Genomic DNA, 143293 nt, shown 5'->3' on the forward strand with positions numbered 1-143293 from the left:
AACCCGAAGAAACAAGAGTTCAAGGAAATTAGAGTTAAAATGTTCCATGGCAGGGTAATTGTGAATCTGATCAAAACTGTGAAGCAGTATAAAAGAAGAAGAGAAGCAGTGAAACAAAAGCAATGTGTTGAGGCTATAGTTGCTAAGGCATTTGCCCTAAAGAGGAAGCTTTTTATTTTTATTTTCACAACAATAAGAACACTGGATAAAACAGTGTTGTGTATGAAGAGATGCAGCGATAGAAAAAGACCTATTACTGAAACTAATTTCTGTAACATTTTGTAAGCATACCTCCAGTACAGAACCTTTTTGTAAAGAAGAAGGCTACTTCCAAGAGAACACATTAGTGTATGCAGTTGATTCAACTGGTCGATGTTATGAGGTGAAGGAAGGTAGTCCCATTGAAAAGAAGAGATTGTTCCTAGGAATGTTGAAGAAGTGATAGCTGAAGAGGAAACAGCTAAGGTGTAGACAGTCACCTGTATACAAGTGAAATTGTCTCAGTATTAGTATTCAGCATCAATCTATTGATTTATTAAAAACGTTTGCTTGTGACTTTTCATGCAGAAGTCTAAAACAAAAAAAAACAATTTTGCAAGGATTAGATCCATGTAAAGTAAGAAAGTAGAGTAGTTTACAAGGACATTCACTAGCATGTCTCTCAAAGAAAGTGTGCCAAAGGACCTTTCATCACTTTAGAATGTTGGCAGTTCACTGCTCTAAAATGTGTAATTTAGTTAGGAGGCTTTACTATGTGAAGACTCCAGCCTTATATTTAGGAGAAATTAATAGAGTATGTTTTCCTGGTACAGCAGCAGAGGTAGAAAAAGTTTGTGAAGATCTACAATTTTGTTTCTTCTGTCCTGAAGAGGATTCTAAGGAAAATGAGGAATTCATAGCTGCAGGTGTTGAGGAATAGAGCACAGATATTAGTGCTGAGAACATTACACAAGAGATTATATATTTGAACACAATGTGTTCTGAAAAACCAAAGTGTGTTTATATTTGTTGTTGAAACACTCACTACAAAAGTCAAAGTTGCAATGTGGATGTATTCTCTAAAACTGAAGAGGAAAACAGAGATAAGTGGCAAGAATTTGCTGCTTATTTATTTGTTGAGGAGCGCTTTGACTTGCCCATGCAGTGTTTTATGTCAGTAATGCTATGATAAGTTATAGGATAATAAAATGCCAGCAACAGCAGTATAAAACAAGTTAGAACTAGTTACTCTTCCAGAACAACTACAAGATTTAAACAGAATTTTGAAATTGTAGGGGTAGACAAAGACATTGATGAGTCACTTTTCATTCTAGTAAATAGCGCGCCAACTAAGAATAAAGAAATTCGGGCAAATGTTAGATGCATTATACCTGGTACAAAATAATGATTATTATAAAAATGTTGATGTTGATCAAGATATAGCAAATGTGGATGATGAAACTTTGCCAGCAAGTGGATAAATAGAAAAAAGTGGATTGATCCCGATCAGAAGAAATTTATGAGCACTACAGCATTCATCCCTTACATACTAAAGAAGTCATGGGTGATGCTATTGAGCTCCTTCAAATAAAACAAGCAAAAGGTGCTCCCATGAGTGTGCGAGTAAGAAGTTTAGAGGCTTGCTGTTTTCCTCACTTGTTTCCCACTGCAGCAGGTGGCCGCTATGATGACCGGCCCATACAAATACCAGCAGCTGAATACCGATCAACACTATTGTATTCACAGGATCTAAGATTTTGCCAGTGTTTTCCATACATATTTCATCTTCTGTTTGAGAGTGGCTAGTCTGGGCTTTAATATGCTGTAAACCATATTCTAAAGACAGGAGTTCATCTTCAAAATATCTCTGCAAGAGAATTTGTTGGCAAAGTTCCTGGAAAGGATGAAAACTTATATATAAGAATATAACTAGATTAATTTATTGGCCTGCCAATGTGGTACCAAGGAGTATTGGTATCATCATCATGGAGAACTCAAATGCATTTTGAGAAACCTGGGCGCACCTACCTGGGGCAGATTTAAGAAAAGTGGTGCTGTACCTAGTGCACTGACACTTTCCTTGCGCCTCTTAGTGCCCCACTACCACCACCATGTGTGCGCTGTATTTAAAATACAGTGCACCATGGCACAGGGTAGTGGACAATAGCATCAGAATTTCTGGCGGAATTGATGTACTGTTCAGGGTTAGCACCAACATCTAGGTGCTAACCCTGAACAGTAGCTAGGGGCCCATTAAAAACAATGGCATGCCCCCTTTTAACTCTTGCTCTGAGCAGGTGTTAAAATGGCGAAACAAAATGACACAAAGAAATCTTTTAGATTTCTTTGTGCCATTTTTTGCCCCCCCCCAAACAGGGGAATACCTCTCCTGCATACATTATACATGGCGAAAACATAATGTGGCACAAGGTGTGACAAGTGGAGCAATGCATGCATTGCACCAGTTTGTAGATCTGGCACAGCGATTTTGGCCTCGTTGGGCCACATTAGCATAACAAATTACACTAATGTGGCACAAGCAGGCGCTAGGGAGCTCTTAAATTTGACTCCGGGTTTTTTATACCCAGTTGCTCTGAGTATGCGTGGGATGACCTGCTTGAATTGTTTAGAGAGTCAAACTCAAACCTAAAAGACATCAATGAAAAGTCAGCTGGAGAACTTTGCTCATTAGATCCAGCTAATGATTGTAGATATTTTACCCACAGGTTCCAAGCTATGCTGGCTTTTGTCTGTAACAAAAGCAATCCTCCTCTTGGAGAAGTGGTTGATTTCTGTTGGCGTAAAGAGTACCAAAAAGAGGTGCTCCTCATATTCACATGCTGTTATGGATAAAAGATACACCCACATTTGGAGCAGACAGTGATGAGTCTATACTGTGTTTTTTTATAGAAGAGTATCTGACTTGCACCATTCCAAAAGACACTGGTGAAAGAGATCTCAGACAACAAGTTTTGCGCTTCCAAACACAATTCTGCTGAAAAAAACACTTACCAAGAAATTATACTCCTTTAGTTTGAAAGTGCTTTCCTATAGGGAAACGGAATCCTATGAAGCCTGTGACGAGTTGAGTTTGGCAAGGTTGTTCTCAAAATCAAGGGACAGTAAGTCTAGGCCTATCTAGTACACATACTAGAGTGTTAAAGTCTTTCCCAGAAATTCAGTACCTAGTGGAGTTTGACCCTCAAAGTACAGACATTGTGAAGTCAAATATGTTGGATACATACTATTCAAGAAGGAGTCCACATCTAGATGACATGTGCATTTATGACATTCTTCAACACTAAAGATTTAGAAGCAATGTAAGAGAAAACACAGAAGAAGTGAAATATGCAGTACTGGGATGTGACATTTGTTTAAGGAAACACACAAAAGGAAATCTAATTAACCACTGAAGACTTAGCTGCCAAACTACTGACAAGAGAAAGGTTTTTTATTTGGTTCTTCAACAGATCAAGCCTTGGCATAGTGAATTGGAATTGCTTTGGAGACTATGGCCCTCATTATGACTTTGGTGGTCTTCCGTGAAGTTCGCCAAAGCCGCGGGCGCAGGAGACCGCTACCATATCATGGGTACTGCCGGATTTCCGCCACACTTTGGGTGGGAATCCAGCAGTAGCCATGCTGGTGGGCGGAGGTGCTCTGGTGGTTCCACCAACAGCCTGCTCTGCCAGCAGGACACCGCATGCCGTATTATGGGCCATAATATGGCCGGGCAGTGTCCTGCTGCCGTACGACCTTATCCCCGGAACAGGTAAGGTGATCGTCAAAATGGATGTTGTTGTGAATCATGTATGGATGCGTGTGAGCGGATGCATGTATGCAAGTGTCGGTGAATGGGTTTATGCGTGGTGCATGTGGGTGTCTGTGTGCATGTATGTGGGGAGGGGGAAATGTGGCTGAAGGAGGGTGGGGGTGATGTGGCTGAAGGGAGGGTGGGGGAGGGGGATCTTGTGCTTGCTGGGGGGTGGGGAGCCATCTACTAGTGACAGGGATGGAATTTCGGCCATGGTTTTCGATGATCATCTCCGGCCCGAAGGTTCTGACCGCCACAGTGGTATGAGTGGAGATGTGGTAGGTTGGCAGAGGCCAACCCGCCACACTCATAATGTGGCGGTCTGCACCTCCAGCCTGCTGGTGGTGGGCCTGCCACATTTACCGCCAGGGTCAAAATGACCACCTATGACTGCTATGAAGATTCTTTCAATGCTGTCAAAGATACTGTTCAGTGTTTCGTTTTAAAAATTATTTAGAAATGTAAATGATGAGATACAACAAGAGGAAATGATTGCTGCTGAGGTAGCTAAGGGATAGTTCTCAAATCAGCTAAAACTGAGGACCACTGAGTCAGGATTCTCTTGGGCAAATTATTATTGAAAATGAAGTTGCAACAGCTATGAATTAAGTGGAAACTGTAATGGAGCAAGTGAGACAGGAATCTGTAGATCTGGAACAGTTAGTTTCACAACCAAACAACAAACAGAAAGACATTTATATTGAAGTAAAAGACAAAATAGAATATGGATTTCTACATGAGAAAAAACAATGTACTTGCTCATCATTCATGCTAATGCTATTATATATCAGTGGTCAAGTTGGTACTGGGAAAAACTTTTTAATTAAAGTTCTCTCCAGTTTCTTACACACAACTACGGAATCAAACTTCTTGTGTGTAGTAACAGCACCTACTGGATTAGCTGCATACAATATCAAATAAATAACTTGACGTAGACTACTTATGCTACCGATTGAGCACAACACTAAACTGGAATACCAGAAATTATCTGGTGAAGCTTGTCGTGAGGTGGCAAAAGTTTTTGAAGAGATTGAAGTTTTTCATTATTGATGAGGTAAACATGGTTTCAAATGTAATGCTTGCATTTGTTCACTTGAGAATGCAACAGATTTTAAAAATGGAGTACGATGTCTTGTTTGGATGAAAGCATTTAATTGTTTTTGCTGACCTATGACATCTTACCACTATGAAAGACAACCTGTTTTCAAGGCCCTTTTTACATGCACTAACTCAGAACTCACATGGGAAGTATTGGCAATGTAAACATTTGGCAATATTTCAAATGCAAGGAACTCATAAACAATATGCATCAGATCTCTGACATTAATACGGAAACATTCTAAAGGACATTAGAATAGGAGTTCTGACAGAGGAGGGTAAACATACACTGGAAAGTCGACATATTGAGAAACTGTTTTTCTCTAACAACACAGCAGCAGAGCTAATGTTTAATTTCTGTAAAGATGGAAAATCCATGGTTGTGCTGTACCTGAAGAGAGGAGGTATTGTGCTTGCTGGGGAGGGTGGGGGAGTCATCTACCAGTGACAGGGAAGAAATTCCCTTTCATCAGTAGCCTTTGTGCCAGAGTTTGCGTGGTGGTGCTACCGCCGAGGAAACCCTGGGGAAAAGGCGACTCCTAATACCACTGGCAGTTTTCTGTGGACCGCCAGGTCGAGAGATGCTCATCTCCAGCCTGGCAGGTCCAACCGCCTTGGCGGCATGAGTAAAGATGTGGCGAGTTGGCAGAGGCCAACCGCCATTATCATAGTGTGGCGGAAGCACACTGCAAAGTTGGGCTTAAAAGTAAGCCCTGTGGGTCCCCTTGGAAGATGGAGGTTGCAAGGGGTTAGGAACCCCTACAGCACAGCTGGCTGGGTGATACAATGGTCAGGGAGGCAAGGTGCAGTGCAGACAGGTCAGCCAGGAGCTGTGCGTCTTGGGGTCCTTGGAGTCAGGAGCAGGTGACTCTCTAAATGGACAGACACACTAGCCCCCTCAGAAAACACACTGCTACCGGCAACATTAGGTGCGCTCCCTGGTTCACCCACGAACTCCAAGACTCCAAGCGCAAATGCCGCCAAGCGGAGAAAATCTGGCAACAAGAACCCTCTGCAACCAACTTCCATCCGCACCTACCACCAACTCATACGTATCACCAAAAGAGCTCACTACAAGACACGCCTAGACAACAACTCTCAAAACAGCAAAGAACTCTTCACCATCATTAAAGAGCTATCCAAACCCAAAGCCAGCAACATAGACACCACACACACACCCCCTATGTGACTCCCTCTCCAACCACTTCCACCACAAAATCCTGGACATTCACAACAGCTTCATCCAACCCACACACACCCCTCACTCGCCCAACTCCATCCCCACTCCCAACCCCCCCACCACTCTTACCACCTGGGCCCCCACCACACACGAAGAAACCGAAAAAGCCATGAATTCCATCCACTCTGGATCCCCCTCCGACCCATGCCCACATCGCATCTACAACAAAGCAAGCCCAACCATCGCCCCCATACTCTGTGACATATTCAACTCCTCCTATGAATCCGCCACCTACCCAGACCCCTGGAAGCTCACAGAAATCACCGCTCTCCTAAAAAAAGCCAAAGCCGACCCGGAAGTCCTCTCCAACTACCGCCCCATCTCCCTCCTCCCTTTCCCCACCAAAGTCGCAGAGAAACTAGTCAACGCCCGCCTATCGCACTTTCTCAAAAAAAACAACACTCTCGACCCCTTACAATCCGGATTCCGCAAGAACCACAGCACGGAAACCGCCCTCATCACATGCACTGACGACATCAGGACCAGAGTCGACAAAGGCGAGACCGTCGCACTCATCCTCCTAGACCTCTCCGCAGCCTTTGACACTGTCTGTCACCACACACTCTGCACACATCTCCACAACATAGGAATTTGCCACAAAGCCTTAGACTGGCTCACCTCCTTCCTAACCGACCGGACCCAAAAAGTCCGCCTCCCACACTTCCACTCCACCGCCACCAAAATCATCTGCGGAGTCCCCCAAGGGTCTTCCCTCAGCCCCACACTCTTCAACATTTACATGATCCCCCTCGCCAACACTCTCCGACCACACGGAATCACCATCCTCTCCTATGCAGACGACACCCAACTCATCCTCACCCGCAACCCCACTACCGCCAAAACCAACCTACACGCCGCTCTCCTCAACACCGCCAAATGGATGACGACAAACCACCTCAAGCTCAACTCCGACAAAACCGAAATCATCATCTTCAGCCCCAACAAAACCATATGGGACGACTCCTGGTGGCCCACCACCCTAGGCCCCGCACCCACCCCCGCAAACCACGCACGCAACCTCAGCATCATCCTGGACCCCTCCCTCTCCATGACTCAGCAAGTCAATGCAGTCACCTCCTCCTGCTTCCACACACTCTGCATACTGAAAAAATCCTTCAAATGGATCCCCTCCGAGACCAGGAAGACAGTCACCCATGCACTCATCAGCAGCAGGGTAGACTACGGCAACGCCCTCTACGCCGGCACTACACTTAAACTCAGACACAAACTCCAGAGAATCCAAAACACGGCCGCACGCCTCGTCCTGGACCTCCCCCGCCACAAGCATATCTCTCCACTCATCAAAACCCTTCACTGGCTCCCCATAGACAAGCGAATCACTTTCAAGATCATCATTCACGCACACAAATCCCTCCACAACACCGGCCCGACCTACCTCAACGAAAGAGTGAACTTCCACACTCCCTCCCGCAACCTCCGCTCAGCCGACCTCGCACTAGCCACAGTTCCCCGCATCCAATGAATCACCACTGGAGGCAGGGCATTCTCCTACCTCGCTCCCAAAATCTGGAACTCCCTACCCACAAACCTCCGCAAAACAAAAGACCTCCTGCTCTTTAGAAAGAGCCTCAAGACCTGGCTGTTCGAACAGTAACCCTCCCACCCTTGCCCACCCCCCGTTCTCAAGCACCTTGAGACCCTCACGAGTGAGTAGCGCGCTCTATAAATTCTTTTGATTGATTGATTGATTGACTTTGAGAGTGGACTGGAGTTCGGAGTAGACTTTGCTTCTGCTCTTGTGCCTTGTGTCTTTGTTGTCCTGGTTCTCTTTGTGTCCATTAATTCTAATCTCTTGTTCTAGGGATGTCCTCTAAATGCAGCATTTAGGGGGCGTTAAGGGGAGTACCTGGTAGTGGCCAATGAGCCAAGTACCTTAGGGTGGCTACATCCACTAAGTGACCACTTCCTGTGAGGAGTGCTCACATCTCTACCCCTGACTGGCTATTTTCCTAACATCCAAGATGAAGGAAAAGGAAATGGTGTAGTCACCTCAGCTGCCACACCTGAGGGGTGGTGCAGGCTGAGGGGGGGGCACTCCTCCTACTCTGGATAAGTTTTCCCACTGGTTTTCCAGTTCAAAGTGAGGGAAAAACATTGGACGACCATCTGCTGCTAGCAGCAGAGGCGGGGGTCAGATGTCAAAAGCGGTAAAGCCTTTTAAGCTCACAGCTGGTGCCAGGTGCCTGCCTAGGAACTGCTTAGTGTTCTGACTCCTGAGCAGAGGCTCTCATCCCAGGATCCCAGACTTCTGCCTGGTGGTGGCAGGCTGGCTAAGACCAGTCAGCAACCATGCCATGGCTGATAGGTTTTGCAGTGGGCACCTCTGGGTTCATTTTATAATAAATCCAACACTAGCATCAGTGTGGGTTTATTATTTGAGATGTTTGATACCAAACAACCCAGGGTTCACAGAGGCCATCATGTAGCTGGGGAACTCGTAATGATCAGTGTCCAGCACATGTACTTGCTATGGCTTCCCTGTACACTTACTATGTCTTAAGGTTTTGCAAAGACACAGTATGGGCATATTTGGTCATGCACACATATACCTTCACATACATTACAGTGCACCCTGCCTTAGGGCTGGAAGGCCTGCCAGATGGGTTACTTACCTATTTTGCATGCAGTGTTTGTGAACATGGCACTCTTGGTGAGTGTCATGTTGAGTTTGTAACTTTTAAAGACACCTTGTCATACAATTGCAATAGCATTCTGCATAGGCTGGTGTGGGGCCTCTCAGAGTTGCAAAATTGGTGCTGCAGCATTGGTGAGCCCTCCTCAGTACCCATGCCCTAGGTCCCAGGAACACCATTTACTAGGCACTTACAAGGGTGGCTGAAGTGCCAAACATAGTACAGTTTTGTGGAAGGAGATCTGGCCCTGGGAACCTGTTTAGAAGGGGCCCAGGGCACTTACAGTTTGAAACCCCATCATTTTCCAGGCAAACCATGGGGCTAACCATGTCAAAATAGGCCCTTTCTCACACTACCCCACACCAAAGGAAAGGGGATTAAACTACCCTTCACTTGCGGAGTCTTCATCCTCTAAGTGGAAGAACCTGGAAAGGCCATCTGCCAAACAGTGAGAACCAAACAAGTATGGCTTCAGCTTCTTCAAGGCCCAGAACACAGCAAAGGCTTGCCTCTCAATGACACTCCATTTTTGTTCCCTGGGGAGAAGTCTTCAGTTTATAAAAGCAATAGGCTAGTGATGTCCCTCATCGTTTGTCTGGGCTAGGTCTGCTCCTATCCCAAGTTCAGAGGCATTTGTTTGGACAAGAAACTGACAAGAGTAATCAGGAGCTTTCAGGACTGAGGCAGAGCACATTGCATCCTTCAGAGTGTCAAAGGGCTTTTGACAACTCACTGTCCAGTTAAACTTTTTGGGCATTTTCTTGATGGTAAGTTCTGTGAGGGGGCCCTATGGTGCATTTAACCCTTCACAAAGCTCTATAATACCCAGTTAAGCCAAAGAAACCTCTGACTTGAGTTTGGGTGCTTGGAGTTTCCCAAACCAGAATTGTCTGGATCTTGGGTAGTGGTGGCTGAATTTGGCACCCACCAGGTGGCCCAAGTACACAACTTTTCCCTGTCCCATCTGGCACTTAGTGGCTTTGATAGTGTGGCCCGCCTTTTGAAGAGCTTCACGGACCCTTTCCAGGTGGATCGGGTGATCCTGCCAGGTGGAGCTGTAGACAGCAATATCGTCTAGATAAGCTGCACTAAAGGATTCCAACCCAGCTAAGACTTAGTTCACCAACCCCTGCCTAGATGGCAGGGTCATTCCTTGATACAAAGGACATTTCAGTAAACTGATAGTGCCCACTTGGGGTGGAGAATGCTGATCTTTCTTTTACTCCAGGAATCAAGCCTATCTGCTAGTACCAAGATGTAAGATCCAAGGTATTCAGATATTTGGGTGCCCCTAATCTGTCTATGAGCTCATCTGCACTAGGAATTGGGTGTGCAACAGTTTTTGTTACTGCATTGAGGCCCCTATATTTCATACAGAAACTCATTTCTTTTTCTCACCCTCTGAGTGAGGCTTGGGGACTCAAACTACTGGGCTAGCCCAGGGGCTTTCAGAGGGTTCAATGACACCCAAATGCAGCATCTTCCTTACTTCAACTTGGGTGCTTTCTCTGACATGGTCTGACTGCCTATAAATTTTATTTTTGACATCTACATCATGGGTACACCAGTTAGTTCTGCTAGTTTAGCAGATTGGTTGAGGACTTGCCTGCAATCAGCCTGGTGTTGTTCTGTGAGGGTGTCTAACAAGACCACTCCTTGACAGAACCATCTTTTGGATTGCTGGAGAGGAGATCAGGGAGAGGCTTACTCTCTTCTTCCTGTCCCTCATCTGTAACCAATGAGCATGGTCACATCAGCTCTGTCAAAATAGGGCTTCAGGCGGTTGACATGTATGAGCCTTTTGAGAGTCTTGCAACTGCCAAGGTCAACTAAGTAGGTGACCTCCCCTTTTCTTTCAGACCACCTATCTTGGAGATCCCTAGGAGCCACAGGCTACAACACCAAATCTTTCTGCACCAGATGAAATTACACCACAGCAGCTTTCTGATCATGTCATTTTTCTTGAGCTCGTGGTTGGCCTGAAGGGTTTTGCTTGCTTTTTCCATATATTCATCCATCCTGGAATGAAGACCAATTATATAATCCACAATGCTTTGTTTGAGCTCTTTGAGAGGCCTCACTCTGCCCTCCCTCACAAGACTCAATGGACCCCTCAGAGGATACCCAAACACATGTTCAAAGGGGGATAACCTTTCTCTTTTTTGTGGCTCTTTCCTGTAGGCAAAAAGCAGACATGGAAGTAGGATATCCCATTTCCTTCTAAGTTTTTCAAAGAGTCCTCCAATCATTCCTTTCAATGTTTGGTTAAATCTTCATTTGTCTATGGATGGTATGGGGGTAGTGAATGTATAAGTCACACCACATTCCTGCCACATATGTTGTAAGTATGAAGACATGAAGTTTGAATCCCTGTCTGATACTACCTCTTTAGGAAAAACAACCCTAGTAAAAAATACCCAGGAGACCCTTGGCCACAGCAGGAGTAGTAATGGTCCTAAGAGGGATAGCTTCAGAATATCCAATGGCATGATCCACTACCATTAGGATACATCCATTTCCTGAGGCTGTTTGAGGGTCAAGGGGACCAAGAATGTCAACCCCTATTATTTCAAAGGCTTGACAGGAGACGCAGGACTGGTAAAAATCCTTCACCTTTTGGGACACTCCAGGCCAATAAAAGTGATTTACTAACCTACCCCAGGTTTTGTTTTGGCCCAGGTGCCCAGCCAGGGGAATATCATGGCTAGAGTAAGAAGAAACTCTCTGTACCCCTAAGGTACTACCACCCTCCTCGTTGCACCAGGCGTGAGGTCTCTGGCCTCAGCAAACAGTAGTCTATCCTCCTGATACACCCTGTGGGTACCACATACATTACACTGTTCTTCCTGTGCAGCTTGCTGCCTCAGGCTTTCAAGAGGTGGACACATTTTTCGTCCCTGGCACAGATCCTCACTAGAGGGTCCCTGTGCTAGCAGCAGAGGCGGAGGTCAGAATTTGAAGGTGGCAACACCTTGGAACCTGACCACCGGTGCAAGGTGCCTACCTGGGGGAGGAGGTGTGACACCTGCGACCCAGGAAATGCTTTGTGTTCTGGTTCTCACCCCAGGAGTCCAGAATTGTGTCTGGTCGTGGCAGGCTGGTTGAGACCAGTCAGGAAACATGCCAGGGCTGTTACGTTTTGAAGAGGGCACCCCTTAGGTGCCCTCCGGTACATTTTATAATAAATCCTGCACTGGCGCCAGTGTGGGTTAATTATTCTGAGTTGTTCAATACCAAACAACCCTGGGTTTAGAGAGGCCATCATGTAGCTGGGGAACTCATAATGACCAATGTCCAGCACATGCATTTGCTATGTCTTCCTTGTACTCTAACTATGACTATGAGTTGGCAAAGACACAGTAGGGACATATTTGCTCATGCTCACATATGCCCTCACATGCATTATAGTGCACCCTGCCTTATGGCTGCAAGGCCTGTCAGAGGTGTGACTTACCTATATTGCATGCAATGTTAGTGGACATGGCACTCTTGATGAGTGCCATGTCAAGGCAAGGCCAAAGGCTATGTACTGCGGTAGTTGAATTAATGTATAGTAATTAAAAATTAGTTACATTGAAAAAACTCATAGGAAATCACTGAAAAAACAAAGGTTACAGGTAGTATATCATGAGGAATTAGAAATAAAAACCATTAAAATTCACTTAAAGAAACTAAAAGTTACAGAGTCGTTATACTTAGGCTCACATTTCAAATGCACAAAACCATAGAAATTCACCAGTTATAGTTAGAGCTATCTGAAGTAATTATAACTCATGCCCTAAGGTAACTATAACTCGTGTCCTCGCCATGCACTGCTAATTACCTCACAAATTACCTCACTCATGATATCTTTGATAACATCATTGATAATGTCAATGTAATGTTTACAGTGAAAGTTTTGAAAAAAAAAATTTGCATGGCAGGGGCACAAGTTAGAGTTACCTTAGGGCATGAGTTATAGTTACTTGAGATAACTGTAACAGGTGAAATTCAATGGTTTTGTAAGTTTAAAATGTGAGCCTAACTACAGTGTTCTTGTAACCTTTGTTTTTTTTTGGTGAATACATGCACCCCCACCCACAGGCACACACCCACCCACCCACATGCACAAACCCACCCACCCACCCACACACAGACACCCTGTCACACACACATATTGCCTTGTGGCGGTTGCCACTAGGTAGTTATAGTTAGGACCTAGTTTCTGTAAAAAAAATGTTTTTTGACTAACCTATATCTTTGCCACCAGTTGCTGAATCTTCATGAAATTTTAATTAAAAAAATAGACGTTCACTTCAGCTGCTGTCTGGAAAGTTTCTGGGTCATGCATTAAAAGGGGGAGAAAAAAAGAGGGGTGTCTAATGTTTTCCCCATTCATTTTTCCATAGGGATTTTGATCACAACTGTAGCCTGAATTGTTGGATGGAATTACACGACATTTGGCAGAAAGGTAGCTCTTGGTCTAGAAAGAAACTTTTTTTGTTTGCTGTAACTCCCTTCAGTAGTTTGAGGGCTATTAAAGAAAAAAACTAATTTGTTTATATAGGGACGTGAAGGCCCCCGAACACTCCGGATCTCGTGCTGAGATCTGATTGGCTGCCAACATTTTAACAAGGTAGTGTACTTGGATTCAGCCAAGTCCTAAAAAAAAATTAAAAAGAAAAGGGGGCAGAGTAGTGACACCCTAACCCCTTAGCTCAGATGTTGGGGTCCTCGATGGACTCATTGAGCCCCAGGGACCACCACCTCCCTGGGGCTCTGTTTTCAATAATGGAGGGGGGCCAAGCAGACCCCCTTCCCCCACCTGGGCTTCTAGGAAGCTCCAGGGACCACCACCTCCCTGAAGCATTGTTTATCATCACTCTCTCCATGACCAGGCAAGTCAACGCCGTCTCCGCGTCCTGCTTCAATACCCTCCGTATGCTCCGCAGGATCTTCAAATGGATCCCCCTCGACACGAGAAAAACCGTTACCCAGGCCCTCATCACCAACAGACTCGACTACGGAAACGCCCTCTACTCAGGAACTACAAACAAGCTCCTGAGATGACTCCAACGCATCCAGAACGCCTCGGCCCGACTCATCCTCGATGTCCCCCGCCACAGCCACATCACACTCCACCTGAGAGGCCTGCACTGGCTCCCCATCAACAAAAGGATCACCTTCAAGCTCCTGATCCACGCACAAAAAGCACTGCGCAACACCGGACCCACCTACCTCAACAACCGACTCAGCTTCCACACCCCCACCCGAAGCCTCCGCTCAGCTAACCTCGCCCTCGCCACAGTCCCCCGCATCCGAAAAACCACCGCCGGTGGCAGATCCTTCTCCTACCTCGCCGCCAAAACCTGGAACACTCTCCCCACCATCCTACGACAGACCCAGGACCTGCTGGCCTTCAGAAGACTCCTCAAGACCTGGCTCTTCGACCAGTAGCACCCCCCACCCCCTCAGAGCCTTGAGACCCTCGCGGGTATGTAGCGCGCTTTACAAATGCAGTGATTGATTGATTGATTGATCAGGGATGGGGTGGCATGGCCCCCCTCCTGGGCCATGTAAAGCCCCAGGGACTACCACCTCCCCAGGACTGGCCTGTGCTTAGAGAAGGAGGGGGTCATGCAACCCCCTCCTGGAGCCCTGTATGGCTCTGGGTACCACTACCCTCAGGGCCAGCTCCTGCTATGTCCGAGTATATATATATGTGAGAAATCATCCTTTTTGCCCTGCTCACCCCCATTTCTTTTGACTGATGCTGGTGGTTACTGATTCTGACTGTGCTAGCCAGGGCTCTGCTTAAAAGGTATATGATAATTAGGCATAATTATAATTGGCTCTGACAACCTACTTGTAAGTTCCTAGTATGTGGTAGGGCATGTAGGTTTAGGGACCAAAGTGGCGGTATGGCACCTGTGGGTGAACTGCTGTGGTGTCTGGTGTCATTTTGAAGGCAGGCCTGTCTTGCTGGCTGCTAAAAATAAGCCCAAATTTGACTTTGGAATTAAAAGTACTTCCAAAGTCTTAAACTACCTTCTCTTTACGTATGAGTCACATCTAAAGCCTGCCCTAGGTTCCTCAAGAGTAGGGTGCAGTGTACATATAAGCAGAGACATTATAAAAGATGGCTTGTAAGCACGAGGGAGGGAAAAACTGCCCATTTCATTTTTCCCCATTGTAGTGCTTTAACTCCATAAGGTAACCTTGGAAGACTTTATTTTAATTAATAACGTCTTATTTTTGTCGGACCACGTTAAATTTGTCATTTAAGATATCAAATTAATTGTTAGAATAAATCCAATAACCTGCCAATGTTAGATTTATGATAACTATTTCATGGAAAGAGTTTTAGAACGCTTCATAAAAGTTACCTAAAGTCAGCCCTGTAGTAGCCTTTCCTGATTGGTCAGCCTCTGGCAGGCGGAGCCAACTAACCTTAATGAGGTGTGAAGTGTCCTGATCTGAGACAATGGAAGCATCTGATGGGTGCTGGTCTACAACAGCTGATGGCAGAGCAGGAAGGGGCTGGGTGGCCAAGCTGGTCTTCAAAGGAGGGAAAGACACTTGGGACAGAAACCAGGCTTCTGCCATTTCAGGCCTCCAATCCAGATGGGAGCCTCAGTAATTAGATTAGGAGAGGGGCTTGAAGTGGACTGTTGGGGAGAGTTAGCCTCAGCAATAGGTGGACTTAGCCCGACCTGCACCTCCAGGAGAGATTTTCTCTATCTTAAATTTTTAAGGAACAGAGCTCTGTGGGGTTTAATATGCCACATTTTGCAGGAAGGGGTCATCATTGAAGGTGGCACCCTGCATCCCATTAGTCATGGGTGCCCTGCTGTTTGCCAGTCCAGAAGCCTGCTTAAATTTGGAGGATCTGCCGAGCAACTCCGATCCCAAATGAAAGAAATTCTGAAGAAGATGAGTTGCCTTGTTGAACCCCTGGTCTGCACCTGAAGGACTGCACACATAAGGACTGCACCAGTTGCACACCCTGAGCATCACCACAAATAGGTCTTTGCTTTGCTTTAAAAGGAACAGGAATGGACACCCTGTAAGCAACGGGTAAGGAGGAGCTACCAAGAGTTCCCTACATCAAGTCGTCCAAGAAGTGCCCAGTTCGTAGGAGAGAGGTGTTTAAAGCATTTAATATCAACAAAACAGTAAATACGTTAAAAAAAAACATACAGCACATATTCAACAATATTTTTATCTTTAAAATGACACCAAAATGACAAACATTCAACATAGGGAACTGGAGATATACATTTTTAAAGATTAACTGTAAAAATGTGCTTTATGGTGCCTAAAAGGAAAAAGCACCAACCGCGGATATCTAGTCACATTTGAGTGGTGCAAAAGCCACTCTGTAGTTATAATTAGGGACCACAGATAGGGATTTCTTGGACTTTTTGCAGACCTGCTACTCCTGCTACATTGTCAGAGTACTAAATGTTTTGTGCCACTTGGTCGATGGGGTCTAAACGGGGGGGCAAAACGGGCTTGAGTTCCGATGCATTTTTCATTTACTTTTACATTTTAAGTAGTGCAAAAACTACCAGTTGGATTTTTCTGACATTTCGCAGCATTAGCTATTAGGTTGTGCAGATAATTCTTCTGGATACTACAGGTAAGTAGATTAAGTATTTCTTGAGTTATAAGGTTTTTTAACTTAGTGATATCTTGTAGCACTGTACAACCCTCAGCTCTACTGTTCGACATGCCCGTACACTGTACTACACGCTCCTCTACTCTTCGATACACAGTACTCCATTTCATGATACGATGCACCACAATACTCCACTTCATAACACTTTACTCCACTGTATGCAACGTCACTCCACTCTATTCCACTCTACGACACTAGACTATACAAAATTCTCCTTCATTGTACTGTACTAAATTCTACTTTATGGCACGCCAATCAATTACATTTCACACTGCTAATTGAAACTCATTTTTATTTTAAAAAAATACAAGAAGATGAGAAAAGGAAGGTTGAGGATAATTTATATTTGGAAATACCTAATGTATTATTTCTATGCAAAAACCAACTTAAAATACACAATCATTAAAAATTGTAAAATTATAATCATAACTTACATTTATAATTTATGCACCACTTTCAAATTGCTATGTCCCACACCTCTGAATACAGTCTTGACACCTCACTCACCAAACTAAATACTGTAACTGATGCCTTTCCAATGCACTGTTTTTACCCTTGCATACTACAACACTTATAGCATCTGAACTCATAGCATTCATAACAACACATAACTTTTCAAATTACATCATTTGTCACAACACAGTGCATGGTAGAGTGGGGATTATAGTTAGCGCTGTCTGATTAGCGAACTGAGAAGAGTGTGTAATGAAGTCCGGTACTTATAATAGTTTGAAGGTGGTTAATAAATTGTAAATGAAAGTTATAACTGTAACTTTAGAACTTTCAAAGTTGGTGTACTTTAAACTTGGTTTGCATAGGGAAAATAAATTTTCCTAAATATAATTCTATAAAAATCATATTTGAGGGGGAACAACCAAATATGGAAAATGTTGCATAGTTACCTATGAAATATGGATTTCAGGATCATTATTCAGCTCCCTATGCACTCATCAGAGATTTAACATTGTTAGGGCAACCAATATTATGGGCCTCATTATGAGTTTGATGGGCAGCGGAGGCCGCCCGCCAAGCTCTTCCCGCCATCAGGCCGCCTATGCGGCCTGAACCCCGCCAGCCCTCTTAGTTCACTGCAGGGCCTTAACATTACAGCCGGCTCCTGGTGGAGACAGCTGCAATGTGGCGGTGCGGCTGGTGCCGTAATTCAGGCAGTGGAATGCAGAATGGAGCTGTGCATGGGGGCCCCCTCACTGCCCCTGAGTACTCCATTCCACCAGCCTTTCCATGGTGGTGTAAACCTCCATGGACAGGTTGGCGGATGGGGATTTGTAATCCCCATGAATTACAACTGCTGGGACCACCAGGCTGCAGGCTTAGGCAGCCGGGCTGTGTCAGCGGATGGACTGTGGCGGCTCCGCCACGGTTATAATGTTGCGGTCAGACCGCCACTTTGGCAGGAGTCCGACCAAGACTGTGACCCTGGAGGTCTGGTGACTGCCAGGGTCATATTGAGGCCCTGTGTGTCAAGGAGGACCAAATTATGTGACAATGTTTTGTAAACCATGAGGCAAAAATGCAAATCATGTGGTACATTCGCAGGCAGTATTATGTTCATCCGTTTGAGCTAGAAACATATTTTTTCTGAATTCTGCAAATGTGTGGCAAATAATGTTGCAAATGTGGTAAATATGTAATTATGCGGTAAACACTGCAGCCCCAGAATGTCATAAATCCACTAGCCCCCCCATTTGTGCATTGTTTTATCAACAATATATACATCAGGGGGAAATAAAACCTAATCATTCTAATTCCAGTTGTTGGCATTTTTTAGTAAACCTTTGTAGAAACCAGATTTTGTGGGCTAACCACCCTACAAAATACATGTAATATAAAAATACATAACCATTAATGTGTGATATATTCCTATTTATCTATCTCAGATTTCTAGTGACATGTACAAACCAGTCAGCCTTCAATTAGGCCTCATGATTTATAATGTTACCAGAACCTTTTGAGGACAATATTATATGGTCACCCAGTATGTAGCACTCTCTCTCCAAAAGATGTAATTCCATTCTTTATTACTGTGCTCAGCCAGCTTGCTGATAATGCACTGGGCTAGCCAAGCCCTATCATTAATTAGAAGATTACTAGAAGAAGCAGTCCATGGACATCATTTAGGGGTCGCCAGGGGTCGCAACTGCGACCCCTGGCTTGGCCTTTGCTTGGCACTGCCTTTGCGACCCCTGGCTTCAGAGGTGGCACATTCAATGTCAGGAGCACAGTGGCAGCTCGTTTGTATGAATATCATTCGGGGCTCCACTCTCTTTGTTTTTTGTCAATTTTATATTACACTAATAGGAAATAATGATATATTATTCATTATTAGTATAATAAAAATGAAGTACAGTTAGCTGGAATATGCCCTTCCATGGAGGTTTGGGTAAGTAAATAATGCTTTTAAATTTATGTTGTGTGCATGCTTGAGGGTGAGAGAGGGTGTGTGTGAATATGTGAATTTATGTGTATGTGTGTCTGAGTGAAATTTGAGGTGAAAGGGCATGTGATGTCACCTCCGCTACCCCTGGAATTTCGGTGAATTGACATCAGTGGAGAAGTCCAGGGATCAAATGCAATGCATTTATGTCTGCAAATGGGTGCCACATTCCTCACACCTCCCCGTGGCACATTTTATCCAGCCATCGTCTTTGTTACGGTTATTTGTTTCTCGACATGATATGAGATTGTATTATCCCTTTTTCTCATCTCTCACACTAATTTTGCTTGAGAGTTTTATGTTTGTATTGGCTGATAACCTTTATAGTATTATGTCTCCTTTTTTTAGGGTCGAGAGTGCAAGCGCTCAGGCCCCTGTTGTAATCTCTCTGTGGGCTTTTAGCCACACCCATCAGTTTGGTTCGTTCGTGGGCTTGCCTTTTAAAATTAGCTTGATTTAATTAGTGAAAGGCATGCATACGTCATGCCTTTTCCGGTGTTTAGCCCTCCTGAAGAGCACCGGTAAACTACTGAAAACATATGGCTTCTGGACTACTTTTTCATTTCATTTCCCACGCAATCTCGCTGGGCAGGAGTGGCGCACTTTGCATGACATCGGCCCTGTTACATAGATAATAGCACTTTTGCCAGTTACGTGGATAATTGCACTTTTGCTGATATTTTTGACAGCGAGCAAACTTCTGTTTTCTTTTGTGTGTTTCCTTGATGCTCATGGTGACGGTCGGCTCGCTTATGTTAAATTGTATTACTTTTGGCCTATTTTGGTATTCTCTGGGTCAACACGGTACAACTTCCTTCATTTCTGTAACAAAACGTTAAGGAAAAAAAACAGAAAACAGAGCTAAAGCACACCACCACACCGAACGATCAATGCCATCTTCGGTGGCCCTATCAAAGAATAAAGCTCTTTTAAAAAGCTACATTTCGTCCGTAAGAACCAATCAATCAATGAGAACATGCCTAGAACATCATAACTAGGACTTCAGTTTTCAGTTTTCTTTTCAGAAACAACACACAAACAAAAAACTACACATAAAAATAAAAACAAGCTTTAAAAAATTTGCAAATTGACGTTTATGAGAAAACAGCTCAGTGTTCGTACCATGGATGTTTGCGCTGACTGTTCTTTTATAATATTGCACTGTCTGACGTGCATACACTCATAATTTCTCCGAGTTAGTACTTGAGCTGCAGACAGTGCAGCACAGAAAAAGAAAAATGTAAACGCTTTTTTCTGAGCTGTGATCCTTGCATCTCCTTGCACTAAGGAGGATTTCAGTTTAGCATGTGTGCTTTAACCTGTTCTGTGCCTTGGACGAGGTCACCTCGTCCAAGGCTACAGTTGCCGTGTGCCTTGGATGAGGTCACCTCGTCCAAGTCACAGGAACTTGGGGGAGCGCTAGCGCGCCCCCCCCTGTGCACCCCACCCACCCCCCCAAGGCGGGGATGGAAGCGGAAGCCCTTCCCCTTCCACCCCGACCTCCCCTCCCCTGTGACGTGCTCAGACACGTGGGGGAGGCCCGGAGAGGCTTCAAGGGGAAGGAAATGTATTTCCTTCCCTTTGAAGTCTCTCCCAGGGTTTCAAACGCCAGATTGCTTGCATTCCGGCTTTTGAAACCCCACTAGACACCAGGGATTTTTTTTTTTGTTTGTTATGAACATAAGGAAGTGACCCCTTGGGCAAGGGTCGCTCCCAGGGGGGGCATTTTTTGGGGAAGGCCTTTTCTGCCCCCCCGGGGGCAGATACCTCTAGGGCACCAGGGATCTTTTTTTTTTTTTTTTTTTCTATTTGTTTTGTTTTTTGTTTTTTTAGGTGGGGAGCGACCCCTTAGGCAAGGGTCGCTCCCCTAGGGGGCAAATTATATTTAGGCCATTTCTGCCCCCCTTGGGGCAGATTGGCCTATTTTGATGAGGGGGGCAGAAACCACTAGACACCAGGGAGTTTTTTTGTTTTCGTAAATTTCACGCAAGGGGAGTGACCCCTTAGGCAAGGGTCGCTCCCCTGGGGGGGGGGGGATTATTTTAGGGCATTTCTGCCCCCCTGGGGGGTAGATCAGCCTATTTTAATTAGGCCGATCTGCCCCCAAGGAGGGCAGAAACCACTAGGCACCGGGGATTTTTTGTTTTTTTTTGTTTTACAGATGGGGAGCGACCCCTTGGACAAGGGTAGCTCCCCTGGAGGGGAACATTGTATTTAGGCCATTTCTGCCCCCTTTGGGGGCAGATCGGCCATTCTTTGCTACGCTAATCTGCCCCCAAAGGGGCAGAAACCACTAGGCGCCGGGGATTTTATTTTTGGCGCCAATGTCACGCAGGGGGAGCGACCCCGTAGGCAAGGGTCGCTCCCGGGTGGGAGGGAGGGTTGGGGGGGGCAAATTTATTTTAGGCCATCTGCCCCCAGGGGAGGCAGAAACCTCTAGGCGCTATGGCAAATTATTATTATTATTATTTTTTTTTTTTGTTTGTTTGTTTTTTTAGAGATGGGGAGCGACCCATTAGGCAAGGGTCACTCCCCTGGGGGGCAAATTGTATTAAGACCATTTCTGCCCCCCTTGGGGGCAGATTGGCCGATTTTAGGTCAATCTGCCCCCAAGGGGGCAGAAACCACTAGGCACCGGAGATTTGTTTTTTGGCGCCAATGTCACGCAGGGGGAGCGACCCCGTAGGCAAGGGTCGCTCCCGGGGGGGGGTTGGGGGGCAAATTTATTTTAGGCCATTTCTGCCTCCCGTGGGGCCGGCTGAGCTAGAGGCCAAAATCCACAGGTAGGCACTTTGCAAAAAACACCTCTGTTTTCTGGGAAAAAATGTGTTGTGTCCACGTTGTGTTTTGGGCCATTTCCTTTCGTGGGCGCTAGGCCTACCCACAGAAGTGAGGTACCATTTTTATCAAGAGACTTAGGGGAACGCTGGGTGGAAGGACATTTGTGGCTCCTCTCAGATTCCAGAACTTTCTGTCAACGAAATGAGAGGAAAAAGTGTTTTTTTGGCCAAATTTTGATGTTTGCGAAGGATTCTGGGTCACAGAACCTGGTCAGAGCCCCGCAAGTCACCCCATCTTGGATTCCCCTGGGTTTCTAGTTTTTAAAAATGCGCTGGTTTGCTAGGTTTCCCCAGGTGCCGGCTGAGCTACAGGCCAAAATCCACAGGTAGGTACTGTTTTCTATGAAAACATTTGATGTGTCCACGTTGTGTTTTGGGCCATTTCCTTTCGTGGGCGCTAGTCCTACCCACACAAGTGAGTTATCATTTTTATCAGTAGACTTGGGGGAATGCTGGGTGGAAGGAAATTTGTGGCTCCTCTCTGATTCCAGAACTTTCTGTCACCAAAATGTGAGGAAAATGTGTTTTTTTAGCCAAATTCTGAGGTTTGCAAAGGATTCTGGGTAACAAAACCTCGTCAGAGCCCCACAAGTCACCCAATCTTGGATTCCCTTAGGTCTCTAGTTTTAAAAAATGCATAGGTTTGGTAGGTTTCCCTAGGTGCCGGCTGAGCTAGAGGCCAAAATCTACACGTAGGCACTTTGCAAAAAACACCTCTGTTTTCTTTAAAAAAATGTGATGTGTCCACGTTGCGTTTTGGGGCATCTCCTGTCGCGGGCGCTAGGCCTTCCCACACAAGTGAGGTATCATTTTTATCGGGAGACTTGGGGGAACGCTGGATGGAAGGAAATTTGTGGCTCCTCTCTGATTCCAGAACTTTCTGTCACCAAAATGTGAGGAAAATGTGTTTTTTTTTAGCCAAATTTTGAGGTTTGCAAAGGATTCTGGGTAACAAAACCTGGTCAGAGCCCCACAAGCCACCCCATCGTGGATTCCCCTAGGTCTCTAGTTTTAAAAAATGCATAGGTTTGGTAGGTTTCCCTAGGTGCCGGCTGAGCTAGAGGCCAAAATCTACAGGTAGGCACTTTGCAAAAAACACCTCTGTTTTCTTTAAAAAAATGTGATATGTCCACGTTGCGTTTTGGGGCATTTCCTGTCGTGGGCGCTTGTGCTGCTTTACTCTTCAGAATATCAAAACTATGCACTTCAGGATATTTTAAGGCACAATGTAAAGCAATCACTCTCAAACACCTTCGTAAGTAGAATAATCAAGTTTATTTAAGGGGCAAGTTCTCAGCTAGCAAAACTAAACCACACTAATATATATATATATACATCAGGAGAATAACATGAGAATAATGATAAAGATATAAGCACTCTGTGAATAATTGCAAGAGTAAGTGCATATAATACAAGCACACACAATATACCTCAATGCTCAATAGCATGAAAATTACTGTAAAAATAAGTGCATATTACGCGCGCACACACAATATACTTCAATACTCAATAGCATGAAAATGACTGCAAGAATAAGTACATATTACGCGCGCACACACAATACACTTAATAAATTGAAAAGCTTCACCGAAAAGAGCGTCTGCATCCCTCCGCCGTACACAAAGCTGGGGAACCCAAATCAGCTGACACAGGGAGCCTCTGTTCGGGACAATCAGTCCTCCTGGCGTTGCGTCCAACCCAGAAGAGAGTTCCTAAACCAGCCCATCCAGGCCCCCAACTTTTATAGTATTTACTAACGCCCAGGAGTCTTTTCTAGAAAAAGACCCCCTCCTTTACAAATTGTGCAATCGGCGGTACCTTGTTCACCCTTCGAGACGTCTCCTCAGAACGGGCCAAGTTCCCAGGAGAGGACTCCAAGGTGAAGCCTGCATTCCTCCTTGTGTACAGGCGCATCCCCCTGTTGTTCTAACTGATAGCTCGTGGAATGTAAATAGCGCCCTTCGTACCAGGCAGATGGAGCGAAGTTGAGCAGAAAAACACCCCACCCTTCAGCTTGCCGAAGCTTGTGGAAAAACACAGAACAGTGCCTTACGCACCGAACCAGACTCGACAAAATGGAGTCGTGAACCAAAATGGAAGCGAAGGCCAATGAAAGCAGAGGCCAATGGTCCACACTCTGCACCACTGTTTACCTTGCACGTAGTGCTGCCGCATGCACGTAGTGTATGTAGCAATACATTTCCACCCTTGGACCATTTGGCCAACTTACAACTAAGTATATCCTATAAGCTGAAATGGCAATGCTCTTGGGCGAAACTGAGATAGAAGGTTAGGCACACACTGAATACAACAACATAATGAAATTAAAATAACTGTTATGATAATGATTACACCAAAGATATAACGCAGTTGGCCTAAATTAGGCAGCCATCCAAAAGCCCAATCCCACCACCCCTTGTCAACATCCTGCCGACTACGCCAATTTGTGCTGCTTTACTCTTCAGAATATCAAAACTATGCACTTCAGGATATTTTAAGGCACAATGTAAAGCAATCACTCTCAAACACCTTCGTAAGTAGAATAATCAAGTTTATTTAAGGGGCAAGTTCTCAGCTAGCAAAACTAAACCACACTAATATATATATATATACATCAGGAGAATAACATGAGAATAATGATAAAGATATAAGCACTCTGTGAATAATTGCAAGAGTAAGTGCATATAATACAAGCACACACAATATACCTCAATGCTCAATAGCATGAAAATTACTGTAAAAATAAGTGCATATTACGCGCGCACACACAATATACTTCAATGCTCAATAGCATGAAAATGACTGCAAGAATAAGTACATATTACGCGCGCACACACAATACACTTAATAAATTGAAAAGCTTTACCGAAAAGAGCGTCTGCATCCCTCCGCCGTACACAAAGCTGGGGAACCCAAATCAGCTGACACAGGGAGCCTCTGTTCGGGACAATCAGTCCTCCTGGCGTTGCGTCCAACCCAGAAGAGAGTTCCTAAACCAGCCCATCCAGGCCCCCAACTTTTATAGTATTTACTAACGCCCAGGAATCTTTTCTAGAAAAAGACCCCCTCCTTTACAAATTGTGCAATCGGCGGTACCTTGTTCACCCTTCGAGACGTCTCCTCAGAACGGGCCAAGTTCCCAGGAGAGGACTCCAAGGTGAAGCCTGCATTCCTCCTTGTGTACAGGCGCATCCCCCTGTTGTTCTAAGTGATAGCTCGTGGAATGTAAATAGCGCCCTTCGTACCAGGCAGATGGAGCGAAGTTGAGCAGAAAAACACCCCACCCTTCAGCTTGCCGAAGCTTGTGGAAAAACACAGAACAGTGCCTTACGCACCGAACCAGACTCGACAAAATGGAGTCGTGAACCAAAATGGAAGCGAAGGCCAATGAAAGCAGAGGCCAATGGTCCACACTCTGCACCACTGTTTACCTTGCACGTAGTGCTGCCGCATGCACGTAGTGTATGTAGCAATACAGCGCTAGGCCTACCCACACAAGTGAGGTATCATTTTTATCGGGAGACTTTGGGGAACGCTGGGTGGAAGGAAATTTGTGGCTCCTCTCTGATTCCAGAACTTTCTGTCACCAAAATGTGAGGAATATGTGTTTTTTTAGCCAAATTCTGAGGTTTGCAAAGGATTCTGGGTAACAAAACCTCGTCAGAGCCCCACAAGTCACCCAATCTTGGAATCCCCTAGGTCTCTAGTTTTCAAAAATGCACAGGTTTGGTAGGTTTCCCTAGGTGCCGGCTGAGCTAGAGGCCAAAATCTACAGGTAGGCACTTTGCAAAAAACACCTCTGTTTTCTTTAAAAAAAATTGATGTGTCCACGTTGCGTTTTGGGGCATCTCCTGTCGCGGGCGTTAGGCCTTCCCACACAAGTGAGGTATCATTTTTATCGGGAGACTTGGGGGAACGCTGGGTGGAAGGAAATTTGTGGCTCCTCTCTGATTCCAGAACTTTCTGTCACCAAAATGTGAGGAAAATGTGTTTTTTTTTAGCCACATTTGAGGTTTGCAAAGGATTCTGGATAACAGTAATGGTGAGAGCCCCACAAGTCACCCCATCTTGGATTCCCCTAGGTCTCTAGTTTTCAAAAATGCATAGGTTTGGTAGGTTTCCCTAGGTGCCGGCTGAGCTAGAGGCCAAAATCTACAGGTAGGCGCTTTGCAAAAAACACCTCTGTTTTCTTTCAAAACATGTGATGTGTCCACGTTGCGGTTTGGGGCATATCATGTCGCGGTAGCTAGGCCTACCCACACCAGTGAGGTATCATTGTTATCAAGAGACTTGGGGGAACGCGGGGTGGAAGGAAATTTGTGGCTCCTCTCTGATTCCAGAACTTTCTGTCACCAAAATGTGAGGAAAATGTGTTTTTTAGCCACATTTTGAGGTTTGCAAAGGATTCTGGGTAACAGAACCTGGTCAGAGCCCCACAAGTCACCCCATCTTGGATTCCCCTAGGTCTCTAGTTTTCAAAAATGCATAGGTTTGGTAGGTTTCCCTAGGTGCCGGCTGAGGTAGAGGCCAAAATCTACAGGTAGGCACTTTGCAAAAAATACCTCTGTTTTCTTTCAAAAAATGTGATGTGTGCACGTTGCGGTTTGGGACATTTCCTGTTGCGGGCGCTAGGCCTACCCTAGGCCTACCCACACAAGTGAGGTATCATTTTTATCGGGAGACTTGGGGGAACGCTGGGTGGAAGGAAATTTGTGGCTCCTCTCTGATTCCAGAACTTTCTGTCACCAAAATGTGAGGAATATGTGTTTTTTTAGCCAAATTCTGAGGTTTGCAAAGGATTCTGGGTAACAAAACCTCGTCAGAGCCCCACAAGTCACCGCATCTTGGATTCCCCTAGGTCTCTAGTTTTCAGAAATGCACAGGTTTGGTAGGTTTCCCTAGGTGCCGGCTGAGCTAGAGGCCAAAATCTACAGGTAGGCACTTTGCAAAAAACACCTCTGTTTTCTTTAAAAAAATGTGATGTGTCCACGTTGCGTTTTGGGGCATCTCCTGTCGTGGGCGCTAGGCCTTCCCACACAAGTGAGGTATCATTTTTATCGGGAGACTTGGGGGAACGCTGGGTGGAAGGAAATTTGTGGCTCCTCTCTGATTCCAGAACTTTCTGTCACCAAAATGTGAGGAAAATTTGTTTTTTAGCCACATTTTGAGGTTTGCAAAGGATTCTGGGTAACAGAACCTGGTCAGAGCCCCACAAGTCACCCCATTTTGGATTCCCCTAGGTCTCTAGTTTTCAAAAATGCATAGGTTTGGTAGGTTTCCCTAGTTGCTGGCTGAGCTAGAGGCCAAAATCTACAGGTAGGCACTTTGCAAAAAACACCTCTGTTTTCTTTCAAAAAATGTGATGTGTGCAGGCTGCGGTTTGGGGCATATCCTGTCGCGGGAGCTAGGCCTACCCACACAAGTGAGGTATCATTTTTATCAAGAGACTTGGGGGAACGCTGGGTGGAAGGAAATTTGTGGCTCCTCTCTGATTCCAGAACTTTCTGTCACCAAAATGTGAGGAAAATGTGTTTTTTAGCCACATTTTGAGGTTTGCAAAGGATTCTGGGTAACAGAACCTGGTCAGAGCCCCACAAGTCACCCCATCTTGGATTCCCCTAGGTCTCTAGTTTTCAAAAATGCATAGGTTTGGTAGGTTTCCCTAGGTGCCAGCTGAGGTAGAGGCCAAAATCTACAGGTAGGCACTTTGCAAAAAACACCTCTATTTTCTTTCAAAAAATGTGATGTGTGCACGTTGTGGTTTGGGACATTTCCTGTTGCGAGCGCTAGGCCTACCCACACAATTGAGGTATCATTTTTATCAAGAGACTTGGGGGAACGCTGGGTGGAAGGAAATTTGTGGCTCCTCTCTGATTCCAGAACTTTCTGTCACCAAAATGTGAGGAAAATGTGTTTTTTAGCCACATTTTGAGGTTTGCAAAGGATTCTGGGTAACAGAACCTGGTCAGAGCCCCACAAGTCACCCCATCTTGGATTCCCCAAGGTCTCTAGTTTTTAAAAATGCATAGGTTTGGTAGGTTTCCCTAGGTGCCGGCTGAGGTAGAGGCCAAAATCTACAGGTAGGCACTTTGCAAAAAACACCTCTGTTTTCTTTAAAAAAATGTGATGTGTCCACGTTGCGTTTTGGGTCATCTCCTGTCGCGGGCGCTAGGTCTTCCCACACAAGTGAGGTATCATTTTTATCAGGAGACTTGGGGGAACGCTGGGTGGAAGGAAATTTGTGGCTCCTCTCTGATTCCAGAACTTTCTGTCACCAAAATGTGAGGAAAATGTGTTTTTTAGCCACATTTTGAGGTTTGCAAAGGATTCTGGGTAACAGAACCTGGTCAGAGCCCCACAAGTCACCCCATCTTGGATTCCCCATGGTCTCTAGTTTTAAAAAATGCATAGGTTTGGTAGGTTTCCCTAGGTGCCGGCTGAGCTAGAGGCCAAAATCTACAGGTTGGCACTTTGCAAAAAACACCTCTGTTTTCTTTAAAAAAATGTGATGTGTGCAGGTTGTGGTTTGGGGCATATCTTGTCACGGGAGCTAGGCCTACCCACACAAGTGAGGTATCATTTTTATCGAGAGACTTGGGGGAACGCTGGGTGGAAGGAAATTTGTGGCTCCTCCATGATTCCAGAACTTTCTGTCACCAAAATGTGAGGAATATGTGTTTTTTTAGCCAAATTCTGAGGTTTGCAAAGGATTCTGGGTAACAAAACCTCGTCAGAGCCCCACAAGTCACCCCATCTTGGATTCCCCTAGGTCTCTAGTTTTCAAAAATGCACAGGTTTGGTAGGTTTCCCTAGGTGCCGGCTGAGCTAGAGGCCAAAATCTACAGGTAGGCACTTTGCAAAAAACACCTCTGTTTTCTTTCAAAAAATGTGATGTGTGCAGGCTGCGGTTTGGGGCATATCCTGTCGCGGGAGCTAGGCCTACCCACACAAGTGAGGTATCATTTTTATCAAGAGACTTGGGGGAACGCTGGGTGGAAGGAAATTTGTGGCTTCTCTCTGATTCCAGAACTTTCTGTCACCAAAATGTGAGGAAAATGTGTTTTTTAGCCACATCTTGAGGTTTGCAAAGGATTCTGGGTAACAGAACCTGGTCAGAGCCCCACAAGTCACCCCATCTTGGATTCCCCTAGGTCTCTAGTTTTCAAAAATGCATAGGTTTGGTAGGTTTCCCTAGGTGCCGGCTGAGGTAGAGGCCAAAATCTACAGGTAGGCACTTTGCAAAAAACACCTCTGTTTTCTTTCAAAAAATGTGATGTGTGCACGTTGTGGTTTGGGACATTTCCTGTTGCGAGCGCTAGGCCTACCCACACAATTGAGGTATCATTTTTATCAAGAGACTTGGGGGAACGCTGGGTGGAAGGAAATTTGTGGCTCCTCTCTGATTCCAGAACTTTCTGTCACCAAAATGTGAGGAAAATGTGTTTTTTAGCCACATTTTGAGGTTTGCAAAGGATTCTGGGTAACAGAACCTGGTCAGAGCCCCACAAGTCACCCCATCTTGGATTCCCCAAGGTCTCTAGTTTTTAAAAATGCATAGGTTTGGTAGGTTTCCCTAGGTGCCGGCTGAGGTAGAGGCCAAAATCTACAGGTAGGCACTTTGCAAAAAACACCTCTGTTTTCTTTAAAAAAATGTGATGTGTCCACGTTGCGTTTTGGGGCATCTCCTGTCGCGGGCGCTAGGTCTTCCCACACAAGTGAGGTATCATTTTTATCAGGAGACTTGGGGGAACGCTGGGTGGAAGGAAATTTGTGGCTCCTCTCTGATTCCAGAACTTTCTGTCACCAAAATGTGAGGAAAATGTGTTTTTTAGCCACATTTTGAGGTTTGCAAAGGATTCTGGGTAACAGAACCTGGTCAGAGCCCCACAAGTCACCCCATCTTGGATTCCCCATGGTCTCTAGTTTTAAAAAATGCATAGGTTTGGTAGGTTTCCCTAGGTGCCGGCTGAGCTAGAGGCCAAAATCTACAGGTTGGCACTTTGCAAAAAACACCTCTGTTTTCTTTAAAAAAATGTGATGTGTGCAGGTTGTGGTTTGGGGCATATCTTGTCACGGGAGCTAGGCCTACCCACACAAGTGAGGTATCATTTTTATCGAGAGACTTAGGGGAACGCTGGGTGGAAGGAAATTTGTGGCTCCTCCATGATTCCAGAACTTTCTGTCACCAAAATGTGAGGAATATGTATTTTTTTAGCCAAATTCTGAGGTTTGCAAAGGATTCTGGGTAACAAAACCTCGTCAGAGCCCCACAAGTCACCCCATCTTGGATTCCCCTAGGTCTCTAGTTTTCAAAAATGCACAGGTTTGGTAGGTTTCCCTAGGTGCCGGCTGAGCTAGAGGCCAAAATCTACAGGTAGGCACTTTGCAAAAAACACCTCTGTTTTCTTTCAAAAAATGTGATGTGTGCAGGCTGCAGTTTGGGGCATATCCTGTCGCGGGAGCTAGGCCTACCCACACAAGTGAGGTATCATTTTTATCGAGAGACTTGGGGGAACGCTGGGTGGAAGGAAATTTGTGGCTCCTCTCTGATTCCAGAACTTTCTGTCACCAAAATGTGAGGAATATGTGTTTTTTTAGCCAAATTCTGAGGTTTGCAAAGGATTCTGGGTAACAAAACCTCGTCAGTGCCCCACAAGTCACCCCATTTTGGATTCCCCTAGGTCTCTAGTTTTCAAAAATGCATAGGTTTGGTAGGTTTCCCTAGGTGCCGGCTGAGCTAGAGGCCAAAATCTACAGGTAGGCACTTTGCAAAAAACACCTCTGTTTTCTTTCAAAAAATGTGATGTGTGCAGGCTGAGGTTTGGGGCATATCCTGTCACGGGAGCTAGGCCTACCCACACAAGTGAGGTATCATTTTTATCAAGAGACTTGGGGGAACGCTGGGTGGAAGGAAATTTGTGGCTCCTCTCTGATTCCAGAACTTTCTGTCACCAAAATGTGAGGAAAATGTGTTTTTTAGCCACATTTTGAGGTTTGCAAAGGATTCTGGGTAACAGAACCTGGTCAGAGCCCCACAAGTCACCCCATCTTGGATTCCCCATGGTCTCTAGTTTTAAAAAATGCATAGGTTTGGTAGGTTTCCCTAGGTGCCGGCTGAGCTAGAGGCCAAAATCTACAGGTTGGCACTTTGCAAAAAACACCTCTGTTTTCTTTAAAAAAATGTGATGTGTGCAGGTTGTGGTTTGGGGCATATCTTGTCACGGGAGCTAGGCCTACCCACACAAGTGAGGTATCATTTTTATCGAGAGACTTAGGGGAACGCTGGGTGGAAGGAAATTTGTGGCTCCTCCATGATTCCAGAACTTTCTGTCACCAAAATGTGAGGAAAATGTGTTTTTTTAGCCAAATTCTGAGGTTTGCAAAGGATTCTGGGTAACAAAACCTCGTCAGAGCCCCACAAGTCACCCCATCTTGGATTCCCCTAGGTCTCTAGTTTTCAAAAATGCACAGGTTTGGTAGGTTTCCCTAGGTGCCGGCTGAGCTAGAGGCCAAAATCTACAGGTAGGCACTTTGCAAAAAACACCTCTGTTTTCTTTCAAAAAATGTGATGTGTGCAGGCTGCAGTTTGGGGCATATCCTGTCGCGGGAGCTAGGCCTACCCACACAAGTGAGGTATCATTTTTATCGAGAGACTTGGGGGAACGCTGGGTGGAAGGAAATTTGTGGCTCCTCTCTGATTCCAGAACTTTCTGTCACCAAAATGTGAGGAATATGTGTTTTTTTTAGCCAAATTCTGAGGTTTGCAAAGGATTCTGGGTAACAAAACCTCGTCAGTGCCCCACAAGTCACCCCATTTTGGATTCCCCTAGGTCTCTAGTTTTCAAAAATGCATAGGTTTGGTAGGTTTCCCTAGGTGCCGGCTGAGCTAGAGGCCAAAATCTACAGGTAGGCACTTTGCAAAAAACACCTCTGTTTTCTTTCAAAAAATGTGATGTGTGCAGGCTGAGGTTTGGGGCATATCCTGTCGCGGGAGCTAGGCCTACCCACACAAGTGAGGTATCATTTTTATCAAGAGACTTGGGGGAACGCTGGGTGGAAGGAAATTTGTGGCTCCTCTCTGATTCCAGAACTTTCTGTCACCAAAATGTGAGGAAAATGTTTTTTTTAGCCACATTTTGAGGTTTGCAAAGGATTCTGGGTAACAGAACCTGGTCAGAGCCCCACAAGTCACCCCATCTTGGATTCCCCAAGGTCTCTAGTTTTCAAAAATGCATAGGTTTGGTAGGTTTCCCTAGGTGCCGGCTGAGGTAGAGGCCAAAATCTACAGGTAGGCACTTTGCAAAAAACACCTCTGTTTTCTTTCAAAAAATGTGATGTGTGCACGTTGTGGTTTGGGACATTTCCTGTTGCGGGCGCTAGGCCTACCCACACAAGTGAGGTATCATTTTTATCAAGAGACTTGGGGGAACGCTGGGTGGAAGGAAATTTGTGGCTCCTCTCTGATTCCAGAACTTTCTGTCACCAAAATGTGAGGAAAATGTGTTTTTTAGCCACATTTTGAGGTTTGCAAAGGATTCTGGGTAACAGAACCTGGTCAGAGCCCCACAAGTCACCCCATCTTGGATTCCCCAAGGTCTCTAGTTTTCAAAAATGCATAGGTTTGGTAGGTTTCCCTAGGTGCCGGCTGAGGTAGAGGCCAAAATCTACAGGTTGGCACTTTGCAAAAAACACCTCTGTTTTCTTTCAAAAAATGTGATGTGTGCACGTTGCGTTTTGGGGCATCTCCTGTCGCGGGCGCTAGGCCTACCCACACAAGTGAGGTATCATTTTTATCGAGAGACTTGGGGGAACGCTGGGTGGAAGGAAATTTGTGGCTCCTCTCTGATTCCAGAACTTTCTGTCACCAAAATGTGAGGAAAATGTGTTTTTTAGCCACATTTTGAGGTTTGCAAAGGATTCTGGGTAACAGAACCTGGTCAGAGCCCCACAAGTCACCCCATCTTGGATTCCCCATTGTCTCTAGTTTTAAAAAATGCATAGGTTTGGTAGGTTTCCCTAGGTGCTGGCTGAGCTAGAGGCCAAAATCTACAGGTTGGCACTTTGCAAAAAACACCTCGGTTTTCATTCAAAAAATGTGATGTGTGCAGGTTGCGGTTTGGGGCATATCCTGTCGCGGGAGCTAGGCCTACCCACACAAGTGAGGTATCATTTTTATTGAGAGACTTGGGGGAACGCTGGGTGGAAGGACATTTGTGGCTCCTCTCTGATTCCAGAACTTTCTGTCACCAAAATGTGAGGAATATGTGTTTTTTTAGCCAAATTCTGAGGTTTGCAAAGGATTCTGGGTAACAAAACCTCGTCAGAGCCCCACAAGTCACCCCATCTTGGATTCCCCTAGGTCTCTAGTTTTCAAAAATGCATAGGTTTGGTAGGTTTCTCTAGGTGCCGGCTGAGCTAGAGGCCAAAATCTACAGGTAGGCACTTTGCAAAAAACACCTCTATTTTCTTTAAAAAAATGTGATGTGTGCAGGCTGCGGTTTGGGGCATATCCTGTCGCGGGAGCTAGACCTACCCACACAAGTGAGGTATCATTTTTATCGAGAGACTTGGGGGAACGCTGGGTGGAAGGAAATTTGTGGCTCCTCTCTGATTCCAGAACTTTCTGTCACCAAAATGTGAGGAAAATGTGTTTTTTAGCCACATTTTGAGGTTTGCAAAGGATTCTGGGTAACAGAACCTGGTCAGAGCCCCACAAGTCACCCCATCTTGGATTCCCCAAGGTCTCTAGTTTTCAAAAATGCATAGGTTTGGTAGGTTTCCCTAGGTGCCGGCTGAGGTAGAGGCCAAAATGTACAGGTTGGCACTTTGCAAAAAACACCTCTGTTTTCTTTAAAAAAATGTGATGTGTGCGCGTTGCGTTTTGGGGCATCTCCTGTCGCGGGCGCTAGGTCTACCCACACAAGTGAGGTATCATTTTTATCGAGAGACTTGGGGGAACGCTGGGTGGAAGGAAATTTGTGGCTCCTCTCTGATTCCAGAACTTTCTGTCACCAAAATGTGAGGAAAATGTGTTTTTTAGCCACATTTTGAGGTTTGCAAAGGATTCTGGGTAACAGAACCTGGTCAGAGCCCCACAAGTCACCCCATCTTGGATTCCCCATGGTCTCTAGTTTTAAAAAATGCATAGGTTTGGTAGGTTTCCCTAGGTGCCGGCTGAGCTAGAGGCCAAAATCTACAGGTTGGCACTTTGCAAAAAACACCTCTGTTTTCTTTAAAAAAATGTGATGTGTGCAGGTTGCGGTTTGGGGCATATCCTGTCGCGGGAGATAGGCCTACCCACACAAGTGAGGTATCATTTTTATCGAGAGACTTGGGGGAACGCTGGGTGGAAGGACATTTGTGGCTCCTCTCTGATTCCAGAACTTTCTGTCACCAAAATGTGAGGAATATGTGTTTTTTTAGCCAAATTCTGAGGTTTGCAAAGGATTCTGGGTAACAAAACCTCGTCAGAGCCCCACAAGTCACCCCATCTTGGATTCCCCTAGATCTCTAGTTTTCAAAAATGCATAGGTTTGGTAGGTTTCTCTAGGTGCCGGCTGAGCTAGAGGCCAAAATCTACAGGTAGGCACTTTGCAAAAAACACCTCTATTTTCTTTAAAAAAATGTGATGTGTGCAGGCTGCGGTTTGGGGCATATCCTGTCGCGGGAGCTAGTCCTACCCACACAAGTGAGGTATCATTTTTATCGAGAGACTTGGGGGAACGCTGGGTGGAAGGACATTTGTGGCTCCTCTCTGATTCCAGAACTTTCTGTCACCAAAATGTGAGGAATATGTGTTTTTTTAGCCAAATTCTGAGGTTTGCAAAGGATTCTGGGTAACAAAACCTCGTCAGAGCCCCACAAGTCACCCCATTTTGGATTCCCCTAGGTCTCTAGTTTTCAAAAATGCATAGGTTTGGTAGGTTTCCCTAAGTGCCGGCTTAGCTAGAGGCCAAAATCTACAGGTAGGCACTTTGCAAAAAACACCTCTGTTTTCTTTAAAAAAATGTGATGTGTGCAGGCTGCGGTTTGGGGCATATCCTGTCGCGGGAGCTAGGCCTACCCACACAAGTGAGGTATCATTTTGATCAAGAGACTTGGGGGAACGCTGGGTGGAAGGAAATTTGTGGCTCCTCTTTGATTCCAGAACTTTCTGTCACCAAAATGTGAGGAAAATTTGTTTTTTAGCCACATTTTGAGGTTTGCAAAGGATTCTGGGTAACAGAACCTGGTCAGAGCCCCACAAGTCACCCCATCTTGGATTCCCCTAGGTCTCTAGTTTTCAAAAATGCATAGGTTTGGTAGGTTGTGCCGGCTGAGGTAGAGGCCAAAATCTACAGGTAGGCACTTTGCAAAAAACACCTCTGTTTTCTTTCAAAAAATGTGATGTGTGCACGTTGCGGTTTGGGACATTTCCTGTTGCGGGCGCTAGGCCTACCCACACATGTGAGGTATCATTTTTATCAAGAGACTTGGGGGAACGCTGGGTGGAAGGAAATGTGTGGCTCCTCTCTGATTCCAGAACTTTCTGTCACCAAAATGTGAGGAAAATGTGTTTTTTAGCCACATTTTGAGGTTTGCAAAGGATTCTGGGTAACAGAACCTGGTCAGAGCCCCACAAGTCACCCCATCTTGGATTCCCCAAGGTCTCTAGTTTTCAAAAATGCATAGGTTTGGTAGGTTTCCCTAGGTGCCGGCTGAGGTAGAGGCCAAAATCTACAGGTAGGCACTTTTCAAAAAACACCTCTGTTTTCTTTCAAAAAATGTGATGTGTGCACGTTGCATTTTGGGGCATCTCCTGTCGCGGGCGCTAGGCCTTCCCACACAAGTGAGGTATCATTTTTATCGGGAGACTTGGGGGAACGCTGGGTGGAAGGAAATTTGTGGCTCCTCTCTGATTCCAGAACTTTCTGTCACCAAAATGTGAGGAAAATGTGTTTTTTAGCCACATTTTGAGGTTTGCAAAGGATTCTGGGTAACAGAACCTGGTCAAAGCCCCACAAGTCACCCCATCTTGGGTTCCCCATGGTCTCTAGTTTAAAAAAATGCATAGGTTTGGTAGGTTTCCCTAGGTGCCGGCTGAGCCAGAGGACAAAATCTACAGGTTGGCACTTTGCAAAAAACACCTCTGTTTTCTTTCAAAAAATGTGATGTGTGCAGGTTGCGGTTTGGGGCATATCCTGTCGCGGGAGATAGGCCTACCCACACAAGTGAGTTATCATTTTTATCGAGAGACTTGGGGGAACGCTGGGTGGAAGGAAATTTGTGACTCCTCTCTGATTCCAGAACTTTCTGTCACCAAAATGAGAGGAAAATTTGTTTTTTAGCCACATTTTGAGGTTTGCAAAGGATTCTGGGTAACAGAACCTGGTCAGAGCCCCACAAGTCACCCCATCTTGGATTGCCCTAGGTCTCTAGTTTTCAAAAATGCATAGGTTTGGTAGGTTTCCCTAGGTGCCGGCTGAGGTAGAGGCCAAAATCTACAGTTAGGCACTTTGCAAAAAACACCTCTGTTTTCTTTCAAAAAATGTGATGTGTGCACGTTGCGGTTTGGGACATTTCCTGTTGCGGGCACTAGGCCTACCCACACAAGTGAGGTATCATTTTTATCGGGAGACTTGGGGGAAGGCTGGGTGGAAGGAAATTTGTGGCTCCTCTCTGATTCCAGAACTTTCTGTCACCAAAATGTGAGGAAAATTTGTTTTTTTAGCCACATTTTGAGGTTTGCAAAGGATTCTGGGTAACAGAACCTGGTCAGAGCCCCACAAGTCACCCCATCTTGGATTGCCCTAGGTCACTAGTTTTCAAAAATGCATAGGTTTGGTAGGTTTCCCTAGGTGCCGGCTGAGGTAGAGGCCAAAATCTACAGTTAGGCACTTTGCAAAAAACACCTCTGTTTTCTTTCAAAAAATGTGATGTGTGCACGTTGCGGTTTGGGACATTTCCTGTTGCGGGCACTAGGCCTACCCACACAAGTGAGGTATCATTTTTATCGGGAGACTTGGGGGAAAGCTGGGTGGAAGGAAATTTGTGGCTCCTCTCTGATTCCAGAACTTTCTGTCACCAAAATGTGAGGAAAATGTGTTTTTTAGCCACATTTTGAGGTTTGCAAAGGATTCTGGGTAACAGAACCTGGTCAGAGCCCCACAAGTCACCCCATCTTGGATTCCCCATGGTCTCTAGTTTTAAAAAATGCATAGGTTTGGTAGGTTTCCCTAGGTGCTGGCTGAGCTAGAGGCCAAAATCTACAGGTTGGCACTTTGCAAAAAACACCTCGGTTTTCATTAAAAAAATGTGATGTGTGCAGGTTGCGGTTTGGGGCATATCCTGTCGCGGGAGCTAGGCCTACCCACACAAGTGAGGTATCATTTTTATTGAGAGACTTGGGGGAACGCTGGGTGGAAGGACATTTGTGGCTCCTCTCTGATTCCAGAACTTTCTGTCACCAAAATGTGAGGAATATGTGTTTTTTTAGCCAAATTCTGAGGTTTGCAAAGGATTCTGGGTAACAAAACCTCGTCAGAGCCCCACAAGTCACCCCATCTTGGATTCCCCTAGGTCTCTAGTTTTCAAAAATGCATAGGTTTGGTAGGTTTCTCTAGGTGCCGGCTGAGCTAGAGGCCAAAATCTACAGGTAGGCACTTTGCAAAAAACACCTCTATTTTGTTTAAAAAAATGTGATGTGTGCAGGCTGCGGTTTGGGGCATATCCTGTCGCGGGAGCTAGTCCTACCCACACAAGTGAGGTATCATTTTTATCGAGAGACTTGGGGGAACGCTGGGTGGAAGGAAATTTGTGGCTCCTCTCTGATTCCAGAACTTTCTGTCACCAAAATGTGAGGAAAATGTGTTTTTTAGCCACATTTTGAGGTTTGCAAAGGATTCTGGGTAACAGAACCTGGTCAGAGCCCCACAAGTCACCCCATCTTGGATTCCCCAAGGTCTCTAGTTTTCTAAAATGCATAGGTTTGGTAGGTTTCCCTAGGTGCCGGCTGAGGTAGAGGCCAAAATGTACAGGTTGGCACTTTGCAAAAAACACCTCTGTTTTCTTTAAAAAAATGTGATGTGTGCACGTTGCGTTTTGGGGCATCTCCTGTCGCGGGCGCTAGGTCTACCCACACAAGTGAGGTATCATTTTTATCGAGAGACTTGGGGGAACGCTGGGTGGAAGGAAATTTGTGGCTCCTCTCTGATTCCAGAACTTTCTGTCACCAAAATGTGAGGAAAATGTGTTTTTTAGCCACATTTTGAGGTTTGCAAAGGATTCTGGGTAACAGAACCTGGTCAGAGCCCCACAAGTCACCCCATCTTGGATTCCCCATGGTCTCTAGTTTTAAAAAATGCATAGGTTTGGTAGGTTTCCCTAGGTGCCGGCTGAGCTAGAGGCCAAAATCTACAGGTTGGCACTTTGCAAAAAACACCTCTGTTTTCTTTAAAAAAATGTGATGTGTGCAGGTTGCGGTTTGGGGCATATCCTGTCGCGGGAGCTAGGCCTACCCACACAAGTGAGGTATCATTTTTATCGAGAGACTTGGGGGAACGCTGGGTGGAAGGACATTTGTGGCTCCTCTCTGATTCCAGAACTTTCTGTCACCAAAATGTGAGGAATATGTGTTTTTTTAGCCAAATTCTGAGGTTTGCAAAGGATTCTGGGTAACAAAACCTCGTCAGAGCCCCACAAGTCACCCCATCTTGGATTCCCCTAGATCTCTAGTTTTCAAAAATGCATAGGTTTGGTAGGTTTCTCTAGGTGCCGGCTGAGCTAGAGGCCAAAATCTACAGGTAGGCACTTTGCAAAAAACACCTCTATTTTCTTAAAAAAAATGTGATGTGTGCAGGCTGCGGTTTGGGGCATATCCTGTCGCGGGAGCTAGTCCTACCCACACAAGTGAGGTATCATTTTTATCGAGAGACTTGGGGGAACGCTGGGTGGAAGGACATTTGTGGCTCCTCTCTGATTCCAGAACTTTCTGTCACCAAAATGTGAGGAATATGTGTTTTTTTAGCCAAATTCTGAGGTTTGCAAAGGATTCTGGGTAACAAAACCTCGTCAGAGCCCCACAAGTCACCCCATCTTGGATTCCCCTAGATCTCTAGTTTTCAAAAATGCATAGGTTTGGTAGGTTTCTCTAGGTGCCGGCTGAGCTAGAGGCCAAAATCTACAGGTAGGCACTTTGCAAAAAACACCTCTATTTTCTTAAAAAAAATGTGATGTGTGCAGGCTGCGGTTTGGGGCATATCCTGTCGCGGGAGCTAGTCCTACCCACACAAGTGAGGTATCATTTTTATCGAGAGACTTGGGGGAACGCTGGGTGGAAGGACATTTGTGGCTCCTCTCTGATTCCAGAACTTTCTGTCACCAAAATGTGAGGAATATGTGTTTTTTTAGCCAAATTCTGAGGTTTGCAAAGGATTCTGGGTAACAAAACCTCGTCAGAGCCCCACAAGTCACCCCATTTTGGATTCCCCTAGGTGTCTAGTTTTCAAAAATGCATAGGTTTGGTAGGTTTCCCTAAGTGCCGGCTTAGCTAGAGGCCAAAATCTACAGGTAGGCACTTTGCAAAAAAGACCTCTGTTTTCTTTAAAAAAATGTGATGTGTGCAGGCTGCGGTTTGGGGCATATCCTGTCGCGGGAGCTAGGCCTACCCACACAAGTGAGGTATCATTTTGATCAAGAGACTTGGGGGAACGCTGGGTGGAAGGAAATTTGTGGCTCCTCTTTGATTCCAGAACTTTCTGTCACCAAAATGTGAGGAAAATTTGTTTTTTAGCCACATTTTGAGGTTTGCAAAGGATTCTGGGTAACAGAACCTGGTCAGAGCCCCACAAGTCACCCCATCTTGGATTCCCCTAGGTCTCTAGTTTTCAAAAATGCATAGGTTTGGTAGGTTGTGCCGGCTGAGGTAGAGGCCAAAATCTACAGGTAGGCACTTTGCAAAAAACACCTCTGTTTTCTTTCAAAAAATGTGATGTGTGCACGTTGCGGTTTGGGACATTTCCTGTTGCGGGCGCTAGGCCTACCCACACAAGTGAGGTATCATTTTTATCAAGAGACTTGGGGGAACGCTGGGTGGAAGGAAATGTGTGGCTCCTCTCTGATTCCAGAACTTTCTGTCACCAAAATGTGAGGAAAATGTGTTTTTTAGCCACCTTTTGAGGTTTGCAAAGGATTCTGGGTAACAGAACCTGGTCAGAGCCCCACAAGTCACCCCATCTTGGATTCCCCAAGGTCTCTAGTTTTCAAAAATGCATAGGTTTGGTAGGTTTCCCTAGGTGCCGGCTGAGGTAGAGGCCAAAATCTACAGGTAGGCACTTTTCAAAAAACACCTCTGTTTTCTTTCAAAAAATGTGATGTGTGCACGTTGCATTTTGGGGCATCTCCTGTCGCGGGCGCTAGGCCTTCCCACACAAGTGAGGTATCATTTTTATCGGGAGACTTGGGGGAACGCTGGGTGGAAGGAAATTTGTGGCTCCTCTCTGATTCCAGAACTTTCTGTCACCAAAATGTGAGGAAAATGTGTTTTTTAGCCACATTTTGAGGTTTGCAAAGGATTCTGGGTAACAGAACCTGGTCAAAGCCCCACAAGTCACCCCATCTTGGGTTCCCCATGGTCTCTAGTTTTAAAAAATGCATAGGTTTGGTAGGTTTCCCTAGGTGCCGGCTGAGCCAGAGGCCAAAATCTACAGGTTGGCACTTTGCAAAAAACACCTCTGTTTTCTTTCAAAAAATGTGATGTGTGCAGGTTGCGGTTTGGGGCATATCCTGTCGCGGGAGATAGGCCTACCCACACAAGTGAGTTATCATTTTTATCGAGAGACTTGGGGGAACGCTGGGTGGAAGGAAATTTGTGACTCCTCTCTGATTCCAGAACTTTCTGTCACCAAAATGAGAGGAAAATGTGTTTTTTAGCAACATTTTGAGGTTTGCAAAGGATTCTGGGTAACAGAACCTGGTCAGAGCCCCACAAGTCACCCCATCTTGGATTGCCCTAGGTCTCTAGTTTTCAAAAATGCATAGGTTTGGTAGGTTTCCCTAGGTGCCGGCTGAGGTAGAGGCCAAAATCTACAGTTAGGCACTTTGCAAAAAACACCTCTGTTTTCTTTCAAAAAATGTGATGTGTGCACGTTGCGGTTTGGGACATTTCCTGTTGCGGGCACTAGGCCTACCCACACAAGTGAGGTATCATTTTTATCGGGAGACTTGGGGGAAGGCTGGGTGGACGGAAATTTGTGGCTCCTCTCTGATTCCAGAACTTTCTGTCACCAAAATGTGAGGAAAATTTGTTTTTTTAGCCACATTTTGAGGTTTGCAAAGGATTCTGGGTAACAGAACCTGATCAGAGCCCCACAAGTCACCCCATCTTGGATTGCCCTAGGTCTCTAGTTTTCAAAAATGCATAGGTTTGGTAGGTTTCCCTAGGTGCCGGCTGAGGTAGAGGCCAAAATCTACAGTTAGGCACTTTGCAAAAAACACCTCTGTTTTCTTTCAAAAAATGTGATGTGTGCACGTTGCGGTTTGGGACATTTCCTGTTGCGGGCACTAGGCCTACCCACACAAGTGAGGTATCATTTTTATCGGGAGACTTGGGGGAAGGCTGGGTGGAAGGAAATTTGTGGCTCCTCTCTGATTCCAGAACTTTCTGTCACCAAAATGTGAGGAAAATTTGTTTTTTTAGCCACATTTTGAGGTTTGCAAAGGATTCTGGGTAACAGAACCTGGTCAGAGCCCCACAAGTCACCCCATCTTGGATTCCCCTAGGTCTCTAGTTTTCAAAAATGCATAGGTTTGGTAGGTTTCCCTAGGTGCCGGCTGAGCTAGAAGCCAAAATCTACAGGTTGGCACTTTGCAAAAAACACCTCTGTTTTCTTTCAAAAAATGTGATGTGTGCAGGTTGCGGTTTGGGGCATATCCTGTCGCGGGAGATAGGCCTACCCACACAAGTGAGTTATCATTTTTATCGAGAGACTTGGGGGAACGCTGGGTGGAAGGAAATTTGTGGCTCCTCTCTGATTCCAGAACTTTCTGTCACCAAAATGTGAGGAAAATGTGTTTTTTAGCCACATTTTGAGGTTTGCAAAGGATTCTGGGTAACAGAACCTGGTCAGAGCCCCACAAGTCACCCCATCTTGGATTGCCCTAGGTCTCTAGTTTTCAAAAATGCATAGGTTTGGTAGGTTTCCCTAGGTGCCAGCTGAGGTAGAGGCCAAAATCTACAGGTAGGCACTGTGCAAAAAACACCTCTGTTTTCTTTAAAAAAATGTGATGTGTGCACGTTGCGGTTTGGGACATTTCCTGTTGAGGGCACTAGGCCTACCCACACAAGTAAGGTATCATTTTTATCGGGAGACTTGGGGGGAACGCTGGGTGGAAGGAAATTTGTGGCTCCTGTCTGATTCCAGAACTTTCGGTCACCAAAATGTGAGGAAAATGTGTTTTTAGCCACATTTTGAGGTTTGCAAAGGATTCTGGGTAACAGAACCTGGTCAGAGCCCCACAAGTCACCCCTTCTTGGATTGCCCTAGGTCTCTAGTTTTCAAAAATGCATAGGTTTGCTAGGTTTCCCTAGGTGCCGGCTGAGGTAGAGGCCAAAATCTACAGGTAGGCACTTTGCAAAAAACACCTCTGTTTTCTTTCAAAAAATGTGATGTGTGCACGTTGCGGTTTGGGACATTTCCTGTTGCGGGCACTAGGCCTACCCACACAAGTGAGGTATCATTTTTATCGGGAGACTTGGGGGAACGCTGGGTGGAAGGAAATTTGTGGCTACTCTCTGATTCCAGAACTTTCTGTCACCAAAATGTGAGGAAAATTTGTTTTTTTAGCCACATTTTGAGGTTTGCAAAGGATTCTGGGTAACAGAACCTGGTCAGAGCCCCACAAGTCACCCCATCTTGGATTCCCCTAGGTCTCTAGTTTTCAAAAATGCATAGGTTTGGTAGGTTTCCCTAGGTGCCGGCTGAGCTAGAGGCCAAAATCTACAGGTAGGCACTTTGCAAAAAACACCTCTGTTTTCTTTTAAAAAATGTGATGTGTCCACGTTGCGTTTTGGGGCATCTCCTGTCGCGGGCGCTAGGCCTTCCCACACAAGTGAGGTATCATCTTTATCGGGAGACTTTGGGGAACGCTGGGTGGAAGAAAATTTGTGGCTCCTCTCTGATTCCAGAACTTTCTGTCATCAAAATGTGAGGAAAATGTGTTTTTTAGCCACATTTTGAGGTTTGCAAAGGATTCTGGGTAACAGAACCTGGTCAGAGCCCCACAAGTCACCCCATCTTGGATTCCCCTACGTCTCTAGTTTTCAAAAATGCATAGGTTTGGTAGGTTTCCCTAGGTGCCGGCTGAGGTAGAGGCCAAAATCTACAGGTAGGCGCTTTGCAAAAAACACCTCTGGTTTCTTTAAAAAAATGTGATGTGTCCACGTTGCGGTTTGGGGCATATCATGTCGCGGGAGCTAGGCCTACCCACACAAGTGAGGTATCATTGTTATCAAGAGACTTGGGGGAACGCTGGGTGGAAGGAAATTTGTGGCTCCTCTCTGATTCCAGAACTTTCTGTCACCATAATGTGAGGAAATTGTGTTTTTTAGCCACATTGTGAGGTTTGCAAAGGATTCTGGGTAACAGAACCTGGTCAGAGCCCCACAAGTCACCCCATCTTGGATTCCCCTAGGTCTCTAGTTTTAAAAAATGCATAGGTTTGGTAGGTTTCCCTAGGTGCCGGCTGAGGTAGAGGCCAAAATCTACAGGTAGGCACTGTGCAAAAAACACCTCTGTTTTCTTTCAAAAAATGTGATGTGTGCACGTTGCGGTTTGGGACATTTCCTGTTGCGGGCGCCAGGCCTACCCACACAAGTGAGGTATCATTTTTATCGGGAGACTTGGGGGAACGCTGGGTGGAAGGAAATTTGTGGCTCCTCTCTGATTCTAGAACTTTCGGTCACCAAAATGTGAGGAATATGTGTTTTTTTAGCCAAATTCTGAGGTTTGCAAAGGATTCTGGGTAACAAAACCTCGTCAGAGCCCCACAAGTCACCCCATCTTGGATTCCCCTAGGTCTCTAGTTTTCAAAAATGCATAGGTTTGGTAGGTTTCCCTAGGTGCCGGCTGAGGTAGAGGCCAAAATCTACAGGTAGGCACTTTGCAAAAAACACCTCTATTTCCTTTAAAAAAATGTGATGTGTGCAGGCTGCGGTTTGGGGCATATCCTGTCGCGGGAGCTAGTCCTAACCACACAAGTGAGGTATCATTTTTATCGAGAGACTTGGGGGAACACTGGGTGGAAGGAAATTTGTGGCTCCTCTCTGATTCCTGAACTTTCTGTCACCAAAATGTGAGGAAAATGTGTTTTTTAGCCACATTTTGAGGTTTGCAAAGGATTCTGGGTAACAGAACATGGTCAGAGCCCCACAAGTCACCCCATCTTGGATTCCCCAAGGTCTCTAGTTTTCAAAAATGCATAGGTTTGGTAGGTTTCCCTAGGTGCCGGCTGAGGTAGAGGCCAAAATCTACAGGTAGGCACTTTGCAAAAAACACCTCTGTTTTCTTTCAAAAAATGTGATGTGTGCACGTTGCGTTTTGGGGCATCTCCTGTCGCGGGCGCTAGGCCTACCCTCACAAGTGAGGTATCATTTTTATCGAGAGACTTGGGGGAACGCTGGGTGGAAGGAAATTTGTGGCTCCTCTCTGATTCCAGAACTTTCTGTCACCAAAATGTGAGGAAAATGTGTTTTTTAGCCACATTTTGAGGTTTGCAAAGGATTCTGGGTAACAGAACCTGGTCAGAGCCCCACAAGTCACCCCATCTTGGATTCCCCATGGTCTCTAGTTTTAAAAAATGCATAGGTTTGGTAGGTTTCCCTAGGTGCCGTCTGAGCTAGAGGCCAAAATCTACAGGTTGGCACTTTGCAAAAAACACCTCTGTTTTCTTTAAAAAAATGTGATGTGTGCAGGTTGCGGTTTGGGGCATATCCTGTCGCGGGAGCTAGGCCTACCCACACAAGTGAGGTATCATTTTTATCGAGAGACTTGGGGGAACGCTGTGTGGAAGGACATTTGTGGCTCCTCTCTGATTCCAGAACTTTCTGTTACCAAAATGTGAGGAATATGTGTTTTTTTAGCCAAATTCTGAGGTTTGCAAAGGATTCTGGGTAACAAAACCTCGTCAGAGCCCCACAAGTCACCCCATCTTGGATTCCCCTAGGTCTCTAGTTTTCAAAAATGCATAGGTTTGGTAGGTTTCCCTAGGTGCCGGCTGAGCTAGAGGCCAAAATCTACAGGTAGGCACTTTGCAAAAAACACCTCTATTTTCTTTAAAAAAATGTGATGTGTGCAGACTGCGGTTTGGGGCATATCCTGTCGCGGGAGCTAGTCCTACCCACACAAGTGAGGTATCATTTTTATCGAGAGACATGGGGGAACGCTGGGTGGAAGGACATTTGTGGCTCCTCTCTGATTCCAGAACTTTCTGTCACCAAAATGTGAGGAATATGTGTTTTTTTAGCCAAATTCTGAGGTTTGCAAAGGATTCTGGGTAACAAAACCACGTCAGAGCCCCACAAGTCACCCCATTTTGGATTCCCCTAGGTCTCTAGTTTTCAAAAATGCATAGGTTTGGTAGGTTTCCCTAGGTGCCGGCTTAGCTAGAGGCCAAAATCTACAGGTAGGCACTTTGCAAAAAACACCTCTGTTTTCTTTCAAAAAATGTGATGTGTGCAGGCTGCGGTTTGGGACATATCCTGTCGCGGGAGCTAGGCCTACCCACACAAGTGAGGTATCATTTTTATCAAGAGACTTGGGGGAACGCTGGGTGGAAGGAAATTTGTGGCTCCTCTCTGATTCCAGAACTTTCTGTCACCAAAATGTGAGGAAAATGTGTTTTTTAGCCACATTTTGAGGTTTGCAAAGGATTCTGGGTAACAGAACCTGGTCAGAGCCCCACAAGTCACCCCATCTTGGATTCCCCTAGGTCTCTAGTTTTCAAAAATGCATAGGTTTGGTAGGTTGTGCCGGCTGTGGTAGAGGCCAAAATCTACAGGTAGGCACTTTGCAAAAAACACCTCTGTTTTCTTTAAAAAAATGTGATGTGTCCACGTTGCGGTTTGGGGCATATCATGTCGCTGGAGCTAGGCCTACCCACACAAGTGAGGTATCATTGTTATCAAGAGACATGGGGGAATGCTGGGTGGAAGGAAATTTGTGGCTCCTCTCTGATTCCAGAACTTTCTGTCACCAAAATGTGAGGAAAATGTGTTTTTTTTAGCCAAATTTAAGGTTTGCAAAGGATTCTGGGTAACAGAACCTGGTCAGAGCCCCACAAGTCACCCCATCTTGGATTCCCCTAGGTCTCTAGTTTTCAAAAATGCATAGGTTTGGTAGGTTTCCCTAGGTGCAGGCTGAGCTAGAGGCCAAAATCTACAGGTAGGCACTTTGCAAAAAACACCTCTGTTTTCTTTTAAAAAATGTGATGTGTCCACATTGCGTTTTGGGGCACCTCCTGTCGCGGGCGCTAGGCCTTCCCACACAAGTGAGGTATCATCTTTATCGGGAGACTTGGGGGAACGCTGGGTGGAAGGAAATTTTTGGCTCCTCTCTGATTCCAGAACTTTCTGTCACCAAAATGTGAGGAAAATGTGTTTTTTAGCCACATTTTGAGGTTTGCAAAGGATTCTGGGTAACAGAACCTGGTCAGAGCCTCACAAGTCACCCCATCTTAGATTCCCGTAGGCCTCTAGTTTTCAAAAATGCATAGGTTTGGTAGGTTTCCCTAGGTGCCGGCTGAGGTAGAGGCCAAAATCTACAGGTAGGCACTTTGCAAAAAACACCTCTGTTTTCTTTCAAAAAATGTGATGTGTGCAGGTTGCGGTTTGGGGCATATCCTGTCGCGGGAGCTAGGCCTACCCACACAAGTGAGGTGTAATTTTTATCGAGAGACTTGGGGGAACGCTGGGTGGAAGGAAATTTGTGGCTCCTCTCTGATTCCAGAACTTTCTGTCACCAAAATGTGAGGAAAATGTGTTTTTTAGCCACATTTTGAGGTTTGCAAAGGATTCTGGGTAACAGAACCTGGTCAGAGCCCCACAAGTCACCCCATCTTGGATTCCCCAAGGTCTCTAGTTTTCAAAAATGCATAGGTTTGGTAGGTTTCCCTAGGTGCCGGCGGAGGTAGAGGCCAAAATCTACAGGTTGGCACTTTGCAAAAAACACCTCTGTTTTCTTTCAAAAAATGTGATGTGTGCACGTTGCGTTTTGGGGCATCTCCTGTCGCGGGCGCTAGGCCTACCCTCACAAGTGAGGTATCATTTTTATCGAGAGACTTGGGGGAACGCTGGGTGGAAGGAAATTTGTGGCTCCTCTCTGATTCCAGAACTTTCTGTCACCAAAATGTGAGGAAAATGTGTTTTTTAGCCACATTTTGAGGTTTGCAAAGGATTCTGGGTAACAGAACCTGGTCAGAGCCCCACAAGTCACCCCATCTTGGATTCCCCATGGTCTCTAGTTTTAAAAAATGCATAGGTTTGGTAGGTTTCCCTAGGTGCCGGCTGAGCTAGAGGCCAAATCTACAGGTTGGCACTTTGCAAAAAACACCTCTGTTTTCTTTAAAAAAATGTGATGTGTGCAGGTTGCGGTTTGGGGCATATCCTGTCGCGGGAGCTAGGCCTACCCACACAAGTGAGGTATCATTTTTATCGAGAGACTTGGGGGAACGCTGTGTAGAAGGACATTTGTGGCTCCTCTCTGATTCCAGAACTTTCTGTTACCAAAATGTGAGGAATATGTGTTATTTTAGCCAAATTCTGAGGTTTGCAAAGGATTCTGGGTAACAAAACCTCGTCAGAGCCCCAGAAGTCACCCCATCTTGGATTCCCCTAGGTCTCTAGTTTTAAAAAATGCATAGGTTTGGTAGGTTTCCCTAGGTGCCGGCTTAGCTAGAGGCCAAAATCTACAGGTAGGCACTTTGCAAAAAACACCTCTGTTTTCTTTCAAAAAATGTGATGTGTGCAGGCTGCGGTTTGGGGCATATCCTGTCGCAGAGCTAGGCCTACCCACACAAGTGAGGTATCATTTTTATCAAGAGACTTGGGGGAACGCTGGGTGGAAGGACATTTGTGGCTCCTCTCTGATTCCAGAACTTTCTGTCACCAAAATGTGAGGAAAATTTGTTTTTTAGCCACATTTTGAGGTTTGCAAAGGATTCTGGGTAACAGAACCTGGTCAGAGCCCCACAAGTCACCCCATCTTGGATTCCCCTAGGTCTCTAGTTTTCAAAAATGCATAGGTTTGGTAGGTTGTGCCGGCTGTGGTAGAGGCCAAAATCTACAGGTAGGCACTTTGCAAAAAACACCTCTGTTTTCTTTAAAAAAATGTGATGTGTCCACGTTGCGGTTTGGGGCATATCATGTCGCGGGAGCTAGGCCTACCCACACAAGTGAGGTATCATTGTTATCAAGAGACATGGGGGAATGCTGGGTGGAAGGAAATTTGTGGCTCCTCTCTGATTCCAGAACTTTCGGCCACCAAAATGTGAGGAATATGTGTTTTTTTAGCCAAATTCTGAGGTTTGCAAATGATTCTGGGTAACAAAACCTCGTCAGAGCCCCACAAGTCACCCCATCTTGGATTCCCCTAGGTCTCTAGTTTTCACAAATGCACAGGTTTGGTAGGTTTCCCTAGGTGTCGGCTGAGCTAGAGGCCAAAATCTACAGGTAGGCACTTTGCAAAAAACACCTCTGTTTTCTTTAAAAAAATGTGATGTGTCCACGTTGCGTTTTGGGGCATCTCCTGTTGCGGGCGCTAGGCCTTCCCACACAAGTGAGGTATCATTTTTATCAGGAGACTTGGGGGAATGCTGGGTGGAAGGAAATGTGTCGCTCCTCTCTGATTCCAGAACTTTCTGTCACCAAAATGTGAGGAAAATGTGTTTTTTAGCCACATTTTGAGGTTTGCAAAGGATTCTGGGTAACAGAACCTGGTCAGAGCCCCACAAGTCACCCCATCTTGGATTCCCCTAGGTCTCTAGTTTTCAAAAATGCATAGGTTTGGTAGGTTTCCCTAGTTGCCGGCTGAGCTAGAGGCCAAAATCTACAGGTAGGCACTTTGCAAAAAACACCTCTGTTTTCTTTAAAAAAATGTGATGTGTGCAGGTTGCGGTTTGGGGCATATCCTGTCGCGGGAGATAGGCCTACCCACAGAAGTGAGTTATCATTTTTATCGTGAGACTTGGGGGAACGCTGGGTGGAAGGAAATTTGTGGCTCCTCTCTGATTCCAGAACTTTCGGTCACCAAAATGTGAGGAAAATGTGTTTTTTAGCCACATTTTGAGGTGTGCAAAGGATTCTGGGTAACAGAACCTGGTCAGAGCCCCACAAGTCACCCCATCTTGGATTGCCCTAGGTCTCTAGTTTTCAAAAATGCATAGGTTTGCTAGGTTTCCCTAGGTGCCGGCTGAGGTAGAGGCCAAAATCTACAGGTAGGCACTTTGCAAAAAACACCTCTGTTTTCTTTCAAAAAATGTGATGTGTGCACGTTGCGGTTTGGGACACTTCCTGTTGCGGGCACTAGGCCTACCCACACAAGTGAGGTATCATTTTTATCGGGAGACTTGGGGGAACGCTGGGTGGAAGGAAATTTGTGGCTACTCTCTGATTCCAGAACTTTCTGTCACCAAAATGTGAGGAAAATTTGTTTTTTTAGCCACATTTTGAGGTTTGCAAAGGATTCTGGGTAACAGAACCTGGTCAGAGCCCCACAAGTCACCCCATCTTGGATTCCCCTAGGTCTCTAGTTTTCAAAAATGCATAGGTTTGGTAGGTTTCCCTAGGTGCCGGCTGAGCTAGAGGCCAACATCTACAGGTAGGCACTTTGCAAAAAACACCTCTGTTTTCTTTTAAAAAATGTGATGTGTCCACGTTGCGTTTTGGGGCACCTCCTGTCGCGGGCGCTAGGCCTTCCCACACAAGTGAGGTATCATCTTTATCGGGAGACTTGGGGGAACGCTGGGTGGAAGGAAATTTTTGGCTCCTCTCTGATTCCAGAACTTTCTGTCACCAAAATGTGAGGAAAATGTGTTTTTTAGCCACATTTTGAGGTTTGCAAAGGATTCTGGGTAACAGAACCTGGTCAGAGCCCCACAAGTCACCCCATCTTGGATTTCCCTAGGTCTCTAGTTTTAAAAAATGCATAGGTTTGGTAGGTTTCCCTAGGTGCCGGCTGAGGTAGAGGCCAAAATCTACAGGTAGGCACTGTGCAAAAAACACCTCTGTTTTCTTTCAAAAAATGTGATGTGTGCACGTTGCGGTTTGGGACATTTCCTGTTGCGGGCGCCAGGCCTACCCACACAAGTGAGGTATCATTTTTATCGGGAGACTTGGGGGAACGCTGGGTGGAAGGAAATTTGTGGCTCCTCTCTGATTCCAGAACTTTCGGTCACCAAAATGTGAGGAATATGTGTTTTTTTAGCCAAATTCTGAGGTTTGCAAAGGATTCTGGGTAACAAAACCTCGTCAGAGCCCCACAAGTCACCCCATCTTGGATTCCCCTAGGTTTCTAGTTTTCAAAAATGCATAGGTTTGGTGGGTTTCCGTAGGTGCCGGCTGAGGTAGAGGCCAAAATCTACAGGTAGGCACTTTGCAAAAAACACCTCTATTTTCTTTAAAAAAATGTGATGTGTGCAGGCTGCGGTTTGGGGCATATCCTGTCGCGGGAGCTAGTCCTACCCACACAAGTGAGGTATCATTTTTATCGAGAGACTTGGGGGAACGCTGGGTGGAAGGAAATTTGTGGCTCCTCTCTGATTCCAGAACTTTCTGTCACCAAAATGTGAGGAAAATGTGTTTTTTAGCCACATTTTGAGGTTTGCAAAGGATTCTGGGTAACAGAACCTGGTCAGAGCCCCACAAGTCACCCCATCTTGGATTCCCCAAGGTCTCTAGTTTTCAAAAATGCATAGGTTTGGTAGGTTTCCCTAGGTGCCGGCGGAGGTAGAGGCCAAAATCTACAGGTTGGCACTTTGCAAAAAACACCTCTGTTTTCTTTCAAAAAATGTGTTGTGTGCACGTTGCGTTTTGGGGCATCTCCTGTCGCGGGCGCTAGGCCTACCCTCACAAGTGAGGTATCATTTTTATCGAGAGACTTGGGGGAACGCTGGGTGGAAGGAAATTTGTGGCTCCTCTCTGATTCCAGAACTTTCTGTCACCAAAATGTGAGGAAAATGTGTTTTTTAGCCACACTTTGAGGTTTGCAAAGGATTCTGGGTAACAGAACCTGGTCAGAGCCCCACAAGTCACCCCATCTTGGATTCCCCATGGTCTCTAGTTTTAAAAAATGCATAGGTTTGGTAGGTTTCCCTAGGTGCCGGCTGAGCTAGAGGCCAAATCTACAGGTTGGCACTTTGCAAAAAATACCTCTGTTTTCTTTAAAAAAATGTGATGTGTGCAGGTTGCGGTTTGGGGCATATCCTGTCGCAGGAGCTAGGCCTACCCACACAAGTGAGGTATCATTTTTATCGAGAGACTTGGGGAACGCTGTGTGGAAGGACATTTGTGGCTCCTCTCTGATTCCAGAACTTTCTGTTACCAAAATGTGAGGAAAATGTGTTTTTTTTAGCCAAATTTAAGGTTTGCAAAGGATTCTGGGTAACAGAACCTGGTCAGAGCCCCACAAGTCACCCCATCTTGGATTCCCCTAGGTCTCTAGTTTTCAAAAATGCATAGGTTTGGTAGGTTTCCCTAGGTGCCGGCTGAGCTAGAGGCCAAAATCTACAGGTAGGCACTTTGCAAAAAACACCTCTTTTTTCTTATAAAAAATGTGATGTGTCCACGTTGCGTTTTGGGGCACCTCCTGTCGCGGGCGCTAGGCCTTCCCACACAAGTGAGGTATCATCTTTATCGGGAGACTTGGGGGAACGCTGGGTGGAAGGAAATTTTTGGCTCCTCTCTGATTCCAGAACTTTCTGTCACCAAAATGTGAGGAAAATGTGTTTTTTAGCCACATTTTGAGGTTTGCAAAGGATTCTGGGTAACAGAACCTGGTCAGAGCCTCACAAGTCACCCCATCTTAGATTCCCCTAGGCCTCTAGTTTTCAAAAATGCATAGGTTTGGTAGGTTTCCCTAGGTGCCGGCTGAGATAGAGGCCAAAATCTACAGGTAGGCACTTTGCAAAAAACACCTCTGTTTTCTTTAAAAAAATGTGATGTGTGCAGGTTGCGGTTTGGGGCATATCCTGTCGCGGGAGCTAGGCCTACCCACACAAGTGAGGTATAATTTTTATCAGGAGACTTGGGGAAACGCTGGGTGGAAGGAAATTTGTGGCTCCTCTCTGATTCCAGAACTTTCTGTCACCAAAATGTGAGGAAAACGTATTTTTTAGCCACATTTTGAGGTTTGCAAAGGATTCTGGGTAACAGAACCTGGACAGAGCCCCACAAGTCACCCCATCTTGGATTCCCCTAGGTCTCTAGTTTTCAAAAATGCATAGGTTTGGTAGGTTTCCCTAGGTGCCGGCTGAGGTAGAGGCCAAAATCTACAGGTAGGCACTTTGCAAAAAACACCTCTGTTGTCTTTCAAAAAATGTGATGTGTGCACGTTGCGGTTTGGGACATTTCCTGTTGCGGGCGCTAGGCCTACCCACACAAGTGAGGTATCATTTTTATCGGGAGACTTGGGGGAACGCTGGGTGGAAGGAAATTTGTGGCTCCTCTCTGATTCCAGAACTTTCTGTCACCAAAATGTGAGGAAAATGTGTTTTTTAGCCACATTTTGAGGTTTGCAAAGGATTCTGGGTAACAGAACCTGGTCAGAGCCCCACAAGTCACCCCATCTTGGATTCCCCTAGGTCTCTAGTTTTAAAAAATGCATAGGTTTGGTAGGTTTCCCTAGGTGCCGGCTGAGGTAGAGGCCAAAATCTACAGGTAGGCACTGTGCAAAAAACACCTCTGTTTTCTTTCAAAAAATGTGATGTGTGCACGTTGCGGTTTGGGACATTTCCTGTTGCGGGCGCCAGGCCTACCCACACAAGTGAGGTATCATTTTTATCGGGAGACTTGGGGGAACGCTGGGTGGAAGGAAATTTGTGGCTCCTCTCTGATTCCAGAACTTTCGGTCACCAAAATGTGAGGAATATGTGTTTTTTTAGCCAAATTCTGAGGTTTGCAAAGGATTCTGGGTAACAAAACCTCGTCAGAGCCCCACAAGTCACCCCATCTTGGATTCCCCTAGGTCTCTAGTTTTCAAAAATGCATAGGTTTGGTGGGTTTCCGTAGGTGCCGGCTGAGGTAGAGGCCAAAATCTACAGGTAGGCACTTTGCAAAAAACACCTCTATTTTCTTTAAAAAAATGTGATGTGTGCAGGCTGCGGTTTGGGGCATATCCTGTCGCGGGAGCTAGTCCTACCCACACAAGTGAGGTATCATTTTTATCGAGAGACATGGGGGAACGCTGGGTGGAAGGAAATTTGTGGCTCCTCTCTGATTCCAGAACTTTCTGTCACCAAAATGTGAGGAAAATGTGTTTTTTAGCCACATTTTGAGGTTTGCAAAGGATTCTGGGTAACAGAACCTGGTCAGAGCCCCACAAGTCACCCCATCTTGGATTCCCCAAGGTCTCTAGTTTTCAAAAATGCATAGGTTTGGTAGGTTTCCCTAGGTGCTGGCGGAGGTAGAGGCCAAAATCTACAGGTTGGCACTTTGCAAAAAACACCTCTGTTTTCTTTCAAAAAATGTGATGTGTGCACGTTGCGTTTTGGGGCATCTCCTGTCGCGGGCGCTAGGCCTACCCTCACAAGTGAGGTATCATTTTTATCGAGAGACTTGGGGGAACGCTGGGTGGAAGGAAATTTGTGGCTCCTCTCTGATTCCAGAACTTTCTGTCACCAAAATGTGAGGAAAATGTGTTTTTTAGCCACATTTTGAGGTTTGCAAAGGATTCTGGGTAACAGAACCTGGTCAGAGCCCCACAAGTCACCCCATCTTGGATTCCCCATGGTCTCTAGTTTTAAAAAATGCATAGGTTTGGTAGGTTTCCCTAGGTGCCGGCTGAGCTAGAGGCCAAATCTACAGGTTGGCACTTTGCAAAAAACACCTCTGTTTTCTTTAAAAAAATGTGATGTGTGCAGGTTGCGGTTTGGGGCATATCCTGTCGCGGGAGCTAGGCCTACCCACACAAGTGAGGTATCATTTTTATCGAGAGACTTGGGGGAACGCTGTGTGGAAGGACATTTGTGGCTCCTCTCTGGTTCCAGAACTTTCTGTTACCAAAATGTGAGGAATATGTGTTTTTTTAGCCAAATTCTGAGGTTTGCAAAGGATTCTGGGTAACAAAACCTCGTCAGAGCCCCAGAAGTCACCCCATCTTGGATTCCCCTAGGTCTCTAGTTTTAAAAAATGCATAGGTTTGGTAGGTTTCCCTAGGTGCCGGCTTAGCTAGAGGCCAAAATCTACAGGTAGGCACTTTGCAAAAAACACCTCTGTTTTCTTTCAAAAAATGTGATGTGTGCAGGCTGCGGTTTGGGGCATATCCTGTCGCGGGAGCTAGGCCTACCCACACAAGTGAGGTATCATTTTTATCAAGAGACTTGGGGGAACGCTGGGTGGAAGGACATTTGTGGCTCCTCTCTGATTCCAGAACTTTCTGTCACCAAAATGTGAGGAAAATTTGTTTTTTAGCCACATTTTGAGGTTTGCAAAGGATTCTGGGTAACAGAACCTGGTCAGAGCCCCACAAGTCACCCCATCTTGGATTCCCCTAGGTCTCTAGTTTTCAAAAATGCATAGGTTTGGTAGGTTGTGCCGGCTGTGGTAGAGGCCAAAATCTACAGGTAGGCACTTTGCAAAAAACACCTCTGTTTTCTTTAAAAAAATGTGATGTGTCCACGTTGCGGTTTGGGGCATATCATGTCGCGGGAGCTAGGCCTACCCACACAAGTGAGGTATCATTGTTATCAAGAGACATGGGGGAATGCTGGGTGGAAGGAAATTTGTGGCTCCTCTCTGATTCCAGAACTTTCGGTCACCAAAATGTGAGGAATATGTGTTTTTTTAGCCAAATTCTGAGGTTTGCAAATGATTCTGGGTAACAAAACCTCGTCAGAGCCCCACAAGTCACCCCATCTTGGATTCCCCTAGGTCTCTAGTTTTCACAAATGCACAGGTTTGGTAGGTTTCCCTAGGTGTCGGCTGAGCTAGAGGCCAAAATCTACAGGTAGGCACTTTGCAAAAAACACCTCTGTTTTCTTTAAAAAAATGTGATGTGTCCACGTTGCGTTTTGGGGCATCTCCTGTTGCGGGCGCTAGGCCTTCCCACACAAGTGAGGTATCATTTTTATCAGGAGACTTGGGGGAATGCTGGGTGGAAGGAAATGTGTCGCTCCTCTCTGATTCCAGAACTTTCTGTCACCAAAATGTGAGGAAAATGTGTTTTTTAGCCACATTTTGAGGTTTGCAAAGGATTCTGGGTAACAGAACCTGGTCAGAGCCCCACAAGTCACCCCATCTTGGATTCCCCTAGGTCTCTAGTTTTCAAAAATGCATAGGTTTGGTAGGTTTCCCTAGGTGCCGGCTGAGCTAGAGGCCAAAATCTACAGGTAGGCACTTTGCAAAAAACACCTCTGTTTTCTTTAAAAAAATGTGATGTGTGCAGGTTGCGGTTTGGGGCATATCCTGTCGCGGGAGATAGGCCTACCCACAGAAGTGAGTTATCATTTTTATCGTGAGACTTGGGGGAACGCTGGGTGGAAGGAAATTTGTGGCTCCTCTCTGATTCCAGAACTTTCTGTCACCAAAATGTGAGGAAAATGTGTTTTTTAGCCACATTTTGAGGTTTGCAAAGGATTCTGGGTAACAGAACCTGGTCAGAGCCCCACAAGTCACCCCATCTTGGATTCCCCTAGGTCTCTAGTTTTCAAAAATGCATAGGGTTGGTAGGTTTCCCTAGGTGCCGGCTGGGGTAGAGGCCAAAATCTACAGGTAGGCACTGTGCAAAAAACACCTCTGTTTTCTTTCAAAAAATGTGATGTGTGCACGTTGCGGTTTGGGACATTTCCTGTTGAGGGCACTAGGCCTACCCTCACAAGTGAGGTATCATTTTTATCGGGAGACTTGGGGGAACGCTGGGTGGAAGGAAATTTGTGGCTCCTCTCTGATTCCAGAACTTTCGGTCACCAAAATGTGAGGAAAATGTGTTTTTTAGCCACATTTTGAGGTGTGCAAAGGATTCTGGGTAACAGAACCTGGTCAGAGCCCCACAAGTCACCCCATCTTGGATTGCCCTAGGTCTCTAGTTTTCAAAAATGCATAGGTTTGCTAGGTTTCCCTAGGTGCCGGCTGAGGTAGAGGCCAAAATCTACAGGTAGGCACTTTGCAAAAAACACCTCTGTTTTCTTTCAAAAAATGTGATGTGTGCACGTTGCGGTTTGGGACACTTCCTGTTGCGGGCACTAGGCCTACCCACACAAGTGAGGTATCATTTTTATCGGGAGACTTGGGGGAACGCTGGGTGGAAGGAAATTTGTGGCTACTCTCTGATTCCAGAACTTTCTGTCACCAAAATGTGAGGAAAATTTGTTTTTTTAGCCACATTTTGAGGTTTGCAAAGGATTCTGGGTAACAGAACCTGGTCAGAGCCCCACAAGTCACCCCATCTTGGATTCCCCTAGGTCTCTAGTTTTCAAAAATGCATAGGTTTGGTAGGTTTCCCTAGGTGCCGGCTGAGCTAGAGGCCAAAATCTACAGGTAGGCCCTTTGCAAAAAACACCTCTGTTTTCTTTTAAAAAATGTGATGTGTCCACGTTGCGTTTTGGGGCATCTCCTGTCGCGGGCGCTAGGCCTTCCCACACAAGTGAGGTATCATCTTTATCGGGAGACTTGGGGGAACGCTGGGTGGAAGGAAATTTGTGGCTCCTCTCTGATTCCAGAACTTTCTGTCACCAAAATGTGAGGAAAATGTGTTTTTTAGCCACATTTTGAGGTTTGCAAAGGATTCTGGGTAACAGAACCTGGTCAGAGCCCCACAAGTCACCCCATCTTGGATTCCCCTAGGTCTCTAGTTTTCAAAAATGCATAGGTTTGGTAGGTTTCCCTAGGTGCCGGCTGAGGGAGAGGCCAAAATCTACAGGTAGGCGCTTTGCAAAAAACACCTCTGTTTTCTTTAAAAAAATGTGATGTGTCCACGTTGCGGTTTGGGGCATATCATGTCACGGGAGCTAGGCCTACCCACACAAGTGAGGTATCATTTTTATCGGGAGACTTGGGGGAACGCTGGGTGGAAGGAAATTTGTGGCTCCTCTCTGATTCCAGAACTTTCGGTCACCAAAATGTGAGGAATATGTGTTTTTTTAGCCAAATTCTGAGGTTTGCAAAGGATTCTGGGTAACAGAACCTGGTCAGAGCCCCACAAGTCACCCCATCTTGGATTCCCCTAGGTCTCTAGTTTTCAAAAATGCATAGGTGTGGTAGGTTTCCCTAGGTGCCGGCTGAGGTAGAGGCCAAAATCTACAGGTAGGCGCTTTGCAAAAAACACCTCTGTTTTCTTTAAAAAAATTTGATGTGTCCACGTTACGGTTTGGGGCATCTCCTGTCGCGGGCGCTAGGCCTTCCCACACAAGTGAGGTATCATTTTTATCGGGAGACTTGGGGGAACGCTGGGTGGAAGGAAATTTGTGGCTCCTCTCTGATTCCAGAACTTTCTGTCACCAAAATGTGAGGAAAATTTGTTTTTTAGCCACATTTTGAGGTTTGCAAAGGATTCTGGGTAACAGAACCTGGTCACAGCCCCACAAGTCACCCCATCTTGGGTTCCCCATGGTCTCTAGTTTTAAAAAATGCATAGGTTTGGTAGGTTTCCCTAGGTGCCGGCTGAGCCAGAGGCCAAAATCTACAGGTTGGCACTTTGCAAAAAACACCTCTGTTTTCTTTCAAAAAATGTGATGTGTGCAGGTTGCGGTTTGGGGCATATCCTGTCGCGGGAGCTAGGCCTACCCACACAAGTGAGGTATCATTTTTATCGAGAGACTTGGGGGAACGCTGGGTGGAAGAAAATTTGTGGCTCCTGTCTGATTCCAGAACTTTCTGTCACCAAAATGTGAGGAATATGTGTTTTTTTAGCCAAATTCTGAGGTTTGCAAAGGATTCTGGGTAACAAAACCTCGTCAGAGCCCCACAAGTCACCCCATCTTGGATTCCCCTAGGTCTCTAGTTTTCAAAAATGCACAGGTTTGGTAGGTTTCCCTAGGTGCCGGCTGAGCTAGAGGCCAAAATCTACAGGTAGGCACTTTGCAAAAAACACCTCTGTTTTCTTTAAAAAAAATTGATGTGTCCACGTTGCGTTTTGGGGCATCTCCTGTCGCGGGCGTTAGGCCTTCCCACACAAGTGAGGTATCATTTTTATCGGGAGACTTGGGGGAATGCTGGGTGGAAGGAAATTTGTGGCTCCTCTCTGATTCCAGAACTTTCTGTCACCAAAATGTGAGGAAAATGTGTTTTTTTTAGCCAAATTTGAGGTTTGCAAAGGATTCTGGGTAACAGAACCTGGTCAGAGCCCCACAAGTCACCCCATCTTGGATTCCCCTAGGTCTCTAGTTTTCAAAAATGCATAGGTTTGGTAGGTTTCCCTAGGTGCCGGCTGAGGTAGAGGCCAAAATCTACAGGTAGGCGCTTTGCAAAAAACACCTCTGTTTTCTTTAAAAAAATGTGATGTGTCCACGTTGCGGTTTGGGGCATATCATGTCGCGGGAACTAGGCCTACCCACACAAGTGAGGTATCATTGTTATCAAGAGACATGGGGGAACGCTGGGTGGAAGGAAATTTGTGGCTCCTCTCTGATTCCAGAACTTTCTGTCACCAAAATGTGAGGAAAATGTGTTTTTTAGCCACATTTTGAGGTTTGCAAAGGATTCTGGGTAACAGAACCTGGTCAGAGCCCCACAAGTCACCCCATCATGGATTCCCCTAGGTCTCTAGTTTTATAAAATGCATAGGTTTGGTAGGTTTCCCTAGGTGCCGGCTGAGGTAGAGGCCAAAATCTACAGGTAGGCACTGTGCAAAAAACACCTCTGTTTTCTTTAAAAAAATGTGATGTGTGCACGTTGCGGTTTGGGACATTTCCTGTTGCGGGCGCCAGGCCTACCCACACAAGTGAGGTATCATTTTTATCGGGAGACTTGGGGGAACGCTGGGTGGAAGGAAATTTGTGGCTCCTCTCTGATTCCAGAACTTTCGGTCACCAAAATGTGAGGAATATGTGTTTTTTTAGCCAAATTCTGAGGTTTGCAAATGATTCTGGGTAACAAAACCTCGTCAGAGCCCCACAAGTCACCCCATCTTGGATTCCCCTAGGTCTCTAGTTTTCACAAATGCACAGGTTTGGTAGGTTTCCCTAGGTGTCGGCTGAGCTAGAGGCCAAAATCTACAGGTAGGCACTTTGCAAAAAACACCTCTGTTTTCTTTAAAAAAATGTGATGTGTCCACGTTGCGTTTTGGGGCATCTCCTGTTGCGGGCGCTAGGCCTTCCCACACAAGTGAGGTATCATTTTTATCAGGAGACTTGGGGGAACGCTGGGTGGAAGGAAATTTGTCGCTCCTCTCTGATTCCAGAACTTTCTGTCACCAAAATGTGAGGAAAATGTGTTTTTTAGCCACATTTTGAGGTTTGCAAAGGATTCTGGGTAACAGAACCTGGTCAGAGCCCCACAAGTCACCCCATCTTGGATTCCCCTAGGTCTCTAGTTTTCAAAAATGCATAGGTTTGGTAGGTTTCCCTAGGTGCCGGCTGAGCTAGAGGCCAAAATCTACAGGTAGGCACTTTGCAAAAAACACCTCTGTTTTCTTTAAAAAAATGTGATGTGTGCAGGTTGCGGTTTGGGGCATATCCTGTCGCGGGAGATAGGCCTACCCACAGAAGTGAGTTATCATTTTTATCGTGAGACTTGGGGGAACGCTGGGTGGAAGGAAATTTGTGGCTCCTCTCTGATTCCAGAACTTTCTGTCACCAAAATGTGAGGAAAATGTGTTTTTTAGCCACATTTTGAGGTTTGCAAAGGATTCTGGGTAACAGAACCTGGTCAGAGCCCCACAAGTCACCCCATCTTGGATTCCCCTAGGTCTCTAGTTTTCAAAAATGCATAGGGTTGGTAGGTTTCCCTAGGTGCCGGCTGGGGTAGAGGCCAAAATCTACAGGTAGGCACTGTGCAAAAAACACCTCTTTTTTCTTTCAAAAAATGTGATGTGTGCACGTTGCGGTTTGGGACATTTCCTGTTGAGGGCACTAGGCCTACCCTCACAAGTGAGGTATCATTTTTATCGGGAGACTTGGGGGAACGCTGGGTGGAAGGAAATTTGTGGCTCCTCTCTGATTCCAGAACTTTCGGTCACCAAAATGTGAGGAAAATGTGTTTTTTAGCCACATTTTGAGGTTTGCAAAGGATTCTGGGTAACAGAACCTGGTCAGAGCCCCACAAGTCACCCCATCTTGGATTGCCCTAGGTCTCTAGTTTTCAAAAATGCATAGGTTTGCTAGGTTTCCCTAGGTGCCGGCTGAGGTAGAGGCCAAAATCTACAGGTAGGCACTTTGCAAAAAACACCTCTGTTTTCTTTCAAAAAATGTGATGTGTGCACGTTGCGGTTTGGGACACTTCCTGTTGCGGGCACTAGGCCTACCCACACAAGTGAGGTATCATTTTTATCGGGAGACTTGGGGGAACGCTGGGTGGAAGGAAATTTGTGGCTACTCTCTGATTCCAGAACTTTCTGTCACCAAAATGTGAGGAAAATTTGTTTTTTTAGCCACATTTTGAGGTTTGCAAAGGATTCTGGGTAACAGAACCTGGTCAGAGCCCCACAAGTCACCCCTTCTTGGATTCCCCTAGGTCTCTAGTTTTCAGAAATGCATAGGTTTGGTAGGTTTCCCTAGGTGCCGGCTGAGGGAGAGGCCAAAATCTACAGGTAGGCGCTTTGCAAAAAACACCTCTGTTTTCTTTAAAAAAATGTGATGTGTCCACGTTGCGGTTTGGGGCATATCATGTCGCGGGAGCTAGGCCTACCCACACAAGTGAGGTATCATTTTTATCGGGAGACTTGGGGGAACGCTGGGTGGAAGGAAATTTGTGGCTCCTCTCTGATTCCAGAACTTTCGGTCACCAAAATGTGAGGAATATGTGTTTTTTTAGCCAAATTCTGAGGTTTGCAAAGGATTCTGGGTAACAAACCTCGTCAGAGCCCCACAAGTCACCCCATCTTGGATTCCCCTAGGTCTCTAGTTTTCAAAAATGCATAGGTTTGGTAGGTTTCCCTAGGTGCCGGCTGAGGTAGAGGCCAAAATCTACAGGTAGGCGCTTTGCAAAAAACACCTCTGTTTTCTTTAAAAAAATGTGATGTGTCCACGTTACGGTTTGGGGCATCTCCTGTCCCGGGCGCTAGGCCTTCCCACACAAGTGAGGTATCATTTTTATCGGGAGACTTGGGGGAACGCTGGGTGGAAGGAAATTTGTGGCTCCTCTCTGATTCCAGAACTTTCTGTCACCAAAATGTCAGGAAAATGTGTTTTTTTTAGCCAAATTTGAGGTTTGCAAAGGATTCTGGGTAACAGAACCTGGTCAGAGCCCCACAAGTCACCCCATCTTGGATTCCCCTAGGTCTCTAGTTTTCAAAAATGCATAGGTTTGGTAGGTTTCCCTAGGTGCCGGCTGAGGTAGAGGCCAAAATCTACAGGTAGGCGCTTTGCAAAAAACACCTCTGTTTTCTTTAAAAAAATGTGATGTGTCCACGTTGCGGTTTGGGGCATATCATGTCGCGGGAGCTAGGCCTACCCACACAAGTGAGGTATCATTGTTATCAAGAGACATGGGGGAACGCTGGGTGGAAGGAAATTTGTGGCTCCTCTCTGATTCCAGAACTTTCTGTCACCAAAATGTGAGGAAAATGTGTTTTTTAGCCACATTTTGAGGTTTGCAAAGGATTCTGGGTAACAGAACCTGGTCAGAGCCCCACAAGTCACCCCATCTTGGATTCCCCTAGGTCTCTAGTTTTAAAAAATGCATAGGTTTGGTAGGTTTCCCTAGGTGCCGGCTGAGCTAGAGGCCAAAATCTACAGGTAGGCACTTTGCAAAAAACACCTCTGTTTTCTTTAAAAAAATGTGATGTGTGCAGGTTGCGGTTTGGGGCATATCCTGTCGCGGGAGATAGGCCTACCCACAGAAGTGAGTTATCATTTTTATCGTGAGACTTGGGGGAACGCTGGGTGGAAGGAAATTTGTGGCTCCTCTCTGATTCCAGAACTTTCTGTCACCAAAATGTGAGGAAAATGTGTTTTTTAGCCACATTTTGAGGTTTGCAAAGGATTCTGGGTAACAGAACCTGGTCAGAGCCCCACAAGTCACCCCATCTTGGATTCCCCTAGGTCTCTAGTTTTCAAAAATGCATAGGGTTGGTAGGTTTCCCTAGGTGCCGGCTGGGGTAGAGGCCAAAATCTACAGGTAGGCACTGTGCAAAAAACACCTCTTTTTTCTTTCAAAAAATGTGATGTGTGCACGTTGCGGTTTGGGACATTTCCTGTTGAGGGCACTAGGCCTACCCTCACAAGTGAGGTATCATTTTTATCGGGAGACTTGGGGGAACGCTGGGTGGAAGGAAATTTGTGGCTCCTCTCTGATTCCAGAACTTTCGGTCACCAAAATGTGAGGAAAATGTGTTTTTTAGCCACATTTTGAGGTTTGCAAAGGATTCTGGGTAACAGAACCTGGTCAGAGCCCCACAAGTCACCCCATCTTGGATTGCCCTAGGTCTCTAGTTTTCAAAAATGCATAGGTTTGCTAGGTTTCCCTAGGTGCCGGCTGAGGTAGAGGCCAAAATCTACAGGTAGGCACTTTGCAAAAAACACCTCTGTTTTCTTTCAAAAAATGTGATGTGTGCACGTTGCGGTTTGGGACACTTCCTGTTGCGGGCACTAGGCCTACCCACACAAGTGAGGTATCATTTTTATCGGGAGACTTGGGGGAACGCTGGGTGGAAGGAAATTTGTGGCTACTCTCTGATTCCAGAACTTTCTGTCACCAAAATGTGAGGAAAATTTGTTTTTTTAGCCACATTTTGAGGTTTGCAAAGGATTCTGGGTAACAGAACCTGGTCAGAGCCCCACAAGTCACCCCTTCTTGGATTCCCCTAGGTCTCTAGTTTTCAGAAATGCATAGGTTTGGTAGGTTTCCCTAGGTGCCGGCTGAGGGAGAGGCCAAAATCTACAGGTAGGCGCTTTGCAAAAAACACCTCTGTTTTCTTTAAAAAAATGTGATGTGTCCACGTTGCGGTTTGGGGCATATCATGTCGCGGGAGCTAGGCCTACCCACACAAGTGAGGTATCATTTTTATCGGGAGACTTGGGGGAACGCTGGGTGGAAGGAAATTTGTGGCTCCTCTCTGATTCCAGAACTTTCGGTCACCAAAATGTGAGGAATATGTGTTTTTTTAGCCAAATTCTGAGGTTTGCAAAGGATTCTGGGTAACAAACCTTGTCAGAGCCCCACAAGTCACCCCATCTTGGATTCCCCTAGGTCTCTAGTTTTCAAAAATGCATAGGTTTGGTAGGTTTCCCTAGGTGCCGGCTGAGGTAGAGGCCAAAATCTACAGGTAGGCGCTTTGCAAAAAACACCTCTGTTTTCTTTAAAAAAATGTGATGTGTCCACGTTACGGTTTGGGGCATCTCCTGTCCCGGGCGCTAGGCCTTCCCACACAAGTGAGGTATCATTTTTATCGGGAGACTTGGGGGAACGCTGGGTGGAAGGAAATTTGTGGCTCCTCTCTGATTCCAGAACTTTCTGTCACCAAAATGTGAGGAAAATGTGTTTTTTTTAGCCAAATTTGAGGTTTGCAAAGGATTCTGGGTAACAGAACCTGGTCAGAGCCCCACAAGTCACCCCATCTTGGATTCCCCTAGGTCTCTAGTTTTCAAAAATGCATAGGTTTGGTAGGTTTCCCTAGGTGCCGGCTGAGGTAGAGGCCAAAATCTACAGGTAGGCGCTTTGCAAAAAACACCTCTGTTTTCTTTAAAAAAATGTGATGTGTCCACGTTGCGGTTTGGGGCATATCATGTCGCGGGAGCTAGGCCTACCCACACAAGTGAGGTATCATTGTTATCAAGAGACATGGGGGAACGCTGGGTGGAAGGAAATTTGTGGCTCCTCTCTGATTCCAGAACTTTCTGTCACCAAAATGTGAGGAAAATGTGTTTTTTAGCCACATTTTGAGGTTTGCAAAGGATTCTGGGTAACAGAACCTGGTCAGAGCCCCACAAGTCACCCCATCTTGGATTCCCCTAGGTCTCTAGTTTTAAAAAATGCATAGGTTTGGTAGGTTTCCCTAGGTGCCGGCTGAGGTAGAGGCCAAAATCTACAGGTAGGCACTGTGCAAAAAACACCTCTGTTTTCTTTAAAAAAATGTGATGTGTGCACGTTGCGGTTTGGGACATTTCCTGTTGCGGGCGCCAGGCCTACCCACACAAGTGAGGTATCATTTTTATCGGGAGACTTGGGGGAACGCTGGGTGGAAGGAAATTTGTGGCTCCTCTCTGATTCCAGAACTTTCGGTCACCAAAATGTGAGGAATATGTGTTTTTTTAGCCAAATTCTGAGGTTTGCAAATGATTCTGGGTAACAGAACCTGGTCAGAGCCCCACAAGTCACCCCATCTTGGATTCCCCTAGGTCTCTAGTTTTCAAAAATGCATAGGTTTGCTAGGTTTCCCTAGGTGCCGGCTGAGGTAGAGGCCAAAATCTACAGGTAGGCACTTTGCAAAAAACACCTCTGTTTTCTTTCAAAAAATGTGATGTGTGCACGTTGCGGTTTGGGACACTTCCTGTTGCGGGCACTAGGCCTACCCACACAAGTGAGGTATCATTTTTATCGGGAGACTTGGGGGAACGCTGGGTGGAAGGAAATTTGTGGCTACTCTCTGATTCCAGAACTTTCTGTCACCAAAATGTGAGGAAAATTTGTTTTTTTAGCCACATTTTGAGGTTTGCAAAGGATTCTGGGTAACAGAACCTGGTCAGAGCCCCACAAGTCACCCCTTCTTGGATTCCCCTAGGTCTCTAGTTTTCAGAAATGCATAGGTTTGGTAGGTTTCCCTAGGTGCCGGCTGAGGGAGAGGCCAAAATCTACAGGTAGGCGCTTTGCAAAAAACACCTCTGTTTTCTTTAAAAAAATGTGATGTGTCCACGTTGCGGTTTGGGGCATATCATGTCGCGGGAGCTAGGCCTACCCACACAAGTGAGGTATCATTTTTATCGGGAGACTTGGGGGAACGCTGGGTGGAAGGAAATTTGTGGCTCCTCTCTGATTCCAGAACTTTCGGTCACCAAAATGTGAGGAATATGTGTTTTTTTAGCCAAATTCTGAGGTTTGCAAAGGATTCTGGGTAACAAACCTTGTCAGAGCCCCACAAGTCACCCCATCTTGGATTCCCCTAGGTCTCTAGTTTTCAAAAATGCATAGGTTTGGTAGGTTTCCCTAGGTGCCGGCTGAGGTAGAGGCCAAAATCTACAGGTAGGCGCTTTGCAAAAAACACCTCTGTTTTCTTTAAAAAAATGTGATGTGTCCACGTTACGGTTTGGGGCATCTCCTGTCCCGGGCGCTAGGCCTTCCCACACAAGTGAGGTATCATTTTTATCGGGAGACTTGGGGGAACGCTGGGTGGAAGGAAATTTGTGGCTCCTCTCTGATTCCAGAACTTTCTGTCACCAAAATGTGAGGAAAATGTGTTTTTTTTAGCCAAATTTGAGGTTTGCAAAGGATTCTGGGTAACAGAACCTGGTCAGAGCCCCACAAGTCACCCCATCTTGGATTCCCCTAGGTCTCTAGTTTTCAAAAATGCATAGGTTTGGTAGGTTTCCCTAGGTGCCGGCTGAGGTAGAGGCCAAAATCTACAGGTAGGCGCTTTGCAAAAAACACCTCTGTTTTCTTTAAAAAAATGTGATGTGTCCACGTTGCGGTTTGGGGCATATCATGTCGCGGGAGCTAGGCCTACCCACACAAGTGAGGTATCATTGTTATCAAGAGACATGGGGGAACGCTGGGTGGAAGGAAATTTGTGGCTCCTCTCTGATTCCAGAACTTTCTGTCACCAAAATGTGAGGAAAATGTGTTTTTTAGCCACATTTTGAGGTTTGCAAAGGATTCTGGGTAACAGAACCTGGTCAGAGCCCCACAAGTCACCCCATCTTGGATTCCCCTAGGTCTCTAGTTTTAAAAAATGCATAGGTTTGGTAGGTTTCCCTAGGTGCCGGCTGAGGTAGAGGCCAAAATCTACAGGTAGGCACTGTGCAAAAAACACCTCTGTTTTCTTTAAAAAAATGTGATGTGTGCACGTTGCGGTTTGGGACATTTCCTGTTGCGGGCGCCAGGCCTACCCACACAAGTGAGGTATCATTTTTATCGGGAGACTTGGGGGAACGCTGGGTGGAAGGAAATTTGTGGCTCCTCTCTGATTCCAGAACTTTCGGTCACCAAAATGTGAGGAATATGTGTTTTTTTAGCCAAATTCTGAGGTTTGCAAATGATTCTGGGTAACAGAACCTGGTCAGAGCCCCACAAGTCACCCCATCTTGGATTCCCCTAGGTCTCTAGTTTTCAAAAATGCATAGGTTTGGTAGGTTTCCCTAGGTGCCGGCTGAGGTAGAGGCCAAAATCTACAGGTAGGCGCTTTGCAAAAAACACCTCTGTTTTCTTTAAAAAAATGTGATGTGTCCACGTTGCGGTTTGGGGCATATCATGTCGCGGGAGCTAGGCCTACCCACACAAGTGAGGTATCATTGTTATCAAGAGACATGGGGGAACGCTGGGTGGAAGGAAATTTGTGGCTCCTCTCTGATTCCAGAACTTTCTGTCACCAAAATGTGAGGAAAATGTGTTTTTTAGACACATTTTGAGGTTTACAAAGGATTCTGGGTAACAGAACCTGGTCAGAGCCCCACAAGTCACCCCATCTTGGATTCCCCTAGGTCTCTAGTTTTAAAAAATGCATAGGTTTGGTAGGTTTCCCTAGGTGCCGGCTGAGGTAGAGGCCAAAATCTACAGGTAGGCACTGTGCAAAAAACACCTCTGTTTTCTTTAAAAAAATGTGATGTGTGCACGTTGCGGTTTGGGACATTTCCTGTTGCGGGCGCCAGGCCTACCCACACAAGTGAGGTATCATTTTTATCGGGAGACTTGGGGGAACGCTGGGTGGAAGGAAATTTGTGGCTCCTCTCTGATTCCAGAACTTTCGGTCACCAAAATGTGAGGAATATGTGTTTTTTTAGCCAAATTCTGAGGTTTGCAAATGATTCTGGGTAACAAAACCTCGTCAGAGCCCCACAAGTCACCCCATCTTGGATTCCCCTAGGTCTCTAGTTTTCAAAAATGCACAGGTTTGGTAGGTTTCCCTAGGTGTCGGCTGAGCTAGAGGCCAAAATCTACAGGTAGGCACTTTGCAAAAAACACCTCTGTTTTCTTTAAAAAAATGTGATGTGTCCACGTTGCGTTTTGGGGCATCTCCTGTCGCGGGCGCTAGGTCTTCCCACACAAGTGAGGTATCATTTTTATCAGGAGACTTGGGGGAACGCTGGGTGGAAGGAAATTTGTGGCTCCTCTCTGATTCCAGAACTTTCTGTCACCAAAATGTGAGGAAAATGTGTTTTTTAGCCACATTTTGAGGTTTGCAAAGGATTCTGGGTAACAGAACCTGGTCAGAGCCCCACAAGTCACCCCATCTTGGATTCCCCTAGGTCTCTAGTTTTCAAAAATGCATAGGTTTGGTAGGTTTCCCTAGGTGCCGGCTGAGCTAGAGGCCAAAATCTACAGGTAGGCACTTTGCAAAAAACACCTCTGTTTTCTTTCAAAAAATGTGATGTGTGCAGGCTGCGGTTTGGGACATATCCTGTCGCGGGAGCTAGGCCTACCCACAAAAGTGAGGTATCATTTTTATCAAGAGACTTGGGGGAACGCTGTGTGGAAGGAAATTTGTGGCTCCTCTCTGATTCCAGAACTTTCTGTCACCAAAATGTGAGGAAAATTTGTTTTTTAGCCACATTTTGAGGTTTGCAAAGGATTCTGGATAACAGAACCTGGTCAGAGCCCCACAAGTCACCCCATCTTGGATTCCCCTAGGTCTCTAGTTTTCAAAAATGCATAGGTTTGGTAGGTTGTGCCGGCTGTGGTAGAGGCCAAAATCTACAGGTAGGCACTTTGCAAAAAACACCTCTGTTTTCTTTAAACAAATGTGATGTGTCCACGTTGCGGTTTGGGGCATATCAAGTCGCGGGAGCTAGGCCTACCCACACAAGTGAGGTTTCATTGTTATCAAGAGACATGGGGGAACGCTGGGTGGAAGGAAATTTGTGGCTCCTCTCTGATTCCAGAACTTTCGGTCACCAAAATGTGAGGAATATGTGTTTTTTTAGCCAAATTCTGAGGTTTGCAAATGATTCTGGGTAACAAAACCTCGTCAGAGCCCCACAAGTCACCCCATCTTGGATTCCCCTAGGTCTCTAGTTTTCAAAAATGCACAGGTTTGGTAGGTTTCCCTAGGTGTCGGCTGAGCTAGAGGCCAAAATCTACAGGTAGGCACTTTGCAAAAAACACCTCTGTTTTCTTTAAAAAAATGTGATGTGTCCACGTTGCGTTTTGGGGCATCTCCTGTCGCGGGCGCTAGGTCTTCCCACACAAGTGAGGTATCATTTTTATCAGGAGACTTGGGGGAACGCTGGGTGGAAGGAAATTTGTGGCTCCTCTCTGATTCCAGAACTTTCTGTCACCAAAATGTGAGGAAAATGTGTTTTTTAGCCACATTTTGAGGTTTGCAAAGGATTCTGGGTAACAGAACCTGGTCAGAGCCCCACAAGTCACCCCATCTTGGATTCCCCTAGGTCTCTAGTTTTCAAAAATGCATAGGTTTGGTAGGTTTCCCTAGGTGCCGGCTGAGCTAGAGGCCAAAATCTACAGGTAGGCACTTTGCAAAAAACACCTCTGTTTTCTTTCAAAAAATGTGATGTGTGCAGGCTGCGGTTTGGGACATATCCTGTCGCGGGAGCTAGGCCTACCCACAAAAGTGAGGTATCATTTTTATCAAGAGACTTGGGGGAACGCTGTGTGGAAGGAAATTTGTGGCTCCTCTCTGATTCCAGAACTTTCTGTCACCAAAATGTGAGGAAAATTTGTTTTTTAGCCACATTTTGAGGTTTGCAAAGGATTCTGGATAACAGAACCTGGTCAGAGCCCCACAAGTCACCCCATCTTGGATTCCCCTAGGTCTCTAGTTTTCAAAAATGCATAGGTTTGGTAGGTTGTGCCGGCTGTGGTAGAGGCCAAAATCTACAGGTAGGCACTTTGCAAAAAACACCTCTGTTTTCTTTAAAAAAATGTGATGTGTCCACGTTGCGGTTTGGGGCATATCAAGTCGCGGGAGCTAGGCCTACCCACACAAGTGAGGTTTCATTGTTATCAAGAGACATGGGGGAATGCTGGGTGGAAGGAAATTTGTGGCTCCTCTCTGATTCCAGAACTTTCTGTCACCAAAATGTGAGGAAAATGTGTTTTTTTTAGCCAAATTTGAGGTTTGCAAAGGATTCTGGGTAACAGAACCTGGTCAGAGCCCCACAAGTCACCCCATCTTGGATTCCCCTAGGTCTCTAGTTTTCAAAAATGCATAGGTTTGGTAGGTTTCCCTAGGTGCCGGCTGAGCTAGAGGCCAAAATCTACAGGTAGGCACTTTGCAAAAAACACCTCTGTTTTCTTTTAAAAAATGTGATGTGTCCACGTTGCGTTTTGGGGCATCTCCTGTCGCGGGCGCTAGGCCTTCCCACACAAGTGAGGTATCATCTTTATCGGGAGACTTGGGGGAACGCTGGGTGGAAGAAAATTTGTGGCTCCTCTCTGATTCCAGAACTTTCTGTCACCAAAATGTGAGGAAAATGTGTTTTTTAGCCACATTTTGAGGTTTGCACAGGATTCTGGGTAACAGAACCTGGTCAGAGCCCCACAAGTCACCCCATCTTGGATTCCCCTAGGTCTCTAGTTTTCAAAAATGCATAGGTTTGGTAGGTTTCCCTAGGTGCCTGCTGAGGTAGAGGCCAAAATCTACAGGTAGGCGCTTTGCAAAAAACACCTCTGGTTTCTTTAAAAAAATGTGATGTGTCCACGTTGCGGTTTGGGGCATATCATGTCGCGGGAGCTAGGCCTACCCACACAAGTGAGGTATCATTGTTATCAAGAGACTTGGGGGAACGCTGGGTGGAAGGAAATTTGTGGCTCCTCTCTGATTCCAGAACTTTCTGTCACCAAAATGTGAGGAAAATGTGTTTTTTAGCCACATTGTGAGGTTTGCAAAGGATTCTGGGTAACAGAACCTGGTCAGAGCCCCACAAGTCACCCCATCTTGGATTCCCCTAGGTCTCTAGTTTTAAAAAATGCATAGGTTTGGTAGGTTTCCCTAGGTGCCGGCTGAGGTAGAGGCCAAAATCTACAGGTAGGCACTGTGCAAAAAACACCTCTGTTTTCTTTCAAAAAATGTGATGTGTGCACGTTGCGGTTTGGGACATTTCCTGTTGCGGGCGCCAGGCCTACCCACACAAGTGAGGTATCATTTTTATCGGGAGACTTGGGGGAACGCTGGGTGGAAGGAAATTTGTGGCTCCTCTCTGATTCCAGAACTTTCGGTCACCAAAATGTGAGGAATATGTGTTTTTTTAGCCAAATTCTGAGGTTTGCAAAGGATTCTGGGTAACAAAACCTTGTCAGAGCCCCACAAGTCACCCCATCTTGGATTCCCCTAGGTCTCTAGTTTTAAAAAATGCATAGGTTTGGTAGGTTTCCCTAGGTGCCGGCTGAGGTAGAGGCCAAAATCTACAGGTAGGCACTGTGCAAAAAACACCTCTGTTTTCTTTCAAAAAATGTGATGTGTGCACGTTGCGGTTTGGGACATTTCCTGTTGCGGGCGCCAGGCCTACCCACACAAGTGAGGTATCATTTTTATCGGGAGACTTGGGGGAACGCTGGGTGGAAGGAAATTTGTGGCTCCTCTCTGATTCCAGAACTTTCGGTCACCAAAATGTGAGGAATATGTGTTTTTTTAGCCAAATTCTGAGGTTTGCAAAGGATTCTGGGTAACAAAACCTCGTCAGAGCCCCACAAGTCACCCCATCTTGGATTCCCCTAGGTCTCTAGTTTTCAAAAATGCATAGGTTTGGTAGGTTTCCCTAGGTGCCGGCTGAGGTAGAGGCCAAAATCTACAGGTAGGCACTTTGCAAAAAACACCTCTATTTTCTTTAAAAAAATGTGATGTGTGCAGGCTGCGGTTTGGGGCATATCCTGTCGCGGGAGCTAGTCCTACCCACACAAGTGAGGTATCATTTTTATCGAGAGACTTGGGGGAACGCTGGGTGGAAGGAAATGTGTGGCTCCTCTCTGATTCCAGAACTTTCTGTCACCAAAATGTGAGGAAAATGTGTTTTTTAGCCACATTTTGAGGTTTGCAAAGGATTCTGGGTAACAGAACCTGGTCAGAGCCCCACAAGTCACCCCATCTTGGATTCCCCAAGGTCTCTAGTTTTCAAAAATGCATAGGTTTGGTAGGTTTCCCTAGGTGCCGGCGGAGGTAGAGGCCAAAATCTACAGGTTGGCACTTTGCAAAAAACACCTCTGTTTTCTTTAAAAAAATGTGATGTGTGCACGTTGCGGTTTGGGACATTTCCTGTTGCGGGCGCCAGGCCTACCCACACAAGTGAGGTATCATTTTTATCGGGAGACTTGGGGGAACGCTGGGTGGAAGGAAATTTGTGGCTCCTCTCTGATTCCAGAACTTTCGGTCACCAAAATGTGAGGAATATGTGTTTTTTTAGCCAAATTCTGAGGTTTGCAAATGATTCTGGGTAACAGAACCTGGTCAGAGCCCCACAAGTCACCCCATCTTGGATTCCCCTAGGTCTCTAGTTTTCAAAAATGCATAGGTTTGGTAGGTTTCCCTAGGTGCCGGCTGAGGTAGAGGCCAAAATCTACAGGTAGGCGCTTTGCAAAAAACACCTCTGTTTTCTTTAAAAAAATGTGATGTGTCCACGTTGCGGTTTGGGGCATATCATGTCGCGGGAGCTAGGCCTACCCACACAAGTGAGGTATCATTGTTATCAAGAGACATGGGGGAACGCTGGGTGGAAGGAAATTTGTGGCTCCTCTCTGATTCCAGAACTTTCTGTCACCAAAATGTGAGGAAAATGTGTTTTTTAGCCACATTTTGAGGTTTGCAAAGGATTCTGGGTAACAGAACCTGGTCAGAGCCCCACAAGTCACCCCATCTTGGATTCCCCTAGGTCTCTAGTTTTAAAAAATGCATAGGTTTGGTAGGTTTCCCTAGGTGCCGGCTGAGGTAGAGGCCAAAATCTACAGGTAGGCACTGTGCAAAAAACACCTCTGTTTTCTTTAAAAAAATGTGATGTGTGCACGTTGCGGTTTGGGACATTTCCTGTTGCGGGCGCCAGGCCTACCCACACAAGTGAGGTATCATTTTTATCGGGAGACTTGGGGGAACGCTGGGTGGAAGGAAATTTGTGGCTCCTCTCTGATTCCAGAACTTTCGGTCACCAAAATGTGAGGAATATGTGTTTTTTTAGCCAAATTCTGAGGTTTGCAAATGATTCTGGGTAACAAAACCTCGTCAGAGCCCCACAAGTCACCCCATCTTGGATTCCCCTAGGTCTCTAGTTTTCAAAAATGCACAGGTTTGGTAGGTTTCCCTAGGTGTCGGCTGAGCTAGAGGCCAAAATCTACAGGTAGGCACTTTGCAAAAAACACCTCTGTTTTCTTTAAAAAAATGTGATGTGTCCACGTTGCGTTTTGGGGCATCTCCTGTCGCGGGCGCTAGGTCTTCCCACACAAGTGAGGTATCATTTTTATCAGGAGACTTGGGGGAACGCTGGGTGGAAGGAAATTTGTGGCTCCTCTCTGATTCCAGAACTTTCTGTCACCAAAATGTGAGGAAAATGTGTTTTTTAGCCACATTTTGAGGTTTGCAAAGGATTCTGGGTAACAGAACCTGGTCAGAGCCCCACAAGTCACCCCATCTTGGATTCCCCTAGGTCTCTAGTTTTCAAAAATGCATAGGTTTGGTAGGTTTCCCTAGGTGCCGGCTGAGCTAGAGGCCAAAATCTACAGGTAGGCACTTTGCAAAAAACACCTCTGTTTTCTTTCAAAAAATGTGATGTGTGCAGGCTGCGGTTTGGGACATATCCTGTCGCGGGAGCTAGGCCTACCCACAAAAGTGAGGTATCATTTTTATCAAGAGACTTGGGGGAACGCTGTGTGGAAGGAAATTTGTGGCTCCTCTCTGATTCCAGAACTTTCTGTCACCAAAATGTGAGGAAAATTTGTTTTTTAGCCACATTTTGAGGTTTGCAAAGGATTCTGGATAACAGAACCTGGTCAGAGCCCCACAAGTCACCCCATCTTGGATTCCCCTAGGTCTCTAGTTTTCAAAAATGCATAGGTTTGGTAGGTTGTGCCGGCTGTGGTAGAGGCCAAAATCTACAGGTAGGCACTTTGCAAAAAACACCTCTGTTTTCTTTAAACAAATGTGATGTGTCCACGTTGCGGTTTGGGGCATATCAAGTCGCGGGAGCTAGGCCTACCCACACAAGTGAGGTTTCATTGTTATCAAGAGACATGGGGGAACGCTGGGTGGAAGGAAATTTGTGGCTCCTCTCTGATTCCAGAACTTTCGGTCACCAAAATGTGAGGAATATGTGTTTTTTTAGCCAAATTCTGAGGTTTGCAAATGATTCTGGGTAACAAAACCTCGTCAGAGCCCCACAAGTCACCCCATCTTGGATTCCCCTAGGTCTCTAGTTTTCAAAAATGCACAGGTTTGGTAGGTTTCCCTAGGTGTCGGCTGAGCTAGAGGCCAAAATCTACAGGTAGGCACTTTGCAAAAAACACCTCTGTTTTCTTTAAAAAAATGTGATGTGTCCACGTTGCGTTTTGGGGCATCTCCTGTCGCGGGCGCTAGGTCTTCCCACACAAGTGAGGTATCATTTTTATCAGGAGACTTGGGGGAACGCTGGGTGGAAGGAAATTTGTGGCTCCTCTCTGATTCCAGAACTTTCTGTCACCAAAATGTGAGGAAAATGTGTTTTTTAGCCACATTTTGAGGTTTGCAAAGGATTCTGGGTAACAGAACCTGGTCAGAGCCCCACAAGTCACCCCATCTTGGATTCCCCTAGGTCTCTAGTTTTCAAAAATGCATAGGTTTGGTAGGTTTCCCTAGGTGCCGGCTGAGCTAGAGGCCAAAATCTACAGGTAGGCACTTTGCAAAAAACACCTCTGTTTTCTTTCAAAAAATGTGATGTGTGGAGGCTGCGGTTTGGGACATATCCTGTCGCGGGAGCTAGGCCTACCCACAAAAGTGAGGTATCATTTTTATCAAGAGACTTGGGGGAACGCTGTGTGGAAGGAAATTTGTGGCTCCTCTCTGATTCCAGAACTTTCTGTCACCAAAATGTGAGGAAAATTTGTTTTTTAGCCACATTTTGAGGTTTGCAAAGGATTCTGGATAACAGAACCTGGTCAGAGCCCCACAAGTCACCCCATCTTGGATTCCCCTAGGTCTCTAGTTTTCAAAAATGCATAGGTTTGGTAGGTTGTGCCGGCTGTGGTAGAGGCCAAAATCTACAGGTAGGCACTTTGCAAAAAACACCTCTGTTTTCTTTAAAAAAATGTGATGTGTCCACGTTGCGGTTTGGGGCATATCAAGTCGCGGGAGCTAGGCCTACCCACACAAGTGAGGTTTCATTGTTATCAAGAGACATGGGGGAATGCTGGGTGGAAGGAAATTTGTGGCTCCTCTCTGATTCCAGAACTTTCTGTCACCAAAATGTGAGGAAAATGTGTTTTTTTTAGCCAAATTTGAGGTTTGCAAAGGATTCTGGGTAACAGAACCTGGTCAGAGCCCCACAAGTCACCCCATCTTGGATTCCCCTAGGTCTCTAGTTTTCAAAAATGCATAGGTTTGGTAGGTTTCCCTAGGTGCCGGCTGAGCTAGAGGCCAAAATCTACAGGTAGGCACTTTGCAAAAAACACCTCTGTTTTCTTTTAAAAAATGTGATGTGTCCACGTTGCGTTTTGGGGCATCTCCTGTCGCGGGCGCTAGGCCTTCCCACACAAGTGAGGTATCATCTTTATCGGGAGACTTGGGGGAACGCTGGGTGGAAGAAAATTTGTGGCTCCTCTCTGATTCCAGAACTTTCTGTCACCAAAATGTGAGGAAAATGTGTTTTTTAGCCACATTTTGAGGTTTGCACAGGATTCTGGGTAACAGAACCTGGTCAGAGCCCCACAAGTCACCCCATCTTGGATTCCCCTAGGTCTCTAGTTTTCAAAAATGCATAGGTTTGGTAGGTTTCCCTAGGTGCCTGCTGAGGTAGAGGCCAAAATCTACAGGTAGGCGCTTTGCAAAAAACACCTCTGGTTTCTTTAAAAAAATGTGATGTGTCCACGTTGCGGTTTGGGGCATATCATGTCGCGGGAGCTAGGCCTACCCACACAAGTGAGGTATCATTGTTATCAAGAGACTTGGGGGAACGCTGGGTGGAAGGAAATTTGTGGCTCCTCTCTGATTCCAGAACTTTCTGTCACCAAAATGTGAGGAAAATGTGTTTTTTAGCCACATTGTGAGGTTTGCAAAGGATTCTGGGTAACAGAACCTGGTCAGAGCCCCACAAGTCACCCCATCTTGGATTCCCCTAGGTCTCTAGTTTTAAAAAATGCATAGGTTTGGTAGGTTTCCCTAGGTGCCGGCTGAGGTAGAGGCCAAAATCTACAGGTAGGCACTGTGCAAAAAACACCTCTGTTTTCTTTCAAAAAATGTGATGTGTGCACGTTGCGGTTTGGGACATTTCCTGTTGCGGGCGCCAGGCCTACCCACACAAGTGAGGTATCATTTTTATCGGGAGACTTGGGGGAACGCTGGGTGGAAGGAAATTTGTGGCTCCTCTCTGATTCCAGAACTTTCGGTCACCAAAATGTGAGGAATATGTGTTTTTTTAGCCAAATTCTGAGGTTTGCAAAGGATTCTGGGTAACAAAACCTTGTCAGAGCCCCACAAGTCACCCCATCTTGGATTCCCCTAGGTCTCTAGTTTTAAAAAATGCATAGGTTTGGTAGGTTTCCCTAGGTGCCGGCTGAGGTAGAGGCCAAAATCTACAGGTAGGCACTGTGCAAAAAACACCTCTGTTTTCTTTCAAAAAATGTGATGTGTGCACGTTGCGGTTTGGGACATTTCCTGTTGCGGGCGCCAGGCCTACCCACACAAGTGAGGTATCATTTTTATCGGGAGACTTGGGGGAACGCTGGGTGGAAGGAAATTTGTGGCTCCTCTCTGATTCCAGAACTTTCGGTCACCAAAATGTGAGGAATATGTGTTTTTTTAGCCAAATTCTGAGGTTTGCAAAGGATTCTGGGTAACAAAACCTCGTCAGAGCCCCACAAGTCACCCCATCTTGGATTCCCCTAGGTCTCTAGTTTTCAAAAATGCATAGGTTTGGTAGGTTTCCCTAGGTGCCGGCTGAGGTAGAGGCCAAAATCTACAGGTAGGCACTTTGCAAAAAACACCTCTATTTTCTTTAAAAAAATGTGATGTGTGCAGGCTGCGGTTTGGGGCATATCCTGTCGCGGGAGCTAGTCCTACCCACACAAGTGAGGTATCATTTTTATCGAGAGACTTGGGGGAACGCTGGGTGGAAGGAAATGTGTGGCTCCTCTCTGATTCCAGAACTTTCTGTCACCAAAATGTGAGGAAAATGTGTTTTTTAGCCACATTTTGAGGTTTGCAAAGGATTCTGGGTAACAGAACCTGGTCAGAGCCCCACAAGTCACCCCATCTTGGATTCCCCAAGGTCTCTAGTTTTCAAAAATGCATAGGTTTGGTAGGTTTCCCTAGGTGCCGGCGGAGGTAGAGGCCAAAATCTACAGGTTGGCACTTTGCAAAAAACACCTCTGTTTTCTTTAAAAAAATGTGATGTGTGCACGTTGCGTTTTGGGGCATCTCCTGTCGCGGGCGCTAGGCCTACCCTCACAAGTGAGGTATCATTTTTATCGAGAGACTTGGGGGAACGCTGGGTGGAAGGAAATTTGTGGCTCCTCTCTGATTCCAGAACTTTCTGTCACCAAAATGTGAGGAAAATGTGTTTTTTAGCCACATTTTGAGGTTTGCAAAGGATTCTGGGTAACAGAACCTGGTCAGAGCCCCACAAGTCACCCCATCTTGGATTCCCCATGGTCTCTAGTTTTCAAAAATGCATAGGTTTGGTAGGTTTCCCTAGGTGCCGGCTTAGCTAGAGGCCAAAATCTACAGGTAGGCACTTTGCAAAAAACACCTCTGTTTTCTTTCAAAAAATGTGATGTGGGCAGGCTGCGGTTTGGGGCATATCCTGTCGCGGGAGCTAGGCCTACCCACACAAGTGAGGTATCATTTTTATCAAGAGACATGGGGGAACGTTGGGTGGAAGGAAATTTGTGGCTCCTCTCTGATTCCAGAACTTTCTGTCACCAAAATGTGAGGAAAATTTGTTTTTTAGCCACATTTTGAGGTTTGCAAAGGATTCTGGGTAACAGAACCTGGTCAGAGCCCCACAAGTCACCCCATCTTGGATTCCCCTAGGTCTCTATTTTTCAAAAATGCATAGGTTTGGTAGGTTGTGCCGGCTGTGGTAGAGGCCAAAATCTACAGGTAGGCACTGTGCAAAAAACACCTCTGTTTTCTTTCAAAAAATGTGATGTGTGCACGTTGCGGTTTGGGACATTTCCTGTTGCGGGCGCCAGGCCTACCCACACAAGTGAGGTATCATTTTTATCGGGAGACTTGGGGGAACGCTGGGTGGAAGGAAATTTGTGGCTCCTCTCTGATTCCAGAACTTTCGGTCACCAAAATGTGAGGAATATGTGTTTTTTTAGCCAAATTCTGAGGTTTGCAAAGGATTCTGGGTAACAAAACCTCGTCAGAGCCCCACAAGTCACCCCATCTTGGATTCCCCTAGGTCTCTAGTTTTCAAAAATGCATAGGTTTGGTAGGTTTCCCTAGGTGCCGGCTGAGGTAGAGGCCAAAATCTACAGGTAGGCACTTTGCAAAAAACACCTCTATTTTCTTTAAAAAAATGTGATGTGTGCAGGCTGCGGTTTGGGGCATATCCTGTCGCGGGAGCTAGTCCTACCCACACAAGTGAGGTATCATTTTTATCGAGAGACTTGGGGGAACGCTGGGTGGAAGGAAATGTGTGGCTCCTCTCTGATTCCAGAACTTTCTGTCACCAAAATGTGAGGAAAATGTGTTTTTTAGCCACATTTTGAGGTTTGCAAAGGATTCTGGGTAACAGAACCTGGTCAGAGCCCCACAAGTCACCCCATCTTGGATTCCCCAAGGTCTCTAGTTTTCAAAAATGCATAGGTTTGGTAGGTTTCCCTAGGTGCCGGCGGAGGTAGAGGCCAAAATCTACAGGTTGGCACTTTGCAAAAAACACCTCTGTTTTCTTTAAAAAAATGTGATGTGTGCACGTTGCGGTTTGGGACATTTCCTGTTGCGGGCGCCAGGCCTACCCACACAAGTGAGGTATCATTTTTATCGGGAGACTTGGGGGAACGCTGGGTGGAAGGAAATTTGTGGCTCCTCTCTGATTCCAGAACTTTCGGTCACCAAAATGTGAGGAATATGTGTTTTTTTAGCCAAATTCTGAGGTTTGCAAATGATTCTGGGTAACAGAACCTGGTCAGAGCCCCACAAGTCACCCCATCTTGGATTCCCCTAGGTCTCTAGTTTTCAAAAATGCATAGGTTTGGTAGGTTTCCCTAGGTGCCGGCTGAGGTAGAGGCCAAAATCTACAGGTAGGCGCTTTGCAAAAAACACCTCTGTTTTCTTTAAAAAAATGTGATGTGTCCACGTTGCGGTTTGGGGCATATCATGTCGCGGGAGCTAGGCCTACCCACACAAGTGAGGTATCATTGTTATCAAGAGACATGGGGGAACGCTGGGTGGAAGGAAATTTGTGGCTCCTCTCTGATTCCAGAACTTTCTGTCACCAAAATGTGAGGAAAATGTGTTTTTTAGCCACATTTTGAGGTTTGCAAAGGATTCTGGGTAACAGAACCTGGTCAGAGCCCCACAAGTCACCCCATCTTGGATTCCCCTAGGTCTCTAGTTTTAAAAAATGCATAGGTTTGGTAGGTTTCCCTAGGTGCCGGCTGAGGTAGAGGCCAAAATCTACAGGTAGGCACTGTGCAAAAAACACCTCTGTTTTCTTTAAAAAAATGTGATGTGTGCACGTTGCGGTTTGGGACATTTCCTGTTGCGGGCGCCAGGCCTACCCACACAAGTGAGGTATCATTTTTATCGGGAGACTTGGGGGAACGCTGGGTGGAAGGAAATTTGTGGCTCCTCTCTGATTCCAGAACTTTCGGTCACCAAAATGTGAGGAATATGTGTTTTTTTAGCCAAATTCTGAGGTTTGCAAATGATTCTGGGTAACAAAACCTCGTCAGAGCCCCACAAGTCACCCCATCTTGGATTCCCCTAGGTCTCTAGTTTTCAAAAATGCACAGGTTTGGTAGGTTTCCCTAGGTGTCGGCTGAGCTAGAGGCCAAAATCTACAGGTAGGCACTTTGCAAAAAACACCTCTGTTTTCTTTAAAAAAATGTGATGTGTCCACGTTGCGTTTTGGGGCATCTCCTGTCGCGGGCGCTAGGTCTTCCCACACAAGTGAGGTATCATTTTTATCAGGAGACTTGGGGGAACGCTGGGTGGAAGGAAATTTGTGGCTCCTCTCTGATTCCAGAACTTTCTGTCACCAAAATGTGAGGAAAATGTGTTTTTTAGCCACATTTTGAGGTTTGCAAAGGATTCTGGGTAACAGAACCTGGTCAGAGCCCCACAAGTCACCCCATCTTGGATTCCCCTAGGTCTCTAGTTTTCAAAAATGCATAGGTTTGGTAGGTTTCCCTAGGTGCCGGCTGAGCTAGAGGCCAAAATCTACAGGTAGGCACTTTGCAAAAAACACCTCTGTTTTCTTTCAAAAAATGTGATGTGTGCAGGCTGCGGTTTGGGACATATCCTGTCGCGGGAGCTAGGCCTACCCACAAAAGTGAGGTATCATTTTTATCAAGAGACTTGGGGGAACGCTGTGTGGAAGGAAATTTGTGGCTCCTCTCTGATTCCAGAACTTTCTGTCACCAAAATGTGAGGAAAATTTGTTTTTTAGCCACATTTTGAGGTTTGCAAAGGATTCTGGATAACAGAACCTGGTCAGAGCCCCACAAGTCACCCCATCTTGGATTCCCCTAGGTCTCTAGTTTTCAAAAATGCATAGGTTTGGTAGGTTGTGCCGGCTGTGGTAGAGGCCAAAATCTACAGGTAGGCACTTTGCAAAAAACACCTCTGTTTTCTTTAAACAAATGTGATGTGTCCACGTTGCGGTTTGGGGCATATCAAGTCGCGGGAGCTAGGCCTACCCACACAAGTGAGGTTTCATTGTTATCAAGAGACATGGGGGAACGCTGGGTGGAAGGAAATTTGTGGCTCCTCTCTGATTCCAGAACTTTCGGTCACCAAAATGTGAGGAATATGTGTTTTTTTAGCCAAATTCTGAGGTTTGCAAATGATTCTGGGTAACAAAACCTCGTCAGAGCCCCACAAGTCACCCCATCTTGGATTCCCCTAGGTCTCTAGTTTTCAAAAATGCACAGGTTTGGTAGGTTTCCCTAGGTGTCGGCTGAGCTAGAGGCCAAAATCTACAGGTAGGCACTTTGCAAAAAACACCTCTGTTTTCTTTAAAAAAATGTGATGTGTCCACGTTGCGTTTTGGGGCATCTCCTGTCGCGGGCGCTAGGTCTTCCCACACAAGTGAGGTATCATTTTTATCAGGAGACTTGGGGGAACGCTGGGTGGAAGGAAATTTGTGGCTCCTCTCTGATTCCAGAACTTTCTGTCACCAAAATGTGAGGAAAATGTGTTTTTTAGCCACATTTTGAGGTTTGCAAAGGATTCTGGGTAACAGAACCTGGTCAGAGCCCCACAAGTCACCCCATCTTGGATTCCCCTAGGTCTCTAGTTTTCAAAAATGCATAGGTTTGGTAGGTTTCCCTAGGTGCCGGCTGAGCTAGAGGCCAAAATCTACAGGTAGGCACTTTGCAAAAAACACCTCTGTTTTCTTTCAAAAAATGTGATGTGTGGAGGCTGCGGTTTGGGACATATCCTGTCGCGGGAGCTAGGCCTACCCACAAAAGTGAGGTATCATTTTTATCAAGAGACTTGGGGGAACGCTGTGTGGAAGGAAATTTGTGGCTCCTCTCTGATTCCAGAACTTTCTGTCACCAAAATGTGAGGAAAATTTGTTTTTTAGCCACATTTTGAGGTTTGCAAAGGATTCTGGATAACAGAACCTGGTCAGAGCCCCACAAGTCACCCCATCTTGGATTCCCCTAGGTCTCTAGTTTTCAAAAATGCATAGGTTTGGTAGGTTGTGCCGGCTGTGGTAGAGGCCAAAATCTACAGGTAGGCACTTTGCAAAAAACACCTCTGTTTTCTTTAAAAAAATGTGATGTGTCCACGTTGCGGTTTGGGGCATATCAAGTCGCGGGAGCTAGGCCTACCCACACAAGTGAGGTTTCATTGTTATCAAGAGACATGGGGGAATGCTGGGTGGAAGGAAATTTGTGGCTCCTCTCTGATTCCAGAACTTTCTGTCACCAAAATGTGAGGAAAATGTGTTTTTTTTAGCCAAATTTGAGGTTTGCAAAGGATTCTGGGTAACAGAACCTGGTCAGAGCCCCACAAGTCACCCCATCTTGGATTCCCCTAGGTCTCTAGTTTTCAAAAATGCATAGGTTTGGTAGGTTTCCCTAGGTGCCGGCTGAGCTAGAGGCCAAAATCTACAGGTAGGCACTTTGCAAAAAACACCTCTGTTTTCTTTTAAAAAATGTGATGTGTCCACGTTGCGTTTTGGGGCATCTCCTGTCGCGGGCGCTAGGCCTTCCCACACAAGTGAGGTATCATCTTTATCGGGAGACTTGGGGGAACGCTGGGTGGAAGAAAATTTGTGGCTCCTCTCTGATTCCAGAACTTTCTGTCACCAAAATGTGAGGAAAATGTGTTTTTTAGCCACATTTTGAGGTTTGCACAGGATTCTGGGTAACAGAACCTGGTCAGAGCCCCACAAGTCACCCCATCTTGGATTCCCCTAGGTCTCTAGTTTTCAAAAATGCATAGGTTTGGTAGGTTTCCCTAGGTGCCTGCTGAGGTAGAGGCCAAAATCTACAGGTAGGCGCTTTGCAAAAAACACCTCTGGTTTCTTTAAAAAAATGTGATGTGTCCACGTTGCGGTTTGGGGCATATCATGTCGCGGGAGCTAGGCCTACCCACACAAGTGAGGTATCATTGTTATCAAGAGACTTGGGGGAACGCTGGGTGGAAGGAAATTTGTGGCTCCTCTCTGATTCCAGAACTTTCTGTCACCAAAATGTGAGGAAAATGTGTTTTTTAGCCACATTGTGAGGTTTGCAAAGGATTCTGGGTAACAGAACCTGGTCAGAGCCCCACAAGTCACCCCATCTTGGATTCCCCTAGGTCTCTAGTTTTAAAAAATGCATAGGTTTGGTAGGTTTCCCTAGGTGCCGGCTGAGGTAGAGGCCAAAATCTACAGGTAGGCACTGTGCAAAAAACACCTCTGTTTTCTTTCAAAAAATGTGATGTGTGCACGTTGCGGTTTGGGACATTTCCTGTTGCGGGCGCCAGGCCTACCCACACAAGTGAGGTATCATTTTTATCGGGAGACTTGGGGGAACGCTGGGTGGAAGGAAATTTGTGGCTCCTCTCTGATTCCAGAACTTTCGGTCACCAAAATGTGAGGAATATGTGTTTTTTTAGCCAAATTCTGAGGTTTGCAAAGGATTCTGGGTAACAAAACCTTGTCAGAGCCCCACAAGTCACCCCATCTTGGATTCCCCTAGGTCTCTAGTTTTAAAAAATGCATAGGTTTGGTAGGTTTCCCTAGGTGCCGGCTGAGGTAGAGGCCAAAATCTACAGGTAGGCACTGTGCAAAAAACACCTCTGTTTTCTTTCAAAAAATGTGATGTGTGCACGTTGCGGTTTGGGACATTTCCTGTTGCGGGCGCCAGGCCTACCCACACAAGTGAGGTATCATTTTTATCGGGAGACTTGGGGGAACGCTGGGTGGAAGGAAATTTGTGGCTCCTCTCTGATTCCAGAACTTTCGGTCACCAAAATGTGAGGAATATGTGTTTTTTTAGCCAAATTCTGAGGTTTGCAAAGGATTCTGGGTAACAAAACCTCGTCAGAGCCCCACAAGTCACCCCATCTTGGATTCCCCTAGGTCTCTAGTTTTCAAAAATGCATAGGTTTGGTAGGTTTCCCTAGGTGCCGGCTGAGGTAGAGGCCAAAATCTACAGGTAGGCACTTTGCAAAAAACACCTCTATTTTCTTTAAAAAAATGTGATGTGTGCAGGCTGCGGTTTGGGGCATATCCTGTCGCGGGAGCTAGTCCTACCCACACAAGTGAGGTATCATTTTTATCGAGAGACTTGGGGGAACGCTGGGTGGAAGGAAATGTGTGGCTCCTCTCTGATTCCAGAACTTTCTGTCACCAAAATGTGAGGAAAATGTGTTTTTTAGCCACATTTTGAGGTTTGCAAAGGATTCTGGGTAACAGAACCTGGTCAGAGCCCCACAAGTCACCCCATCTTGGATTCCCCAAGGTCTCTAGTTTTCAAAAATGCATAGGTTTGGTAGGTTTCCCTAGGTGCCGGCGGAGGTAGAGGCCAAAATCTACAGGTTGGCACTTTGCAAAAAACACCTCTGTTTTCTTTAAAAAAATGTGATGTGTGCACGTTGCGTTTTGGGGCATCTCCTGTCGCGGGCGCTAGGCCTACCCTCACAAGTGAGGTATCATTTTTATCGAGAGACTTGGGGGAACGCTGGGTGGAAGGAAATTTGTGGCTCCTCTCTGATTCCAGAACTTTCTGTCACCAAAATGTGAGGAAAATGTGTTTTTTAGCCACATTTTGAGGTTTGCAAAGGATTCTGGGTAACAGAACCTGGTCAGAGCCCCACAAGTCACCCCATCTTGGATTCCCCATGGTCTCTAGTTTTCAAAAATGCATAGGTTTGGTAGGTTTCCCTAGGTGCCGGCTTAGCTAGAGGCCAAAATCTACAGGTAGGCACTTTGCAAAAAACACCTCTGTTTTCTTTCAAAAAATGTGATGTGGGCAGGCTGCGGTTTGGGGCATATCCTGTCGCGGGAGCTAGGCCTACCCACACAAGTGAGGTATCATTTTTATCAAGAGACATGGGGGAACGTTGGGTGGAAGGAAATTTGTGGCTCCTCTCTGATTCCAGAACTTTCTGTCACCAAAATGTGAGGAAAATTTGTTTTTTAGCCACATTTTGAGGTTTGCAAAGGATTCTGGGTAACAGAACCTGGTCAGAGCCCCACAAGTCACCCCATCTTGGATTCCCCTAGGTCTCTATTTTTCAAAAATGCATAGGTTTGGTAGGTTGTGCCGGCTGTGGTAGAGGCAAAAATCTACAGGTAGGCACTTTGCAAAAAACACCTCTGTTTTCATTAAAAAAATGTGATGTGTCCACGTTGCGGTTTGGGGCATATCATGTCACGGGAGCTAGGCCTACCCACACAAGTGAGGTATCATTGTTATCAAGAGACATGGGGGAATGCTGGGTGGAAGGAAATTTGTGGCTCCTCTCTGATTCCAGAACTTTCTGTCACCAAAATGTGACGAAAATGTGTTTTTTTTTAGCCAAATTTGAGGTTTGCAAAGGATTCTGGGTAACAGAACCTGGTCAGAGCCCCACAAGTCACCCCATCTTGGATTCCCCTAGGTCTCTAGTTTTAAAAAATGCATAGGTTTGGTAGGTTTCCCTAGGTGCCGGCTGAGGTAGAGGCCAAAATCTACAGGTAGGCGCTTTGCAAAAAACACCTCTGTTTTCTTTAAAAAAATGTGATGTGTCCACGTTGCGGTTTGGGGCATATCATGTCGCGGGAGCTAGGCCTACCCACACAAGTGAGGTATCATTGTTATCAAGAGACATGGGGGAACGCTGGGTGGAAGGAAATTTGTGGCTCCTCTCTGATTCCAGAACTTTCTGTCACCAAAATGTGAGGAATATGTGTTTTTTTAGCCAAATTCTGAGGTTTGCAAATGATTCTGGGTAACAAAACCTCGTCAGAGCCCCACAAGTCACCCATCTTGGATTCCCCTAGGTCTCTAGTTTTAAAAAATGCATAGGTTTGGTAGGTTTCCCTAGGTGCCGGCTGAGGTAGAGGCCAAAATCTACAGGTAGGCACTTTGCAAAAAACACCTCTGTTTTCTTTCAAAAAATGTGATGTGTGCACGTTGCGGTTTGGGACATTTCCTGTTGCGGGCGCCAGGCCTACCCACACAAGTGAGGTATCATTTTTATCGGGAGACTTGGGGGAACGATGGGTGGAAGGAAATTTGTGGCTCCTCTCTGATTCCAGAACTTTCGGTCACCAAAATGTGAGGAATATGTGTTTTTTTAGCCAAATTCTGAGGTTTGCAAATGATTCTGGGTAACAAAACCTCGTCAGAGCCCCACAAGTCACCCCATCTTGGATTCCCCTAGGTCTCTAGTTTTCACAAATGCACAGGTTTGGTAGGTTTCCCTAGGTGTCGGCTGAGCTAGAGGCCAAAATCTACAGGTAGGCACTTTGCAAAAAACACCTCTGTTTTCTTTAAAAAAATGTGATGTGTGCAGGTTGCGGTTTGGGGCATCTCCTGTTGCGGGCGCTAGGCCTTCCCACACAAGTGAGGTATCATTTTTATCAGGAGACTTGGGGGAACACTGGGTGGAAGGAAATTTGTCGCTCCTCTCTGATTCCAGAACTTTCTGTCACCAAAATGTGAGGAAAATGTGTTTTTTAGCCACATTTTGAGGTTTGCAAAGGATTCTGGGTAACAGAACCTGGTCAGAGCCCCACAAGTCACCCCATCTTGGATTCCCCTAGGTCTCTAGTTTTCAAAAATGCATAGGTTTGGTAGGTTTACCTAGGTGCCGGCTGAGGTAGAGGCCAAAATCTACAGGTAGGCACTTTGCAAAAAACACCTCTGTTTTCTTTAAAAAAATGTGATGTGTGCAGGTTGCGGTCTGGGGCATATCCTGTCGCGGGAGATAGGCCTACCCACACAAGTGAGTTACCATTTTTATCGTGAGACTTGGGGGAACGCTGGGTGGAAGGAAATTTGTGGCTCCTCTCTGATTCCAGAACTTTCTGTCACCAAAATGTGAGGAAAATGTGTTTTTTTAGCCACATTTTGAGGTTTGCAAAGGATTCTGGGTAACAGAACCTGGTCAGAGCCCCACAAGTCACCCCATCTTGGATTCCCCTAGGTCTCTAGTTTTCAAAAATGCATAGGGTTGGTAGGTTTCCCTAGGTGCCGGCTGGGGTAGAGGCCAAAATCTACAGGTAGGCACTGTGCAAAAAACACCTCTGTTTTCTTTAAAAAAATGTGATGTGTGCACGTTGCGGTTTGGGACATTTCCTGTTGAGGGCACTAGGCCTACCCACACAAGTGAGGTATCATTATTATCGGGAGACTTGGGGGAACGCTGGGTGGAAGGAAATTTGTGGCTCCTCTCTGATTCCAGAACTTTCGGTCACCAAAATGTGAGGAAAATGTGTTTTTTAGCCACATTTTGAGGTTTGCAAAGGATTCTGGGTAACAGAACCTGGTCAGAGCCCCACAAGTCACCCCATCTTGGATTGCCCTAGGTCTCTAGTTTTCAAAAATGCATAGGTTTGCTAGGTTTCCCTAGGTGCCGGCTGAGGTAGAGGCCAAAATCTACAGGTAGGCACTTTGCAAAAAACACCTCTGTTTTCTTTCAAAAAATGTGATGTGTGCACGTTGCGGTTTGGGACATTTCCTGTTGCGGGCACTAGGCCTACCCACACAAGTGAGGTATCATTTTTATCGGGAGACTTGGGGGAACGCTGGGTGGAAGGAAATTTGTGGCTACTCTCTGATTCCAGAACTTTCTGTCACCAAAATGTGAGGAAAATTTGTTTTTTTAGCCACATTTTGAGGTTTGCAAAGGATTCTGGGTAACAGAACCTGGTCAGAGCCCCACAAGTCACCCCATCTTGGATTCCCCTAGGTCTCTAGTTTTCAAAAATGCATAGGTTTGGTAGGTTTCCCTAGGTGCCGGCTGAGCTAGAGGCCAAAATCTACAGGTAGGCACTTTGCAAAAAACACCTCTGTTTTCTTTTAAAAAATGTGATGTGTCCACGTTGCGTTTTGGGGCATCTCCTGTCGCGGGCGCTAGGCCTTCCCACACAAGTGAGGTATCATCTTTATCGGGAGACTTGGGGGAACGCTGGGTGGAAGGAAATTTGTGGCTCCTCTCTGATTCCAGAACTTTCTGTCACCAAAATGTGAGGAAAATGTGTCTTTTAGCCACATTTTGAGGTTTGCAAAGGATTCTGGGTAACAAACCTCGTCAGAGCCCCACAAGTCACCCCATCGTGGATTCCCCTAGGTCTCTAGTTTTCAAAAATGCATAGGTTTGGTAGGTTTCCCTAGGTGCCGGCTGAGGTAGAGGCCAAAATCTACAGGTAGGCGCTTTGCAAAAAACACCTCTGTTTTCATTAAAAAAATGTGACGTGTCCACGTTATGGTTTGGGGCATCTCCTGTCGCGGGCGCTAGGCCTTCCCACACAAGTGAGGTATCATATTTATCGGGAGACTTGGGGGAACGCTGGGTGGAAGGAAATTTGTGGCTCCTCTCTGATTCCAGAACTTTCTGTCACCAAAATGTGAGGAAAATTTGTTTTTTAGCCACATTTTGAGGTTTGCAAAGGATTCTGGGTAACAGAACCTGGTCAAAGCCCCACAAGTCACCCCATCTTGGGTTCCCCATGGTCTCTAGTTTAAAAAAATGCATAGGTTTGGTAGGTTTCCCTAGGTGCCGGCTGAGCCAGAGGCCAAAATCTACAGGTTGGCACTTTGCAAAAAACACCTCTGTTTTCTTTCAAAAAATGTGATGTGTGCAGGTTGCGGTTTGGGGCATATCCTGTCGCGGGAGCTAGGCCTACCCACACAAGTGAGGTATCATTTTTATCGAGAGACTTGGGGGAATGCTGGGTGGAAGAAAATTTGTGGCTCCTGTCTGATTCCAGAACTTTCTGTCACCAAAATGTGAGGAATATGTGTTTTTTTAGCCAAATTATGAGGTTTGCAAAGGATTCTGGGTAACAAAACCTCGTCAGAGCCCCACAAGTTACCCCATCTTGGATTCCCCTAGGTCTCTAGTTTTCAAAAATGCACAGGTTTGGTAGGTTTCCCTAGGTGCCGGCTGAGCTAGAGGCCAAAATCTACAGGTAGGCACTTTGCAAAAAACACCTCTGTTTTCTTTAAAAAAAATTGATGTGTCCACGTTGCGTTTTGGGGCATCTCCTGTCGCGGGCGTTAGGCCTTCCCACACAAGTGAGGTATCATTTTTATCGGGAGACTTGGGGGAACGCTGGGTGGAAGGAAATTTGTGGCTCCTCTCTGATTCCAGAACTTTCTGTCACCAAAATGTGAGGAAAATGTGTTTTTTTTAGCCAAATTTGAGGTTTGCAAAGGATTCTGGGTAACAGAACCTGGTCAGAGCCCCACAAGTCACCCCATCTTGGATTCCCCTAGGTCTCTAGTTTTCAAAAATGCATAGGTTTGGTAGGTTTCCCTAGGTGCCGGCTGAGCTAGAGGCCAAAATCTACAGGTTGGCACTTTGCAAAAAACACCTCTGTTTTCTTTAAAAAAATGTGATGTGTGCAGGTTGCGGTTTGGTGCATATCCTGTCGCGGGAGCTAGGCCTACCTACACAAGTGAGGTATCATTTTTATCGAGAGACTTGGGGGAACGCTGTGTGGAAGGACATTTGTGGCTCCTCTCTGATTCCAGAACTTTCTGTTACCAAAATGTGAGGAATATGTGTTTTTTTAGCCAAATTCTGAGGTTTGCAAAGGATTCTGGGTAACAAAACCTCGTCAGAGCCCCAGAAGTCATCCCATCTTGGATTCCCCTAGGTCTCTAGTTTTCAAAAATGCATAGGTTTGGTAGGTTTCCCTAGGTGCCGGCTTAGCTAGAGGCCAAAATCTACAGGTAGGCACTTTGCAAAAAACACCTCTGTTTTCTTTCAAAAAATGTGATGTGGGCAGGCTGCGGTTTGGGGCATATCCTGTCGCGGGAGCTAGGCCTACCCACACAAGTGAGGTATCATTTTTATCAAGAGACATGGGGGAACGTTGGGTGGAAGGAAATTTGTGGCTCCTCTCTGATTCCAGAACTTTCTGTCACCAAAATGTGAGGAAAATTTGTTTTTTAGCCACATTTTGAGGTTTGCAAAGGATTCTGGGTAACAGAACCTGGTCAGAGCCCCACAAGTCACCCCATCTTGGATTCCCCTAGGTCTCTATTTTTCAAAAATGCATAGGTTTGGTAGGTTGTGCCGGCTGTGGTAGAGGCAAAAATCTACAGGTAGGCACTTTGCAAAAAACACCTCTGTTTTCATTAAAAAAATGTGATGTGTCCACGTTGCGGTTTGGGGCATATCATGTCACGGGAGCTAGGCCTACCCACACAAGTGAGGTATCATTGTTATCAAGAGACATGGGGGAATGCTGGGTGGAAGGAAATTTGTGGCTCCTCTCTGATTCCAGAACTTTCTGTCACCAAAATGTGACGAAAATGTGTTTTTTTTTAGCCAAATTTGAGGTTTGCAAAGGATTCTGGGTAACAGAACCTGGTCAGAGCCCCACAAGTCACCCCATCTTGGATTCCCCTAGGTCTCTAGTTTTAAAAAATGCATAGGTTTGGTAGGTTTCCCTAGGTGCCGGCTGAGGTAGAGGCCAAAATCTACAGGTAGGCGCTTTGCAAAAAACACCTCTGTTTTCTTTAAAAAAATGTGATGTGTCCACGTTGCGGTTTGGGGCATATCATGTCGCGGGAGCTAGGCCTACCCACACAAGTGAGGTATCATTGTTATCAAGAGACATGGGGGAACGCTGGGTGGAAGGAAATTTGTGGCTCCTCTCTGATTCCAGAACTTTCTGTCACCAAAATGTGAGGAATATGTGTTTTTTTAGCCAAATTCTGAGGTTTGCAAATGATTCTGGGTAACAAAACCTCGTCAGAGCCCCACAAGTCACCCATCTTGGATTCCCCTAGGTCTCTAGTTTTAAAAAATGCATAGGTTTGGTAGGTTTCCCTAGGTGCCGGCTGAGGTAGAGGCCAAAATCTACAGGTAGGCACTTTGCAAAAAACACCTCTGTTTTCTTTCAAAAAATGTGATGTGTGCACGTTGCGGTTTGGGACATTTCCTGTTGCGGGCGCCAGGCCTACCCACACAAGTGAGGTATCATTTTTATCGGGAGACTTGGGGGAACGATGGGTGGAAGGAAATTTGTGGCTCCTCTCTGATTCCAGAACTTTCGGTCACCAAAATGTGAGGAATATGTGTTTTTTTAGCCAAATTCTGAGGTTTGCAAATGATTCTGGGTAACAAAACCTCGTCAGAGCCCCACAAGTCACCCCATCTTGGATTCCCCTAGGTCTCTAGTTTTCACAAATGCACAGGTTTGGTAGGTTTCCCTAGGTGTCGGCTGAGCTAGAGGCCAAAATCTACAGGTAGGCACTTTGCAAAAAACACCTCTGTTTTCTTTAAAAAAATGTGATGTGTGCAGGTTGCGGTTTGGGGCATCTCCTGTTGCGGGCGCTAGGCCTTCCCACACAAGTGAGGTATCATTTTTATCAGGAGACTTGGGGGAACACTGGGTGGAAGGAAATTTGTCGCTCCTCTCTGATTCCAGAACTTTCTGTCACCAAAATGTGAGGAAAATGTGTTTTTTAGCCACATTTTGAGGTTTGCAAAGGATTCTGGGTAACAGAACCTGGTCAGAGCCCCACAAGTCACCCCATCTTGGATTCCCCTAGGTCTCTAGTTTTCAAAAATGCATAGGTTTGGTAGGTTTACCTAGGTGCCGGCTGAGGTAGAGGCCAAAATCTACAGGTAGGCACTTTGCAAAAAACACCTCTGTTTTCTTTAAAAAAATGTGATGTGTGCAGGTTGCGGTCTGGGGCATATCCTGTCGCGGGAGATAGGCCTACCCACACAAGTGAGTTACCATTTTTATCGTGAGACTTGGGGGAACGCTGGGTGGAAGGAAATTTGTGGCTCCTCTCTGATTCCAGAACTTTCTGTCACCAAAATGTGAGGAAAATGTGTTTTTTTAGCCACATTTTGAGGTTTGCAAAGGATTCTGGGTAACAGAACCTGGTCAGAGCCCCACAAGTCACCCCATCTTGGATTCCCCTAGGTCTCTAGTTTTCAAAAATGCATAGGGTTGGTAGGTTTCCCTAGGTGCCGGCTGGGGTAGAGGCCAAAATCTACAGGTAGGCACTGTGCAAAAAACACCTCTGTTTTCTTTAAAAAAATGTGATGTGTGCACGTTGCGGTTTGGGACATTTCCTGTTGAGGGCACTAGGCCTACCCACACAAGTGAGGTATCATTATTATCGGGAGACTTGGGGGAACGCTGGGTGGAAGGAAATTTGTGGCTCCTCTCTGATTCCAGAACTTTCGGTCACCAAAATGTGAGGAAAATGTGTTTTTTAGCCACATTTTGAGGTTTGCAAAGGATTCTGGGTAACAGAACCTGGTCAGAGCCCCACAAGTCACCCCATCTTGGATTGCCCTAGGTCTCTAGTTTTCAAAAATGCATAGGTTTGCTAGGTTTCCCTAGGTGCCGGCTGAGGTAGAGGCCAAAATCTACAGGTAGGCACTTTGCAAAAAACACCTCTGTTTTCTTTCAAAAAATGTGATGTGTGCACGTTGCGGTTTGGGACATTTCCTGTTGCGGGCACTAGGCCTACCCACACAAGTGAGGTATCATTTTTATCGGGAGACTTGGGGGAACGCTGGGTGGAAGGAAATTTGTGGCTACTCTCTGATTCCAGAACTTTCTGTCACCAAAATGTGAGGAAAATTTGTTTTTTTAGCCACATTTTGAGGTTTGCAAAGGATTCTGGGTAACAGAACCTGGTCAGAGCCCCACAAGTCACCCCATCTTGGATTCCCCTAGGTCTCTAGTTTTCAAAAATGCATAGGTTTGGTAGGTTTCCCTAGGTGCCGGCTGAGCTAGAGGCCAAAATCTACAGGTAGGCACTTTGCAAAAAACACCTCTGTTTTCTTTTAAAAAATGTGATGTGTCCACGTTGCGTTTTGGGGCATCTCCTGTCGCGGGCGCTAGGCCTTCCCACACAAGTGAGGTATCATCTTTATCGGGAGACTTGGGGGAACGCTGGGTGGAAGGAAATTTGTGGCTCCTCTCTGATTCCAGAACTTTCTGTCACCAAAATGTGAGGAAAATGTGTCTTTTAGCCACATTTTGAGGTTTGCAAAGGATTCTGGGTAACAAACCTCGTCAGAGCCCCACAAGTCACCCCATCGTGGATTCCCCTAGGTCTCTAGTTTTCAAAAATGCATAGGTTTGGTAGGTTTCCCTAGGTGCCGGCTGAGGTAGAGGCCAAAATCTACAGGTAGGCGCTTTGCAAAAAACACCTCTGTTTTCATTAAAAAAATGTGACGTGTCCACGTTATGGTTTGGGGCATCTCCTGTCGCGGGCGCTAGGCCTTCCCACACAAGTGAGGTATCATATTTATCGGGAGACTTGGGGGAACGCTGGGTGGAAGGAAATTTGTGGCTCCTCTCTGATTCCAGAACTTTCTGTCACCAAAATGTGAGGAAAATTTGTTTTTTAGCCACATTTTGAGGTTTGCAAAGGATTCTGGGTAACAGAACCTGGTCAAAGCCCCACAAGTCACCCCATCTTGGGTTCCCCATGGTCTCTAGTTTAAAAAAATGCATAGGTTTGGTAGGTTTCCCTAGGTGCCGGCTGAGCCAGAGGCCAAAATCTACAGGTTGGCACTTTGCAAAAAACACCTCTGTTTTCTTTCAAAAAATGTGATGTGTGCAGGTTGCGGTTTGGGGCATATCCTGTCGCGGGAGCTAGGCCTACCCACACAAGTGAGGTATCATTTTTATCGAGAGACTTGGGGGAATGCTGGGTGGAAGAAAATTTGTGGCTCCTGTCTGATTCCAGAACTTTCTGTCACCAAAATGTGAGGAATATGTGTTTTTTTAGCCAAATTATGAGGTTTGCAAAGGATTCTGGGTAACAAAACCTCGTCAGAGCCCCACAAGTTACCCCATCTTGGATTCCCCTAGGTCTCTAGTTTTCAAAAATGCACAGGTTTGGTAGGTTTCCCTAGGTGCCGGCTGAGCTAGAGGCCAAAATCTACAGGTAGGCACTTTGCAAAAAACACCTCTGTTTTCTTTAAAAAAAATTGATGTGTCCACGTTGCGTTTTGGGGCATCTCCTGTCGCGGGCGTTAGGCCTTCCCACACAAGTGAGGTATCATTTTTATCGGGAGACTTGGGGGAACGCTGGGTGGAAGGAAATTTGTGGCTCCTCTCTGATTCCAGAACTTTCTGTCACCAAAATGTGAGGAAAATGTGTTTTTTTTAGCCAAATTTGAGGTTTGCAAAGGATTCTGGGTAACAGAACCTGGTCAGAGCCCCACAAGTCACCCCATCTTGGATTCCCCTAGGTCTCTAGTTTTCAAAAATGCATAGGTTTGGTAGGTTTCCCTAGGTGCCGGCTGAGGTAGAGGCCAAAATCTACAGGTAGGCGCTTTGCAAAAAACACCTCTGTTTTCTTTAAAAAAATGTGATGTGTCCACGTTGCGGTTTGGGTCATATCATGTCGCGGGAGCTAGGCCTACCCACACAAGTGAGGTATCATTGTTATCAAGAGACATGGGGGAACGCTAGGTGGAAGGAAATTTGTGGCTCCTCTCTGATTCCAGAACTTTCTGTCATCAAAATGTGAGGAAAATTAGTTTTTTAGCCACATTTTGAGGTTTGCAAAGGATTCTGGGTAACAGAACCTGGTCAGAGCCCCACAAGTCACCCCATCTTGGATTCCCCTAGGTCTCTAGTTTTAAAAAATGCATAGGTTTGGTAGGTTTCCCTAGGTGCCGGCTGAGGTAGAGGCCAAAATCTACAGGTAGGCACTGTGCAAAAAACACCTCTGTTTTCTTTAAAAAAATGTGATGTGTGCACGTTGCGGTTTGGGACATTTCCTGTTGCGGGCGCCAGGCCTACCCACACAAGTGAGGTATCATTTTTATCGGGAGACTTGGGGGAACGCTGGGTGGAAGGAAATTTGTGGCTCCTCTCTGATTCCAGAACTTTCTGTCACCAAAATGTGAGGAAAATGTGTTTTTTAGCCACATTTTGAGGTTTGCAAAGGATTCTGGGTAACAGAACCTGGTCAGAGCCCCACAAGTCACCCCATCTTGGATTCCCCTAGGTCTCTAGTTTTAAAAAATGCATAGGTTTGGTAGGTTTCCCTAGGTGCCGGCTGAGGTAGAGGCCAAAATCTACAGGTAGGCGCTTTGCAAAAAACACCTCTGTTTTCTTTAAAAAAATGTGATGTGTCCACGTTGCGGTTTGGGGCATATCATGTCGCGGGAGCTAGGCCTACCCACACAAGTGAGGTATCATTGTTATCAAGAGACTTGGGGAACGCTGGGTGGAAGGAAATTTGTGGCTCCTCTCTGATTCCAGAACTTTCTGTCACCAAAATGTGAGGAAAATGTGTTTTTTAGCCACATTTTGAGGTTTGCAAAGGATTCTGGGTAACAGAACCTGGTCAGAGCCCCACAAGTCACCCCATCTTGGATTCCCCTAGGTCTCTAGTTTTAAAAAATGCATAGGTTTGGTAGGTTTCCCTAGGTGGCGGCTGAGGTAGAGGCCAAAATCTACAGGTAGGCACTTTGCAAAAAACACCTCTATTTTCTTTAAAAAAATGTGATGTGTGCAGGCTGCGGTTTGGGGCATATCCTGTCGCGGGAGCTAGTCCTACCCACACAAGTGAGGTATCATTTTTATCGAGAGACTTGGGGGAACGCTGGGTGGAAGGAAATGTGTGGCTCCTCTCTGATTCCAGAACTTTCTGTCACCAAAATGTGAGGAAAATGTGTTTTTTAGCCACATTTTGAGGTTTGCAAAGGATTCTGGGTAACAGAACCTGGTCAGAGCCCCACAAGTCACCCCATCTTGGATTCCCCAAGGTCTCTAGTTTTCAAAAATGCATAGGTTTGGTAGGTTTCCCTAGGTGCCGGCGGAGGTAGAGGCCAAAATCTACAGGTTGGCACTTTGCAAAAAACACCTCTGTTTTCTTTAAAAAAATGTGATGTGTGCACGTTGCGTTTTGGGGCATCTCCTGTCGCGGGCGCTAGGCCTACCCTCACAAGTGAGGTATCATTTTTATCGAGAGACTTGGGGGAACGCTGGGTGGAAGGAAATTTGTGGCTCCTCTCTGATTCCAGAACTTTCTGTCACCAAAATGTGAGGAAAATGTGTTTTTTAGCCACATTTTGAGGTTTGCAAAGGATTCTGGGTAACAGAACCTGGTCAGAGCCCCACAAGTCACCCCATCTTGGATTCCCCATGGTCTCTAGTTTTCAAAAATGCATAGGTTTGGTAGGTTTCCCTAGGTGCCGGCTTAGCTAGAGGCCAAAATCTACAGGTAGGCACTTTGCAAAAAACACCTCTGTTTTCTTTCAAAAAATGTGATGTGGGCAGGCTGCGGTTTGGGGCATATCCTGTCGCGGGAGCTAGGCCTACCCACACAAGTGAGGTATCATTTTTATCAAGAGACATGGGGGAACGTTGGGTGGAAGGAAATTTGTGGCTCCTCTCTGATTCCAGAACTTTCTGTCACCAAAATGTGAGGAAAATTTGTTTTTTAGCCACATTTTGAGGTTTGCAAAGGATTCTGGGTAACAGAACCTGGTCAGAGCCCCACAAGTCACCCCATCTTGGATTCCCCTAGGTCTCTATTTTTCAAAAATGCATAGGTTTGGTAGGTTGTGCCGGCTGTGGTAGAGGCAAAAATCTACAGGTAGGCACTTTGCAAAAAACACCTCTGTTTTCATTAAAAAAATGTGATGTGTCCACGTTGCGGTTTGGGGCATATCATGTCACGGGAGCTAGGCCTACCCACACAAGTGAGGTATCATTGTTATCAAGAGACATGGGGGAATGCTGGGTGGAAGGAAATTTGTGGCTCCTCTCTGATTCCAGAACTTTCTGTCACCAAAATGTGACGAAAATGTGTTTTTTTTTAGCCAAATTTGAGGTTTGCAAAGGATTCTGGGTAACAGAACCTGGTCAGAGCCCCACAAGTCACCCCATCTTGGATTCCCCTAGGTCTCTAGTTTTAAAAAATGCATAGGTTTGGTAGGTTTCCCTAGGTGCCGGCTGAGGTAGAGGCCAAAATCTACAGGTAGGCGCTTTGCAAAAAACACCTCTGTTTTCTTTAAAAAAATGTGATGTGTCCACGTTGCGGTTTGGGGCATATCATGTCGCGGGAGCTAGGCCTACCCACACAAGTGAGGTATCATTGTTATCAAGAGACATGGGGGAACGCTGGGTGGAAGGAAATTTGTGGCTCCTCTCTGATTCCAGAACTTTCTGTCACCAAAATGTGAGGAATATGTGTTTTTTTAGCCAAATTCTGAGGTTTGCAAATGATTCTGGGTAACAAAACCTCGTCAGAGCCCCACAAGTCACCCATCTTGGATTCCCCTAGGTCTCTAGTTTTAAAAAATGCATAGGTTTGGTAGGTTTCCCTAGGTGCCGGCTGAGGTAGAGGCCAAAATCTACAGGTAGGCACTTTGCAAAAAACACCTCTGTTTTCTTTCAAAAAATGTGATGTGTGCACGTTGCGGTTTGGGACATTTCCTGTTGCGGGCGCCAGGCCTACCCACACAAGTGAGGTATCATTTTTATCGGGAGACTTGGGGGAACGATGGGTGGAAGGAAATTTGTGGCTCCTCTCTGATTCCAGAACTTTCGGTCACCAAAATGTGAGGAATATGTGTTTTTTTAGCCAAATTCTGAGGTTTGCAAATGATTCTGGGTAACAAAACCTCGTCAGAGCCCCACAAGTCACCCCATCGTGGATTCCCCTAGGTCTCTAGTTTTCAAAAATGCATAGGTTTGGTAGGTTTCCCTAGGTGCCGGCTGAGGTAGAGGCCAAAATCTACAGGTAGGCGCTTTGCAAAAAACACCTCTGTTTTCATTAAAAAAATGTGACGTGTCCACGTTATGGTTTGGGGCATCTCCTGTCGCGGGCGCTAGGCCTTCCCACACAAGTGAGGTATCATATTTATCGGGAGACTTGGGGGAACGCTGGGTGGAAGGAAATTTGTGGCTCCTCTCTGATTCCAGAACTTTCTGTCACCAAAATGTGAGGAAAATTTGTTTTTTAGCCACATTTTGAGGTTTGCAAAGGATTCTGGGTAACAGAACCTGGTCAAAGCCCCACAAGTCACCCCATCTTGGGTTCCCCATGGTCTCTAGTTTAAAAAAATGCATAGGTTTGGTAGGTTTCCCTAGGTGCCGGCTGAGCCAGAGGCCAAAATCTACAGGTTGGCACTTTGCAAAAAACACCTCTGTTTTCTTTCAAAAAATGTGATGTGTGCAGGTTGCGGTTTGGGGCATATCCTGTCGCGGGAGCTAGGCCTACCCACACAAGTGAGGTATCATTTTTATCGAGAGACTTGGGGGAATGCTGGGTGGAAGAAAATTTGTGGCTCCTGTCTGATTCCAGAACTTTCTGTCACCAAAATGTGAGGAATATGTGTTTTTTTAGCCAAATTATGAGGTTTGCAAAGGATTCTGGGTAACAAAACCTCGTCAGAGCCCCACAAGTTACCCCATCTTGGATTCCCCTAGGTCTCTAGTTTTCAAAAATGCACAGGTTTGGTAGGTTTCCCTAGGTGCCGGCTGAGCTAGAGGCCAAAATCTACAGGTAGGCACTTTGCAAAAAACACCTCTGTTTTCTTTAAAAAAAATTGATGTGTCCACGTTGCGTTTTGGGGCATCTCCTGTCGCGGGCGTTAGGCCTTCCCACACAAGTGAGGTATCATTTTTATCGGGAGACTTGGGGGAACGCTGGGTGGAAGGAAATTTGTGGCTCCTCTCTGATTCCAGAACTTTCTGTCACCAAAATGTGAGGAAAATGTGTTTTTTTTAGCCAAATTTGAGGTTTGCAAAGGATTCTGGGTAACAGAACCTGGTCAGAGCCCCACAAGTCACCCCATCTTGGATTCCCCTAGGTCTCTAGTTTTCAAAAATGCATAGGTTTGGTAGGTTTCCCTAGGTGCCGGCTGAGGTAGAGGCCAAAATCTACAGGTAGGCGCTTTGCAAAAAACACCTCTGTTTTCTTTAAAAAAATGTGATGTGTCCACGTTGCGGTTTGGGTCATATCATGTCGCGGGAGCTAGGCCTACCCACACAAGTGAGGTATCATTGTTATCAAGAGACATGGGGGAACGCTAGGTGGAAGGAAATTTGTGGCTCCTCTCTGATTCCAGAACTTTCTGTCATCAAAATGTGAGGAAAATTAGTTTTTTAGCCACATTTTGAGGTTTGCAAAGGATTCTGGGTAACAGAACCTGGTCAGAGCCCCACAAGTCACCCCATCTTGGATTCCCCTAGGTCTCTAGTTTTAAAAAATGCATAGGTTTGGTAGGTTTCCCTAGGTGCCGGCTGAGGTAGAGGCCAAAATCTACAGGTAGGCACTGTGCAAAAAACACCTCTGTTTTCTTTAAAAAAATGTGATGTGTGCACGTTGCGGTTTGGGACATTTCCTGTTGCGGGCGCCAGGCCTACCCACACAAGTGAGGTATCATTTTTATCGGGAGACTTGGGGGAACGCTGGGTGGAAGGAAATTTGTGGCTCCTCTCTGATTCCAGAACTTTCTGTCACCAAAATGTGAGGAAAATGTGTTTTTTAGCCACATTTTGAGGTTTGCAAAGGATTCTGGGTAACAGAACCTGGTCAGAGCCCCACAAGTCACCCCATCTTGGATTCCCCTAGGTCTCTAGTTTTAAAAAATGCATAGGTTTGGTAGGTTTCCCTAGGTGCCGGCTGAGGTAGAGGCCAAAATCTACAGGTAGGCGCTTTGCAAAAAACACCTCTGTTTTCTTTAAAAAAATGTGATGTGTCCACGTTGCGGTTTGGGGCATATCATGTCGCGGGAGCTAGGCCTACCCACACAAGTGAGGTATCATTGTTATCAAGAGACTTGGGGAACGCTGGGTGGAAGGAAATTTGTGGCTCCTCTCTGATTCCAGAACTTTCTGTCACCAAAATGTGAGGAAAATGTGTTTTTTAGCCACATTTTGAGGTTTGCAAAGGATTCTGGGTAACAGAACCTGGTCAGAGCCCCACAAGTCACCCCATCTTGGATTCCCCTAGGTCTCTAGTTTTAAAAAATGCATAGGTTTGGTAGGTTTCCCTAGGTGGCGGCTGAGGTAGAGGCCAAAATCTACAGGTAGGCACTTTGCAAAAAACACCTCTATTTTCTTTAAAAAAATGTGATGTGTGCAGGCTGCGGTTTGGGGCATATCCTGTCGCGGGAGCTAGTCCTACCCACACAAGTGAGGTATCATTTTTATCGAGAGACTTGGGGGAACGCTGGGTGGAAGGAAATGTGTGGCTCCTCTCTGATTCCAGAACTTTCTGTCACCAAAATGTGAGGAAAATGTGTTTTTTAGCCACATTTTGAGGTTTGCAAAGGATTCTGGGTAACAGAACCTGGTCAGAGCCCCACAAGTCACCCCATCTTGGATTCCCCAAGGTCTCTAGTTTTCAAAAATGCATAGGTTTGGTAGGTTTCCCTAGGTGCCGGCGGAGGTAGAGGCCAAAATCTACAGGTTGGCACTTTGCAAAAAACACCTCTGTTTTCTTTAAAAAAATGTGATGTGTGCACGTTGCGTTTTGGGGCATCTCCTGTCGCGGGCGCTAGGCCTACCCTCACAAGTGAGGTATCATTTTTATCGAGAGACTTGGGGGAACGCTGGGTGGAAGGAAATTTGTGGCTCCTCTCTGATTCCAGAACTTTCTGTCACCAAAATGTGAGGAAAATGTGTTTTTTAGCCACATTTTGAGGTTTGCAAAGGATTCTGGGTAACAGAACCTGGTCAGAGCCCCACAAGTCACCCCATCTTGGATTCCCCATGGTCTCTAGTTTTCAAAAATGCATAGGTTTGGTAGGTTTCCCTAGGTGCCGGCTTAGCTAGAGGCCAAAATCTACAGGTAGGCACTTTGCAAAAAACACCTCTGTTTTCTTTCAAAAAATGTGATGTGGGCAGGCTGCGGTTTGGGGCATATCCTGTCGCGGGAGCTAGGCCTACCCACACAAGTGAGGTATCATTTTTATCAAGAGACATGGGGGAACGTTGGGTGGAAGGAAATTTGTGGCTCCTCTCTGATTCCAGAACTTTCTGTCACCAAAATGTGAGGAAAATTTGTTTTTTAGCCACATTTTGAGGTTTGCAAAGGATTCTGGGTAACAGAACCTGGTCAGAGCCCCACAAGTCACCCCATCTTGGATTCCCCTAGGTCTCTATTTTTCAAAAATGCATAGGTTTGGTAGGTTGTGCCGGCTGTGGTAGAGGCAAAAATCTACAGGTAGGCACTTTGCAAAAAACACCTCTGTTTTCATTAAAAAAATGTGATGTGTCCACGTTGCGGTTTGGGGCATATCATGTCACGGGAGCTAGGCCTACCCACACAAGTGAGGTATCATTGTTATCAAGAGACATGGGGGAATGCTGGGTGGAAGGAAATTTGTGGCTCCTCTCTGATTCCAGAACTTTCTGTCACCAAAATGTGACGAAAATGTGTTTTTTTTTAGCCAAATTTGAGGTTTGCAAAGGATTCTGGGTAACAGAACCTGGTCAGAGCCCCACAAGTCACCCCATCTTGGATTCCCCTAGGTCTCTAGTTTTAAAAAATGCATAGGTTTGGTAGGTTTCCCTAGGTGCCGGCTGAGGTAGAGGCCAAAATCTACAGGTAGGCGCTTTGCAAAAAACACCTCTGTTTTCTTTAAAAAAATGTGATGTGTCCACGTTGCGGTTTGGGGCATATCATGTCGCGGGAGCTAGGCCTACCCACACAAGTGAGGTATCATTGTTATCAAGAGACATGGGGGAACGCTGGGTGGAAGGAAATTTGTGGCTCCTCTCTGATTCCAGAACTTTCTGTCACCAAAATGTGAGGAATATGTGTTTTTTTAGCCAAATTCTGAGGTTTGCAAATGATTCTGGGTAACAAAACCTCGTCAGAGCCCCACAAGTCACCCATCTTGGATTCCCCTAGGTCTCTAGTTTTAAAAAATGCATAGGTTTGGTAGGTTTCCCTAGGTGCCGGCTGAGGTAGAGGCCAAAATCTACAGGTAGGCACTTTGCAAAAAACACCTCTGTTTTCTTTCAAAAAATGTGATGTGTGCACGTTGCGGTTTGGGACATTTCCTGTTGCGGGCGCCAGGCCTACCCACACAAGTGAGGTATCATTTTTATCGGGAGACTTGGGGGAACGATGGGTGGAAGGAAATTTGTGGCTCCTCTCTGATTCCAGAACTTTCGGTCACCAAAATGTGAGGAATATGTGTTTTTTTAGCCAAATTCTGAGGTTTGCAAATGATTCTGGGTAACAAAACCTCGTCAGAGCCCCACAAGTCACCCCATCTTGGATTCCCCTAGGTCTCTAGTTTTCACAAATGCACAGGTTTGGTAGGTTTCCCTAGGTGTCGGCTGAGCTAGAGGCCAAAATCTACAGGTAGGCACTTTGCAAAAAACACCTCTGTTTTCTTTAAAAAAATGTGATGTGTGCAGGTTGCGGTTTGGGGCATCTCCTGTTGCGGGCGCTAGGCCTTCCCACACAAGTGAGGTATCATTTTTATCAGGAGACTTGGGGGAACACTGGGTGGAAGGAAATTTGTCGCTCCTCTCTGATTCCAGAACTTTCTGTCACCAAAATGTGAGGAAAATGTGTTTTTTAGCCACATTTTGAGGTTTGCAAAGGATTCTGGGTAACAGAACCTGGTCAGAGCCCCACAAGTCACCCCATCTTGGATTCCCCTAGGTCTCTAGTTTTCAAAAATGCATAGGTTTGGTAGGTTTACCTAGGTGCCGGCTGAGGTAGAGGCCAAAATCTACAGGTAGGCACTTTGCAAAAAACACCTCTGTTTTCTTTAAAAAAATGTGATGTGTGCAGGTTGCGGTCTGGGGCATATCCTGTCGCGGGAGATAGGCCTACCCACACAAGTGAGTTACCATTTTTATCGTGAGACTTGGGGGAACGCTGGGTGGAAGGAAATTTGTGGCTCCTCTCTGATTCCAGAACTTTCTGTCACCAAAATGTGAGGAAAATGTGTTTTTTTAGCCACATTTTGAGGTTTGCAAAGGATTCTGGGTAACAGAACCTGGTCAGAGCCCCACAAGTCACCCCATCTTGGATTCCCCTAGGTCTCTAGTTTTCAAAAATGCATAGGGTTGGTAGGTTTCCCTAGGTGCCGGCTGGGGTAGAGGCCAAAATCTACAGGTAGGCACTGTGCAAAAAACACCTCTGTTTTCTTTAAAAAAATGTGATGTGTGCACGTTGCGGTTTGGGACATTTCCTGTTGAGGGCACTAGGCCTACCCACACAAGTGAGGTATCATTATTATCGGGAGACTTGGGGGAACGCTGGGTGGAAGGAAATTTGTGGCTCCTCTCTGATTCCAGAACTTTCGGTCACCAAAATGTGAGGAAAATGTGTTTTTTAGCCACATTTTGAGGTTTGCAAAGGATTCTGGGTAACAGAACCTGGTCAGAGCCCCACAAGTCACCCCATCTTGGATTGCCCTAGGTCTCTAGTTTTCAAAAATGCATAGGTTTGCTAGGTTTCCCTAGGTGCCGGCTGAGGTAGAGGCCAAAATCTACAGGTAGGCACTTTGCAAAAAACACCTCTGTTTTCTTTCAAAAAATGTGATGTGTGCACGTTGCGGTTTGGGACATTTCCTGTTGCGGGCACTAGGCCTACCCACACAAGTGAGGTATCATTTTTATCGGGAGACTTGGGGGAACGCTGGGTGGAAGGAAATTTGTGGCTACTCTCTGATTCCAGAACTTTCTGTCACCAAAATGTGAGGAAAATTTGTTTTTTTAGCCACATTTTGAGGTTTGCAAAGGATTCTGGGTAACAGAACCTGGTCAGAGCCCCACAAGTCACCCCATCTTGGATTCCCCTAGGTCTCTAGTTTTCAAAAATGCATAGGTTTGGTAGGTTTCCCTAGGTGCCGGCTGAGCTAGAGGCCAAAATCTACAGGTAGGCACTTTGCAAAAAACACCTCTGTTTTCTTTTAAAAAATGTGATGTGTCCACGTTGCGTTTTGGGGCATCTCCTGTCGCGGGCGCTAGGCCTTCCCACACAAGTGAGGTATCATCTTTATCGGGAGACTTGGGGGAACGCTGGGTGGAAGGAAATTTGTGGCTCCTCTCTGATTCCAGAACTTTCTGTCACCAAAATGTGAGGAAAATGTGTCTTTTAGCCACATTTTGAGGTTTGCAAAGGATTCTGGGTAACAAACCTCGTCAGAGCCCCACAAGTCACCCCATCGTGGATTCCCCTAGGTCTCTAGTTTTCAAAAATGCATAGGTTTGGTAGGTTTCCCTAGGTGCCGGCTGAGGTAGAGGCCAAAATCTACAGGTAGGCGCTTTGCAAAAAACACCTCTGTTTTCATTAAAAAAATGTGACGTGTCCACGTTATGGTTTGGGGCATCTCCTGTCGCGGGCGCTAGGCCTTCCCACACAAGTGAGGTATCATATTTATCGGGAGACTTGGGGGAACGCTGGGTGGAAGGAAATTTGTGGCTCCTCTCTGATTCCAGAACTTTCTGTCACCAAAATGTGAGGAAAATTTGTTTTTTAGCCACATTTTGAGGTTTGCAAAGGATTCTGGGTAACAGAACCTGGTCAAAGCCCCACAAGTCACCCCATCTTGGGTTCCCCATGGTCTCTAGTTTAAAAAAATGCATAGGTTTGGTAGGTTTCCCTAGGTGCCGGCTGAGCCAGAGGCCAAAATCTACAGGTTGGCACTTTGCAAAAAACACCTCTGTTTTCTTTCAAAAAATGTGATGTGTGCAGGTTGCGGTTTGGGGCATATCCTGTCGCGGGAGCTAGGCCTACCCACACAAGTGAGGTATCATTTTTATCGAGAGACTTGGGGGAATGCTGGGTGGAAGAAAATTTGTGGCTCCTGTCTGATTCCAGAACTTTCTGTCACCAAAATGTGAGGAATATGTGTTTTTTTAGCCAAATTATGAGGTTTGCAAAGGATTCTGGGTAACAAAACCTCGTCAGAGCCCCACAAGTTACCCCATCTTGGATTCCCCTAGGTCTCTAGTTTTCAAAAATGCACAGGTTTGGTAGGTTTCCCTAGGTGCCGGCTGAGCTAGAGGCCAAAATCTACAGGTAGGCACTTTGCAAAAAACACCTCTGTTTTCTTTAAAAAAAATTGATGTGTCCACGTTGCGTTTTGGGGCATCTCCTGTCGCGGGCGTTAGGCCTTCCCACACAAGTGAGGTATCATTTTTATCGGGAGACTTGGGGGAACGCTGGGTGGAAGGAAATTTGTGGCTCCTCTCTGATTCCAGAACTTTCTGTCACCAAAATGTGAGGAAAATGTGTTTTTTTTAGCCAAATTTGAGGTTTGCAAAGGATTCTGGGTAACAGAACCTGGTCAGAGCCCCACAAGTCACCCCATCTTGGATTCCCCTAGGTCTCTAGTTTTCAAAAATGCATAGGTTTGGTAGGTTTCCCTAGGTGCCGGCTGAGCTAGAGGCCAAAATCTACAGGTTGGCACTTTGCAAAAAACACCTCTGTTTTCTTTAAAAAAATGTGATGTGTGCAGGTTGCGGTTTGGTGCATATCCTGTCGCGGGAGCTAGGCCTACCTACACAAGTGAGGTATCATTTTTATCGAGAGACTTGGGGGAACGCTGTGTGGAAGGACATTTGTGGCTCCTCTCTGATTCCAGAACTTTCTGTTACCAAAATGTGAGGAATATGTGTTTTTTTAGCCAAATTCTGAGGTTTGCAAAGGATTCTGGGTAACAAAACCTCGTCAGAGCCCCAGAAGTCATCCCATCTTGGATTCCCCTAGGTCTCTAGTTTTCAAAAATGCATAGGTTTGGTAGGTTTCCCTAGGTGCCGGCTTAGCTAGAGGCCAAAATCTACAGGTAGGCACTTTGCAAAAAACACCTCTGTTTTCTTTCAAAAAATGTGATGTGGGCAGGCTGCGGTTTGGGGCATATCCTGTCGCGGGAGCTAGGCCTACCCACACAAGTGAGGTATCATTTTTATCAAGAGACATGGGGGAACGTTGGGTGGAAGGAAATTTGTGGCTCCTCTCTGATTCCAGAACTTTCTGTCACCAAAATGTGAGGAAAATTTGTTTTTTAGCCACATTTTGAGGTTTGCAAAGGATTCTGGGTAACAGAACCTGGTCAGAGCCCCACAAGTCACCCCATCTTGGATTCCCCTAGGTCTCTATTTTTCAAAAATGCATAGGTTTGGTAGGTTGTGCCGGCTGTGGTAGAGGCAAAAATCTACAGGTAGGCACTTTGCAAAAAACACCTCTGTTTTCATTAAAAAAATGTGATGTGTCCACGTTGCGGTTTGGGGCATATCATGTCACGGGAGCTAGGCCTACCCACACAAGTGAGGTATCATTGTTATCAAGAGACATGGGGGAATGCTGGGTGGAAGGAAATTTGTGGCTCCTCTCTGATTCCAGAACTTTCTGTCACCAAAATGTGACGAAAATGTGTTTTTTTTTAGCCAAATTTGAGGTTTGCAAAGGATTCTGGGTAACAGAACCTGGTCAGAGCCCCACAAGTCACCCCATCTTGGATTCCCCTAGGTCTCTAGTTTTAAAAAATGCATAGGTTTGGTAGGTTTCCCTAGGTGCCGGCTGAGGTAGAGGCCAAAATCTACAGGTAGGCGCTTTGCAAAAAACACCTCTGTTTTCTTTAAAAAAATGTGATGTGTCCACGTTGCGGTTTGGGGCATATCATGTCGCGGGAGCTAGGCCTACCCACACAAGTGAGGTATCATTGTTATCAAGAGACATGGGGGAACGCTGGGTGGAAGGAAATTTGTGGCTCCTCTCTGATTCCAGAACTTTCTGTCACCAAAATGTGAGGAATATGTGTTTTTTTAGCCAAATTCTGAGGTTTGCAAATGATTCTGGGTAACAAAACCTCGTCAGAGCCCCACAAGTCACCCATCTTGGATTCCCCTAGGTCTCTAGTTTTAAAAAATGCATAGGTTTGGTAGGTTTCCCTAGGTGCCGGCTGAGGTAGAGGCCAAAATCTACAGGTAGGCACTTTGCAAAAAACACCTCTGTTTTCTTTCAAAAAATGTGATGTGTGCACGTTGCGGTTTGGGACATTTCCTGTTGCGGGCGCCAGGCCTACCCACACAAGTGAGGTATCATTTTTATCGGGAGACTTGGGGGAACGATGGGTGGAAGGAAATTTGTGGCTCCTCTCTGATTCCAGAACTTTCGGTCACCAAAATGTGAGGAATATGTGTTTTTTTAGCCAAATTCTGAGGTTTGCAAATGATTCTGGGTAACAAAACCTCGTCAGAGCCCCACAAGTCACCCCATCTTGGATTCCCCTAGGTCTCTAGTTTTCACAAATGCACAGGTTTGGTAGGTTTCCCTAGGTGTCGGCTGAGCTAGAGGCCAAAATCTACAGGTAGGCACTTTGCAAAAAACACCTCTGTTTTCTTTAAAAAAATGTGATGTGTGCAGGTTGCGGTTTGGGGCATCTCCTGTTGCGGGCGCTAGGCCTTCCCACACAAGTGAGGTATCATTTTTATCAGGAGACTTGGGGGAACACTGGGTGGAAGGAAATTTGTCGCTCCTCTCTGATTCCAGAACTTTCTGTCACCAAAATGTGAGGAAAATGTGTTTTTTAGCCACATTTTGAGGTTTGCAAAGGATTCTGGGTAACAGAACCTGGTCAGAGCCCCACAAGTCACCCCATCTTGGATTCCCCTAGGTCTCTAGTTTTCAAAAATGCATAGGTTTGGTAGGTTTACCTAGGTGCCGGCTGAGGTAGAGGCCAAAATCTACAGGTAGGCACTTTGCAAAAAACACCTCTGTTTTCTTTAAAAAAATGTGATGTGTGCAGGTTGCGGTCTGGGGCATATCCTGTCGCGGGAGATAGGCCTACCCACACAAGTGAGTTACCATTTTTATCGTGAGACTTGGGGGAACGCTGGGTGGAAGGAAATTTGTGGCTCCTCTCTGATTCCAGAACTTTCTGTCACCAAAATGTGAGGAAAATGTGTTTTTTTAGCCACATTTTGAGGTTTGCAAAGGATTCTGGGTAACAGAACCTGGTCAGAGCCCCACAAGTCACCCCATCTTGGATTCCCCTAGGTCTCTAGTTTTCAAAAATGCATAGGGTTGGTAGGTTTCCCTAGGTGCCGGCTGGGGTAGAGGCCAAAATCTACAGGTAGGCACTGTGCAAAAAACACCTCTGTTTTCTTTAAAAAAATGTGATGTGTGCACGTTGCGGTTTGGGACATTTCCTGTTGAGGGCACTAGGCCTACCCACACAAGTGAGGTATCATTATTATCGGGAGACTTGGGGGAACGCTGGGTGGAAGGAAATTTGTGGCTCCTCTCTGATTCCAGAACTTTCGGTCACCAAAATGTGAGGAAAATGTGTTTTTTAGCCACATTTTGAGGTTTGCAAAGGATTCTGGGTAACAGAACCTGGTCAGAGCCCCACAAGTCACCCCATCTTGGATTGCCCTAGGTCTCTAGTTTTCAAAAATGCATAGGTTTGCTAGGTTTCCCTAGGTGCCGGCTGAGGTAGAGGCCAAAATCTACAGGTAGGCACTTTGCAAAAAACACCTCTGTTTTCTTTCAAAAAATGTGATGTGTGCACGTTGCGGTTTGGGACATTTCCTGTTGCGGGCACTAGGCCTACCCACACAAGTGAGGTATCATTTTTATCGGGAGACTTGGGGGAACGCTGGGTGGAAGGAAATTTGTGGCTACTCTCTGATTCCAGAACTTTCTGTCACCAAAATGTGAGGAAAATTTGTTTTTTTAGCCACATTTTGAGGTTTGCAAAGGATTCTGGGTAACAGAACCTGGTCAGAGCCCCACAAGTCACCCCATCTTGGATTCCCCTAGGTCTCTAGTTTTCAAAAATGCATAGGTTTGGTAGGTTTCCCTAGGTGCCGGCTGAGCTAGAGGCCAAAATCTACAGGTAGGCACTTTGCAAAAAACACCTCTGTTTTCTTTTAAAAAATGTGATGTGTCCACGTTGCGTTTTGGGGCATCTCCTGTCGCGGGCGCTAGGCCTTCCCACACAAGTGAGGTATCATCTTTATCGGGAGACTTGGGGGAACGCTGGGTGGAAGGAAATTTGTGGCTCCTCTCTGATTCCAGAACTTTCTGTCACCAAAATGTGAGGAAAATGTGTCTTTTAGCCACATTTTGAGGTTTGCAAAGGATTCTGGGTAACAAACCTCGTCAGAGCCCCACAAGTCACCCCATCGTGGATTCCCCTAGGTCTCTAGTTTTCAAAAATGCATAGGTTTGGTAGGTTTCCCTAGGTGCCGGCTGAGGTAGAGGCCAAAATCTACAGGTAGGCGCTTTGCAAAAAACACCTCTGTTTTCATTAAAAAAATGTGACGTGTCCACGTTATGGTTTGGGGCATCTCCTGTCGCGGGCGCTAGGCCTTCCCACACAAGTGAGGTATCATATTTATCGGGAGACTTGGGGGAACGCTGGGTGGAAGGAAATTTGTGGCTCCTCTCTGATTCCAGAACTTTCTGTCACCAAAATGTGAGGAAAATTTGTTTTTTAGCCACATTTTGAGGTTTGCAAAGGATTCTGGGTAACAGAACCTGGTCAAAGCCCCACAAGTCACCCCATCTTGGGTTCCCCATGGTCTCTAGTTTAAAAAAATGCATAGGTTTGGTAGGTTTCCCTAGGTGCCGGCTGAGCCAGAGGCCAAAATCTACAGGTTGGCACTTTGCAAAAAACACCTCTGTTTTCTTTCAAAAAATGTGATGTGTGCAGGTTGCGGTTTGGGGCATATCCTGTCGCGGGAGCTAGGCCTACCCACACAAGTGAGGTATCATTTTTATCGAGAGACTTGGGGGAATGCTGGGTGGAAGAAAATTTGTGGCTCCTGTCTGATTCCAGAACTTTCTGTCACCAAAATGTGAGGAATATGTGTTTTTTTAGCCAAATTATGAGGTTTGCAAAGGATTCTGGGTAACAAAACCTCGTCAGAGCCCCACAAGTTACCCCATCTTGGATTCCCCTAGGTCTCTAGTTTTCAAAAATGCACAGGTTTGGTAGGTTTCCCTAGGTGCCGGCTGAGCTAGAGGCCAAAATCTACAGGTAGGCACTTTGCAAAAAACACCTCTGTTTTCTTTAAAAAAAATTGATGTGTCCACGTTGCGTTTTGGGGCATCTCCTGTCGCGGGCGTTAGGCCTTCCCACACAAGTGAGGTATCATTTTTATCGGGAGACTTGGGGGAACGCTGGGTGGAAGGAAATTTGTGGCTCCTCTCTGATTCCAGAACTTTCTGTCACCAAAATGTGAGGAAAATGTGTTTTTTTTAGCCAAATTTGAGGTTTGCAAAGGATTCTGGGTAACAGAACCTGGTCAGAGCCCCACAAGTCACCCCATCTTGGATTCCCCTAGGTCTCTAGTTTTCAAAAATGCATAGGTTTGGTAGGTTTCCCTAGGTGCCGGCTGAGGTAGAGGCCAAAATCTACAGGTAGGCGCTTTGCAAAAAACACCTCTGTTTTCTTTAAAAAAATGTGATGTGTCCACGTTGCGGTTTGGGTCATATCATGTCGCGGGAGCTAGGCCTACCCACACAAGTGAGGTATCATTGTTATCAAGAGACATGGGGGAACGCTAGGTGGAAGGAAATTTGTGGCTCCTCTCTGATTCCAGAACTTTCTGTCATCAAAATGTGAGGAAAATTAGTTTTTTAGCCACATTTTGAGGTTTGCAAAGGATTCTGGGTAACAGAACCTGGTCAGAGCCCCACAAGTCACCCCATCTTGGATTCCCCTAGGTCTCTAGTTTTAAAAAATGCATAGGTTTGGTAGGTTTCCCTAGGTGCCGGCTGAGGTAGAGGCCAAAATCTACAGGTAGGCACTGTGCAAAAAACACCTCTGTTTTCTTTAAAAAAATGTGATGTGTGCACGTTGCGGTTTGGGACATTTCCTGTTGCGGGCGCCAGGCCTACCCACACAAGTGAGGTATCATTTTTATCGGGAGACTTGGGGGAACGCTGGGTGGAAGGAAATTTGTGGCTCCTCTCTGATTCCAGAACTTTCTGTCACCAAAATGTGAGGAAAATGTGTTTTTTAGCCACATTTTGAGGTTTGCAAAGGATTCTGGGTAACAGAACCTGGTCAGAGCCCCACAAGTCACCCCATCTTGGATTCCCCTAGGTCTCTAGTTTTAAAAAATGCATAGGTTTGGTAGGTTTCCCTAGGTGCCGGCTGAGGTAGAGGCCAAAATCTACAGGTAGGCGCTTTGCAAAAAACACCTCTGTTTTCTTTAAAAAAATGTGATGTGTCCACGTTGCGGTTTGGGGCATATCATGTCGCGGGAGCTAGGCCTACCCACACAAGTGAGGTATCATTGTTATCAAGAGACTTGGGGAACGCTGGGTGGAAGGAAATTTGTGGCTCCTCTCTGATTCCAGAACTTTCTGTCACCAAAATGTGAGGAAAATGTGTTTTTTAGCCACATTTTGAGGTTTGCAAAGGATTCTGGGTAACAGAACCTGGTCAGAGCCCCACAAGTCACCCCATCTTGGATTCCCCTAGGTCTCTAGTTTTAAAAAATGCATAGGTTTGGTAGGTTTCCCTAGGTGGCGGCTGAGGTAGAGGCCAAAATCTACAGGTAGGCACTTTGCAAAAAACACCTCTGTTTTCTTTAAAAAAATGTGATGTGTGCAGGTTGCGGTTTGGGGCATATCCTGTCGCGGGAGATAGGCCTACCCACACAAGTGAGTTATCATTTTTATTGTGAGACTTGGGGGAACGCTGGGTGGAAGGAAATTTGTGGCTCCTCTCTGATTCCAGAACTTTCTGTCACCAAAATGTGAGGAAAATGTGTTTTTTAGCCACATTTTGAGGTTTGCAAAGGATTCTGGGTAACAGAACCTGGTCAGAGCCCCACAAGTCACCCCATCTTGGATTCCCCTAGGTCTCTAGTTTTCAAAAATGCATAGGGTTGGTAGGTTTCCCTAGGTGCCGGCTGAGGTAGAGGCCAAAATCTACAGGTAGGCACTGTGCAAAAAACACCTCTGTTTTCTTTCAAAAAATGTGATGTGTGCACGTTGCGGTTTGGGACATTTCCTGTTGAGGGCACTAGGCCTACCCACACAAGTGAGGTATCATTTTTATCGGGAGACTTGGGGGAACGCTGGGTGGAAGGAAATTTGTGGCTCCTCTCTGATTCCAGAACTTTCGGTCACCAAAATGTGAGGAAAATGTGTTTTTTAGCCACATTTTGAGGTTTGCAAAGGATTCTGGGTAACAGAACCTGGTCAGAGCCCCACAACTCACCCCATCTTGGATTGCCCAGGTCTCTAGTTTTCAAAAATGCATAGGTTTGCTAGGTTTCCCTAGGTGCCGGCTGAGGTAGAGGCCAAAATCTACAGGTAGGCACTTTGCAAAAAACACCTCTGTTTTCTTTCAAAAAATGTGATGTGTGCACGTTGCGGTTTGGGACATTTCCTGTTGCGGGCACTAGGCCTACCCACACAAGTGAGGTATCATTTTTATCGGGAGACTTGGGGGAACGCTGGGTGGAAGGAAATTTGTGGCTACTCTCTGATTCCAGAACTTTGTGTCACCAAAATGTGAGGAAAATTTGTTTTTTTAGCCACATTTTGAGGTTTGCAAAGGATTCTGGGTAACAGAACCTGGTCAGAGCCCCACAAGTCAACCCATCTTGGATTCCCCTAGGTCTCTAGTTTTCAAAAATGCATAGGTTTGGTAGGTTTCCCTAGGTGCCGGCTGAGCTAGAGGCCAAAATCTACAGGTAGGCACTTTGCAAAAAACACCTCTGTTTTCTTTTAAAAAATGTGATGTGTCCACGTTGCGTTTTGGGGCATCTCCTGTCGCGGGCGCTAGGCCTTCCCACACAAGTGAGGTATCATCTTTATCGGGAGACCTGGGGGAACGCTGGGTGGAAGGAAATTTGTGGCTCCTCTCTGATTCCAGAACTTTCTGTCACCAAAATGTGAGGAAAATGTGTTTTTTAGCCACATTTTGAGGTTTGCAAAGGATTCTGGGTAACAGAACCTGGTCAGAGCCCCACAAGTCACCCCATCTTGGATTCCCCTAGGTCTCTAGTTTTCAAAAATGCATATGTTTGGTAGGTTTCCCTAGGTGCCGGCTGAGGTAGAGGCCAAAATCTACAGGTAGGCGCTTTGCAAAAAACACCTCTGTTTTCTTTAAAAAAATGTGATGTGTCCACGTTGCGGTTTGGGGCATATCATGTCGCGGGAGCTAGGCCTACCCACACAAGTGAGGTATCATTTTTATCGGGAGACTTGGGGGAACGCTGGGTGGAAGGAAATTTGTGGCTCCTCTCTGATTCCAGAACTTTCGGTCACCAAAATGTGAGGAATATGTGTTTTTTTAGCCAAATTCTGAGGTTTGCAAAGGATTCTGGGTAACAAACCTCGTCAGAGCCCCACAAGTCACCCCATCTTGGATTCCCCTAGGTCTCTAGTTTTCAAAAATGCATAGGTTTGGTAGGTTTCCCTAGGTGCCGGCTGAGGTAGAGGCCAAAATCTACAGGTAGGCGCTTTGCAAAAAACACCTCTGTTTTCTTTAAAAAAATGTGATGTGTCCACGTTGCGGTTTGGGGCATATCATGTCGCGGGAGCTAGGCCTACCCACACAAGTGAGGTATCATTGTTATCAAGAGACTTGGGGGAACGCTGGGTGGAAGGAAATTTGTGGCTCCTCTCTGATTCCAGAACTTTCTGTCACCAAAATGTGAGGAAAATGTGTTTTTTAGCCACATTTTGAGGTTTGCAAAGGATTCTGGGTAACAGAACCTGGTCAGAGCCCCACAAGTCACCCCATCTTGGATTCCCCTAGGTCTCTAGTTTTAAAAAATGCATAGGTTTGGTAGGTTTCCCTAGGTGCCGGCTGAGGTAGAGGCCAAAATCTACAGGTAGGCGCTTTGCAAAAAACACCTCTGTTTTCTTTAAAAAAATGTGATGTGTCCACGTTGCGGTTTGGGGCATATCATGTCGCGGGAGCTAGGCCTACCCACACAAGTGAGGTATCATTGTTATCAAGAGACTTGGGGAACGCTGGGTGGAAGGAAATTTGTGGCTCCTCTCTGATTCCAGAACTTTCTGTCACCAAAATGTGAGGAAAATGTGTTTTTTAGCCACATTTTGAGGTTTGCAAAGGATTCTGGGTAACAGAACCTGGTCAGAGCCCCACAAGTCACCCCATCTTGGATTCCCCTAGGTCTCTAGTTTTAAAAAATGCATAGGTTTGGTAGGTTTCCCTAGGTGGCGGCTGAGGTAGAGGCCAAAATCTACAGGTAGGCACTTTGCAAAAAACACCTCTGTTTTCTTTAAAAAAATGTGATGTGTCCACGTTGCGTTATGGGGCATCTCCTGTCGCAGGCGCTAGGCCTTCCCACACAAGTGAGGTATCATTTTTATCGGGAGACTTGGGGGAACGCTGGGTGGAAGGAAATTTGTGGCTACTCTCTGATTCCAGAACTTTCTGTCACCAAAATGTGAGGAAAATGTGTTTTTTAGCCACATTTTGAGGTTTGCAAAGGATTCTGGGTAACAGAACCTGGTCAGAGCCCCACAAGTCACCCCATCTTGGATTCCCCTAGGTCTCTAGTTTTCAAAAATGCATAGGTTTGGTAGGTTTCCCTAGGTGCCGGCTGAGCTAGAGGCCAAAATCTACAGGTAGGCACTTTGCAAAAAACACCTCTGTTTTCTTTCAAAAAATGTGATGTGTGCAGGTTGCGGTTTGGGGCATATCCTGTCGCGGGAGCTAGGCCTACCCACCCAAGTGAGTTATCATTTTTATCGAGAGACTTGGGGGAACGCTGGGTGGAAGGAAATTTGTGGCTCCTCTCTGATTCCAGAACTTTCTGTCACCAAAATGTGAAGAAAAAGTGTTTTTTAGCCACATTTTGAGGTTTGCAAAGGATTCTGGGTAACAGAACCTGGTCAGAGCCCCACAAGTCACCCCATCTTGGATTCCCCTAGGTCTCTAGTTTTCAAAAATGCATAGGTTTGCTAGGTTTCCCTAGGTGCCGGCTGAGGTAGAGGCCAAAATCTACAGGTAGGCACTGTGCAAAAAACACCTCTGTTTTCTTTCAAAAAATGTGATGTGTGCACGTTGCGGTTTGGGACATTTCCTGTTGCGGGCGCTAGGCCTACCCACAGAAGTGAGGTATCATTTTTATCGGGAGACTTGGGGGAACGCTGGGTGGAAGGAAATTTGTGGCTCCTCTCTGATTCCAAAACTTTCGGTCACCAAAATGTGAGGAAAATGTGTTTTTTAGCCACATTTTGAGGTTTGCAAAGGATTCTGGGTAACAGAACCTGGTCAGAGCCCCAAAAGTCACCCAATCTTGGATTGCCCTAGGTCTCTAGTTTTCAAAAATGCATAGGTTTGCTAGGTTTCCCTAGGTGCCGGCTGAGGTAGAGGCCAAAATCTACAGGTAGGCACTTTGCAAAAAACACCTCTGTTTTCTTTCAAAAAATGTGATGTGTGCACGTTGCGGTTTGGGACATTTCCTGTTGCGGGCACTAGGCCTACCCACACAAGTGAGGTATAATTTTTATCGGGAGACTTGGGGGAACGCTGGGTGGAAGGAAATTTGTGGCTCCTCTCTGATTCCAGAACTTTCTGTCACCAAAATGTGAGGAAAATGTGTTTTTTAGCCACATTTTGAGGTTTGCAAAGGATTCTGGGTAACAGAACCTGGTCAGAGCCCCACAAGTCACCCCATCTTGGATTCCCCTAGGTCTCTAGTTTTAAAAAATGCATAGGTTTGGTAGGTTTCCCTAGGTGCCGGCTGAGGTAGAGGCCAAAATCTACAGGTAGGCACTTTGCAAAAAACACCTCTGATTTCTTTAAAAAAATGTGATGTGTGCACGTTGCGGTTTGGGACATTTCCTGTTGGGGGCGCCAGGCCTACCCACACAAGTGAGGTATCATTTTTATCGGGAGACTTGGGGGAACGCTGGGTGGAAGGAAATTTGTGGCTCCTCTCTGATTCCAGAACTTTCTGTCACCAAAATGTGAGGAAAATGTGTTTTTTAGCCACATTTTGAGGTTTGCAAAGGATTCTGGGTAACAGAACCTGGTCAGAGCCCCACAAGTCACCCCATCTTGGATTCCCCTAGGTCTCTAGTTTTCAAAAATGCATATGTTTGGTAGGTTTCCCTAGGTGCCGGCTGAGGTAGAGGCCAAAATCTACAGGTAGGCGCTTTGCAAAAAACACCTCTGTTTTCTTTAAAAAAATGTGATGTGTCCACGTTGCGGTTTGGGGCATATCATGTCGCGGGAGCTAGGCCTACCCACACAAGTGAGGTATCATTTTTATCGGGAGACTTGGGGGAACGCTGGGTGGAAGGAAATTTGTGGCTCCTCTCTGATTCCAGAACTTTCGGTCACCAAAATGTGAGGAATATGTGTTTTTTTAGCCAAATTCTGAGGTTTGCAAAGGATTCTGGGTAACAAACCTCGTCAGAGCCCCACAAGTCACCCCATCTTGGATTCCCCTAGGTCTCTAGTTTTCAAAAATGCATAGGTTTGGTAGGTTTCCCTAGGTGCCGGCTGAGGTAGAGGCCAAAATCTACAGGTAGGCGCTTTGCAAAAAACACCTCTGTTTTCTTTAAAAAAATGTGATGTGTCCACGTTGCGGTTTGGGGCATATCATGTCGCGGGAGCTAGGCCTACCCACACAAGTGAGGTATCATTGTTATCAAGAGACTTGGGGGAACGCTGGGTGGAAGGAAATTTGTGGCTCCTCTCTGATTCCAGAACTTTCTGTCACCAAAATGTGAGGAAAATGTGTTTTTTAGCCACATTTTGAGGTTTGCAAAGGATTCTGGGTAACAGAACCTGGTCAGAGCCCCACAAGTCACCCCATCTTGGATTCCCCTAGGTCTCTAGTTTTAAAAAATGCATAGGTTTGGTAGGTTTCCCTAGGTGCCGGCTGAGGTAGAGGCCAAAATCTACAGGTAGGCGCTTTGCAAAAAACACCTCTGTTTTCTTTAAAAAAATGTGATGTGTCCACGTTGCGGTTTGGGGCATATCATGTCGCGGGAGCTAGGCCTACCCACACAAGTGAGGTATCATTGTTATCAAGAGACTTGGGGAACGCTGGGTGGAAGGAAATTTGTGGCTCCTCTCTGATTCCAGAACTTTCTGTCACCAAAATGTGAGGAAAATGTGTTTTTTAGCCACATTTTGAGGTTTGCAAAGGATTCTGGGTAACAGAACCTGGTCAGAGCCCCACAAGTCACCCCATCTTGGATTCCCCTAGGTCTCTAGTTTTAAAAAATGCATAGGTTTGGTAGGTTTCCCTAGGTGGCGGCTGAGGTAGAGGCCAAAATCTACAGGTAGGCACTTTGCAAAAAACACCTCTGTTTTCTTTAAAAAAATGTGATGTGTCCACGTTGCGTTATGGGGCATCTCCTGTCGCAGGCGCTAGGCCTTCCCACACAAGTGAGGTATCATTTTTATCGGGAGACTTGGGGGAACGCTGGGTGGAAGGAAATTTGTGGCTACTCTCTGATTCCAGAACTTTCTGTCACCAAAATGTGAGGAAAATGTGTTTTTTAGCCACATTTTGAGGTTTGCAAAGGATTCTGGGTAACAGAACCTGGTCAGAGCCCCACAAGTCACCCCATCTTGGATTCCCCTAGGTCTCTAGTTTTCAAAAATGCATAGGTTTGGTAGGTTTCCCTAGGTGCCGGCTGAGCTAGAGGCCAAAATCTACAGGTAGGCACTTTGCAAAAAACACCTCTGTTTTCTTTCAAAAAATGTGATGTGTGCAGGTTGCGGTTTGGGGCATATCCTGTCGCGGGAGCTAGGCCTACCCACCCAAGTGAGTTATCATTTTTATCGAGAGACTTGGGGGAACGCTGGGTGGAAGGAAATTTGTGGCTCCTCTCTGATTCCAGAACTTTCTGTCACCAAAATGTGAAGAAAAAGTGTTTTTTAGCCACATTTTGAGGTTTGCAAAGGATTCTGGGTAACAGAACCTGGTCAGAGCCCCACAAGTCACCCCATCTTGGATTCCCCTAGGTCTCTAGTTTTCAAAAATGCATAGGTTTGGTAGGTTTCCCTAGGTGCCGGCTGAGGTAGAGGCCAAAATCTACAGGTAGGCACTGTGCAAAAAACACCTCTGTTTTCTTTCAAAAAATGTGATGTGTGCCCGTTGCGGTTTGGGACATTTCCTGTTGCGGGCGCTAGGCCTACCCACAGAAGTGAGGTATCATTTTTATCGGGAGACTTGGGGGAACGCTGGGTGGAAGGAAATTTGTGGCTCCTCTCTGATTCCAAAACTTTCGGTCACCAAAATGTGAGGAAAATGTGTTTTTTAGCCACATTTTGAGGTTTGCAAAGGATTCTGGGTAACAGAACCTGGTCAGAGCCCCAAAAGTCACCCAATCTTGGATTGCCCTAGGTCTCTAGTTTTCAAAAATGCATAGGTTTGCTAGGTTTCACTAGGTGCCGGCTGAGGTAGAGGCCAAAATCTACAGGTAGGCACTTTGCAAAAAACACCTCTGTTTTCTTTCAAAAAATGTGATGTGTGCACGTTGCGGTTTGGGACATTTCCTGTTGCGGGCACTAGGCCTACCCACACAAGTGAGGTATAATTTTTATCGGGAGACTTGGGGGAACGCTGGGTGGAAGGAAATTTGTGGCTCCTCTCTGATTCCAGAACTTTCTGTCACCAAAATGTGAGGAAAATGTGTTTTTTAGCCACATTTTGAGGTTTGCAAAGGATTCTGGGTAACAGAACCTGGTCAGAGCCCCACAAGTCACCCCATCTTGGATTCCCCTAGGTCTCTAGTTTTAAAAAATGCATAGGTTTGGTAGGTTTCCCTAGGTGCCGGCTGAGGTAGAGGCCAAAATCTACAGGTAGGCACTTTGCAAAAAACACCTCTGATTTCTTTAAAAAAATGTGATGTGTGCACGTTGCGGTTTGGGACATTTCCTGTTGGGGGCGCCAGGCCTACCCACACAAGTGAGGTATCATTTTTATCGGGAGACTTGGGGGAACGCTGGGTGGAAGGAAATTTGTGGCTCCTCTCTGATTCCAGAACTTTCTGTCACCAAAATGTGAGGAAAATGTGTTTTTTAGCCACATTTTGAGGTTTGCAAAGGATTCTGGGTAACAGAACCTGGTCAGAGCCCCACAAGTCACCCCATCTTGGATTTCCCTAGGTCTCTAGTTTTAAAAAATGCATAGGTTTGGTAGGTTTCCCTAGGTGCCGGCTGAGGTAGAGGCCAAAATCTACAGGTAGGCACTTTGCAAAAAACACCTCTGATTTCTTTAAAAAAATGTGATGTGTGCACGTTGCGGTTTGGGACATTTCCTGTTGGGGGCGCCAGGCCTACCCACACAAGTGAGGTATCATTTTTATCGGGAGACTTGGGGGAACGCTGGGTGGAAGGAAATTTGTGGCTCCTCTCTGATTCCAGAACTTTCTGTCACCAAAATGTGAGGAAAATGTGTTTTTTAGCCACATTTTGAGGTTTGCAAAGGATTCTGGGTAACAGAACCTGGTCAGAGCCCCACAAGTCACCCCATCTTGGATTCCCCTAGGTCTCTAGTTTTAAAAAATGCATAGGTTTGGTAGGTTTCCCTAGGTGCCGGCTGAGGTAGAGGCCAAAATCTACAGGTAGGCACTTTGCAAAAAACACCTCTGATTTCTTTAAAAAAATGTGGTGTGTGCACGTTGCGGTTTGGGACATTTCCTGTTGGGGGCGCCAGGCCTACCCACACAAGTGAGGTATCATTTTTATCGGGAGACTTGGGGGAACGCTGGGTGGAAGGAAATTTGTGGCTCCTCTCTGATTCCAGAACTTTCGGTCACCAAAATGTGAGGAATATGTGTTTTTTAAGCCAAATTCTGAGGTTTGCAAAGGATTCTGGGTAACAAAACCTCGTCAGAGCCCCACAAGTCACCCCATCTTGGATTCCCCTAGGTCTCTAGTTTTCAAAAATGCACAGGTTTGGTAGGTTTCCCTAGGTGTCGGATGAGCTAGAGGCCAAAATCTACAGGTAGGCACTTTGCAAAAAACACCTCTGTTTTCTTTAAAAAAATGTGATGTGTCCACGTTGCGTTATGGGGCATCTCCTGTCGCAGGCGCTAGGCCTTCCCACACAAGTGAGGTATCATTTTTATCGGGAGACTTGGGGGAACGCTGGGTGGAAGGAAATTTGTGGCTACTCTCTGATTCCAGAACTTTCTGTCACCAAAATGTGAGGAAAATGTGTTTTTTAGCCACATTTTGAGGTTTGCAAAGGATTCTGGGTAACAGAACCTGGTCAGAGCCCCACAAGTCACCCCATCTTGGATTCCCCTAGGTCTCTAGTTTTCAAAAATGCATAGGTTTGGTAGGTTTCCCTAGGTGCCGGCTGAGCTAGAGGCCAAAATCTACAGGTAGGCACTTTGCAAAAAACACCTCTGTTTTCTTTCAAAAAATGTGATGTGTGCAGGTTGCGGTTTGGGGCATATCCTGTCGCGGGAGCTAGGCCTACCCACCCAAGTGAGTTATCATTTTTATCGAGAGACTTGGGGGAACGCTGGGTGGAAGGAAATTTGTGGCTCCTCTCTGATTCCAGAACTTTCTGTCACCAAAATGTGAAGAAAAAGTGTTTTTTAGCCACATTTTGAGGTTTGCAAAGGATTCTGGGTAACAGAACCTGGTCAGAGCCCCACAAGTCACCCCATCTTGGATTCCCCTAGGTCTCTAGTTTTCAAAAATGCATAGGTTTGGTAGGTTTCCCTAGGTGCCGGCTGAGGTAGAGGCCAAAATCTACAGGTAGGCACTGTGCAAAAAACACCTCTGTTTTCTTTCAAAAAATGTGATGTGTGCACGTTGCAGTTTGGGACATTTCCTGTTGCGGGCGCTAGGCCTACCCACAGAAGTGAGGTATCATTTTTATCGGGAGACTTGGGGGAACGCTGGGTGGAAGGAAATTTGTGGCTCCTCTCTGATTCCAGAACTTTCGGTCACCAAAATGTGAGGAAAATGTGTTTTTTAGCCACATTTTGAGGTTTGCAAAGGATTCTGGGTAACAGAACCTGGTCAGAGCCCCAAAAGTCACCCAATCTTGGATTGCCCTAGGTCTCTAGTTTTAAAAAATGCATAGGTTTGCTAGGTTTCCCTATGTGCCGGCTGAGGTAGAGGCCAAAATCTACAGGTAGGCACTTTGCAAAAAACACCTCTGTTTTCTTTCAAAAAATGTGATGTGTGCACGTTGCGGTTTGGGACATTTCCTGTTGCGGGCACTAGGCCTACCCACACAAGTGAGGTATAATTTTTATCGGGAGACTTGGGGGAACGCTGGGTGGAAGGAAATTTGTGGCTACTCTCTGATTCCAGAACTTTCTGTCACCAAAATGTGAGGAATTTTTTTTTTTTTAGCCACATTTTGAGGTTTGCAAAGGATTCTGGGTAACAGAACCTGGTCAGAGCCCCACAAGTCACCCCATCTTGGATTCCCCTAGGTCTCTAGTTTTCAAAAATGCATAGGTTTGGTAGGTTTCCCTAGGTGCCGGCTGAGCTAGAGGCCAAAATCTACAGGTAGGCACTGTGCAAAAAACACCTCTGTTTTCTTTGAAAAAATGTGATGTGTCCACGTTGCGTTTTGGGGCATCTCCTGTCGCGGGCGCTAGGCCTTCCCACACAAGTGAGGTATCATCTTTATCGGGAGACTTGGGGGAACGCTGGGTGGAAGGAAATTTGTGGCTCCTCTCTGATTCCTGAACTTTCGGTAACCAAAATGTGAGGAAAATGTGTTTTTTAGCCACATTTTGAGGTTTGCAAAGGATTCTGGGTAACAGAACCTGGTCAGAGCCCCACAAGTCACCCCATCTTGGATTCCCCTAGGTCTCTAGTTTTCAAAAATGCATAGGTTTTGTAGGTTTCCCTAGGTGCCGGCTGAGCTAGAGGCCAAAATCTACAGGTAGGCACTTTGCAAAAAACACCTCTGTTTTCTTTCAAAAAATGTGATGTGTGCAGGTTGCGGTTTGGGGCATATCCTGTCGCGGGAGCTATGCCTACCCACACAAGTGAGTTATCATTTTTATCGAGAGACTTAGGGGAACGCTGGGTGGAAGGAAATTTGTGGCTCCTCTCTGATTCCAGAACTTTCTGTCACCAAAATGTGAGGAAAATGTGTTTTTTAGCCACATTTTGAGGTTTGCAAAGGATTCTGGGTAATAGAACCTGGTCAGAGCCCCACAAGTCACCCCATCTTGGATTCCCCTAGGTCTCTAGTTTTAAAAAATGCATAGGTTTGGTAGGTTTCCCTAGGTGCCGGCTGAGGTAGAGGCCAAAATCTACAGGTAGGCACTGTGCAAAAAAACACCTCTGTTTTCTTTCAAAAAATGTGATGTGTGCACGTTGCGGTTTGGGACATTTCCTGTTGCGGGCGCTATGCCTACCCACAGAAGTGAGGTATCATTTTTATCGGGAGACTTGGGGGAACGCTGGGTGGAAGGAAATTTGTGGCTCCTCTCTGATTCCAGAACTTTCGGTCACCAAAATGTGAGGAAAATGTGTTTTTTAGCTACATTTTGAGGTTTGCAAAGGATTCTGGGTAACAGAACCTGGTCAGAGCCCCACAAGTCACCCCATCTTGGATTCCCCTAGGTCTCTAGTTTTCAAAAATGCATAGGTTTGGTAGGTTTCCCTAGGTGCCGGCTGAGCTAGAGGCCAAAATCTACAGGTAGGCACTTTGCAAAAAACACCTCTGTTTTCGTTAAAAAAATGTGATGTGTGCAGGTTGCAGTTTGGGGCATATCCTGTCGCGGGAGCTAGGCCTACCTACACAAGTGAGGTATCATTTTTATCGAGAGACTTGGGGGAACGCTGTGTGGAAGGACATTTGTGGCTCCTCTCTGATTCCAGAACTTTCTGTTACCAAAATGTGAGGAATATGTGTTTTTTTAGCCAAATTCTGAGGTTTGCAAAGGATTCTGGGTAACAAAACCTCGTCAGAGCCCCAGAAGTCACCCCATCTTGGATTCCCCTAGGTCTCTAGTTTTCAAAAATGCATAGGTTTGGTAGGTTTCCCTAGGTGCCGGCTTAGCTAGAGGCCAAAATCTACAGGTAGGCACTTTGCAAAAAACACCTCTGTTTTCTTTCAAAAAATGTGATGTGTGCAGGCTGCGGTTTGGGGCATATCCTGTCGCGGGAGCTAGGCCTACCCACACAAGTGAGGTATCATTTTTATCAAGAGACTTGGGGGAACGCTGGGTGGAAGGAAATTTGTGGCTCCTCTCTGATTCCAGAACTTTCTGTCACCAAAATGTGAGGAAAATTTGTTTTTTAGCCACATTTTGAGGTTTGCAAAGGATTCTGGGTAACAGAACCTGGTCAGAGCCCCACAAGTCACCCCATCTTGGATTCCCCTAGGTCTCTAGTTTTCAAAAATGCATAGGTTTGGTAGGTTGTGCCGGCTGTGGTAGAGGCAAAAATCTACAGGTAGGCACTTTGCAAAAAACACCTCTGTTTTCTTTCAAAAAATGTGATGTGTCCACGTTGCGGTTTGGGGCATATCATGTCGCGGGAGCTAGGCCTACCCACACAAGTGAGGTATCATTGTTATCAAGAGACATGGGGGAATGCTGGGTGGAAGGAAATTTGTGGCTCCTCTCTGATTCCAGAACTTTCTGTCACCAAAATGTGAGGAAAATGTGTTTTTTTTTTAGCCAAATTTGAGGTTTGCAAAGGATTCTGGGTAACAGAACCTGGTCAGAGCCCCACAAGTCACCCCATCTTGGATTCCCCTAGGTCTCTAGTTTTCAAAAATGCATAGGTTTGGTAGGTTTCCCTAGGTGCCGGCTGAGGTAGAGGCCAAAATCTACAGGTAGGCGCTTTGCAAAAAACACCTCTGTTTTCTTTAAAAAAATGTGATGTGTCCACGTTGCGGTTTGGGGCATATCATGTCGCGGGAGCTAGGCCTACCCACACAAGTGAGGTATCATTGTTATCAAGAGACATGGGGGAACGCTGGGTGGAAGGAAATTTGTGGCTCCTCTCTGATTCCAGAACTTTCTGTCACCAAAATGTGAGGAATATGTGTTTTTTTAGCCAAATTCTGAGGTTTGCAAATGATTCTGGGTAACAAAACCTCGTCAGAGCCCCACAAGTCACCCATCTTGGATTCCCCTAGGTCTCTAGTTTTAAAAAATGCATAGGTTTGGTAGGTTTCCCTAGGTGCCGGCTGAGGTAGAGGCCAAAATCTACAGGTAGGCACTTTGCAAAAAACACCTCTGTTTTCTTTCAAAAAATGTGATGTGTGCACGTTGCGGTTTGGGACATTTCCTGTTGCGGGCGCCAGGCCTACCCACACAAGTGAGGTATCATTTTTATCGGGAGACTTGGGGGAACGATGGGTGGAAGGAAATTTGTGGCTCCTCTCTGATTCCAGAACTTTCGGTCACCAAAATGTGAGGAATATGTGTTTTTTTAGCCAAATTCTGAGGTTTGCAAATGATTCTGGGTAACAAAACCTCGTCAGAGCCCCACAAGTCACCCCATCTTGGATTCCCCTAGGTCTCTAGTTTTCACAAATGCACAGGTTTGGTAGGTTTCCCTAGGTGTCGGCTGAGCTAGAGGCCAAAATCTACAGGTAGGCACTTTGCAAAAAACACCTCTGTTTTCTTTAAAAAAATGTGATGTGTCCACGTTGCGTTTTGGGGCATCTCCTGTTGCGGGCGCTAGGCCTTCCCACACAAGTGAGGTATCATTTTTATCAGGAGACTTGGGGGAACGCTGGGTGGAAGGAAATTTGTCGCTCCTCTCTGATTCCAGAACTTTCTGTCACCAAAATGTGAGGAAAATGTGTTTTTTAGCCACATTTTGAGGTTTGCAAAGGATTCTGGGTAACAGAACCTGGTCAGAGCCCCACAAGTCACCCCATCTTGGATTCCCCTAGGTCTCTAGTTTTCAAAAATGCATAGGTTTGGTAGGTTTCCCTAGGTGCCGGCTGAGCTAGAGGCCAAAATCTACAGGTAGGCACTTTGCAAAAAACACCTCTGTTTTCTTTAAAAAAATGTGATGTGTGCAGGTTGCGGTTTGGGGCATATCCTGTCGCGGGAGATAGGCCTACCCACACAAGTGAGTTACCATTTTTATCGTGAGACTTGGGGGAACGCTGGGTAGAAGGAAATTTGTGGCTCCTCTCTGATTCCAGAACTTTCTGTCACCAAAATGTGAGGAAAATGTGTTTTTTAGCCACATTTTGAGGTTTGCAAAGGATTCTGGGTAACAGAACCTGGTCAGAGCCCCACAAGTCACCCCATCTTGGATTCCCCTAGGTCTCTAGTTTTCAAAAATGCATAGGGTTGGTAGGTTTCCCTAGGTGCTGGCTGGGGTAGAGGCCAAAATCTACAGGTAGGCACTGTGCAAAAAACACCTCTGTTTTCTTTAAAAAAATGTGATGTGTGCACGTTGCGGTTTGGGACATTTCCTGTTGAGGGCACTAGGCCTACCCACACAAGTGAGGTATCATTTTTATCGGGAGACTTGGGGGAACGCTGGGTGGAAGGAAATTTGTGGCTCCTCTCTGATTCCAGAACTTTCGGTCACCAAAATGTGAGGAAAATGTGTTTTTTAGCCACATTTTGAGGTTTGCAAAGGATTCTGGGTAACAGAACCTGGTCAGAGCCCCACAAGTCACCCCATCTTGGATTGCCCTAGGTCTCTAGTTTTCAAAAATGCATAGGTTTGCTAGGTTTCCCTAGGTGCAGGCTGAGGTAGAGGCCAAAATCTACAGGTAGGCACTTTGCAAAAAACACCTCTGTTTTCTTTCAAAAAATGTGATGTGTGCACGTTGCGGTTTGGGACATTTCCTGTTGCGGGCACTAGGCCTACCCACACAAGTGAGGTATCATTTTTATCGGGAGACTTGGGGGAACGCTGGGTGGAAGGAAATTTGTGGCTACTCTCTGATTCCAGAACTTTCTGTCACCAAAATGTGAGGAAAAAATGTTTTTTTAGCCACATTTTGAGGTTTGCAAAGGATTCTGGGTAACAGAACCTGGTCAGAGCCCCACAAGTCACCCCATCTTGGATTCCCCTAGGTCTCTAGTTTTCAAAAATGCATAGGTTTGGTAGGTTTCCCTAGGTGCAGGCTGAGCTAGAGGCCAAAATCTACAGGTAGGCACTTTGCAAAAAACACCTCTGTTTTCTTTTAAAAAATGTGATATGTCCACGTTGCGTTTTGGGGCATCTCCTGTCGCGGGCGCTAGGCCTTCCCACACAAGTGAGGTATCATCTTTATCGGGAGACTTGGGGGAACGCTGGGTGGAAGGAAATTTGTGGCTCCTCTCTGATTCCAGAACTTTCTGTCACCAAAATGTGAGGAAAATGTGTTTTTTAGCCACATTTTGAGGTTTGCAAAGGATTCTGGGTAACAGAACCTGGTCAGAGCCCCACAAGTCACCCCATCTTGGATTCCCCTAGGTCTCTAGTTTTCAAAAATGCATAGGTTTGGTAGGTTTCCCTAGGTGCCGGCTGAGGTAGAGGCCAAAATCTACAGGTAGGCGCTTTGCAAAAAACACCTCTGTTTTCTTTAAAAAAATGTGATGTGTCCACGTTGCGGTTTGGGGCATATCATGTCGCGGGAGCTAGGCCTACCCACACAAGTGAGGTATCATTTTTATCGGGAGACTTGGGGGAACGCTGGGTGGAAGGAAATTTGTGGCTCCTCTCTGATTCCAGAACTTTCGGTCACCAAAATGTGAGGAATATGTGTTTTTTTAGCCAAATTCTGAGGTTTGCAAAGGATTCTGGGTAACAGAACCTCGTCAGAGCCCCACAAGTCACCCCATCTTGGATTCCCCTAGGTCTCTAGTTTTCAAAAATGCATAGGTTTGGTATGTTTCCCTCGGTGCCGGCTGAGGTAGAGGCCAAAATCTACAGGTAGGCGCTTTGCAAAAAACACCTCTGTTTTCTTTAAAAAAATGTGATGTGTCCACGTTACGGTTTGGGGCATCTCCTGTCGCGGGCGCTAGGCCTTCCCACACAAGTGATGTATCATTTTTATCGGGAGACTTGGGGGAACGCTGGGTGGAAGGAAATTTGTGGCTCCTCTCTGATTCCAGAACTTTCTGTCACCAAAATGTGAGGAAAATTTGTTTTTTAGCCACATTTTGAGGTTTGCAAAGGATTCTGGGTAACAGAACCTGGTCAAAGCCCCACAAGTCACCCCATCTTGGGTTCCCCATGGTCTCTAGTTTTAAAAAATGCATAGGTTTGGTTGGTTTCCCTAGGTGCCGGCTGAGCCAGAGGCCAAAATCTACAGGTTGGCACTTTGCAAAAAACACCTCTGTTTTCTTTCAAAAAATGTGATGTGTGCAGGTTGCGGTTTGGGGCATATCCTGTCGCGGGAGCTAGGCCTACCCACACAAGTGAGGTATCATTTTTATCGAGAGACTTGGGGGAATGCTGGGTGGAAGAAAATTTGTGGCTCCTGTCTGATTCCAGAACTTTCTGTCACCAAAATGTGAGGAATATGTGTTTTTTTAGCCAAATTCTGAGGTTTGCAAAGGATTCTGGGTAACAAAACCTCGTCAGAGCCCCACAAGTCACCCCATCTTGGATTCCCCTAGGTCTCTAGTTTTCAAAAATGCACAGGTTTGGTAGGTTTCCCTAGGTGCCGGCTGAGCTAGAGGCCAAAATCTACAGGTAGGCACTTTGCAAAATACACCTCTGTTTTCTTTAAAAAAAATTGATGTGTCCACGTTGCGTTTTGGGGCATCTCCTGTCGCGGGCGTTAGGCCTTCCCACACAAGTGAGGTATCATTTTTATCGGGAGACTTGGGGGAACGCTGGGTGGAAGGAAATTTGTGGCTCCTCTCTGATTCCAGAACTTTCTGTCACCAAAATGTGAGGAAAATGTGTTTTTTTTAGCCAAATTTGAGGTTTGCAAAGGATTCTGGGTAACAGAACCTGGTCAGAGCCCCACAAGTCACCCCATCTTGGATTCCCCTAGGTCTCTAGTTTTCAAAAATGCATAGGTTTGGTAGGTTTCCCTAGGTGCCGGCTGAGGTAGAGGCCAAAATCTACAGGTAGGCGCTTTGCAAAAAACACCTCTGTTTTCTTTAAAAAAATGTGATGTGTCCACGTTGCGGTTTGGGGCATATCATGTCGCGGGAGCTAGGCCTACCCACACAAGTGAGGTATCATTGTTATCAAGAGACATGGGGGAACGCTGGGTGGAAGGAAATTTGTGGCTCCTCTCTGATTCCAGAACTTTCTGTCACCAAAATGTGAGGAAAATTTGTTTTTTAGCCACATTTTGAGGTTTGCAAAGGATTCTGGGTAACAGAACCTGGTCAGAGCCCCACAAGTCACCCCATCTTGGATTCCCCTAGGTCTCTAGTTTTCAAAAATGCATAGGTTTGGTAGGTTTCCCTAGGTGCCGGCTGAGCTAGAGGCCAAAATCTACAGGTAGGCACTTTGCAAAAAACACCTCTGTTTTCTTTAAAAAAATGTGATGTGTGCAGGTTGCGGTTTGGGGCATATCCTGTCGCGGGAGATAGGCCTACCCACACAAGTGAGTTACCATTTTTATCGTGAGACTTGGGGGAACGCTGGGTGGAAGGAAATTTGTGGCTCCTCTCTGATTCCAGAACTTTCTGTCACCAAAATGTGAGGAAAATGTGTTTTTTAGCCACATTTTGAGGTTTGCAAAGGATTCTGGGTAACAGAACCTGGTCAGAGCCCCACAAGTCACCCCATCTTGGATTCCCCTAGGTTCACTAGTTTTCAAAAATGCATAGGGTTGGTAGGTTTCCCTAGGTGCCGGCTGGGGTAGAGGCCAAAATCTACAGGTAGGCACTGTGCAAAAAACACCTCTGTTTTCTTTAAAAAAATGTGATGTGTGCACGTTGCGGTTTGGGACATTTCCTGTTGAGGGCACTAGGCCTACCCACACAAGTGAGGTATCATTTTTATCGGGAGACTTGGGGGAACGCTGGGTGGAAGGAAATTTGTGGCTCCTCTCTGATTCCAGAACTTTCGGTCACCAAAATGTGAGGAAAATGTGTTTTTTAGCCACATTTTGAGGTTTGCAAAGGATTCTGGGTAACAGAACCTGGTCAGAGCCCCACAAGTCACCCCATCTTGGATTGCCCTAGGTCTCTAGTTTTCAAAAATGCATAGGTTTGCTAGGTTTCCCTAGGTGCCGGCTGAGGTAGAGGCCAAAATCTACAGGTAGGCACTTTGCAAAAAACACCTCTGTTTTCTTTCAAAAAATGTGATGTGTGCACGTTGCGGTTTGGGACATTTCCTGTTGCGGGCACTAGGCCTACCCACACAAGTGAGGTATCATTTTTATCGGGAGACTTGGGGGAACGCTGGGTGGAAGGAAATTTGTGGCTACTCTCTGATTCCAGAACTTTCTGTCACCAAAATGTGAGGAAAATTTGTTTTTTTAGCCACATTTTGAGGTTTGCAAAGGATTCTGGGTAACAGAACCTGGTCAGAGCCCCACAAGTCACCCCATCTTGGATTCCCCTAGGTCTCTAGTTTTAAAAAATGCATAGGTTTGGTAGGTTTCCCTAGGTGCCGGCTGAGCTAGAGGCCAAAATCTACAGGTAGGCACTTTGCAAAAAACACCTCTGTTTTCTTTTAAAAAATGTGATGTGTCCACGTTGCGTTTTGGGGCATTTCCTGTCGCGGGCGCTAGGTCTTCCCACACAAGTGAGGTATCATTTTTATCAGGAGACTTGGGGGAACGCTGGGTGGAAGGAAATTTGTGGCTCCTCTCTGATTCCAGAACTTTCTGTCACCAAAATGTGAGGAAAATGTGTTTTTTAGCCACATTTTGAGGTTTGCAAAGGATTCTGGGTAACAGAACCTGGTCAGAGCCCCACAAGTCACCCCATCTTGGATTCCCCTAAGTCTCTAGTTTTCAAAAATGCATAGGTTTGGTAGGTTTCCCTAGGTGCCGGCTGAGGTAGAGGCCAAAATCTACAGGTAGGCACTTTGCAAAAAACACCTCTGTTTTCTTTCAAAAAATGTGATGTGTGCACGTTGCGGTTTGGGACATTTCCTGTTGCGGGCACTAGGCCTACCCACACAAGTGAGGTATCATTTTTATCGGGAGACTTGGGGGAACGCTGGGTGGAAGGAAATTTGTGGCTACTCTCTGATTCCAGAACTTTCTGTCACCAAAATGTGAGGAAAATTTGTTTTTTTAGCCACATTTTGAGGTTTGCAAAGGATTCTGGGTAACAGAACCTGGTCAGAGCCCCACAAGTCACCCCATCTTGGATTACCCTAGGTCTCTAGTTTTCAAAAATGCATAGGTTTGGTAGGTTTCCCTAGGTGCCGGCTGAGCTAGAGGCCAAAATCTACAGGTAGGCACTTTGCAAAAAACACCTCTGTTTTCTTTTAAAAAATGTGATGTGTCCACGTTGCGTTTTGGGGCATCTCCTGTCGCGGGCGCTAGGCCTTCCCACACAAGTGAGGTATCATCTTTATCGGGAGACTTGGGGGAACGCTGGGTGGAAGGAAATTTGTGGCTCCTCTCTGATTCCAGAACTTTCTGTCACCAAAATGTGAGGAAAATGTGTTTTTTAGCCACATTTTGAGGTTTGCAAAGGATTCTGGGTAACAGAACCTGGTCAGAGCCCCACAAGTCACCCCATCTTGGATTCCCCTAGGTCTCTAGTTTTCAAAAATGCATAGGTTTGGTAGGTTTCCCTAGGTGCCGGCTGAGGTAGAGGCCAAAATCTACAGGTAGGCGCTTTGCAAAAAACACCTCTGTTTTCTTTAAAAAAATGTGATGTGTCCACGTTGCGGTTTGGGGCATATCATGTCGCGGGAGCTAGGCCTACCCACACAAGTGAGGTATCATTTTTATCGGGAGACTTGGGGGAACGCTGGGTGGAAGGAAATTTGTGGCTCCTCTCTGATTCCAGAACTTTCGGTCACCAAAATGTGAGGAATATGTGTTTTTTTAGCCAAATTCTGAGGTTTGCAAAGGATTCTGGGTAACAAACCTCGTCAGAGCCCCACAAGTCACCCCATCTTGGATTCCCCTAGGTCTCTAGTTTTCAAAAATGCATAGGTTTGGTAGGTTTCCCTAGGTGCCGGCTGAGGTAGAGGCCAAAATCTACAGGTAGGCGCTTTGCAAAAAACACCTCTGTTTTCTTTAAAAAAATGTGATGTGTCCACGTTACGGTTTGGGGCATCTCCTGTCGCGGGCGCTAGGCCTTCCCACACAAGTGAGGTATCATTTTTATCGGGAGACTTGGGGGAACGCTGGGTGGAAGGAAATTTGTGGCTCCTCTCTGATTCCAGAACTTTCTGTCACCAAAATGTGAGGAAAATTTGTTTTTTAGCCACATTTTGAGGTTTGCAAAGGATTCTGGGTAACAGAACCTGGTCAAAGCCCCACAAGTCACCCCATCTTGGGTTCCCCATGGTCTCTAGTTTTAAAAAATGCATAGGTTTGGTAGGTTTCCCTAGGTGCCGGCTGAGCCAGAGGCCAAAATCTACAGGTTGGCACTTTGCAAAAAACACCTCTGTTTTCTTTCAAAAAATGTGATGTGTGCAGGTTGCGGTTTGGGGCATATCCTGTCGCGGGAGCTAGGCCTACCCACACAAGTGAGGTATCATTTTTATCGAGAGACTTGGGGGAATGCTGGGTGGAAGAAAATTTGTGGCTCCTGTCTGATTCCAGAACTTTCTGTCACCAAAATGTGAGGAATATGTGTTTTTTTAGCCAAATTCTGAGGTTTGCAAAGGATTCTGGGTAACAAAACCTCGTCAGAGCCCCACAAGTCACCCCATCTTGGATTCCCCTAGGTCTCTAGTTTTCAAAAATGCACAGGTTTGGTAGGTTTCCCTAGGTGCCGGCTGAGCTAGAGGCCAAAATCTACAGGTAGGCACTTTGCCAAAAACACCTCTGTTTTCTTTAAAAAAAATTGATGTGTCCACGTTGCGTTTTGGGGCATCTCCTTTCGCGGGCGTTAGGCCTTCCCACACAAGTGAGGTATCATTTTTATCGGGAGACTTGGGGGAACGCTGGGTGGAAGGAAATTTGTGGCTCCTCTCTGATTCCAGAACTTTCTGTCACCAAAATGTGAGGAAAATGTGTTTTTTTTAGCCAAATTTGAGGTTTGCAAAGGATTCTGGGTAACAGAACCTGGTCAGAGCCCCACAAGTCACCCCATCTTGGATTCCCCTAGGTCTCTAGTTTTCAAAAATGCATAGGTTTGGTAGGTTTCCCTAGGTGCCGGCTGAGGTAGAGGCCAAAATCTACAGGTAGGCGCTTTGCAAAAAACACCTCTGTTTTCTTTAAAAAAATGTGATGTGTCCACGTTGCGGTTTGGGGCATATCATGTCGCGGGAGGTAGGCCTACCCACACAAGTGAGGTATCATTGTTATCAAGAGACATGGGGGAACGCTGGGTGGAAGGAAATTTGTGGCTCCTCTCTGATACCAGAACTTTCTGTCACCAAAATGTGAGGAAAATTTGTTTTTTAGCCACATTTTGAGGTTTGCAAAGGATTCTGGGTAACAGAACCTGGTCAGAGCCCCACAAGTCACCCCATCTTGGATTCCCCTAGGTCTCTAGTTTTAAAAAATGCATAGGTTTGGTAGGTTTCCCTAGGTGCCGGCTGAGGTAGAGGCCAAAATCTACAGGTAGGCACTGTGCAAAAAACACCTCTGTTTTCTTTAAAAAAATGTGATGTGTGCACGTTGCGGTTTGAGACATTTCCTGTTGCGGGCGCCAGGCCTACCCACACAAGTGAGGTATCATTTTTATCGGGAGACTTGGGGGAACGCTGGGTGGAAGGAACTTTGTGGCTCCTCTCTGATTCCAGAACTTTCGGTCACCAAAATGTGAGGAATATGTGTTTTTTTAGCCAAATTCTGAGGTTTGCAAATGATTCTGGGTAACAAAACCTCGTCAGAGCCCCACAAGTCACCCCATCTTGGATTCCCCTAGGTCTCTAGTTTTCAAAAATGCACAGGTTTGGTAGGTTTCCCTAGGTGTCGGCTGAGCTAGAGGCCAAAATCTACAGGTAGGCACTTTGCAAAAAACACCTCTGTTTTCTTTAAAAAAATGTGATGTGTCCACGTTGCGTTTTGGGGCATCTCCTGTCGCGGGCGCTAGGTCTTCCCACACAAGTGAGGTATCATTTTTATCAGGAGACTTGGGGGAACGCTGGGTGGAAGGAAATTTGTGGCTCCTCTCTGATTCCAGAACTTTCTGTCACCAAAATGTGAGGAAAATGTGTTTTTTAGCCACATTTTGAGGTTTGCAAAGGATTCTGGGTAACAGAACCTGGTCAGAGCCCCACAAGTCACCCCATCTTGGATTCCCCTAGGTCTCTAGTTTTCAAAAATGCATAGGTTTGGTAGGTTTCCCTAGGTGCCGGCTGAGCTAGAGGCCAAAATCTACAGGTAGGCACTTTGCAAAAAACACCTCTGTTTTCTTTAAAAAAATGTGATGTGTGCAGGTTGCGGTTTGGGGCATATCCTGTCGCGGGAGATAGGCCTACCCACACAAGTGAGTTATCATTTTTATCGTGAGACTTGGGGGAACGCTGGGTGGAAGGAAATTTGTGGCTCCTCTCTGATTCCAGAACTTTCTGTCACCAAAATGTGAGGAATATGTGTTTTTTTAGCCAAATTCTGAGGTTTGCAAAGGATTCTGGGTAACAAACCTCGTCAGAGCCCCACAAGTCACCCCATCTTGGATTCCCCTAGGTCTCTAGTTTTCAAAAATGCATAGGGTTGCTAGGTTTCCCTAGGTGCCGGCTGAGGTAGAGGCCAAAATCTACAGGTAGGCACTGTGCAAAAAACACCTCTGTTTTCTTTCAAAAAATGTGATGTGTGCACGTTGCGGTTTGGGACATTTCCTGTTGAGGGCACTAGGCCTACCCACACAAGTGAGGTATCATTTTTATCGGGAGACTTGGGGGAACGCTGGGTGGAAGGAAATTTGTGGCTCCTCTCTGATTCCAGAACTTTCGGTCACCAAAATGTGAGGAAAATGTGTTTTTTAGCCACATTTTGAGGTTTGCAAAGGATTCTGGGTAACAGAACCTGGTCAGAGCCCCACAAGTCACCCCATCTTGGATTGCCCAGGTCTCTAGTTTTCAAAAATGCATAGGTTTGCTAGGTTTCCCTAGGTGCCGGCTGAGGTAGAGGCCAAAATCTACAGGTAGGCACTTTGCAAAAAACAACTCTGTTTTCTTTCAAAAAATGTGATGTGTGCACGTTGCGGTTTGGGACATTTCCTGTTGCGGGCAGTAGGCCTACCCACACAAGTGAGGTATCATTTTTATCGGGAGACTTGGGGGAACGCTGGGTGGAAGGAAATTTGTGGCTACTCTCTGATTCCAGAACTTTGTGTCACCAAAATGTGAGGAAAATTTGTTTTTTTAGCCACATTTTGAGGTTTGCAAAGGATTCTGGGTAACAGAACCTGGTCAGAGCCCCACAAGTCACCCCATCTTGGATTCCCCTAGGTCTCTAGTTTTCAAAAATGCATATGTTTGGTAGGTTTCCCTAGGTGCCGGCTGAGGTAGAGGCCAAAATCTACAGGTAGGCGCTTTGCAAAAAACACCTCTGTTTTCTTTAAAAAAATGTGATGTATCCATGTTGCGGTTTGGGGCATAACATGTCGCGGGAGCTAGGCCTACCCACACAAGTGAGGTATCATTTTTATCGGGAGACTTGGGGGAACGCTGGGTGGAAGGAAATTTGTGGCTCCTCTCTGATTCCAGAACTTTCGGTCACCAAAATGTGAGGAATATGTGTTTTTTTAGCCAAATTCTGAGGTTTGCAAAGGATTCTGGGTAACAAACCTCGTCAGAGCCCCACAAGTCACCCCATCTTGGATTCCCCTAGGTCTCTAGTTTTCAAAAATGCATAGGTTTGGTAGGTTTCCCTAGGTGCCGGCTGAGGTAGAGGCCAAAATCTACAAGTAGGCGCTTTGCAAAAAACACCTCTGTTTTCTTTAAAAAAATGTGATGTGTCCACGTTGCGGTTTGGGGCATATCATGTCGTGGGAGCTAGGCCTACCCACACAAGTGAGGTATCATTGTTATCAAGAGACTTGGGGGAACGCTGGGTGGAAGGAAATTTGTGGCTCCTCTCTGATTCCAGAACTTTCTGTCACCAAAATGTGAGGAAAATGTGTTTTTTAGCCACATTTTGAGGTTTGCAAAGGATTCTGGGTAACAGAACCTGGTCAGAGCCCCACAAGTCACCCCATCTTGGATTCCCCTAGGTCTCTAGTTTTAAAAAATGCATAGGTTTGGTAGGTTTCCCTAGGTGCCGGCTGAGGTAGAGGGCAAAATCTACAGGTAGGCACTTTGCAAAAAACACCTCTGTTTTCTTTAAAAAAATGTGATGTGTCCACGTTGCGGTTTGGGGCATATCATGTCGCTGGAGCTAGGCCTACCCACACAAGTGAGGTATCATTGTTATCAAGAGACTTGGGGGAACGCTGGGTGGAAGGAAATTTGTGGCTCCTCTCTGATTCCAGAACTTTCTGTCACCAAAATGTGAGGAAAATGTGTTTTTTAGCCACATTTTGAGGTTTGCAAAGGATTCTGGGTAACAGAACCTGGTCAGAGCCCCACAAGTCACCCCATCTTGGATTCCCCTAGGTCTCTAGTTTTAAAAAATGCATAGGCTTGGTAGGTTTCCCTAGGTGCCGGCTGAGGTAGAGGGCAAAATCTACAGGTAGGCACTTTGCAAAAAACACCTCTGTTTTCTTTAAAAAAATGTGATGTGTCCACGATGCGTTTTGGGGCATCTCCTGTCGCGGGCGCTAGGCCTTCCCACTCAAGTGAGGTATCATTTTTATCGGGAGACTTGGGGGAACGCTGGGTGGAAGGAAATTTGTGGCTACTCTCTGATTCCAGAACTTTCTGTCACCAAAATGTGAGGAAAATTTGTTTTTTTAGCCACATTTTGAAGTTTGCAAAGGATTCTGGGTAACAGAACCTGGTCAGAGCCCCACAAGTCACCCCATCTTGGATTCCCCTAGGACTCTAGTTTTCAAAAATGCATAGGTTTGGTAGGTTTCCCTAGGTGCCGGCTGAGCTAGAGGCCAAAATCTACAGGTAGGCACTTTGCAAAAAACACCTCTGTTTTCTTTTAAAAAATGTGATGTGTCCATGTTGCGTTTTGGGGCATCTCCTGTCGCGGGCGCTAGGCCTTCCCACACAAGTGAGGTATCATCTTTATCGGGAGACTTGGGGGAACGCTGGGTGGAAGGAAATTTGTGGCTCCTCTCTGATTCCAGAACTTTCTGTCACCAAAATGTGAGGAAAATGTGTTTTTTAGCCACATTTTGAGGTTTGCAAAGGATTCTGGGCAACAGAACCTGGTCAGAGCCCCACAAGTCACCCCATCTTGGATTCCCCTAGGTCTCTAGTTTTCAAAAATGCATAGGTTTGGTAGGTTTCCCTAGGTGCCGGCTGAGGTAGAGGCCAAAATCTACAGGTAGGCGCTTTGCAAAAAACACCTCTGTTTTCTTTAAAAAAATGTGATGTGTCCATGTTGCGGTTTGGGGCATATCATGTCGCGGGAGCTAGGCCTACCCACAGAAGTGAGGTATCATTGTTATCAAGAGACTTGGGGAACGCTGGGTGGAAGGAAATTTGTGGCTCCTCTCTGATTCCAGAACTCTCTGTCACCAAAATGTGAGGAAAATGTGTTTTTTAGCCACATTTTGAGGTTTGCAAAGGATTCGGGGTAACAGAACCTGGTCAGAGCCCCACAAGTCACCCCATCTTGGATTCCCCTAGGTCTCTAGTTTTAAAAAATGCATAGGTTTGGTAGGTTTCCCTAGGTGCCGGCTGAGGTAGAGGCCAAAATCTACAGGTAGGCACTTTGCAAAAAACACCTCTGATTTCTTTAAAAAAATGTGATGTGTGCACGTTGCGGTTTGGGACATTTCCTGTTGGGGGCGCCAGGCCTACCCACACAAGTGAGGTATCATTTTTATCGGGAGACTTGGGGGAACGCTGGGTGGAAGGAAATTTGTGGCTCCTCTCTGATTGCAGAACTTTCGGTCACCAAAATGTGAGGAATATGTGTTTTTTAAGCCAAATTCTGAGGTTTGCAAAGGATTCTGGGTAACAAAACCTCGTCAGAGCCCCACAAGTCACCCCATCTTGGATTCCCCTAGGTCTCTAGTTTTCAAAAATGCACAGGTTTGGTAGGTTTCCCTAGGTGTCGGCTGAGCTAGAGGCCAAAATCTACAGGTAGGCACTTTGCAAAAAACACCTCTGTTTTCTTTAAAAAAATGTGATGTGTCCACGTTGCGTTATGGGGCATCTCCTGTCGCAGGCGCTAGGCCTTCCCACACAAGTGAGGTATCATTTTTATCTGGAGATTTGGGGGAACGCTGGGTGGAAGGAAATTTGTGGCTACTCTCTGATTCCAGAACTTTCTGTCACCAAAATGTGAGGAAAATGTGTTTTTTAGCCACATTTTGAGGTTTGCAAAGGATTCTGGGTAACAGAACCTGATCAGAGCCCCACAAGTCACCCCATCTTGGATTCCCCTAGGTCTCTAGTTTTCAAAAATGCATAGGTTTGGTAGGTTTCCCTAGGTGCCGGCTGAGCTAGAGGCCAAAATCTACAGGTAGGCACTTTGCAAAAAACACCTCTGTTTTCTTTAAAAAAATGTGATGTGTGCAGGTTGCGGTTTGGGGCATATCCTGTCGCGGGAGCTAGGCCTACCCACCCAAGTGAGTTATCATTTTTATCGAGAGACTTGGGGGAACGCTGGGTGGAAGGAAATTTGTGGCTCCTCTCTGATTCCAGAACTTTCTGTCACCAAAATGTGAGGAAAAAGTGTTTTTTAGCCACATTTTGAGGTTTGCAAAGGATTCTGGGTAACAGAACCTGGTCAGAGCCCCACAAGTCACCCCATCTTGGATTCCCCTAGGTCTCTAGTTTTCAAAAATGCATAGGTTTGGTAGGTTTCCCTAGGTGCCGGCTGAGGTAGAGGCCAAAATCTACAGGTAGGCACTGTGCAAAAAACACCTCTGTTTTCTTTCAAAAAATGTGATGTGTGCACGTTGTGGTTTGGGACATTTCCTGTTGCGGGCGCTAGGCCTACCCACAGAAGTGAGGTATCATTTTTATCGGGAGACTTGGGGGAACGCTGGGTGGAAGGAAATTTGTGGCTCCTCTCTGATTCCAGAACTTTCGGTCACCAAAATGTGAGGAAAATGTGTTTTTTAGCCACATTTTGAGGTTTGCAAAGGATTCTGGGTAACAGAACCTGGTCAGAGCCCCAAAAGTCACCCAATCTTGGATTGCCCTAGGTCTCTAGTTTTCAAAAATGCATAGGTTTGCTAGGTTTCCCTAGGTGCCGGCTGAGGTAGAGGCCAAAATCTACAGGTAGGCACTTTGCAAAAAACACCTCTGTTTTCTTTCAAAAAATGTGATGTGTGCACGTTGCGGTTTGGGACATTTCCTGTTGCGGGCACTAGGCCTACCCACACAAGTGAGGTATAATTTTTATCGGGAGACTTGGGGGAACGCTGGGTGGAAGGAAATTTGTGGCTACTCTCTGATTCCAGAACTTTCTGACACCAAAATGTGAGGAATTTTTTTTTTTTTAGCCACATTTTGAGGTTTGCAAAGGATTCTGGGTAACAGAACCTGGTCAGAGCCCCACAAGTCACCCCATCTTGGATTCCCCTAGGTCTCTAGTTTTCAAAAATGCATAGGTTTGGTAGGTTTCCCTAGGTGCCGGCTGAGCTAGAGGCCAAAATCTACAGGTAGGCACTGTGCAAAAAACACCTCTGTTTTCTTTGAAAAAATGTGATGTGTCCACGTTGCGTTTTGGGGCATCTCCTGTCGCGGGCGCTAGGCCTTCCCACACAAGTGAGGTATCATCTTTATCGGGAGACTTGGGGGAACGCTGGGTGGAAGGAAATTTGTGGCTCCTCTCTGATTCCAGAACTTTCGGTCACCAAAATGTGAGGAAAATGTGTTTTTTAGCCACATTTTGAGGTTTGCAAAGGATTCTGGGTAACAGAACCTGGTCAGAGCCCCACAAGTCACCCCATCTTGGATTCCCCTAGGTCTCTAGTTTTCAAAAATGCATAGGTTTTGTAGGTTTCCCTAGGTGCCGGCTGAGCTAGAGGCCAAAATCTACAGGTAGGCACTTTGCAAAAAACACCTCTGTTTTCTTTCAAAAAATGTGATGTGTGCAGGTTGCGGTTTGGGGCATATCCTGTCGCGGGAGCTAGGCCTACCCACCCAAGTGAGTTATCATTTTTATCGAGAGACTTGGGGGAACGCTGGGTGGAAGGAAATTTGTGGCTCCTCTCTGATTCCAGAACTTTCTGTCACCAAAATGTGAGGAAAATGTGTTTTTTAGCCACATTTTGAGGTTTGCAAAGGATTCTGGGTAACAGAACCTGGTCAGAGCCCCACAAGTCACCCCATCTTGGATTCCCCTAGGTCTCTAGTTTTCAAAAATGCATAGGTTTGGTAGGTTTCCCTAGGTGCCGGGTGAGGTAGAGGCCAAAATCTACAGGTAGGCACTGTGCAAAAAAACACCTCTGTTTTCTTTCAAAAAATGTGATGTGTGCACGTTGCGGTTTGGGACATTTCCTGTTGCGGGCGCTATGCCTACCCACAGAAGTGAGGTATCATTTTTATCGGGAGACTTGGGGGAACGCTGGGTGGAAGGAAATTTGTGGCTCCTCTCTGATTCCAGAACTTTCGGTCACCAAAATGTGAGGAAAATGTGTTTTTTAGCCACATTTTGAGGTTTGCAAAGGATTCTGGGTAACAGAACCTGGTCAGAGCCCCACAAGTCACCCCATCTTGGATTCCCCTAGGTCTCTAGTTTTCAAAAATGCATAGGTTTTGTTAGGTTTCCCTAGGTGCCGGCTGAGCTAGAGGCCAAAATCTACAGGTAGGCACTTTGCAAAAAACACCTCTGTTTTCTTTAAAAAAATGTGATGTGTCCACGTTGCGGTTTGGGGCATATCATGTCGCGGGAGCTAGGCCTACCCACACAAGTGAGGTATCATTGTTATCAAGAGACTTGGGGAACGCTGGGTGGAAGGAAATTTGTGGCTCCTCTCTGATTCCAGAACTTTCTGTCACCAAAATGTGAGGAAAATGTGTTTTTTAGCCACATTTTGAGGTTTGCAAAGGATTCTGGGTAACAGAACCTGGTCAGAGCCCCACAAGTCACCCCATCTTGGATTCCCCTAGGTCTCTAGTTTTAAAAAATGCATAGGTTTGGTAGGTTTCCCTAGGTGCCGGCTGAGGTAGAGGCCAAAATCTACAGGTAGGCACTTTGCAAAAAACACCTCTGTTTTCTTTAAAAAAATGTGATGTGTGCACGTTGCGGTTTGGGACATTTCCTGTTGGGGGCGCCAGGCCTACCCACACAAGTGAGGTATCATTTTTATCAGGAGACTTGGGGGAACGCTGGGTGGAAGGAAATTTGTGGCTCCTCTCTGATTCCAGAACTTTCGGTCACCAAAATGTGAGGAATATGTGTTTTTTAAGCCAAATTCTGAGGTTTGCAAAGGATTCTGGGTAACAAAACCTCGTCAGAGCCCCACAAGTCACCCCATCTTGGATTCCCCTAGGTCTCTAGTTTTCAAAAATGCACAGGTTTGGTAGGTTTCCCTAGGTGTCGGCTGAGCTAGAGGCCAAAATCTACAGGTAGGCACTTTGCAAAAAACACCTCTGTTTTCTTTAAAAAAATGTGATGTGTCCACGTTGCGTTATGGGGCATCTCCTGTCGCAGGCGCTAGGCCTTCCCACACAAGTGAGGTATCATTTTTATCGGGAGACTTGGGGGAACGCTGGGTGGAAGGAAATTTGTGGCTACTCTCTGATTCCAGAACTTTCTGTCACCAAAATGTGTTTTTTAGCCACATTTTGAGGTTTGCAAAGGATTCTGGGTAACAGAACCTGGTCAGAGCCCCACAAGTCACCCCATCTTGGATTCCCCTAGGTCTCTAGTTTTCAAAAATGCATAGGTTTGGTAGGTTTCCCTAGGTGCCGGCTGAGCTAGAGGCCAAAATCTACAGGTAGGCACTTTGCAAAAAACACCTCTGTTTTCTTTCAAAAAATGTGATGTGTGCAGGTTGCGGTTTGGGGCATATCCTGTCGCGGGAGCTAGGCCTACCCACCCAAGTGAGTTATCATTTTTATCGAGAGACTTGGGGGAACGCTGGGTGGAAGGAAATTTGTGGCTGCTCTCTGATTCCAGAACTTTCTGTCACCAAAATGTGAGGAAAATGTGTTTTTTAGCCACATTTTGAGGTTTGCAAAGGATTCTGGGTAACAGAACCTGGTCAGAGCCCCACAAGTCACCCCATCTTGGATTCCCCTAGGTCTCTAGTTTACAAAAATGCATAGGTTTGGTAGGTTTCCCTAGGTGCCGGCTGAGGTAGAGGCCAAAATCTACAGGTAGGCACTGTGCAAAAAACACCTCTGTTTTCTTTCAAAAAATGTGATGTGTGCACGTTGCGGTTTGGGGCATTTCCTGTTGCGGGCGCTAGGCCTACCCACAGAAGTGAGGTATCATTTTTATCGGGAGACTTGGGGGAACGCTGGGTGGAAGGAAATTTGTGGCTCCTCTCTGATTCCAGAACTTTCGGTCACCAAAATGTGAGGAAAATGTGTTTTTTAGCCACATTTTGAGGTTTGCAAAGGATTCTGGGTAACAGAACCTGGTCAGAGCCCCACAAGTCACACCATCTTGGATTGCCCTAGGTCTCTAGTTTTCAAAAATGCATAGGTTTGCTAGGTTTCCCTAGGTGCCGGCTGAGGTAGAGGCCAAAATCTACAGGTAGGCACTTTGCAAAAAACACCTCTGTTTTCTTTCAAAAAATGTGATGTGTGCACGTTGCGGTTTGGGACATTTCCTGTTGCGGGCACTAGGCCTACCCACACAAGTGAGGTATAATTTTTATCGGGAGACTTGGGGGAACGCTGGGTGGAAGGAAATTTGTGGCTACTCTCTGATTCCAGAACTTTCTGTCACCAAAATGTGAGGAATTTTTTTTTTTTAGCCACATTTTGAGGTTTGCAAAGGATTCTGGGTAACAGAACCTGGTCAGAGCCCCACAAGTCACCCCATCTTGGATTCCCCTAGGTCTCTAGTTTTCAAAAATGCATAGGTTTGGTAGGTTTCCCTAGGTGCCGGCTGAGCTAGAGGCCAAAATCTACAGGTAGGCACTGTGCAAAAAACACCTCTGTTTTCTTTGAAAAAATGTGATGTGTCCACGTTGCGTTTTGGGGCATCTCCTGTCGTGGGCGCTAGGCCTTCCCACACAAGTGAGGTATCATCTTTATCGGGAGACTTGGGGGAACGCTGGGTGGAAGGAAATTTGTGGCTCCTCTCTGATTCCAGAACTTTCGGTCACCAAAATGTGAGGAAAATGTGTTTTTTAGCCACATTTTGAGGTTTGCAAAGGATTCTGGGTAACAGAACCTGGTCAGAGCCCCACAAGTCACCCCATCTTAGATTCCCCTAGGTCTCTAGTTTTCAAAAATGCATAGGTTTGGTATGTTTCCCTAGGTGCCGGCTGAGCTAGAGGCCAAAATCTACAGGTAGGCACTTTGCAAAAAACACATCTGTTTTCTTTCAAAAAATGTGATGTGTGCAGGTTGCGGTTTGGGGCATATCCTGTCGTGGGAGCTAGGCCTACCCACCCAAGTGAGTTATCATTTTTATCGAGAGACTTGGGGGAACGCTGGGTATAAGGAAATTTGTGGCTCCTCTCTGATTCCAGAACTTTCTGTCACCAAAATGTGAGGAAAATGTGTTTTTTAGCCACATTTTGAGGTTTGCAAAGGATTCTGGGTAACAGAACCTGGTCAGAGCCCCACAAGTCACCCCATCTTGGATTCCCCTAGGTCTCTAATTTTCAAAAATGCATAGGTTTGGTAGGTTTCCCTAGGTGCCGGCTGAGGTAGAGGCCAAAATCTACAGGTAGGCACTTTGCAAAAAACACCTCTGATTTCTTTAAAAAAATGTGATGTGTGCACGTTGCGGTTTGGGACATTTCCTGTTGGGGGCGCCAGGCCTACCCACACAAGTGAGGTATCATTTTTATCGGGAGACTTGGGGGAACGCTGGGTGGAAGGAAATTTGTGGCTCCTCTCTGATTCCAGAACTTTCGGTCACCAAAATGTGAGGAATATGTGTTTTTTAAGCCAAATTCTGAGGTTTGCAAAGGATTCTGGGTAACAAAACCTCGTCAGAGCCCCACAAGTCACCCCATCTTGGATTCCCCTAGGTCTCTAGTTTTCAAAAATGCACAGGTTTGGTAGGTTTCCCTAGGTGTCGGCTGAGCTAGAGGCCAAAATCTACAGGTAGGCACTTTGCAAAAAACACCTCTGTTTTCTTTAAAAAAATGTGATGTGTTCACGTTGCGTTATGGGGCATCTCCTGTCGCAGGCGCTAGGCCTTCCCACACAAGTGAGGTATCATTTTTATCGGGAGACTTGGGTGAACGCTGGGTGGATGGAAATTTGTGGCTACTCTCTGATTCCAGAACTTTCTGTCACCAAAATGTGAGGAAAATGTGTTTTTTAGCCACATTTTGAGGTTTGCAAAGGATTCTGGGTAACAGAACCTGGTCAGAGCCCCACAAGTCACCCCATCTTGGATTCCCCTAGGTCTCTAGTTTTCAAAAATGCACAGGTTTGGTAGGTTTCCCTAGGTGTCGGCTGAGCTAGAGGCCAAAATCTACAGGTAGGCACTTTGCAAAAAACACCTCTGTTTTCTTTAAAAAAATGTGATGTGTCCACGTTGCGTTATGGGGCATCTCCTGTCGCAGGCGCTAGGCCTTCCCACACAAGTGAGGTATCATTTTTATCGGGAGACTTGGGGGAACGCTGGGTGGAAGGAAATTTGTGGCTCCTCTCTGATTCCAGAACTTTCTGTCACCAAAATGTGAGGAAAATGTGTTTTTTAGCCACATTTTGAGGTTTGCAAAGGATTCTGGGTAACAGAACCTGGTCAGAGCCCCACAAGTCACCCCAACTTGGTTTCCCCTAGGTCTCTAGTTTTCAAAAATGCATAGGTTTGGTAGGTTTCCCTAGGTGCCGGCTGAGCTAGAGGCCAAAATCTACAGGTAGGCACTTTGCAAAAAACACCTCTGTTTTCTTTCAAAAAATGTGATGTGTGCAGGTTGCGGTTTGGGGCATATCCTGTCGCGGGAGCTAGGCCTACCCACCCAAGTGAGTTATCATTTTTATCGAGAGACTTGGGGGAAC

Source organism: Pleurodeles waltl, chromosome 1_2 (genome assembly GCF_031143425.1).
Source record: "Pleurodeles waltl isolate 20211129_DDA chromosome 1_2, aPleWal1.hap1.20221129, whole genome shotgun sequence".
NCBI classification, from domain to species: domain Eukaryota; kingdom Metazoa; phylum Chordata; class Amphibia; order Caudata; family Salamandridae; genus Pleurodeles; species Pleurodeles waltl.